General features: G+C 44.6%; 2 protein-coding genes and 1 long non-coding RNA gene across 8 annotated transcripts in view; 2 read left to right on the top strand and 1 right to left on the bottom strand.

The window, feature by feature from the left end:
* Positions 1-609: 609 nt before the first annotated feature.
* On the bottom strand, positions 610-81,795 carry KAT6A (lysine acetyltransferase 6A). Its single transcript, XM_048829138.2, has 18 exons — positions 81,671-81,795; positions 80,035-80,083; positions 79,152-79,919; positions 49,419-49,527; positions 46,764-46,879; positions 46,480-46,561; positions 45,503-45,638; positions 43,247-43,563; positions 40,029-40,147; positions 31,364-31,479; positions 29,745-29,886; positions 29,119-29,280; positions 27,941-28,034; positions 23,788-24,019; positions 21,223-21,418; positions 19,398-20,087; positions 17,871-18,171; positions 610-5,758 (listed from the first exon to the last, which is right to left on the bottom strand). The coding sequence occupies exons 3-18, from the start codon at positions 79,752-79,754 to the stop codon at positions 3,156-3,158; spliced, it is 6,018 nt and encodes a 2,005-aa protein (XP_048685095.1). The 5' UTR covers positions 79,755-79,919; positions 80,035-80,083; positions 81,671-81,795; the 3' UTR covers positions 610-3,155.
* Positions 81,796-82,266: 471 nt separating this feature from the next.
* On the top strand, positions 82,267-103,175 carry LOC125626308 (uncharacterized). 6 transcript variants are annotated; one of them, XR_012666120.1, is made up of 6 exons: positions 82,267-84,405; positions 85,260-85,863; positions 90,088-90,362; positions 92,889-92,998; positions 99,708-99,882; positions 102,427-103,175. It is a non-coding gene; the product is annotated as an uncharacterized LOC125626308 (long non-coding RNA). The 6 variants fall into 6 exon arrangements; XR_012666119.1 differs by lacking the exon at positions 102,427-103,175 and having other exon boundaries at positions 85,260-85,469; positions 85,577-85,863; positions 99,708-101,020; XR_007353734.2 differs by lacking the exon at positions 102,427-103,175 and adding an exon at positions 91,731-91,808 and having other exon boundaries at positions 99,708-101,020.
* A 15,554-nt stretch (positions 103,176-118,729) lies between these two features.
* The window catches only part of AP3M2 (adaptor related protein complex 3 subunit mu 2), a 26,075-nt gene continuing 22,908 nt past the window's right edge, over positions 118,730-121,896 (top strand). Inside the window, exon 1 of the mRNA XM_048829084.2 lies at positions 118,730-118,888. The gene's annotated coding sequence lies outside the window, so the exon portion shown is untranslated. The remainder of the gene's footprint in view (positions 118,889-121,896) is intronic.

The raw sequence follows: 121,896 nt of genomic DNA, 5'->3' as shown, positions 1-121,896 counted from the left end.
TCACACCTGTACTGTGGCTGACAACAAATATTTCTCCAAATAAAATGAAGTTGCCTATTGTTCTGGTTTTTACTTTTTTGGGATGCAAATGCCTGTGCAGATAGGCAGCTGGGGTGAACCCCTCATACACCCAAACTAGGGTGACCAGACATCCTGATTGTATAGGGACAGTCCCAATATTCGGGGCTTTGTCCTATATAGGCACCTATTACTCCCCACCCGCCTCCTGTCTGGTCACCCTAATCCAAACCACCTATTACTCCCCACCCGCCTCATCCCTTTGGGCAGGAAGAAAGAAGCTGACAATTTAGTCAAAGCTTTGGCAAGCTTGCAGTGAGGGGGTTTAAAGGAATTGATTTCCGAGAGCAGGCCTTACACTCTTGAGAGAAAGGTTCAGTTTTCTTTGATGTGCAGCTTCTACTCAGAGGAGGTAACATTATGGGCAGAGATTGTTCTTGGATTTAGGTGCACAGTCTCCCTAAGGTACTGTACCTCTTCTGGATCAACAGTCATACAAGAAGGAATTAAATCTACAGACCCTGGCAACAGTTACAGGATTAAATTCTCAAATGCTCTGGAGGAAGAAAAATTCCACATGCACAACAGACATCCAAAATGGCTCAACATAATTTATTTTTTTATGTTAAAATGTACAGAGTTCTTTTGAAAGTACTTGCTAGAAAGGGGAAAAAAAGTGATATTACATACAAGGAGAGGAAGGGAGGCCCGCTGGCCAGGAGCGCATGACATGGAGAATTACAAAGGCATCTAGGCCCCCCTTCCCCTTAGCTTACAAGTCACCATGAACAAAGTACAAAGAGGTTACAAAACAGGAAAAGCAAATATAAACAGACAGGAATAGACTTAGCTTCATTTGTACATGCGGCTTTTAGAGGCATCTGGAGCTCTATTCACACACTCTAGAGATCTCTTTAAAGAGAATTTTTATCTTTCTTAAAATAGTTTTTAATATTCTACAACAAAGATAAAAAATTTTAAAGATGGAATGAAATGAAAAAGCTCTTATTTTAAAAGGCATCAAAGTCACTAACAGTGATTTTTTTAAATTTCTTTTAGAAGATTACCCAAGTTATTTTGCTAAAAATACATTTTTTTTAAACAGAAGTGAAAAAATGGTAGGTACCAATATTACTTGTGTTGGATAATTTCTTTTATAATATAGAAAAGAACTTTTTTTCTACAATAGTTCTACAGTCACAAAGGCTTGTGGAAAAGGGAGCTGCCCAATTGATTAAAAAAAACATACAAAACCCAAACCAAACAGCAAACAAACTAAATTCACGGCCCTCATTTCAACAGCTTCTCCTCCTGTCTTTAACCCTCTCTCTCCCTGCTCCCCCGCCTTCCCTCCCGCAACCACGAAGCAATGAAACAGCTGAAGATCTAGGAAGGAGAGGGCAGCACGGTGCGCTTTCTACATGGATGAGTTAAAACCGGAATAGTATATACAGAGAAACGGGATCCTACACAGCCTCGCACATGCTCAAAACAAAGAAATAAGGAGTGGAAGTCCTTGGAATTCTGCCTTTTTATATTTGGCAGTTATTGAAGAAAGGTCCGTTTTAGTGCATCTGAAGAAACCTCAAACCTTCATTTGGATGTTTTTTTATGTTGTTTACAACTAATTGGTTTTATTATTGTCTGTATCTCTACAGAATATACAATAAAAGAGAACTTTACACTAAAGGGTAAATAGTGTCCCTTCTTTTTGTATGTGACGGCATGCCGACAGGTGCGGCCACTCTCTTTTATCACACACAGCTGAGCAGCAGAAAGAAAATGGGAACGGGGGTGTGCACAAGCACCCTACAAAACCCTGCTGACTAGGTCTCACTGCGGTATGCTGATTGTCCCACTCCCATTTCCTCCCTTGAGGAGCTGAAACTCCCTTCACTTCCCACACACAGACTCAAAGGTGATGATGTCAAAAGAAACTGGGAAAGCAGGAATGTGCCTGTTTTAACACCATGACTCCTCTGGAAGAAGGACACACTCAGCAGTTTCTCCCCACATGCACAGGAATGGAATAGTGACACAGACTCTGTAGGTTTCTTGTCAAGTCACTTAAACGTACGCTTCATCTTCCAAGATTATGTGAGTAAAGGAACTTAGAGGCAGACTACTGGCAATGGCTGCTCGAGCTCAGTCAGACTCCAAGGCTCAGAACCAAGACCTTTAGCATTTCAAAGCAGATATTAAAGAAGAGTTTGGGATCTCAGAGTTATGGCTGATTTGCAGGTTGTCAAAACGAGACCCTGTAGCCATTTTCGTCTCTTTCTGATGCACAGTAACCATCTCTTATCCTTCTAGTGGCTGCATTAGGGTTCCATAAAGTTCTCCTTTGAGATGCTAATGCTAGTTCAGACTGACAATGTGTTTGTGCGCTGGATGGGAACATTTTAAAGTGACACTATACTTTCAGAATGAAACATACAGACTGTATTTCAATTAATCAATCTATGAAGACATCACTGTGAGAAGAATTTATGTTTATATATAATTCCAAATTGTACTAAGGGGTAAGAAGGTCAGAAAGGATTAAGAGGAGAAATTTTCCTGCCTCATTGGAATAAAGAGTTAGTTTGTCCTCCATGTCTCCTTCTGAGTCTCCCATAAGTGCCTCCTGCTGGACTTAAGTAGGAAATGCAAAGTGGGGACTAGAGGGATGGGTTTTGTTACCCTTTGAGATGTCTGACATTTTAATGACTGCAGCATTGGGAGCTGCACACAGAGGGACATACAGGAGGAAGAGGAAGGAGTGGGGAACATACACTTGAAAATAAAATTTAAAAAGATGATTCACTGTTAAAGATATTCTGTCTGTGTGGTCAGCAAAGTAAGGCTCTCTTTAAATTATGAAAAGATTTTTGTGCACATTTTCCCCCTAAAACCATTTGAAAATGACTTCAGCTGTAAAACGTTTCAGGATTCTGAAGGAAACAAAAACCCAAAATGAACGAACAAAAAAAGAATAAAGACCAGGCTTCCTAAAAAATAAAATAAACCAAAGAAAAACCCTCTAAATCTACAGCAATATTTTTAACTGGGAAAAGGTCCATTTTCTCTGGTTCGTCAGTATAAAAGGTTCCTTTATTTATATATATTTAAGTTTTTAGGTTGCAAGTTCATTTCGCTCATCTTCTCATGTACGGTCCGTTGAGCGACTGCTTGGGCACCCCAGCAGCATTCATGTAGCTGTGATGGGAGGGGCCAGTATACATCATGTTTCCATGAGGGTTTGGCTGCATAGGCTGCTGGGTATAGGCCTGGCTCCCCATCATTCCCATCTGCATCTGCATAGGATACTGTGCTGTCTGGTTCATGTATGCAGGGTTACTATGGTAACTGCTGTTCATCATGGGCTGTGTCATTCTGTAGCTGTTCATGGCATTCAGGGTGTTCATATTCATGGAATTGACATTGTAGGGGGGAGTTGGCATCAAGTTAACCCCCATGTTCATACCTCGCTGAACAGCTAGTGCACGAGGGCCAGCCTGCATGGCAACTGCCGGTGGGCTGCGGCCATAGAGCTGCTGCTGGTGTGCAGTTGCAGAGGGCAGTGGTGCTGATTTAGAACGAATGGAAATGTGCCCCTTAACTGGCATTTGCCCCTGCAACCTTTGTGTGTGGGGGATACCAATGTTGGTAGCAGACATGTTACACTGAAGCAGAGGTGATGTGAGGTTCATGGTGGTGGATGCCAAGTTTGGTGGGGGTGTCATGGTGGCTTGTGCTTGCGGTGTCCCAGCTAATGGATGAGATGGAGCTAGCTGAGGCAATCCTGTGTTGGACAGAGAAACACTGGTTGCATAGGAAGTCACAGCAGGAGAATGGCTATAAGGCATGGCATGAGGGTCCATAATGGTGTTTGTCAGCTGCTGCAACTTGGCTAAACTGAATGTGGCTGATGGCTGAGAGTAGCTCCCAGCACCAAAATCTCCTGGAATCCTCTCATAGATACTTATGTTGCCAGTGCTTCCTGATTCAGGTATTTCCATGATCATAGGTGCTGGGGTGAAACTATTATTCATGCTACACTGAGACAGCGGAGGCTGCTGCTGGGGTGGAGGTGGGGGCTGAGGCTGTTGTGACTGAGGCTGCTGCTGCTGCTGCTGAGGCTGTGGCTGTGTTGCTGGTTGCTGGTTGCTTGGAGGCCTTTCTACCACACAGCTCTGAGGTGACTTAATGTTGCAGTTTGCAGCAGGCTGGACAGTGCTCTGTTGCATCATGCTGCAGCTGTTGCCAATGTTTGCCATTTGCTGAGTGACAACACAACTGTTCTGAGTTAGGCTACTAGAGGAGGACAATCCTCCATAGGAGCAGCTGCTCTGCGAAGAGTTATTTCCACAAATGCTGCCTCCCATAGTGGAGTCATAACTGCTGGGATTTTCATAGTTCTCTGTGGTGCTCTCAATGCTGCCAAGGTCACTGAAGCCACTATCCACCACCTGCTGAGAGTGGTCTGATACAGAAGGCACATCCATCATGGGGCTGGTCTCCATGTTCTGCATAGAAGGTGCGGACAGGGATCCTTGTTCAGGGCTTATCTGGGTGTAACCACTCTCCAGAGCAGGCACGTTGGGACTGCTGACGGAACGCACAGATTGGCTAGGATGGGACTGAACAGAGGATATTGGACTGTTGTGTTCTGACGCATGGCAATCTTCAACCATTGATATTTGAGGGTCCTCATCAGCTTGAGTGTAACTCTGCAGAGTCTGACAAGCTGCAAGAGTTTCCTCACAGTCCTGGTACGCTACGTCATGTTCATTACTTTCCTCCTGCGTCAAGGACTGGACTGCTTGGACAGTTTCTAGATCTAGTTCACTATGAGGAATCTCTTCCTCTTCTTTTAATTCAATTAACCTTTCTTTAGTATTTTGCTCTTCTTCAGGATCATCTTCAGAGCCAGGGACATGCTCTGAGCCCACTGACGTCTCATGGGAAGCCTGCTCTTCCTCAGAATCTGCCTCCGCTTCATTTTTGCCTTTTACCTCTTCTCTACTGCTCTGTATGCTTGTTTCTAAAAAAGACTCCTGGACATCAGGCTCCTCCTTTACTTCTTCTCTAATTGGCAGTTCCTCCAATTCTTTCTTCTTTGCAGATTCCAGATGACCATCATCTTCATCATCTGCATCATGGTCTTCATTTTGGTTTGTAACTACTGCAACCTCATCCTCTTCTTCCTCATGGTCATGCTCAGGTTCTTCTAATTCTTGCTGTTCTTCTTCTGATTGCCTTTGCTCTTCTAATACCCGTGGCTTCTCCTCTACTTCTTCCTCTACCTCAGGCTCCTTAACATCTGCTGCTGGACTGCTGCTGCTGTCCATAGGAGAAACTGCTCTCACTTCACTGCTGGTTGTATCTTCCTCTTCTCCCTCTCCCACCTCCTCTGTTTCCATATGCACATCTTCCTCCTTCTTTTCCTCAGCAAGGGGTTGCTCTTCTTTCTTCTCAAGAGGCTCTTCTTTCTCCTGCATTTTGGGTTTACGCCCTGGTTTTGAATTAGTTACCATAGCATCAACTCCCTCATCCTGAGCAGATACTGGCACCTTTTCCCGGTTCAGTTTAAACCCTGGTTTTCTACCAGGTCTTTTCTTCCAGTGGATTGGTTTGCGACTTTTGCCTTTTGGCCATCCCTTTTTCTTTTTCATGGGTGTGGAAGTATCTGGCTCAAATGGAGAAATCTTTGCTTCACATTTTCTGAGCACAGATACTGGCTTCAAGGTAGGGGTGCCTGGAAACACAAAACAAAAATACCGCTTAAACTTTCCATAATTACTTGAATGTTTCCTCTTTCCTGCCTTCAAAGGAATCCTCCCCCCATTTCAAAGTCCCAAGCATGCCACCCCATATATTAATTCAATGTTCATGAACAATAAAAGAGAACAAAGGATTTTTAACCCTTTCTCTCATTTAAACATTTGCTCATTAATAACACATTAAATTAACTGCATTTGCAAAGAACATCTTTTCAGAGTTTTGAGCCTTTAAAATGTAATCCAAATTCAGTGACATACCATATGCTAGATCAGAAGAACTAGAAAAGGACCACCATAACTTTGCAAGTACAATTAATGTAATGTGTTTTTAATAGGAAAATATTCCACTTGAGCAAGATACTTCCCACACCCATGAACGTACATTGCACATGTTTACATTTAGTTCTGCTCTTCAGAAGAGATCTAAGATCCAGAACTATTTCTCTTACCAGTCATTACTGAAACTGATTAAAAATCAAAGTAATTATTTAGATCCAATAGAACACCAGAGTTACGAATTCACCAGTCAACCACACATCTCATTTGGAACCGAAAGTCAGCAATCAGGCAGCAGAGACAAAAACAGCAAATACTATACAGTACAGTACTGTGTTAAACATAAAATACTAAAAAAAAAAAAAAGGGAAAGTTTAAAAAAGAAGATTTGACAAGGTAAGGAAACTTTCTGTGCTTGCTTCATTTAAATTAAGATGGTTAAAAAAGCAGCATTTTTCTTCTGCAAAATAAAGTTTCAAAGCTGTATTAAGTCAATGTTCAGTTGTAAACTTTTGAAAGAACAACCATAACATTTTTTCAGAGTTGCAGACAACCTCCATTCCCAAGGTGTTCATAACTCTGAGATTCTACTGTAATTTTATTTGGCAGCTGAAGAACACTTTGTTTCTGCATAAATAATAAAAGGAAGCCAAAATTTTCTCTCTTTTGTCTATTTTTTGATGGATCTTTTTCATATTTAAGCTACTTTCCAAATGTTATTATAGATTCATAGATATAAGGCCAGAAAGGAGCACTGTGATCATCTAGTCTGACCCCTGGTATAGCACAGGCCCTAGGACTTCCTTGAATTAATTCATGTTTGAACTAGAGCATTTCTCTTACAAAAATATCCAATCTTGATTTAAAGTTTTGAGTGATGAAGAATCCAACACAGCCCTTGATAAACTGTTCCAATAGTTACAAATTTGAACCTTATTTCAAGTTTGAATGTATCAACCTTCAATTTCCAGGTACTGGATTGCATTACACCTTTCTCTGGTAGAAGGAAGAGCCCTCTATTTCTGCTCCCCAAGTTGGCACTTATAAATTGTGATCAAGTCACTCTTAACCTTTTCTTTATTAACTTAAACAGACTAAGCTCCTTGAGTCTCACTACAAGGCATGTTTTCCAGTCCTTTAATAATTGTTGTCTAACTGATCACTGTATTTGGGGTTGGGAAGGAATTTTCCCCCGGGTCAGATTGGCAGAGACCCTGGGTTTTTTTTTGCCTGCCTCTGCAACATGGGGCACGGGTCACTTGAAGGTTTTTACTAGAGTAAATCGTGAATTCTCTGTAACTTGAAGTCTTTAAACCATGATTTAAGGATGTCAGTGAAGGCTAGGACTATAACAGGGTTTAAAAGAGAACTGGATATGGCCATTCTTATGTTCGGTAACTCAGCCAGAGGTTAGGGGTCTAATACAGGAGCTGGTGGGTGAGGTTCTGTGGCCTGCAATGTGCAGGTGGTCAGACTAGATGATCACAATGCTCCCTTCTGACATTAAAGTCTATAAATCTTGTGGACATCAGACCTGAACATAATATTCCAGTCGTGGTCGCAGTACCAAATACAGAGATAATGTAACCTGCCTACTCCTACTCAAGACTTCCCTGTCTATACATACCAGGATCACATTAGCTCTTTTGGCCACAGCATCACACTGGGAGCTCATGTTCAGGTGATTATCTACCATGAGCCTGAAGTACTTTTCAGAGTCACAGCTTTCCACGACAGACTTCCCCGTGCTGCAAGTATGGCCTACATTCTTTGTTCCTACAGTGTAATTTTATATTTGGCTGTATTAGCACACATATTGTTTGCTTAAACCCAGATAACCCAGAGATCTAGATTGCTCTATACCAGTGGCCTGTAGTCTTCATCATTTACCACAGACATCCTTGCTCTTTATGGGCCTGTTCCTACAAGGTGCTGAGCGCTGTCAAGTAGAGTTTGTGAAGTCAAGGGGAGGTTGGAAGTTTTTGACACTTCTATTAGTCTCTCAGCACTGTGTAGGACCCATCCTACCCGCAGTAAATCGTTGAAAAATTATTAGTTGCTATATGTTTTCATACTTTGACTTTAAACCAATGGAGCCACCCTAAACAATTTGTCTCTCTCTTTAGTGTTAAATACTTCAAAAGTATTTGAAAGGTGTTGTCCTACTTCCCATTCAATTGACATTTAGTCATGCTGTCCCATTTGGTTCTTTAAAAAAACAGTTACTAACCTTCCATAACTGATGTTCTTCGAGATGTGTTGCTCATGTCCATTCCATGTTAGGTGTGTGCGCTTGCCACATGCACTGGGGCCAGAAGTTTTCCCTGTAGTGGTATCCATAGGGGGACTGGCTCTGGTCCCCTCTGGAGCGGTGTGCATGTGTGTCGGTATAAGGGATGCTGCCAGGTCCCCCCTTCCTCAGCTCCTTCTTGCCGAAACTCCGACAGAGGGGAAGGAGGGCAGGTCATGGAATGGACATGAGCAACATCTTGAAGAACAACAGTCATGGTGGTAAGTAACCGTTTTTTCTTCTTCTTCGAGTGCTTGCTCATGTTCATTCCATGTTAGGTGACTTCCAAGCAGTATCTGTGGAGGCGGGTAGGAGTTCATGGATGTGTTGATTGCAACACAGCTCTGCCAAAGCCAGTGTCATCTCTGGCCTGCTGGGTGATGGCGTAGTGGGTCGTGAAGGTGTGCTGCTCTGCAGATATCCTTGATAGGGACTTGTGCTAGGAAGGCTGCCAGATGCAGCCTTGAATGAGCTGTCACTATCAGTGCAGGTACAACCTGTGTCAAATCGTAGCAAGTACAGATGCAGGAAGTAATCCAAGACGAAAGTCTTTAAAAAGACACTGGGAGGCCTTTCATCCGATCAGCCACTGTGACAGATTCGAGTCAATCTACGGAAGGGCTTGGAATGCTCTAAGTAGAAAGCCTGAGCCCGCCTGACATCTAGAGCGTGCAAACGCCTCTCCTCGTTGGACACGTGAGGCTTTGGGCAGAACACCGGGAGGAAAATGTCCTGGTTAACATGAAAACACAACACCACCTTTGGAAGGAAAGCAGGATGGGGAGGCAACTGAACCTTGTCCTTGAAGAACACCGTGTAAGGGGGCTCTGAGGAAAGGGCTTTAATCTCAGAGACTCGCCTCGCTCAAGTGATAGCCAAAAGGAAAACAACCTTCCACGACAGATGCGCAAGAGAACAGGAGGCTAGGAGGCTCAAAGGGAGGGCCAGTGAGCCTAGAAAGGACTAGGTTAAGGTCCCATTGGGGTACCAGGTCCTGGACTGGGGGGAAATGTCTTTCAAGGCCCTTAAGAAATCTGATCGTCATTTCATGCAAGAATACCGATCTGCCCTGGACGTGAGGATGGAAGGCCAAAATGGCTGCCAGGTGCACCTAGATCGAAGAGAAGGCCAGACCTTCATGTTTTAGGTGAAGCAGGTAGTTCAGAATGGACTGCAGAGATGACTGGGTCCTCCGCTCTGACGCCCAGCAGGAGAAGCACTTCCACTTTGCCAGGTAAGTCACTCTAGTGAAGGGTTTTTCTACTCTCTAACAGAATGCGCTGGACTTGACTAGAGCAGGCGTGCTCCTTTGGGTTCAGCCACACAGCATCCATGATGTGAGGTGGAGAGAGGCGAGGTTTACAGAATCCTAGAATATCAGGGTTGGAAGAGACCTCAGGAGGTCATCTAGTCCAATCCCCTGCTCAAAGCAAGACCAACATCAACTAAATCATCCCAGCCAAGACTTTGTCAAGCCGGGCCTTAAAAACCTCTAAGGATGTAGATTCCACCACCTCCCTAGGTAACCCATTCCAGTGTTTCACCACCCTCCTAGTGAAACAGTGTTTCCAAATATCCAACCTCCCCAACTGCAATTTGAGACCATTGTTTCTTGTTCTGTCATCTGCCACCACTGAGAACAGCCTAGCTCCCTCCTCTTTGGAACCCCTCTTCAGGTAGTTGAAGGCTGCTATCAAATCCCCCTTCACTCTTCTCTTCTGCAGACTAAATAACCCCAGTTCCCTGAGCCTCAGCCTCTCCTCGTAGGTCATGTGCCCCAGCTCCTTTATCATTTTTGTTGCTCTCCGCTGGACATTTTTGTTGCTCTCCAATTTGTCCACATCCCTTCTGTAGTGGGGGGACCAAAACTGGACGCAATACTCCAGGTGTGGCCTGACCAGTGCCGAATAGAGGGAATAATCACTTTCCTTGATCTGCTGGCAATGCTCCTACTAATGCAGCCCAATATGCCGTTAGCCTTCTTGGCAACGAGGGCACACTGCTGGCTCATATCCAGCTTCTCATCCACTGTAATCCCAGGTCCTTTTCTGCAGAACTGCTGTTTAGCCAGTCAGTCCACAGCATGTAGCAGTACATGGGATTCTTCCTTCCTAAGTGCAGGCCTCTGCACTTGTCCTTGTTGAACCTCATCAGATTTCTTTTGGCCAGTCCTCCAATTTCTCTAGGTCACTCTGGACCCTATCCCTACCCTCTAGTGTATCTACCTCTCCCCTCATCTTAGTATCATCTGCAAACTTGCTGAGGATGCAATTAATCCCATCATCCAGATCATTGACAAAGATGTTGAACAAAACCAACCCCAGGACTGACCCCTGGGGCACTCCGCTTGATACTGGCTGCCAACTAAACATGGAGCCATTGATCACTACCCATTGAGCCCGACAATCTAGCCAGCTTTCTATCCACCTTATAGTCCATTCATCCAATCCATACTTTTTTAACTTGCTGGCAAGAATACTGTGGGAGACCGTGTCAAAAGCTTTACTGAAGTCAAGATATATCACATCCACCGCTTTCCCCATATCCACAGAGCCAATTATCTCATGATGCAGCAATCTCCCATGATCCTGAGAGCAGGTCTGGGTGGTTAGGAAGTGTCCATGGGGATGCTGTTGCCAAATCCACGAGCATGCTGAACCAATGCTGAGGCGATCATGATGACTTGGCCCGGTGCCTCTAAATTGTCAGGAGGGTCCTGCTGATAAGCGGGATTGGTGGGAAGGTGTACATCAGGTCTTCTGTCCAAGACAGGAAAAAAGCATCTGAGAGCGATCCGCTGTCAAGCCCTTGAAAGGAGCAGAACTGGTGGTACTTCCTGTTCTGCCTGTTGGCGAACAGGTCCACTTGGGGAGTTCCCCAGCTCTGTAAGATCATTCTGATGACTTCTGAGTGGAGGGACCACTCGTGGTGAGAAAAGAACGACCTGCTAAGGCGATCAGCCAGCATGTTTCGGACGCCAGGAGATGTAGAGCCTCTATTTATATGGGGTTCCAGATAGAAGAAATCCCACAGCCGGAGGGCTTCTCGACAGAGGACCGTGCTCCTCCTTGCCTGCTGACATAAAACATGGAGGCCATATTGTCCGTCAACACCTGTATCACCTGATGGAATAGTTGCAAAAGGAACACTTTGCAAGCTGAATGGATGGCCCTGAACTCCCTGACACTGATGTGCAATGCCAAGTCTTCCTGGGATCACAACCGCTGGGTCTTTAGTGATCCAAATTGGCTTCCCACGCATCCAACACTAGCACCATTATGGGTTTTGGGGTCGCAAAGGGTACTACTTCGGGCATATTTACTGGGTTGGACCACCATTCCAGAGCAGTAACTACTTGTGGTGGAATTGTGAGGACTCTGTCCAGGTGGTGCCTGGCTGGGGTGTAGACCAATGCCAGCCACATCTGGAGGGGTCTGAGACGTAGTCGTGTGCGTTGAATTACATATGTGCATGCCGCCATGTGCCCTAGCAACCAGATGCATACCCTGGCCATGGTGATTGCGTGACCAGTGAGTTGGGTAATGAGATCCGACATGGCCTTGAATCCGGGTTCTGGGAGAAAGGCCCTGGCTCGGATAGAGTCCAGAACTGCCCTCAATGAACTCTACTCTCCGTACTGGGACCAATGTGGATTTTTGTTCGTTTATCAACAGACCCAATGCTCAGCAAGTGACTTGGACCAAATCGATGCTGCGATGAACTTGTACCCTTGAACGACCCGTGATGAGCCATGAGGTACAGGTAGATTTGAACGCCCTGGCGCCTCAGATAAGCTGTGAACACCCATGCATTTTGTGACCACCATTGACACTGTAGCCAGGCCAAATGGAAGCACTACGAACTGTTAGTGAGCTCGTTCCATTACAAACCACAGGAAACTTCTGTGTCCATGGAAAACTGAAATATGAAAAATACGCATCCTTCAAGTCGAGGGCGGTGTACCAGTTTCCAGGAAGGGGATAATGGAGGCCAAGGAGACCATGCAGAACTTCAACTTTTTGAGATATTTGTTGATGCCTCACAGGTCCAATATGGGACACAGGCCCCTTTTGGCCTTCAGTATCAGAAAGTACCAAAAGTAGAAACCTTTCCCTCTTAGATGCATGGGGACTTCCTCTGCGGCCCCTACTTGCAGGATGGCTTGCCCCTCTTGGGTGATAAGTTGCTCCTGAGAAGGGTCCCTGAAGAGGCACACCCTCAAAATACCCACTTGCTTCCAGGCAGGTGGTGGAAGGAGCCCAAGTGGGAAGAAGGAGCTAGTTGTTGGCCTTGACTGCGCTTGTAGCCCTTGCCCTTCTTACAGCAGAGCTCCGGTCAGGCCTGACCACTTGGTCTTTGAGGTTGCTGCGGCTTAAACCTCTTTCTAGAAGAGGCTGGTGTATAGAGACCCAGGGAACGTAGAGTAGCCCATGAGTCCTTAAGCCCATGTAACTGTTTCTGTTTGTTCTGCAAACAGGGCTAGGCATCAAAAGGTGGGTTCTGAATTGATTGTTGAGCCTCCGTCGACAGCCGTAGCGATGGACCTGGCAGCTGAGTCTGCCAAGTCAGAGGTGGCCTGAAGGGAGGACCTTGCCACATTTCTCCCTTCATCTAAAATGACAAGGAACTCCTGCTTGGAGTCCTCTGGCAGTGAGTCTGCGAACTTGGCCACAGATTGCCACACATTAAAATCATACCTCCCGAGTAAGGCCTGATGGTTTGCCACTCGTAACTGGAGGCTGGCAGACGAATAAACTTTTCTGCCAAATAAGTCTAACCTCTTGCCGTCTTTGTTTTTGGGAGTTGGGCCAGGTTGTCTCTGCCTGTCTCTCTCGTTGGCCGCAGAGACCACTAGAGAGTTCGGAGCCAGGTGGGAATATAAATACTCAAAGCCCTTTACAGGGACATAATACTTCCACTCTGCTCATTTGGAGATAGGCGGGAGAGAGGACGGAGTCTGCATAAGGCTTTCATCATCTTTACTATTCCTTCGTGGATCGGGAATGCAACCCTAGACAAGTCCACCATGGGCAAAATGTCAAAGTATCAGAGGTTTCGGCCAGTTCCTCTGCTTCCCATCCCTGGTTTGCGGCCACTTTAGCAGCTCCTGGTATGCCTTGGCATCGTCCTGTGGCACTGTTTGGGACGGTCCCGCCACTGCCTTGTTGGGTGAGGGCGGGAGGAGGGGCTGGCTCAGTGTCCCCCGCATGGGTGGCCTCCACCAAGGTCGGAGGGCTCCTGGGGACCTTGCTCGGACTCTTCCTCTGAATCTGGAGGGGGGTGGGGGACTGTTGCCGACCTCCTCTCTGACACCCCCGACACTGAACGCTGCATCTGGGTTTCTGATTCCTAGGAGAACCCCCACGGGTTCCAAAAGTGCCACGAGTTACGCCATTGACCCCGGGGCCATTCACCAGTGGGTAGCCCTGGTGGAACCCCTACAGATCTGGCTGGGTGTGCCTGGCTCAAGGAACCCGCCATCTCCTCAGCCTCAAAGGCTGAGGAAGAAAGTTCCTCCCTTGGGGACCACAGTGGCACTGATGCCATGTCCATGTCCCCTCTGCGTCTACCATTCTGGCGTCTGCGGAAGAAGTGCTGGGGCTCAGGGTCCCAGTGCGCCTGTCTGGGGACTGGTGGCGGAGATCGGCGGATCGGTGACGGTACACGAGCGATCGACACCTAGAGCTCTGGGAACGACGCTGGGAGTCTGGCGACCGACAATGGGGCAACAGAGAATGCAGTCTCGACTCTGGAGATTGGTGCAGCAAGTCTGGGAATCTGCGTCTCGGCCCCGGGGACCAGTCACGTGGTTCTGGGGATCAGTGTTGTGGTGCGGATGATCTCTGTTGCCCCGAGGAGTGACGCCCATGCTCTGGTGACTGGTGCCATGATCCCGGAGACCAGTGGCATGCTTCGGCTCTGCATCGCCTGTTCGGCGAGTGATGCCACGCCTCGGGGGACCAATGCCAAGAGTCCAGCAAATGGTGCCAGGAGCTCTGGTTGTTGTGGGCAGGTCGGAAGTGCATCTCTGGGAATCGCTGCTTCGACGCCGACCACTGTGGAATGATGCTGCACCGATGGAGACCGTTGTACAAGCCCCAGTGCCGGCTTCCCTCTGGAGATGACGAGGTCTTGACGGGGCATCGGTGGCACCAGCAAAGACATGATGTCTTTTGCAGCCTGGAAGGCCTCTGGCTGGAATCTCCTGGTGCCCATCCCTGGGCTAAGTCCCTTAAGGGGCTATCTAACTTACCTGCAGTACTATTTCGCTAACTATTAAGAGAACAAAGAAAAATACTTATCTAAGAACTATTTACACAATGAGTGACAGGAAAAAAGAACCACTTCCCAAAGCAAGGAGATGGGTGAGGAGCATCACTGGCGGTAAGAAGGAGCTGAGGGAGGGGGGAGCCGGCGGCACCCCTTATACTGGCGCATGTGCGCACCACTCCAGAGGGCACCAGAGCCGGTCCCCTACGGATACCACTGAGGGAAAAACTTCTTGCACCGGTACCTGTGGTGAGCACACACCCCTAACATGGAATGGACATGAGCAAGCACTTGAAGAAGAACTTAAATTTTCCATATCAATAAGTTCAATATAGATTTACAGGTTTTAAGGGGCCTCCCACCACTTCCCTTACATTTTTTGAGAGATTGATGCCGTAGGGTTTGAATCCATAAAAATGTTTCTTTAATTATAAATTGAATATTCCATATATTACAGCCTTCATGGTTATGAAATTTTTTTCCTTCATAAAAGCTGACCAAATGAATGGAACAATCCAGCTGAAATTTAAATGCAAAATGTCAGGAAAGTCAAAGTTATTGCCAGAAATGAAACTTTCTAGAAGCGCAGTACTGCCATATCACCTATATAATAACCCAGTTAAAGTCACTAATATCATCCTCTTTTTAAAAACCAAAACGTCAAGATTCACAAATGCCAAAATTGAGTAAATGTGTTTTTCTTCCACTTCTGTTCACCTTTCTTATTAGTTACCCTCTTCTTGTGTAAGCTCTATAATTAGATTTTAATTTTAATTTCTTCTGGGCATGGACCTTTTATTTTTATTTGTACTGTTAAGGATCCAGAACATTTTTGGGCACTGTAAAAACAATAGTGAATCAATCATATCTTGGTCCCCTTATGATGATGTAACGTTTTCTGTTATAAGGATATATACGCATGCACATCTGTGTAGTATATGTGACTAATCGAAATCAGTGTCTACTTAAATCTAAACAGAAGGAGCCTGGTAGCAATCATACTGAAAATTGCCCTTCCTTGTTTTAACTGTAAGTTCTAAGAATTTTAGTCTTACATGGAAAAAAGATCACTCTCTTCCATCATGTAAACGACTGGACACTATGGTATTGGATGTTTTAGAAATGCTAGTAATTTAGAGAGCAGAGTACATTGAAAGGATACATTTTGTCTCTCTAGAGCACAGACTTGCTCACAGAGGCATCTCTGAAGCCAAAATTCCTTTTAAATTCAGGCCTTGGACAATGTACCACCCCTTTCCCCATTCTATCTAGTGGCCCCAATGTGGCCAAGACACAACTCACCCTCTGGCCTGAGACCAAATTTCAGACCATAAGGTGACGTTTTGGGGACGTAATAAAACATTTTAAATGTTTGTCTTAGCCTAAAGATAAATTATTCTGGAAAATTTGAGCCAAATCCCTCCTAGACAGGGCCTAAAAAATCCACTTGCCTGGTATGACATCAGTTTCTGGCGAATGACATAAGTTTCTGCAGAATCTGAGCTTTCGTTAAAAAACTTCCTAGCCTTTATGGTTGTGAAGAAAATCTTCTCAATGTGAACTGACTGTAAATGAATCCAATGTAGTCTTTCTGAGACTGAAACCTCCTCCTGTGCACCTGCTCAGAGCTTTCTCAAACTGCAGCAAACTAAAAACTGATTCAAGTTTTTGATGAATCTATAAATTCTTCTCCAAAAATGGCCTGCACTGAACTAGTTATAATGACCTTTAAATTGTTATCTTGTTAAATGAGAGAAATTCACATTTTTCTTAAAGCCCAATGCCATTTTCTGCAGGATCTGCAAAGACGTCAGCATCAAAAGACACAGGAGTACACAGTAAATGATTCCAGTGCAACAATATCTGATATAGTGTGCTCATTTCTGGGAACATATTACTTGAAAGATACTGACAAATTTGAGGCAGTTTGGAGAAAAGCAACAGAACTGACTGGGGGCAAGCAGGATTAAGTCACATGGGAAGATAAAGAACATTAAATATATGTAGCTTGATTAAGCAACAACTGGAAGGACAGGAATTATTTGGTATGGTAAACACAGCCATAACTAGGAGACATGAGATAAAATTAAGAGAAGAAAAATGTAAGTCAAACATCAGGGGAAACCTGGAAATGTGATGTATTAGTTTATATAATAGTTTCCCAGGGAAAGTACTGGAAGTCTCATTGCTTAAAATGGACCGGATAGATCTTTTCTCATCTCAAGTTATTTTTTTTAATCTTAACTATTGCATGTTATGACATTTTGTTATTCTTTCTCCCCAATCCATGTTGCATTCACACTTTTTTTTTTAATTTAATTTTAATGTAAATGGGGATTAGCACTGTAGGAACACAATGGTGATTGGTGCTATATAAATAGCAAAGATAGACAGAATTACATCATTACCTCTTCAACATGTAAATACAATTAGGGATGATTCTCCTCTACTAATGAGAGGCCAGTTGAGTGCTATGAATTACTTAGGAAGTTCCAGTAAGAATCACTGAAGGTGGGATGAGAACACCAAACATCTCCTTCTTATGGTCCTTTATTTTTATTTGGCTGTTTGCCCTCATAAAATGTAGGCAATCAAAGAGCTCCCACAGGGTATATGCAATGTATTAAGCAATAGTGGAGCATATAACAACTGTGAATTAGGTTATTAGTGAAATACCTGAATGAGAGATGCTACATCTATAGTGTTACAGCACACTAAATGCCACAGTTCAGACCAAATTTATTTTTCTTGTCTGTATTAAAGGTTTAGTACCAGAGTACTTTGGGGAAGGATGAGAAATTGAGGCAAGTATACCCAATATAAATGAGGAACAGATCCCAAATAGACCCTTTACTGTCTATTCCTCCTACTTTATTTAGTCACTGTAAGGGGAGGCTGAGTAAGAGGTTGCTGCGATTTGCTTTGCTTTTATTTCTCTAAGTGATACATTTGCGTAACCATTACTACAGCCACATATATTTCCTTCACTAAGGAAGTTGAATAGGTGAAATGTGAAGATGACCTGTTATCTCTTCACATGCTGAGATGATCTTTGAATATAAAAATACATTTTTCACATGAGTTATAAATATCAGAGGTTGGTTTGATTGGTAATCTGTGCCTAATTAGATATTTTATCTGGAAATTACACGGCAGTGTGTACCACTTCCTGAGGGATTCAGGCTCATCAACTCACCCAACACCCTTAACTATATCAAGGTGCCAATTCACAGCTTGCTCATGAAACATACCGTTAGTGTCATCAGACTCCTCTTCATCTTTGGACTTCCTCTTAGAGGAGGGTCTGCGCCTGAGGGTATCCTGGGGGGGTAAGTGGCGAAAGTAGCCCCGGGTGAACAGTTCACTCTCATCCTCTTCCTCTTCCTCCTCGATCTCAAAGGTAGGCTCTAATCGGGGCATTGGTCTCTCGGAGTCAGAGTCCTCAAAAGGTTCGTCTAGTACCTCTGTGGTCTCAGAGATTGTTTCAGTGACAACACTGCTGTTGTGGTGCTTGCGCTTACGGACTCGCCTCTTCCGATGAAGAATTGGTTTCTGGGAGGAGGGGGAAAAGGCATTTGATCACATACAGCAAAAATAAACCACTGAAAAAATGGAAAAAAAAAGACTTCTGAACTCAGTCTGCGTTGGCTCAGCCTCCAAAATCTAGACACTCTTGAAACCATGGCCCAGACTCTCCCCTCAGTGATGAAGGTGAAAATACAGAGGAATACTACTACTACTACTGCCCCCCTCTTGTACAGCAATTTTGTCAGTAGATCTCAAAGCACTTTGTAAAGGAGATCAGAGTCGTCATCCCCATTTTACAGATGGGGAAACTGAGGCACAGAGCAGTGATGTTAGTTGCCTAAGCTTACCCTACAGGCTAGTAGCAGAGATGGGGCTAGAACCCAGCTCTTCTGAGTTCCAGTCCAGTGTTTTATTCACTCAGCCACACTTCTATGAAGTTAACTGGATTTACACCAGTGTAACACAACAGAATCTGTTTGTAAGAGCTGAGGATCAACAATCCATCAATGGCCTGCTATATAACAGTTCGGCAGGTTTACTGTCCAACAGCTAACTAACTAACTAACAGCTAACTAACATAATTTCAGCACATATGTATGTGAATTAAAACCATCTACACAGATCATGCCGAAAAGATGACTTCTACTTTTTGTTTGCAGCATCCTGCCACTAACCACAAGGCTTTCTTGGTCATGTTTATAGAATTCATATCTCCAAAGTCAGGCATGGTGAAGTCCTCACATTGCAATTTATTTTAAACTTGCTGATTAGTTAACATTGTTTTGTGAAGCTCCTTTTCTAAATGAATGCTATTTCCATGTTTATTGTGTTGTATATGACATAAAATAGATGTATTTTGTAACAGAAGAGACTGGAAAATCAAAAGCCTAGGGGAACGGGGAAAAGTGAGCTGTAGCTCACGAAAGCTTATGCTCAAATAAACTGGTTAGTCTCTAAGGTGCCACAAGTACTCCTTTTCTTTTTGCGAATACAGACTAACACAGCTGTTACTCTGAAACCTCTACTAAAAGAGTTAGCAAAAGTGTTCTCCACACATTGCCTTCTCCACACATTCGAGAAACAAGGACAGTCTCTTAGATTCTTTGAAAAGAGGCAGATCAGACGCTATATTGTAACTTGTATAGCTTTAAACCAAGTATCTTCAGCAATGTACCCCAAGATGGTACCAATCCAGGGAGAACACGTACTGCAGCATGCAGCCAGAGATGAGGAGCACAAGAAGCACGTACCTTTCGTTTTAATGTTGGCTTGGTGAGAACCGGTGGAGAGTTTGAACGAGGACTCACGGGCTCATCCTCCTCGTCTTCGCTACTCTCACTAAAGCACCTCAGGAGAGTCCTATCCCCATCACTATAGCGCCGGGGCAATCTGTCACACTCCTCTGTAAATCTGCATTTCAGGGGCTCGGTGCTGTTCTTTAGCTGCCCCCTCCACATTTCCATGCCTTCACTATATCGCCTCCGGGGTGCTGATGACTTTTCAGCTTTGCCATACTGTCCCTGAGGGACTGCAGACTTTTCCTCATCTTCACCATAGCGCCCCCGTGCAGCTGGAGATTTCTCCTCACATTCTCCACATCGCCCCTGGGAGGCTGCTGACTTCTCCTCGCATTCTCCACATCGCCCCCGCGAGGCTGCTGACTTCTCCTCGCATTCACTACATCGCCCACTGGGGACTGCTGACTTTTCCTCCATGAGAAGTTTCTGTTCCTTCTCACTAAAGGGCTCCTGCAGCTTTTTTCCTTTTCGGCTCCATCGGCCTCTCCGTGATGTCTGGCTGTTTGCAGGAAGACTGTCCAGGGGAAGAACTTGCTTATTTGGCCGTATAGAATTGTTTGGAATTACGTCTGGCTTTTTTTCACTCTCTGTAGGAGAATAAGGCTCTTGCTCCTTCTTCTCCCACAATACAGATTTTACCACCTGAATTAAATAAAAACAAATAAATTTCACATATTTTATTTAAATTATGTTTCCATCCTGAACCCCACCCTAAAAAAGCTCTTGACCAAGACAAGGGACAGTACTGGAAACTGAAGGACTCAGAACAAGGTATCAGGGATGACTCCTGGGAACTGTAGAATGGCAAATAGATAGATCTCGAAGGGCTGCAAAGGGGATCCAAAATCCCAGTTTGATAATGTTCTCCCACAAGCTGCCTGACAGCTTATTTCTGTTACCAGTGACCATATTAGTTTACTGATACCTGCTGGAATGAAAATATAATAATCTTACACCAAAGCCCAGTATCTGTTAAACCTTGGAGGAAGTGGGATGTAAAAGCCCTTTTTTCATATATTGCATATGGTCAAAGACAACAGAAGTAATTTTCTGTAGCAATGTAGAGTCAAGTGTATTTCACAGTTTAAATGCTATAGCAGTGTGCAATCAGCTTGTCAACAAGAGTAAGGTAATCTATTTAGGTCACTCCTCAATGCTGTTACTGAAGTGACAAAGTGAATTGCTTGAGGATATGATGGCCTCCTGGTTTCCCATGCTTTGTGGGCAGTGATACAAGAGCAGGGTCACACTGCTTTGGTGTTCTTCAATGTGTATTTTCATACTGGCTAATGTCTTCTGCGTTTTTAACTGTAAACTTATCTTTGAATATCTAGGTTGTCTAATGTTTTTGAAAAAAACAAATATTATTTAAGGGAAAAAATCCATAGGAGAATTTCTAAATTATTACAACCTTGGTTCCATTTTTACAGTGTGTGGCCTGTGCATTTCTGTAGGTTAAAACAAATTAGTAATTGTTCAGTGACAGCAGTCCCTGTGGAATTTCTAACCACGCTGCACCAGGATGGGCTCTACTTCCCTCCAGACTATGCCCCATTTGGATTTCACTTTTCTGGTTTCTGATCTGAAAATAGACAAGCAACCTAACCAAAATTCTGATGTCTTCTACCATTAAATAAAACCCCATAGCTTCCTATTTAAATTTCTAGTCTGGAAACAAAACACCGTATTGTCTGGGGAGGTACAAGAGCTGTCCAAGTAGGACTCAAATGGCACACTATGGTCTATATACAGAGAACAGATTCACTCTTACACTGACCTCTCTCTCCTTCTGCTGCTGCTCTTCATTTTCTCCTTCCTCAGTCTCTTCGTCTTCATCCTCAGAGACAACAGTGTTGGAAACTATAACAGGTGTCCAACGCAGACATTCTGGATCTACATCTACGGGCCGGAGATTCACCTGGAGCTTTGCCATATGATCCTGGATAAGTTTCTCCCGACGAACAATAACAAATCTGTGAATAGAGAAAAATCCTTCAGTCTGCCATATGTGTGGTGCACACTTTAAACACAGACAGAGAGAAACTGATGCAAAGCAAGATATGAAAGGAGGACTCTGTACCATCAATCGATGCCCATCATGTCAGACTTCAGGAAGGAAAAGTAGCAGAGGACAGTCTGAGGGGACAACATTCTATCATCTTAGATATCCTAAGACTGGGAGGGAGGACACCTTCAGTCTTTAGAGCAGCGGTTCTCAACTTATTTATCGTTGTATTAGCTGGGCCACAGGTTGAGAACCACAGTGCCCCCCACCTAACCCCCTATGCTCAGAGCCCTCTGCCCAGAGACCTCTCTACAGAGTGGGGCTAGGAGCGGAGAGCCGGTCGTGTGACAGGGACCTGACCCCAGACCCTGCTGCTTGGGGCCAGGGGGCAGTTGGCTGCCCGGACCCAGCTGCGTGAGGCCAGCCGGCAGCCCGGACCCCAGAGCCCGCCCCGAGGCAGGGCTACCCGGAGCATGGACCCCGCCACGCGTCAGGGCAGCCAGCAGCTCAGAGCCTTTAGCACACAGCTGAGCTGGGCCGCAGCTGTGCGCTAATTGGGCCGCATGTTCAGAGCCGCCGCTTTACAGAGACAGCACTAATGTCTTTCCATTCCTTGCCACTGCTAACAGTGATATTGTTAGCTACAGAGCAAACTGCAAGTTAAATGTTACAACCTCATTTGATTTTAGGGGTAAATAGTGAGGTGGCAAAGTTTGCAGGTGATACAAAATTACTCAAAATAGTCAAGTCCAAAGCTGACTGCAAAGAGTTACAAAGGAATCTCACAAAACTGCGTGACCAGACAACAAAATGGCAGGTGAAATTCAATGGTGATAAGTACAAAGGAATGCACATTGGAAAACATAATCCCAACTATACACACAAAATGATGGGGGTCTAAGTTAGCTGTTTCCACTCAGGAACGAGATCTTGGAGTCATCATGGATAGTCCTCTGAAAACATCTGCTCAATGTGCAGCAGCAGAAAGAAAAGCTAACAAAATATTAGGAACCATTCGTAACGGGATAGATAATAAGACACAAAATATCATAATGATACTATATAAATCCATGGTATGCCCACACCTTGAATACTGCCTGCAGTACTGGTTGCCCCATCTAAAAAATATATATATTATAATTGGAAAAAGTAAAGAGAAGGGCCACAATGATTAGGAGTATGGAACAGTATCCATAGGAGGAGAGAGTAAAATGACTTGGACTGTTAATCTTAGAAAAGAGACAACTGAGGTAAGATGTGACAGAGATCTATAACACCATGAATGGTGAGGAGAAAGTGAATAAGGAAGCGCCATTTATCCCTTCACTTAACACAAGAACCAGGGGTCACCCAATGAAATTAATAGTCAGCAGGTTTAAAACAAATGAAAGGATGTACATCACACAACGCACAGTCAACCTGTGCAACTTGTTGCCAGGGGATGTTGTGAAGGCCAAAAATATAACTAGGTTAAAAAAAAAAATTAGATAAGTTTATGGAAGATAGGTGCATCAATGGCTATTAGCCAAGATGGTCAGGGATGCAACTCCATGCTCTGGGTGTCCCGAAGCCTCTGACTGCCAGAAGTTGGAACTGGACGACTAGATGGATCACTTTATAAACTGCCCTGTTTTGTTCATTACCTCTAAAGCATCTGACACCGGCCACTGTCAGAAGACAGGATACTGGGCTAGACTGACCATTGGTCTGACCCAGTATGGCCATTCTTATGTTCTTAGATGAGGGTATTAAGACTGTGGGATTGGGTGTATATACACTGGGGGAGAGGCAGCCTAAAATGAAGGGAAGGAAAGGATGAGAGAGACACACTCATTACTTAGGGTACATATCAAAGGCTTAATGCTACTCAAGAACACAGTCAAAAGGCTAAGTCCCAACTACAAAATGTGCTTTAACTGTGTTCGGGGACATCAGTGTTATAACTTGAGCTGCTGACATGGTCACTTTTATAATGTAAACAAGACCTTTGTTGCAGGACAAAGAGTACCTTTGCTCATGTGATTTTGAATGACACCATTCCATACTACCTCCACAAAGAAACAGGAAAAGTAAAAAGACACATCACTGCTATTGTGTAAGAGCTGATGGTATGTTACTTGGCTTTGATGCTCAGATTATATATTTGCCCTTCTCAACATTCACCCTGGCATATTACTGTGTGATCTGTCCTGCTAATGCTGTCTGAGCAGTCAGAGCCAGCTCCTGGGGAGCAGGGGAGATGTTACACCACCCAAGTGTATGAATATGACCCCTCCCCCAGCTCTGTACAGTTGTATCTGGATCCCAGCTGAGAAGCCGTGCGATTGCTATACTCACTGGTCCTTGCGGAAGTCAAGCATTCGCAGGTGATGCAGAGTGGAAGTGATGTCTTGAGGGCAGATTCCAGTGAGTTTGCTTAACTTTTTGATGCTGATTTGCTTGTCATTTTGATGATAAAGGCACTCCAATATTACACTTTTCCAATAAGCCATGTATGAAAGACGGCCCAGATCAGACAATGGCTTCTCTGGGGACCCTGCTTGGCCCTCACGCTTTGATAGCAGATAGCCTAAGGAAACACAAAGCAACTTCTCACAAGGACTGGCATATGTAGATACCAACTGTTACATCCTATCCCAGTGGCAACATTATAGAGAAGTTTGTACAGTGGCATTCTTCCAAAAAAGGGACGGAAAGTGTTTGAAAACCAAGACTATATCCTGCATCTACAGGAGACACCGAATAATCGGTCAGATCTTTTCCATCTCTAACCTCCATTATTCTATAGTACATTCAGACATTTATAAACTGCATCCTGCTTTGATTACAGATTATGAGCTATTACCACTAGATGGCATAATCTGCCTATTTTGAACCTAGAGAGACAGGATGGGTGAGCTATCTTTTATTGGACTACTGTTGGTGAGAGAGAAAAGCTTTTTAGCTTACACTGAACTCTTCTTCAGGTGAAGAAGGACAATATAATGAGAAAGTGCCTTGGAACTGTTATCTGGATATTGAGCATGCAGTTAAAGTGCAGAAAGCCTTCTAAATATCCTTTTCAAATTTATTTTAGAGTACACTAATATAGTAATTACAAAACAAAAAGAAAAGGAGTACTTGTGGCACCTTAGAGACTAACCAATTTATTTGAGCATGAGCTTTCGTGAGCTAAAGCTCACTTCATAGGATGCATACCATGGAAACTGCAGCAGAGTTCCATGGTATGCATCCGATGAAGTGAGCTGTAGCTCACGAAAGCTCATGCTCAAATAAATTGGTTAGTCTCTAAGGTGCCACAAGTACTCCTTTTCTTTTTGCGAATACAGACTAACACGGCTGTTACTCTGAAACCTGTAATTACAAAACAGTGTACTGTCACTCTATTGTCTTTAATCATTAATGAAAGACAAGAGGGAAAAGAACTATTTCATAACCGACTTCAGCCTAAAACAGCAGTAACCTTCTCCTCAGAGCACACCCAGATATTTTTGTGCTTGTGAAATTGAATATTCCAGGCACAAAACGTGATTGAAATGATGACTGAGGATTTCAAGGGGAAGCACATATTTCCACCACTTGGCTAAACCAAAAAAATCCCAAACCTTTTAAAAAAAATATTATGTTGGGAAACTTCAATTAGATCCCTGAGCTTCTCATATTCTGGTACTGACCTATAGAGCCCTAATGGGCCTAAGACTGCCTATTTTCCTGTGATATACTACCATAGTTACAGGTTTCAGAGGAACAGCCGTGTTAGTCTGTATTCGCAAAAAGAAAAGGAGTACTTGTGGCACCTTAGAGACTAACCAATTTATTTGAGCATGAGCTTTCGTGAGCTACAGCTCACTTCATCAGATGTATACCGTGGAAACTGCAGCAGACTTTATATACACACAGAGAATATGAAACAATACCTCCTCCCACCCCACTGTCCTGCTGGTAATAGCTTATCTAAAGTGATCAACAGGTGGGCCATTTCCAGCACAAATCCAGGTTTTCTCACCCTCCACCCCCCCACACAAATTCACTCTCCTGCTGGTGCTAGCCCATCCAAAGTGACAACTCTTTACATAATCAAGTCGGGCTATTTCCTGCATAAATCCAGGTTTTCTCACATCCCCCCCACCCCCATACACACACAAACTCACTCTCCTCCTGGTAATAGCTCATCTAAACTGACCACTCTCCAAGTTTAAATCCAAGTTAAACCAGAACATCGGGGGGGGGGGGGGGGGTAGGAAAAAACAAGAGGAAACAGGCTACCTTGCATAATGACTTAGCCACTCCCAGTCTCTATTTAAGCCTAAATTAATAGTATCCAATTTGCAAATGAATTCCAATTCAGCAGTTTCTCGCTGGAGTCTGGATTTGAAGTTTTTTTGTTTTAAGATAGCGACCTTCATGTCTGTGATTGCGTGACCAGAGAGATTGAAGTGTTCTCCGACTGGTTTATGAATGTTATAATTCTTGACATCTGATTTGTGTCCATTTATTCTTTTATGTAGAGACTGTCCAGTTTGACCAATGTACATGGCAGAGGGGCATTGCTGGCACATGATGGCATATATCACATTGGTGGATGTGCAGGTGAACGAGCCTCTGATAGTGTGGCTGATGTTATTAGGCCCTGTGATGGTGTCCCCTGAATAGATATGTGGGCACAATTGGCAACGGGCTTTGTTGCAAGGATAAGTTCCTGGGTTAGTGGTTCTGTTGTGTGGTATGTGGTTGTTGGTATTTGCTTCAGGTTGCGGGGCTGTCTGTAGGCAAGGACTGTCCTGTCTCCCAAGACTTGTGAGAGTGTTGGGTCATCCTTTAGGATAGGTGGTAGATCCTTAATAATGCGTTGGAGGGGTTTTAGTTGGGGGCTGAAGGTGACCGCTAGTGGCGTTCTGTTATTTTCTTTGTTAGGCCTGTCCTGTAGTAGGTAACTTCTGGGAACTCTTCTGGCTCTATCAATCTGTTTCTTTACTTCTGCAGGTGGGTATTGTAGTTGTAAGAAAGCTTGACAGAGATCTTGTAGGTGTTTGTCTCTGTCTGAGGGGTTGGAGCAAATGCGGTTGTATCGCAGAGCTTGGCTGTAGACGATGGAGCTCATGCTAAATGCTCAAATAAATTGGTTAGTCTCTAAGGTGCCACAAGTACTCCTTTTCTTTTTGCGACTACCATAGTTGTGATCAGAGGAGGCAAGGATGCTAGATAGAACAAAGAGGCAGTTGCTGGCAGACAAGTCATTCCCTATCAGAGCCGGGGGCTCCCACTCCTGAGCTGAAATAACCTAGATTTGTTGATTTTCAGGGCATTTTGTAGGGCCCATGTATTTTACCTGGTCCTTGAAGAGAGTTAGGACTGGTCTACCCAGGGAAATTTATTGGCAGAACTATTCCAGTATAGTTGTACCATTATAACAACCTGTGTGGACACTAATTCCAGAATAAGAGTGGCCACACAGAGGTTACCTCAGTATAAGTAAAGTGGTTTAATTATACCAGTATCGTTGTACTGGTAAGTGCAGACAAGCTGACAGTGGAGACTGAGGTACTGGCCAATGTAATGGGGTGTTATTGTTTGTATTTAGAGCTGCTGGTCAGTAAGAGGAGCTGACTGAAATTTGTATTTGAGTTCGTAATTTTATACAAATGACAGAGTGCTCAGAGCCTGTGTATAGATGTTTTTGATTACTCTAAATCAAAAGATAAAATAAACAAACTATTATTAGCATCTGCTTGAGAAACTATAAGTCTCTTAGTTCAGCTGCTGACAGTTTCAACAAGCAATGTAGTTTTAGGGTTTACTTTATTTCAGAAAGAACTACTAAAGTATTACCTATTACCAGCAGGAGAGTGAGTTTGTGTGTGTGTATGTGGGGGGGGGGGGGGGGGGGGCGGCGGAGGGTGAGAAAACCTGGATTTGTGCTGGAAATGGCCCAACTTGATGATCACTTTAGATAAGCTATTACCAGCAGGACAGTGGGGTGGGAGGAGGTATTGTTTCATGGTCTCTGTGTGTATATAATGTCTTCTGCAGTTTCCACAGTATGCATCCGATGAAGTGAGCTGTAGCTCATGAAAGCTCACGCTCAAATAAATTGGTTAGACTCTAAGGTGCCACAAGTACTCCTTTTCTTTTTGTGAATACAGACTAACACGGCTGTTACTCTGAAACCTACTAAAGTAGGGTTACCTTTTGCCAGAAACTCTGCACTGAGCATCTCTACAGCTTTTGGCATGAGGCACTTATGTGGTAAACATGGGAATCAGAGGGAGAATCATGTATTTGTTTTCAGCATTTAGCTTTCCACCAGTTTAAAGAGCAGAGCCCAGAAGCCTGGATGTTTTCTGGTGCTCTCAGAATACAGCTAATTCTGGAGAAGGTATTTCACCCAAGAAAGTTCCTGGATACCTGTACATCTTCCACGTCTAAAAATATGAAAGGCCAAACAAATATGAAAAGGTGAAAAAAACATGAATGTGAAAGTGATCCTTACTGAAGTCAATGAGGAACCTGCCATAGCCCTTACGCTGGTACTGGGGAAGAATCATTATACAGGAAACATTGTACTTCTGTTGGCAGTGCTTCTCCTGATAGAGAAAAGAGAAAGAAACTTGAAAAACAATGGTTTAGTGAGATAGAAAAGAAGCTGCTGTGTGTGAGCTAGTAATTAATCCTGAACTAAAGACTAAGAATGAAAGCCCCAGTCACAGCTCCTTGGGGACAGCAATGCGCAGCAGCGAAGCACAGTCCCCAGTGAGTTAAGATGGAACAGTACCAAGTCATTGTCATTACTACTGAAACAACCACCCCAGGAGGGGGGAAAGAATGAGACAGTGACATCTGCTACCTTCTTCGACTTAGAAACAAAGATAAATTCCTACACTGACGGTCATTTTTAAGTCCCCACCAATCACTCAAAAGCACCAAAATGGAGGTGCTAAAGACATAGAGATAGATTCTCATATCCAAGTAACACTGGTGTAAATCTAGAGTGAACCAAGATTCACACCACTGTAACTGAAATCAAAATCCAAGCCATTGTGTGCTGGTCTAGAAGTTGAAAGATGACCATTGATTACTGCCACTGGGGTTTTTTTGTTTGGTTTTTGCCTTGTTTCTCTGATGGCTAGGATTGCAAGCAAAACAACTACTGCTGGGACAAAGAGACTTGAAAATGTAGCTATTTGAAATCTTTGTTTGGCTTCCTATGCCTGGCTTCTATATGGGGAACACTAAGATATATTCAGCATCAGTGGACTCCGCATTCCTAGCATACAAAATAAAAGGTTTGAAAGGAGGTTCAAATTGCAGACCAAGAAAAGACATTCTCTGCCGAGGAAGAGCTTAGATAGCTTTATGTGGGTAACAATGTTTACTTCACAAGCAGTTCTACCTATCACCATCAAGGGAATAGGAAGTCATTTAAAAACTTTTCCCTTTGAGCTGCTAAGTGCTGTACTAGTTCCTTTGAGGATATGCTCTGTTCAACAATATGAAGAGGAAATTCGGCTTTATTAGTTGCTACACGTCCCTGAATTCTTCATACACTGTCTAAGACCAGGACTGCCACAATTAACGAAAGACCCTTTGGCAACACTATATTTCAAACCGACACAGAACAGGTCCAGCTCCAAGTCCGAATCCAAGATTACTCCATGCTAAAATACTTACTTTCGAGAAATAGCCTACAAGGTGGCAGCCCTTGACATCATTCTGTGTCAGCACATAGAAAAGAAATGGCTCCACATCATAATAGAGTGTCTTGTGGTCCAGGAAGAGTTTTGCCAGCAAGCACAGGTTCTGGCAGTAAATGGTACTGACATTGCCATCAACCTTACAGAAACAGAGAACAAATGAAGTCATTACACTTATCACCATACAATTAACTGATTCTGTTGGATATCTCAATTCATTCTAACCCTCAAACATTAAAGAAAGGATTTCCAGATAATGCATAGTGGCTCAGATGATTGTCAAAGTGGTAGGGTACACTTAGGGGGCACTGATCACTCTGTTATATTAATATATCAGCCTGAAGGAGAAATTAACCCCATTTATGGCTTTTAACATATTTTGAGGTCACTAATCTACTCATGAACTTAGCAGCACTATGACACTCAGGGCTATCATTCACTTCTTCATTCTTTACAGAGCTGAATGATTTAAGGACAAAGAGAAGGCAAGATTTTTAAGGGTATATGAATCCCACATGATCTATATGAATGTTGTAAAGGCATCAGTGTCACATTTTAAATGACACAGGAAAGCAGCAGTTATCAATCATTTTCCTAACTTACCTCAAAGACTGAAATATTGCTCTTTCTGTAAATTTCATTGGCTGGAGGATGAAACCAGCCACATTTCTTCATATGCTGCTGGAGGATAGTTCTACTTTTCATATACTTTAGACAGAATTCACAAAGGTACAATTTAGGTAGCCTGTAAGTAAAGGTAAAGAAAATCAAAATCTATAAATACATTGTATGCTTTTGCTTATTAACTATAACAAAAGTACCAAATTCCTCAGTCCTGCTAATACAGAACTTGAGGGAAAAGAAAATGATAAAAGCAGTCTCACTAACCAAACAACTTAACCAAATATCTACTTCAGCCAAAAATATAAAATAAATCTAAAGCTACCCCATTTCTTTATTCTATAATGAATACACATTTTACATATACACAGTGTTCCACGTACTGAGCTCTGCTAAAGTGTGAAACAGTATCCAATGGAAGTGGTGAAGGTCCCATTGTGTGCGTCAGCTAAAACTCTGGAGAAATACTGTAAGGAACTATTCTGCATTGGGGGGAGGGTTTTGTAATTTTCAGTCTCTAAAATTCAATCTCTAATTTCTATGAAGCCTTTCTCTGTTCAAGTCATTCACTGTGATGGGGTTGATGGTGAGCCTGCTATTATTGACTTGACTCCAATTACTCTCTCCAGCTACAGTGTTAATTACAGTTATTTTAACTAATCCCACAGCATTTGGAAGAGTAAGAATTATTTTTTACAGTGATCCCCGTGCTGCATGACTGGGTGAGAGAGGGTGTTTTGTGGTTTCATTCTTTCCCCTCTACGGTCTTATTTAAAGCTGGTCCACATTCTGAACTGACTTTTTTTCTGAAGGTTGGATAGCTTGTGGTTTAGACAGTTTGCAAGGTTTTCAGTGAATAGAAAACAATATAAAAGCGACCAAATAAATTTTACTCTCTGCTACATGGCAGTCTCCTAGGTCAGGAAACAGACACATTTACCATATTTGGGTTTGGTAAATGTGAGGCATTATGCTGATGACAACTGTAAATAAATATCTGGAACCAAAAATAATTTAGCAACAGTTCATATAGTGTAATTTTAAACAAATTATTCTTAGCAACTTTTCTGCTTATTTCTTTTTCCATTTCCTTCAAGAATGCATCCTGCCATTTCACAGCTCTAAATCAGATTATTTCGAAGTTCACCTCAGCACAAGCTTTAACAGTTTATATTGTAATGTATGCTAATGAATATTGTTTATATTGTAATGTATGCTAAAACTAAAGAACTGATGAGACCTCAAACTCAACTTCTCCAGTCATCTACATGTTTAGTAACAATGTATTGCCAGATCACTTAGCCTGGGAGTGCTCTCTCCCTTAGGAACACAGCATCTCAACTCTCTGCATATCCATCTTATGATACCTTTCAAAAGCATTTGTAATACTTGCAGTATATAGGGACATGAGAGAATTTATCAATTTTTTGATTAGGCCTAAATGGACCCCAAGATACTCATTTCATTATTTATCATAAATCACATATATGCTCTTTATATACTAAAATTCCAGTTCACCAGCCTGGGATTTCTGCACCTGCCAGAGTAACTATCACACAATTTGTAAACACCAATGAAGGTGAAGAGTTTGAACAGTGTACCTTGAGTATTCCTGTGGGTATGGGGAGGAGTACCAGGTGTGGATTTCATACTTCCCAAACTCGATAACCGAAGGGCAGCGGACTTGTGGATCAGGAGGCCCTGTCACCCCTACTTTCTGTTCAAGAAAAAAATATTTTTGTAAATTAGAAAATCAAATACTTATCAGTTTCAGGAGTACAGGGGGGAGGAGGGGAGGAGAAATATGTTTATATCCATCTAGTCTGTCTTCCTCTACATGGCTCCACAGAGAAACAGGAAGATGCTGACATCCGCTTTTAAAGCCAACAGCAATACCACTTACTCTTCATGTATGGCACCCAATCCAGAGACGGGAGAGCTAGCAAACACCTTCATGACAATCAGATGCATTTAATATTACCCACATTTGCTGCAGGTCATAGCCCCAGATATAGCCAGCACGCAACAAACACTCTTATAAATCACTCAACCTAATCTTCTTTCAGTCTAGGTGCTTCTGTGTCCCCACCACTGCAATATCTAAGCAGAGAAATAGATAACTGCTGATGGTGTTTGGACATACACGTACATATATCCAGTGATAATGTATACCCACACACACCACATGCACTGCTGTGAGTTACAACAGTGGCAAACAAATCTCTATTCAGGGTATGGTCATTGGTTTAAGATGTTACCCAAACTCCTATTGACAGTTCCTTATCTGAGTTTGCTGGCAAACATTCTCCAGGATATAAGCTTTGGAATCCAGGAATTGCACACCCTCTCAATTTTTTTCAACTTTTTGTCAGTCCATGATCACATTACTTCAAAAGGCTCCAACACTCACATGGTTAAAATCCAAAGGTTTTCAGTGACTTTGCATTGTCACATGTCTCAGCATGGACTGCATAGCTATTAATAAATGAGACCACTTAGCAGTAGGCTGTCAGATATTAATATGAAGAGTGTCAGTGAAATGCCTATAAATAAATGTATTCCAGTAGAATGAAATAGCTAAAAACATCCTTGGCATTTGGGTTACGGCATGAGATGCTACCATCCCAAATCCAGATTTTTCCATTTAGTATAACTCTATCTGTTAAGTAGGACTAATGAAGAAGGAGGAAAGCTCAGATTATTATTCATTCAGCTCTCCTAGGTGTACACGTTTGAACAAAATACCTCAAGATACAGAAAAGAACAAAAGCCTCCTGTCCTAGAGTTTTATCCAAAAGCACCACATGCGTTAATCAGCAACGGAGGTGCTCGGTTCATATTTCCTTCCATTCTTATCAAGGCTAAGTTTTTTCAGAGGTTGATCAAAAAAAATCTCAAAAATTATAGTTTGGTATCTGTTTATGATCAAAAGTTCCACTAATTGAAAAAATGCCTTTCTCCCTCAGCTTATTGATTCCATAGGCCCTTCCCTTTTAGGAAAAGGCCTGGGGGGTTGTCTCAGGTTCTCTAATAGGAAGGGAGCTAAATGAAGGAGTGAGTTTACCTTCCTTTGAACAGTAAAAAGGTTTTACTGAAAGACAAAAAATCCTGTGCTAGCTGGATTAAAACAACCTTTGGTGCTAAAAGCTAACACTAGTGTTAGGCTAGTATTTGGATCCCGTGGTGAAATGAAAGTGCAATCACCCAACACTTTTCAGAATTGGATATATGCAACATGAAAATTTCACCTGTTAACAAAAGCCAATTTATAAAGAAAGGAGTAGGGATCTTTTAATATCTGTGCAAATCCATAGTGAAGAATCTCCTACACTGTATTCTGATAGGAATCTCTATTCTTGTCTAGTCGAACACTACTGCATACTCTTCCTTCACTGTTCCTGAGAGCAACAATGCAGAGTTGGCAGTCAGTCACCAACACAATCATCCCAGGCATCGCCAGGCATGTTTCAAGGAAGAACAAAGAGTAATGTGCACCTGTGGCAATGTCTCCTGCGTCTGTGCCCTCGCATCAACAATCAACCTCTCGTCCAAATGAATGCCCAGTGTAAATGTGGAGACCCGGCTCCAGTACAGCTGTTTGCACATTGCAGTGGTCAAGAGAAAGCTCCCACCAAGAGATGTACTGAACAACTCGCAGGCTTGCTGTGGTCTGCCCCTACACTACTTCCATCTCACACACTTACAGATTCAGTCTCTTCCCTGCGATACTTCATTCGGCTTGTGCATTTCCGTTTGTTCAGGTGCAGCATTTAGCTCAGCTCTACACAGGCACTTGCATCAACTGCATCTCAACCACTGTTTAACCCAATCCCTGCCAAAACCAATCCACCAGCTACTTCACTTTAAAATTACATTTGCCTTCACCAGATTATTTGCAATATCAAATACATTACATCTAAAGTTTGTTTTTCAAAAACTTGTTCCTTTTCTGTCCAGCAACTGTTTGACAAGGGCATCTATTTACTAAATTTCTGCCCAAACTATTGGAAGTTTAGATTCAGATTTTCATTTACTTTTCTAAGCCAAAATTCTCTGACTGAAAAAGCGAGTCATTACAGCACTTTATTATGGGTTTTTTGTTTTGTTTTTTTTAAATCACCCATGTAATAGTATCAGAAATAAGCAATTATGTACAGCATTGCTGCATTTGTGCTGGGATCTGAAGGGTTAATGGCTCTCATATTAGTTTGGTTTATCTCACTGCTGTGGTTTAGTGCAGACTTATCACAACTCATTATTCATTAAGGCTCTTTGTATATAGTGACTATATTTAGGTTGGGTTCATTCCAATTACTATGGAACAACAAAAGGTAAACAAACATAAGCCCAAATATCTGGAGTAAGGGGAACAAACTGCGTAGGGATAGTTATACTTAAGGAAAGAGCAAAACTTGTAATTTTAGAAGGAATAGATCATTCAAGACTGTGAAAACTATAAAAATGGACAGAACAACACAGAGGCCCACAGGCAGATGGTGATTTTATATAGGCTAATGCAATTTTTATATAGGAAAACAGAGTTCAGAGAGCTGGCAATTTCTCAAGGAGACAATATTGAAAGCAGAAGTACAAACTATCCCCATGCAAAGGAAAACTAGAAAGAATAGTAAGAAGCCAATATGGCTCCATTAGGAGCTCTTTAATGACCTGAAAATCAAACAGGAATCCTACAGAAAGTGGAAACATGGATGAACTGCTAAGGAGGAGCACAAAAGAATAGCAAAAGTATGTAGGGACAAAATCAGAAAGATTAAAGCACAAAATGAGTTATACCTACTAACAAGAGAGATAAAGGCAATATGAAGAGGTTCTTTAAATACATTAAGAGCAGAGGAAAGACAAAGGGAAGTATAGACCCTCTGCTTAACAGGGAAGGAGAGATGATAACCTATGACATTAGGAAGGCTGAGGTGTTTACTATTTTGCTTCAGTTTTCACTAAAAAAAAGTGAATGATGACCACATACTTAACACAATCAATATTAACAGGGGAAGGAACAAAAGCCGAAGTAGGAAAAAAACAGGTTAAAGAATATTTAGAGAAGATAGATGTATTCAAGTTGGTAGGGCCTGATAAAATTCATCATAGGATACTTAAGGAACTAGCTGAAGCGATTTTAGAACTGTTCAAGAATCCATGGAGGATGGATGAAGGCCAAGAGGATGTGAGAAGGGGCAAACATAGTACGTATCTTTAAAAAGGGGAACAAAGAGGACCCAGGGAATTATATAACAGTCGGCATAACTTTGATAACTGGAAAGATACTGGAACAAATTATTAAACAATCAATTTGTAAGCAACTGGAGGATAACAGGGTTATAAGGAATAGACAGCATGGACTTGGCTAGAGCAAATCATGCCAAATCAACCTAATTTCCTTCTTTGACAGGGTTACTGGCCCACTGAATGAGAGGAAAGCAGGAGATCTTGATTTTAGTAAGGTTTTTGACACAGTCCCACGAGACAGTCTCATAAGCAAACTAGGGAAATGCAGTCTAGATGAAGTTATTATAAGGTGGGTACACAACTGGTTTAAAGACTGTACTGAAAGAGTAGTTATCAACTGTTCATTGTCAAACTTGGAGGGCGTATTTAGTGGAGTCCCATCACAAGGGTCAGTCCTGGGTCCAGTATTATTCAATATATTAATTAATTACTGGGATAATGGAATGGAGAGTATGCTTATAACATTTGTAAGACTGGATTAGAATTCAAAACAACCTTGACAAATTGGAGAATTGATCTGAAATCAACAAGATGAAATTCAATACAGACAAGTTCAAAGTACGTCACTTAGGAAGGAAAAATCACATGCACAACTACAAAATGGGGAATAACTGGCATGACATTACTACTGAAAAGGATCGGGGGGGTTACAGTGAATATGAGTCAACAATGTGATGCAGTTGTGAAAAAGGCTAATATTTTGGGGAGCATTAACAGGAGTAAACATAAGACACAGGAAGTAATTGTCCTGCTCTACTTGGCACTGGTGAGGCCTCAGTAGGAGTATTGGGTCCAATACCAGGCACCACACTTTAGGAAAGATATGGACAAATTGGAGAGACTCCAGAGGAGAACAACAAAAACTATAAAAGGCTTAGAAAACCTGACCTATAAGGAAAGGTTAAAAAAAATGAGGCATATTTATTCTTGAGAGAAGACAACTGAGATGGACCTGATAACAGTCTATGGGTATGTTAAGGGCTGTTATAAGGGGTTGGGGATAACTTGTTCTCCATGTCCACTGATGTAGGACAAGAACTAATGGGTTGAATCTGCAGCAAGGGTGACTTAGGTTAGATATTAGGCAAAACTTTCTAACTGTAAGAGTAGTTAATCTCTGGAACAGGTTTCCAAAAAAGGTTTTAGAATCCCCATCATTGGAGGGTTTTTAAGAACAGGTTGGACAAACACCTGTCAGGGATGGTGTAGGTGTACTGGGTCCTGCCTCAGCGCAAGGGGCTGGATTTGATGACTTCTCAAGGTCCCTTTCAGTCCTACAGATCTATGATTCTATCGTCACCCTGGGCCAGAAACAGAGCAATTACTTACAGAATATCATTCTAAGGAAGCTAGAGGCTCCATACAATACACTTCCTAATATTTAGGCTCCAAATTGCTACTGTTTAGGCAGTCCAAATATACAACAGCTCCCTTCAGCCAGTCCTGCTCTACTCTGACCCTTCTAATGCAACACCCTTCAAGGCCATCCACAGCTCCATTGTTACCTACTGCTCATCTTGTTCGCCAGTATTCTTATGTTCATGTCCTATGACCTGCCAATTCAGTGCATTTTTAGCTCCCTCAAAGATGAAACATAAAATATAAACAACAAGAGATGTATACATCAAAAGTGTTTTATAATCTTTTACTGCAGCTCTCACCTTCCCTATTTTGTTTGCTGCCTCCATCTGACCTTTGTCTAACAGACTGTAAGCTACTCATGGCAAGAATCTGTACTTTCAGTTTACCTGTAAAATGCTATGCATGCCTAATGATTAAGGCTGTGAGTCTGTCATGGAAGTCACAGATTCTGTGACTTTCTGGGACCTCCAGGACTTCTGCAGCTGCTGGTGAGGCTCAGGCAGCCCCTGGGCCAGCCACACCGGCTGCTGCTGTGGCAGTCTCCCCGAGCAGCAGCAAGAGTTTGGCTGTGGGAGGGGGCTCAAGGCTGGGTCAGTGGAATGGGGCACGGGAGGGGATGAGGGCTCCGGGCGGCGCTTACCTTGGGGGCTCCCTGGAAGCAGCAACATATCCCGGGGCGAAGGGGCAGCCAGGCGGCTCTGCGTGTTGACTCCGCTCACAGGCACCACTGCCCCAGCACCCCAGGGAACCATGGCCAATGGAAGCTGCGGAGCCGATACTCAGGGCAGGGGCAGTGCACTGAGCCCTCCTGGCCATACTTCCACCTAGGAGCCGAGGGACATGTCGCTACTTCCGGGGAGCCGTGTGGAGGCAGGTAGGGAGCCTGCCACCCTTCCCAAACCCCTCCGCCATGCAGCAGCGGTACCCCCAGGCTGTGCCCCACCCCCAGAGCACTCAAGATTTAGTCAGGGGTATATAGTACAAGTCATAGACAGGTCACGGGCTATGAATTTTTGTTTACTGCCCGTGACCTGTCCATGACTTTTACTAAAAACACCTGTGACTAAAACATAGCTTTACAAATGATGCTATAGGAATAACTGCACTACATTCAGTTACAAACCGCATATATGGACAGAGGTCCTGAACTAATCAGATAGGTCATGCCTGACTAATCTAATCGCCTTCTATGATGAGATTACTGGTTCTGTGGATGAAGGGAAAGCAGTGGATGTATTGTTTCTTGACTTTAGCAAAGCTTTTGACACGGTCTCCCACAGTATTCTTGTCAGCAAGTTAAGGAAATATGGGCTGGATGAATGCACTATAAGGTGGGTAGAAAGTTGGCTAGATTGTCGGGCTCAACGGGTAGTGATCAATGGCTCCATGTCTAGTTGGCAGCCGGTGTCAAGTGGAGTGCCCCAGGGGTCGGTCCTGGGGCCGGTTTTGTTCAATATCTTCATAAATGATCTGGAGGATGGTGTGGATTGCACTCTCAGCAAATTTGCGGATGATACTAAACTGGGAGGAGTGGTAGATACGCTGGAGGGCAGGGATAGGATACAGAGGGACCTAGACAAATTGGAGGATTGGGCCAAAAGAAATCTGATGAGGTTCAATAAGGATAAGTGCAGGGTCCTGCACTTAGGACGGAAGAACCCACTGCACAGCTACAGACTAGGGTCCGAATGGCTAGGCAGCAGTTCTGCGGAAAAGGACCTCGGGGTGACAGTGGACGAGAAGCTGGATATGAGCCAGCAGTGTGCCCTTGTTGCCAAGAAGGCCAATGGCATTTTGGGATGTATAAGTAGGGGCATAGCGAGCAGATCGAGGGACGTGATCGTCCCCCTCTATTCGACATTGGTGAGGCCTCATCTGGAGTACTGTGTCCAGTTTTGGGCCCCACACTACAAGAAGAATGTGGATAAATTGGAGAGAGTCCAGCGAAGGGCAACAAAAATGATTAGGGGTCTGGAACACATGACTTATGAGGAGAGGCTGAGGGAACTGGGATTGTTTAGTCTGCAGAAGAGAAGAATGAGGGGGGATTTGATAGCTGCTTTCAACTACCTGAGAGGTAGTTCCAGAGAGGATGGTTCTAGACTATTCTCAGTGGTGGAAGAGGACAGGACAAGGAGTAATGGTCTCAAGTTGCAGTGGGGGAGGTTTAGGTTGGATATTAGGAAAAACTTTTTCACTAGGAGGGTGGTGAAACACTGGAATGCGTTGCCTAGGGAGGTGGTGGAATCTCCTTCCTTAGAAGTTTTTACGGTCAGGCTTGACAAAGCCCTGGCTGGGATGATTTAATTGGGGATGGGTCCTGCTTTTGAGCAGGGGGTTGGACTAGATGACCTCCTGAGGTCCCTTCCAACCCTGATATTCTATGATTCTATGATTCTAGGGCAGGGCAGTGCCTGACAGATACAAACCCCCAAAGCACTTAGTATAGATTTTCTATTTCCTTAGGCCCAGATCTCAAACTTTGCAGAGAATGAAGATGGGGACGTGCAGGAAAAATACTACTAAAATGTTCACAGATATTCCACACAAGATTGTTTTACAGTATAAAACAGACATTGCTCATATTTTTTTATATCCGTCTCTCACTCACTCTGAATGGGATCTTTCTCAGTTTGACCCAAAATACCTAAAAATATCATTGGAGAGACAAGGTGAGTAAGGTAATATCTTTCATTGGACCAACTTCTGTTGGTGAGAGGAACAAGCTTTTGAGCTTACACACAACTTTTCTTCAGAAGCTCTGTGTAAGCATGAAAGCTTGGCTCTCTCACCAACAGAAGTTGGTCCAATAAAAGACATTACCTCATCCACCTTGTCTCTTTCATATCCTGAGACCAACATGGCTACAACTACACTATATACAACAATAAAAACGTAAAAAGAAAAGGAGTTCTTGTGGCACCTTAGAGACTAAGTACTCCTTTTCTTTTTGCGGATACAGACTAACATGGCTGCTACTCTGAAACCTGTCAATAAAAATGTAATGATTTTTAAGTCCAATATCTCAAAATCTTCCAAAAATAGAAGCTATGATGATCTCTCCTTTTCGATGCCAAAATATTTCTGATTTCTGCACTGCAAGATCTGAAATATCAGATTTTATCAAAAATGTGGTCACTGGACTACAGCTGAATCTTGACCATGTTGGGCTTCAGGCAGACGCTTTTTTGTTTTGTTTTCTGTGGGTGTTCTGTCTGTTTGTTTGTTTGTTTTTGGGGAGGGAGTGTTTGAGGGGAAGGGAGGATTTCCTTATTTGGGGAAGAGAACATTTACCTTGCAGGTGGTGGTTGTTTTTTAATGATTGCTGGATCTTAGAATGTTAGAATAAGTCTCAGGAGGTGTGCACTACTGAGTGGACAGAGGGCATGTAAGATGGTCAAAGGTGCATGATTAACATATATTATTTTAGAACATAAACCTCTTCTTCTCATGAACTTTTTGCAATTTGTGAAGCTAATCAGTCACAACGTTCAGCATCCTTGAATCAACTACCCATTACTATGCATTCTCTCAGAAAGGGGGATAGGGCAATTAGCTGCTCTGACAGACTGATTCAGCAGTAGGAGTTCTTTTTCTCTCCGTTTATATTTATAGCACAGGTTTAAGATTTCCCAGACACTAACAGTTTGACTTTACCTGCAGCGCTTGCTCCTGAATATCTCGGAACAACTCCATATCTTTTTCAGTCATGACATCCTGGCTCCCAAGAAGCCGCTCCTCATTTTCCTGTTTTCCATCCCAGCCATCCTGATTGTCTGTGAATGAGAGAGAAATTTCTCACTGATCATTAGCAAAGCTATAAGTACATTCTAGTAAGAAGAGGCTCAGCTGCATTTAGGCTATGTCTACACAAGCATTTTTGTCAGTAAAACATAGGTTGCTCAGGGGCGTGAAAAAAGACACCCCTGACCAACATAAGTTACACTGACAGAAGCAGCAATATGGAAGGAGACACTCTCCCGCTGATATAGCTACCGCTGCTTGCTGGGGGTGGTTTAATTATGCCGCCCAGAGAGCTCTCTCTACAGTTGGCATAGTGCGGCTACACAGGAGACCTCACAGCGGTGCAGCTGCAGCAGTACAGCTGTGCTGCTGTAAGGTTTCTAGTGTAGACATAGCCTTAGTCACTTTGCCACGTTTCTGATGTTTGAGACCATACAGGAATAGATAGTTTTGGATCAATGGCCCTGAAAGAGATAATGCAAACATACTGGGCCTGGTTAAATAGCTGGTCTCTCAAGTTTTCATGTTGTTATAATGACATGCACACAATGAGAATTTAGAAACAAAGGAAATTACATATGGCTTACTGCTTTATGTCTGGTAAGCAGGGATCCAGTCAAACAAACATGGGCTTTTTCTGCCCCTCCCAAAACAGACTGGGCTATATACCCCTCAACCACCAGAAAAGATATTCCACTTTATGAAAAATCTGAGTGAAAACTGTAAGGCTTGCATTTTGCAGGAAGCATCTTTTCCCATCTTTTCACCAGCACCAGAGAAGGCACGTGAACTCCACAGAGCTACAACATTCTTGGTTCAATATTCAAGTAACCGTCCCTGCAGCCACATCAGCAATTTCACAGCCTGCTTGCTGGGGATTATTTGAGAGTGGTGGAGATTACAGCACTTCATCCCATCCCACAACCATCAAGTGCCCATTTTACACTTCCAAAGTCAACCAGTCTGATGTTCATAATTAAGGATACAATTTGGTCACAGAGGTCACGGATTCCATGACTTTAACAGATCTCCATGACTTCTTCAGCTCTGGCTGTCAGCGCCTTGCATGGTGGGGCTCTGGCTTCGTCTTCAGCCCTGCTGGGACCCTATCCTGATTTTGTCCTTTTTTCCCCCGCCATGACTGTTCTGTGAATTTTGCTTAATTTTACTGTGACAAAACTGTATCCATATTAATAATTATTTCTAAAGACAGATTTCCTGCATGGCATTGCTGAATATTATCCGTTGGTTATACAGGGGCAGTTAAAGTAATCAGTGACTAAGTGATCAATCATCTTATTGGTTTCTGGTGCTTTGGAAAAGGGGATATTACTTGACATATAATACAGGAAATTACACAAGACTGAAAAGAGCATAAACACTGTCACTTGATTTGCAACCCAGACAGCATTCTTTAGCTGAAAAAAGTGCTTGAAACTTGGAGACGGAGTGAGGAGATGACAGGTTTCAGTGAGCTGTAGCTCACAAAAGCTTATGCTCAAATAAATTTGTTAGTCCCTAAGGTGCCACAAGTCCTCCTTTTCTTAGAGTGAGGAGAGTTAATGCCCTCCAGAGTGCCATCTAGTGGCATGTAAGAATGTGTCCAGGACTACTCAAAGCAGAACCTCTCATATTCCAGAACAGTACATACCTTCTACATATGCCACACAAAAGAAACTCACAAGGGTTCTTTCTATCATACAAGTTTGTTTTTAGTTGTTCCCTGTTTCATACTTTCACCTCCCTATTTATAAGAAAACTTTTATTAAGTTAGCCCTGGCCTCCGAGTCACTCACTTTTCCCAAACAATATTTGACATGACTTTACAGATTTCTCAGGCCACCCTTAGCCCCTTCCTTTTGGACTGGAACTGTATCTATCTATCTATCTATGACCTTCTATGCTTATATATATATATATACACATATACATACACACATACATATCTTCCATTCTCCAACTTGCTATTCTATCATGACATCATTGCAGTGTTGTAGCCGTGCTGGCGCCTGGATATTAGAGACGCAAGGAAGATGAAGTAATACATTTTATTGCACCAACCTCTGTTGGTGAGATAGGCAAGCTTTCGAGCTTACACAGAGCTCTTCTTCAGGTTTGGGAAATGTACTCTGCGTCACAGCTAAATACAAGGTGGAACAGATTGTTTAGCACAAGCAGTTAACACACATGCCAAAGGACCATTCAAGGTGAAGTGGCCCATTAACACCTCTCCAGTCATAGGATGGAAAGGAAAACAAAAACAAAAAGCAAACAAAAAAACAGGGGGAACCTGCATAACACCTTCAAAAGACAAGCCTGGGAGCTTAAATTCATAACATTGCTCGATACTAAAAACAATGGACTGAATAGAGACACTGGATTTATGAAAACAACAAGGAGTCCGGTGGCACCTTAAAGACTAACAGATTTATCTGGGCATAATCTGTTGTTTTTGTGGATACAGACTAACATGGCTACTCCCTGAATCATAGAATATCAGGGTTGGAAGGGACCTCAAGAGGTCATCTAGTCCAACCCCCTGCTCAAAGCAGGACCAATCCCCAATTTTTGCCCCAAATGGCCCCCTCAAGGATTGAACTCACAACCCTGGGTTTAGCAGGCCAATGCTCAAACCACTGCGCTATCCCTCCCTCTTGTTGGTTTATTACAACAATCTATAACCCACTTAACCCTCTCCCTTCCCGCTTCCTCACCTGTCCCCGCTATGACTGGAAAGGTGTTAACTGGCCACTTCACCTTGAACAGTCCCTTGAAATATGTCTTAACTACTTATGCTAAACAATCTGTTCCATCTTGTATTTAGCTGTGACACTGAGTACATTTCCTAAAGGAGAGCTCTGTGTAAGCTCAAAAGCTTGTCTCTCTCACCAACAGAAACTGGTCCTGGTCAGTCTCTAAGGTGCTACAAGTACTCCTGGTCCTATAAAAGATATTACCTCACCCACTTTGTCACTCTATTATGATGTCCAATTCATTTTTGCACTTGAATCTGTTATTCTCTAGATCAAATTTCTACCATCTACCAGCTCTGTTCAATATCTTCTACCTCAGTGAACCCTTTCCTGGCTTAAAAGAGGCTGCCTTGACTGACAAGGGGACAGATCCTTTACCTGTGGGCCAGTCTGAAGTGCTAGATCTTCTGGTGCCCTTTTTCCTGATCCTATATTGCTGAGAATAGTCCACCATTTCCCCTCGGGCTTTCCGCCCATCAGGGGAGGGGGTGAAGAATTTGGTAAGGCCATCAATGAGCCCTTTGGTTTTCTTGTTAAATTTCAAGGTGGTGCTGCTGTCTCTGTAGAAGTCCAGGGCATCTATCCGTTCCAGGTATCCTCCTTCTGCCGATGACGCTGACTGGCTGGATAGAGTGATCTTGCGCTTCCGGCCCCGACCAGGGCCAGTTCGAACTTTACTGAAGGGGCCTTTCGATCTAAAGAACCAGGAGGCGAAAAAAGGGCCAGACAGTAGATGTGGCAGAGAGAGAGAGAGAGAGAGAGATTTAGGTAAGGTAATAAACTGGTTTAACATCTATGTACCACGCCAATCACCACGGTATCTAGACATCAACTGCACAATTCAATAAGTGGTAATCAAAGCCCTGTTTAGTGCATGACAGTCTGGGCCTAAGTTCCACAGCAAAATTCCTAGACTATTCCTGCTTACTGGAAATTCTCTAGCAGATTATTTAAATATAAAAATGTAGGTTTTTACTGAATGAAAAGTGAAATTGAATTATACAATCTGTACTGCAGCCACAGTATTAGTAATGTTCATGTTAAAGTCAGTTTATTTATGCTGTCCCCACAGCTTCATTTTCTGATATGCCAAAGATTTTATATTGCCAGCACACCTGCATTGTAGAAACCATCAGGAAGAAGCTGAAGGCTTTGACAGCTGAGCGAACAATTAAGGACTGTGGGATATGCACATTAGCTGGCTGTTTCTGCTAAAACAATCACCAGTGAAAAAATTAAGAGTGTTGAGATTTAAACTGTCATCTTTTAGGTTTTAGGCTTAAAAACCCATTGAAACGGATAAGACAGTTCATGCTTCTCCGAGCTGTTGTTTCAGAATATCTGTTGACTCAGGCAGACATCAATGAAACAACTGCTATTTTCTTCACAGGTTTACTCTGCAACCTAATGGTATGTCTACACAGCAAAGAAAAACTCGTGGCTGGGCTGTGCCAGCCAACTCGGGCTCACGGGGCTCTGGCTGCAGGGCTATTTCATTGCCTACCTCCTCCCTGTCTGGTCCCCTCCTCCAAGGTCCGAGAGCCTGGGCTCCAGCCCGAGCCTGGTAGTCTACACAGCTGTTAAACATCCCCGCAGCCCAAGCCAGAGATGGTTGGCATGGGTCAGGCGCAGGTTTTATTTTGCTGTGTGGACATACTCATAGGGGCAAGAAAAATGTTTTTTTAAATGCAAGCTTGGTATCTGAATGTTGCAACTAAGTCTGCAGTCATGAAATTGTGAAATACACATGACCTGCCTTTCTTGTACTCTATTAGGTTTAAGAGTGGTCTCATCTAAGCCCATTATGTTGTAGAACTCCCCACTACAATGAAGGAACAAAAGAGAATGCTCCCTCCACTGACCTAAACATCAGTGCCCCTTTAAGACCCTCACAAAATATCATTTTAATGGGTTGCTCACATTCAGCAACTTCTGTTTCAGATTTCTCATTCATTGTTGCAGTGTATGTAATCTACAACTCTTCTAACTCCTACCAATATTTCCAGAGGACTAGAGTGCAACTAGCCTACGTTGACAGGAGCGGTGCCTTGCTGCAATAGAGTCTTGCTGTAAACCAGCAAAGCTAGTCTGAAGTAACAAGGGTTAAATACTTTAAATCTAAACCTCTAGTTACAGCAAAGGGAGAAAGAAGAACTGAACAAATGCCCCAACACTCCTTGACTGTACACAGTAGTCTGAGAAATCAAATTCTGTATAAAACAGTTAATATTAGTACTGTGAAAAAAATTATGTACTCAGGGTATGCCTACACTTAAAATGTTACTGTGGCACAACTGCAGCCGTGCCACTGTAGTGCTTCAGTGTAGACACTACCTACACAGATGGGAGGGATTCTCCTGTCGACGTAGGTAATTCACCTCCCTGAGAGGTTGTAACTAGTTTGACAAAAGAATTCTTCCATCAATTTAGGGCAGGGGTTAGGTTGGTATAGCTACATCTCTCAGGGGTATGGATTTTTTAACACCCCTGAGACATAGCTATACCAATGTAAGTTCCTAGCGTAGACCAGGGCTAGAGATATTCACCTTAAGTAGGACACTAAGCCCTCCACAGAAGTCCCATTTATTCCCCCTCCCCTGCCCCTACTTTCTTTTTCTCCTTAAAGCAACTTACGCTGTGTTTTGGTTCTTTAACCTGTTTTTGGGACGTCCTATTGGGTTGGCATAGCGTCGTTTTATCTGTGCTGCCTTCTTGTGTAAAAGTTTTCTTCCTTTCTTCCGTGGCCGGCATATCTGACATATCCACATACCTGTAAGACACAAAGCCTCATCACAGGATGAAAGAAAAAACAGAGGCAAGAAGGGTCCCCTCCAGATGGAGTGAAGAACAGTCTGACAGACCCCCATTACTATAAGGTTGTATGAAAACTATCTTTCTGTCCTAGCAACCTAAACTCAAATCCTGCCTTAGTGGAAGCACTCACTCCAGAAAGGCTCTATAGGTAAGTTTTTAAGCATGCTTCCTGCAAGCATAGAGGAGCCCAGGCATCAGATTATCAGAAGAATAGTACAGAAGGAAATCCATTGAATGAGTTCCTACTTTACTTAAGGATAGTGCCTCCAAACTAGGTGGAGACATCACCACACCACGTGGGAAGACTTCGATATAGACTTCCCTTATACATGGCCTTTGAGGTACGAGAAGAACAGAATAAATTGAGCTTATGCTCCAGGAGCTACTAACTGCACAAACAGAAATATCTGCTGCCACTTGAAGGACTGCATATCAGTTTTTTTCTTCTACACAAAGCTACTCACTCACCCAAAGAAGTTGATAATGATAATCTGCTACCATAACCTCCATCCCCTCAGACCTCTGAAAACTTTTAAACCAGGAATTTAACATTTTGATTCTTTCTATTGAAAGTAGAAAAGGAAGAGAATAAAGGATTCTCATCTGAAGGTTACATGGAAAGTACATGCTCTCCTCACTCTATGGCTTTTAATACTGGAAAAGTGGTGCAATGAGTGAGATAAAGATAGGTAAGGAGGAGACGGGAATTCTCTTATTTTCTGATATGCCGATACTTTCAATTTGCCTCTCTCCCAACATCTCTTTTAATTCCCCCATTTGTTACACAGAATCCTCACCTTTCGGCATCCTGGTGAGAGGTGGGTCACAGCACTCCATGTGAAAACCTCGGTCACATGAGTCACAAAATAGCATATTATCCTGCGAAAAAGACAGACAGCTCTGGTTAGCTTCACACCAGAGGACTGCACCAGGTCCAGCTCTCAGTTGCCACTGACCCCAGACAGGCTACGTCAAGTTCCCAACCATAAATGTACAGAGTACTGGTTAGTTCTGAGTCTCACTAGGTAACCAAAGATAAGCCAAGCAGAAGCTGTAAATGTTTGGTTCCAGAAGTACTCACTGCATTTTTGCCCTGATCTCGACAGGAGCTGCAAGTTTTGCACTCAATGCACTGCCATCGTAAGGCCTTCACTCGAACTGTTAGCTCTGGAGAGAACTTCAAACAGGACGGATGACCTATGAAAAAAGGATAGATAACCCCAAGGAAGCAATTCTGCTGCTGTCATTGCTCTGGGACAGACATAGAGGAGGCCTAATTAGTCATATCTTTCACATACAGTTTCAGATACCCAGAAGCGCCTTCTATTTCAACACAGATCTCACCAGGACTTGGTGCTCCAGCTCATATAAACTTACAGCTCAAAATCAGATATATTGCATGAAGTTTGGCAGCCCCTTTCCTAGTTGAATACATTTGGACTTAACTGAAGAAATTTTTGTGAACTGATTGATTTTTTCTCATAGAGACAAATAAAGATCTTTTTATAGCTAAACTGTCCTTTGTATATCATTTTGAACACATGAGCAGATGACTAAAGTGAACTTCTAACTTGATATTTTTTGTAGTCATTTGTAACTCGTTTTAGATCAGAGCCACACTGCAGGCACTTTATAACTACATAACAAAAAGGCTGTCCCTGCCACCAACAGTTTACAATCTAAGTACAGGACAAGGTACAGCAGATGGATACAAATAGGGAGCACAAGGAAACAATGAGACAGTAATGGTTGCTAAGTTAAGCAGTGGTCACAGTACATCAGCTACCTAACCACTGTCAAGTTTTTTGCAGGCATCATGGCAGAACAGAGTTTTAAGGAAGGATTGGCAAGGGGACAACGAGGTGGCTTTGTAGATGTTTAAGGGGAAGTTCTCCGAGGCATATGGTGCAGCATGAGAGAAAAATTTTCAAATAAGCATATTTGGGCTAACAAATGGACAATGAATGCTGGCATCATTGGTAGTAGAGGAGACAGATTATAGGTGGTGAAGTGAAGATAAGTAGTTTGCATTTGATGTGGTGTAGAGAAGAAATAGCAGTGAGTCTGAAAATTGATGTTTCCAGCAAGCGTTCTGAATGGATATAAATGAGGCAAGACAGCAAAGTCTGGGTCTTAGAGAAGTTATGCAAGAAAAAGTGGCAAGATTTAGAGTGGCCATTATGGTCAATGGGAGAGCTGATCCAGTGCTGCAGGTAAAATGAGGTGAGGGCAAGGAGTCAAGCAGCTAAAGAATCAAGTGAGTCATCAACATGGAACAAAGGCACAGAGGATGACTGTGGGATACTAAGATGAGAGACAGATTTTGGAAAAAGAAAAGGAGTACTTGTCGCACCTTAGAGACTAACAGATTTATTTGAGCATAAGCTTTCGTGAGCTACAGCTCACTTCATTGGGTACATGCATCTGATGAAGTGAGCTGTAGCTCACGAAAGCTTATGCTCAAATAAATCTGTTAGTCTCTAAGGTGCCACAAGTACTCCTTTTCCTTTTTGGAGACAGACTAACACGGCTGCTACTCTGAAACCACAGATTTTGGAGAAGTCCTACAGCCTGTGTTATACAGGAGGTTGGACCAGATGATCACAATGGTCCCTTCTGGCCCTGGAATTGATGACGAGATCACTGTGATCATCTAGGCAGACTTCCTGTGTAACACTGGCCATAGAACTTTCCCAAACTAATTCCCAGAGCAGATCATTTAAAAAAATATCCAGTGCTTCATTTAAAAATTGCCAGTGATGGAGAATCCACCATGAGTCTTGGTAAATTGTTTCAATAGTTAATTACTCTCATTGTTAAAAATTTACACCTTCAGGATGTCTTGGATAAGTGTGGTATAAATGCCTCATTTAGCAAAGCACTTAAGTACCTACTTAAATGCCTAAGTGCTTTGCTGAACTCGGGTCAAAGAAATGACAAAATTAGCCATAAAGAAGACAGCTTTCTAAAAAGTTTACAAAGGGCTTACTGAACTAGTTATGTGGCACTTAAATGCAACTGTCCCCCAAGCTGAAGGAGCACAAAGATCAGCTAGCCAAACCCTATTGTTCCCCATCCAGGACAGTCATGTGGGCACATCATATTAGATCAGAGGTTCTCAGGACAAAATTTTTGGTGGTCACTCTCACACTTTTTCCTAAAATACTTAATTAGCTTTAGGAAAACCAAATAAATATGCATAAATTATAATGATCTGGATATGTATATTATTTACTGATAGCTAGTAAGTCTGTTGTGAAAAGTGATATTAACAAACATACAAGTATCACTTTTCACAGCAGACTTACTCAACCCTGGCAAGCCTGGGGACAAATTAAGCCCTGGATGGAGGGTCAGGGGAGGCAGTGGGACCAGCGGAGACAGGGGTTGAGGGAGGTAGCGGGGGGCTGGAGCCTGGAGCCCCATGTCCAGAACCTGCCACCCCAGGGCTGAAGCCCAACGCCCCTGGGAAGGCGGGAAACTTGTTGGCTACCTGCTCCTACAGCATTGTGCCCCAGGTGACTCCAGAGGGGGCAGGGCCCAATCCCTGCTGGTAGCCCCAGCAATCAACACCAAGGCAGTGCATCCAGAAGCAACAGGGAGGGGAAGGGGGCGGGACTTTGCCCTTCCTCCCCCACTCATCACAGCTCAGGAGGCTGTGGCCACAAGGAAGGCCCATGGTGGCCGCATTTGAGAGATACAGTTGTTTCCAGGAGCACTACAAGTGGTCACCTACCACTGTTGCCACAATCAGCACACGAGATGAGCTCCTCAGGTTTTTTCTCACGATTCTGTTCTTTTGTACCAAGGCAGAAACTGCAGATGGGAATTGGTTCAGCAACCGGCTGTGAGAGAAAAGCAGAGATCAAAGTGCTCAATAATTTATCAATCTATAGCCTGTTGAACAAATTTTCAACTAATTATACAACTTACATAGCATGCAGAGGAAAAATTATATAGAATTATATACAAGTTAGTGCTAACCTCATGATACAACATATATTGTATTGATGTGGCTGGGAATTGTAGCTTTAAGAGGAAATTAACATACACATAAAATTCCATTAAAAAACTATATCAAGAGAACACTAAGGTTGCAGGTTAAGCACTCAACCTTAATTCTGGCATTTCCCAACTTTAATTCTGTACTTTCAATGTGCCCCCCTTTGTACATCTGCATTAAGATACAGTTTTTAATTACACAATCACACACTAAAGTGCTCCAATATATTATACAATCTTAGATGTTCATCACATCTACTACTGGATGCAACTCTATGCCAGAAAGAAATGTGCAGATCTCATTTATATACAAGATGCATCAATGTAGCTGGACCAATCCAACAGTGGTCTTTTTGCAAGCAAAAGACTGATTTTATGTAACAGTAATACAACTTGGGGGATGCTATTGTCACTTCTCTCTGTCAGACTTCAGTGCACACCACACACCGGACAGAGACTGGGTTGTGTTTTCCACATTGTCCACCAGATGGAAGCACTCAAGACAAATGCTGTAGAAAATTCCCACAGTGTGTATCTTGGGGCTAGATGCTAACTGCATAGCAGGATCTGGAAAGGAATGACTATTTGGGGGAAAAACAACAACAAAAAATGTATGGATAAAATCAGAAGTTTTAATCCTCACCCTCAGATTAAGGAGATTTTAAGAGTAACCTACTGAGAAATGTCCAAGTGGCTATCCCACTGGTTCTGTATCTAATTATATCCCTGGGATAGCTAAGGGATTTTCTTTCATTTCCTCCATTCTTGGTTAGAATTCTGGATAAGAGACCAAACAACACGACAATAGATGGATGCAACACACAGACACTTTCTTCTCTTGTTTGAAGGAGGAAGCTAGGCAGGGTTTGACATGTTTCTTGATGGAAGGGAAAACCAGGTAAAATGAGCCATGTGTAAATATCTCCATCCACAGTTAGGATGGTGATGTGCATGGATCCCTTGTCTTCATTTAAAATTGCGAGAGGAGAGGATAATACCAGGCACCCACAAACCTTATCTTTCCATTCCTGGTTAGGCTTAGGATACTAGACAGTTAGTTGTTCAAGGTTAGTTCTGGGAAATACATGATTTGCTGGTGCATTAATTTATGTTATGTGAATTGAGACATTTTAGGAAATTGCCTTTACTCTCTTCCTTTTGTATTTTCCTGTCAGATGTTTTTATCCCACTGCCTCTCCTTAGCTGCAGTGTCCTCTTTCTATGCAGCATTTATTACTCCAAGTGCAAATTACCTTATTATTAAACAAACATGATCTCTGCCATAACATTACCACCTCTCTCTTACACAGCTATTTTCATCAGAAGACCTTACAGCACTTTACAAAGGACGCAAAGTATCATTATCTGCATTTTACAAATGGGGATACATAGGCACAGAGAGGTGAAGTGACTTGCCCAGGGTCACTTAGCAGGCCAGTGGCAGAGCTGGAAACAGACCCCACATCCCTCTAGTCCTAGTCTTGTACTCTGTCCTCTGGGCCACTGCAGCTCCTACTCAATAAGAATCCCAACAAGAATAGCTATTCTCTTTCAAAGCAATGGTACATGCAGTACAATCCTTTTAGGGTTTAAACTCATCAAAACAACCATTACTGACATTTTAAATTCATTATTTATAATCAGAGATAGATTAGATCAATCATTAACATTTCTTAATCAGAAAATATTTCTCATTCATGAACTTCTTTTAAAACTAGTATGTTAATTTGTTTTCAATTCTACCTGTCTAATTCTGCCAGCAACCTGATCACTAAAAATAAGACCATTTCACATCTTGGATTTCATTGTGCCCCATTCTCTCATCTCCCCTCCAAAGGGATATTTTGTTTCAGACTAAAGTCCTATGGTCCATTTGCATAATGAATCTGAACTACATCAGAATAATCTTTCTGACATAAGTTAGTATATGAAACATAAATGCTGTTGCTAACAGAAAATTATTTTACATAACTGACCATTAGACAATAAATAATGATATCTCTATGCCAACATCTGAAACTGTATAGATTTCCAATTCAGTCAGAATTAAGGGCTATCATGATGCTAATGTTCCTTTGGTTAAATTCTATTTGATAGAAGCAATGTAACTAGAAGAGAGCGCTACAATTACATCCAAGTTGTGATTTTATATTATGCTACTTTGTTTCAAAGGTGGCAAAACACCACCAACGCAGAAAGTAAAATTTAAGCAATTAAGGGTACTTACAGATTTGCTTTGAACATAAAAGTTCTGTTCTAACAGAGCTGGGATAAATACTCAATATAAACAATAAACTTCATCGTTTTAGGACTGAATTCTGTGTCAGATCCTAATCTCAGTCACTCACATATCTCAAGGAAAACTTTACAGGCTACTAGTAGTGAAGCCTCATCATCTTTAAAGGACTGTAGGATGATAAAATTAGGTCATACATTCCAATAAGCCTGAAGTATTTCTGATCTACTCTTCAAAGCCATAAGAGTGTTCAAGTCTCACACTAAGATGTCATCTGGAAATATGAATTGCTAATGCAAATCACATAGAAAGAAGTCACCACTGCAAGAGAATACAACGTCAAAAGAATGCAAAGCTGTAATTAAACTACTAGCAGCCTGCTCTCCCACTTGTATGTATATGTGCATCACAGAGGCACCAGGAGACTGCAGATACATACATCACACAGGATAAAGAAACAGGAAATCACAACTGGAACACTGTGCACGGTTCTGGTGATTACAGTAAAAATCCATGTATTTCCCCTGACATTCAGGAGTTACATCAGGGATGTATTTGGCCCAGGGTCCAAAGCTGTGGTCTAATGGACTAAACACCTGGCTGAGAGTCAGAAGACCTGTGTTGTATTCCCATCTTTGCTACTGACCCATAGTATGGCTTCGAACATGTGATTTAACCCGTTGGTATATTAGTTAGCCCATCTGTAAAACTGGGATGCCACCACCCACTTTTAGAAAGAACTCTGAGATCTATGAATTTAAAGAACTATACTCACAAGATATTGTTAAAGCAATATCCAAAAAGTTTCACTAGTAATAATAATCTTATTTTCTCCTCAGTTCTAACTTGTCCTATTTCCATAAATTTATAATGGAATGATTCAATCATTTTGATCAGAGAGATAAATTATATTATACAACTGGAATATTAGTTTTGAATTCATTTGTATATACAATAGTTTGAGAGAGATGTATTTTTACAAATAATACAGCACCGAGAGTGCTAGGTGATTTACAGACAAGAGACAGTTCTAACCCTGAAGAAATTACTCTCTAAAGAGACAACATAGACAAGGGAACAGAAACAACACACACAGGTGATGGAGCAACACATCATGCCACAGCTCTGCTATCAGATACACCAGCATGAACCCCTGCATATGTGCGATGTCAAATCAGGCTTAGCACATGCACAAAGGTCCAGGTACACAAATCTAATTGCAGAACTGAGATCTATGTTAGTTCATTCTTTCCCATGTATTATAACACTATAAACAGAAGTGGACTAAAAATTTACAGCTATTGATTCATTGTACTGATGACTGGTTGCAAAACCATTTCAAATAAAGACCTTGGCTGCTTTCATACACAAAAAACTTCTTAACACTGTAACCTTGAATCAAATTTTCTGTACTTGATCTCTGCCCAAAACTGCACTTTTTTGCTGCTGCTGAAGGTTTGAGCAATATCCCTTCAAACTTTCACCATGAAAAAAAAATTGTCATCACACTTAAGATAGGTCTTTGGCCAAACAGCTAAATTTGAAACATGAAACAAAGGAGATAATCCTCGAATGAAAACCAGCAATCTGGACTGGTTTTGTTTTAATCACGGTATGGCTATTTGAAAACTGCAAACTCAGTATATACAGCAGAAAACTACCTTAAACCTACATGTGCACATTTAAACAGATCAACTACACATGCACAACTAGTTAAGTGCACATATGTTAGTTTCAAGAATTTTCAAGCCCTCTGGTGAAGCTCAAAGAGAATGTAAGTGACACAAACCAGTAACCCACAGATTTTAATTCCTTCCCCCAAGACATTAGTTTGTCCATTTTGCACACATGCACTGCAGTATTGGCACTGAAATATTTTCTCTCTCTCTCACACTTGTTAAATGCAACATCTTACAGAATTACCATGAAATGTGCTAGATGTGCAATATGGTCAAGTTAATGTTGCCAGAGAAACTTTAATTTTGGACTTTTCTAACTTTTGAGTGTTTGATCTCAAAACCTTAATGTTGCATTAGTGTTAGTTTTGTATTTACACATGCCATAGTTTGGGGACCTTTGGTTTATTCCAAAGAGCCTATCATGTGGACCACATACATATATCAATAGGGCCAGATTAGGTTCGTGATATATGGGTGTTTTGTGTCATTGTTTCCTTCTACTCCATCAGTCTCTCTGTATCCATTTGTTGTTTCTTGTTCTATACTTAGATTGTAAGCTCCATGGGGCAGGGACTGTCTTTTTATTCTGTGTTTGTACAGTACCTAGCACACTGAGGTCCTGGTCTCTGACTAGAGCTCTTAGGTGATATGATTATAACAATCATTGACATTTTAGGGCTATATTTGACTTAAATACTGAGACTAGAAAATAATTTATTTTAATGATGTAACCTTTTCAGAAACTGGTAAGATTTTTATTTAATTTAGATGTTATATATACTTTCATCATGCTCATGTAACTACAATTAATTGAAGTTACTAAGTGACAAGACTTAAGAGGAAATAGACTGAGAATGATTAAATAGTGAACTCCTGTTTGTAATACCTTATGCCCTGATTCTGCAAACACGTGCTTAATTTTAAACACATACGTAGTTCCAATGAGATCAAGTTCAAACTAAGCATACACATAAATCTCTGCAGAATCTGAACCTGACTGAATATGTACTGTGGGTTATTGCCCACTTTGATAGAAGATTTACTGACTAATAATAAATTAGAAGATTGCAGGTATCCTAATTAAACCTACACAATCTAGATAGAGGTGATATGACTAGGTTAACAGTAATTATAAGATACATAAGGGTTGCAGTCTATTACAAACACTAATCTTAAAATGTAAAAATATCGTAAAAATCATGGCACAATTTATGAGCCAATCATAACAGTTCAATCACCTTTTTATGTTACTTCTTGTGCATCCTTTGTATGTGTTTTGTTTTTTTATTAAGGTAATCTCTTTGGGACAAGGACATGTCATCTTACATATCTGTAAAATGCCTAGTAAATTTTGGGGCACTGTATTAAAATGAAAACAGATATGGCCCTAAAGAAGGCAGATATTTGCTGAAATATCAGCTAACGGTTATTTTCCTTCCAAACATAAATTGCTTGAAAATATGTAAAGGATATGCAAGCAATCTGGTTGAGGACTGTGATTAGAGCTGGGAGAACCTTGCTCCAATGACTATTTATAAAAAGTAGAAAGAAAGGGAGTACTTGTGGCACTGAGAGACTAACAAATTTATTTGAGCATAAGCTTTCGTGAGCTACAGCTCACTTCATCGGATGCATTCAGTGGAAAATACAGTGGGGAGATTTTATATACACAGAGAACATAAAACAATGGGTGTTACCATGCACACTGGAACAAGAGTGATCAGGTAAGGTGAGCTATTACCAGCAGGAGAGATGAGATGATAAACATGGGGAAATAGTTTTACTTTGTGTCATGACCCATCCACTCCCAGTCTTTATTCAAGCCTAAGTTAATGGTGTCCAGTTTGCAAATTAATTTCAATTCAGCAGTCTCTCGTTGGAGTCTGTTTTTGAAGTTTTTTTGTTGAAGAATTGCCACTTTTAGGTCTGTAATCGAGTGACCAAAGAGACTGAAGTGTTCTCCAACTGGTTTTTGAATGTTATAATTCTTGAGGTCTGATTTGTGTCCACTTCTTCTTTTATGTAGAGACTATCCAGTTTGACCAATGTACATGGCAGAGGGGCACTGCTGGCACATGACGGCATATATCACATTGGCAGATGTGCAGGTGAATGAAGAAACAGATTGACAGAGCCAGAAGAGTACCCAGAAGTTACCTACTACAGGACAGGCCCAACAAAGAAAATAATAGAACGTCACTAGCCATCACCTTCAGCCCCCAACTAAAACCTCTCCAACGCATCATCAAGGATCTACAACCTATCCTGAAGGATGACCCATCATTCTCACAAATCTTGGGAGACAGGCCAGTCCTTGCTTACAGACAGCCCCCCAACCTGAAGCAAATACTCACCAGCAACCACACAACAAAAACACTAACCCAGGAACCTATCCTTGCAACAAAGCCCGTTGTCAACTGTGTCCACATATCTATTCAGGGGACACCATCATAGGGCCTAATCACATCAGCCACACTATCAGAGGCTCATTCACCTGCACATCTGCCAATGGTTATAGGGAGTCTGCTTTCTCCTTCCCCCTGCCGTTTTATGAATCTAGTTCTCCTTTGTTTTTGTCAAATTGCCCAAAATTGAAACAAAAAATTTTGAGTTGGGTCATCTTCCTCTGCAGCATGTGGGACACTTGCCAAAATTATCTGGGTGGGTATATCTCACTTAATAATTTCCCTGCCATTGCAGGGCCTCAAGCACTTTGCACTGTAGTCCCTCCTATTTTCTGCCTGTGGGACATAATAGCTAGATGAGAGGAAAAACAGTCCACCACTTTCTCACTTCACCCCACTCTAGAGCCTCCTGGTGGGAGGCCTGTGTACATCTGGTGTACATGTCATTGCTACAATACTTCTGCACAGTGAATCACTCCAGGGTCAGTCCCTGCTGCTGCTCAATTTTCTCAAGCTACACAAGTTTTGAAACTGACTTAAAAATATGAGTTAGTCTGCAAGAGTAAAGCTAAAAGGAAAGGAGTTCAATTAGGAACACAAGGAATTAAGATAGTGAATCAGACCCATAACCCAGTTAGTCCAAAATCTTGTTACTGACAGCAGCCAGTACCAGTTATTACAGAGGAAAGTGCAAGAGCTCTGAAGTGGGGTAGTTATGGGACAATCTGACAACAGGAAAGTTTCCTCCTAATCCCCAACAGCTAGAGGTTGGTGCCTGCCTGAAACAGGGTTTATAACCCTTTTAAACAGTTCCCTGCTCCCCCAACAACTCTAGATATTCATGTTAGAGTGTGTGTGTGTGTACATTCATGTTAGGGAGAGAGAGAGAGAGAGAGAGAGAGAGAGAGAGTGTGTGTGTGTCTGCACAAAATCCTTTTTTAATTCTGCTAAGATCTTGGTCTCAGTGATATTTTATGGCAAGGAATTCCACAGGCTAATAGAGTATTGTGTGAAGAAGAGTTTCTCTTTCTCAGTCTTGGATTTGTAACCTTACAATTTCATTGAATGTCTCTTTGTTTTTGTATTATGGGATTTGGTGAAGAGAAGATCCCAACTGGCATTCTCTATACCATTCATTATTTTGTATATTTTTATCATGTCCCCTCTTATTTGTCTCCTCTCCAAAGTAAACAGTTCCAGCCTTTTCAATCTCCCTTAATATATGAGTATTCCCATGATCCTAACCATTCTTGTTGTCAGACTCTGAACCCTCTCTAATTCTGTTATTTTATTTTTTGAGCTGTGATGACCAGAATAGGGATATAAATACTGTTTAAAAAGTTAACCATTTAAACAATTAAAATTATATAGTTTAAATGTTTAACTGATTAAAAGGAGAGGGGCTGGGGCGACTCCAGCCGCCTGGGCTGGGGCTGGGGTCGGCCAGCGCAGGGCCACTGGGGTCAGCCGGCCGGCCTGGGGGTTAACAGGTAAGGCAGGTTAACTGGTAAGACTAATGCTTATTGGCTAACATTTTACATCCCTAGACCAGAACTGAACAGTTAATTTAGAACCCAGTAAGGTGTATGAGAAGTTCAAATAATTCCCTCCAATACGTATTACTTTGCATTTATCCATACTGACTTTCGTATGTCATTGTGCAACCATTTTACTTAGCTTAGTTAGATCTTTTTTGAAGTTCTTCAGTCTTCTGTGGGCTTAATTAACCTCAATAATTTGTGTCACCTGAACATTTTGCCACCTGACAACTCACCCCCCTTTTCATATAATTAATAAATATATTTAACATCACCCCACTATTAACTTTCTCCTCTGGTGAAAACTAATCATTTAGTCCTATTTTTTGTTTTTTATCTCAGTCAGTTTCCGATCCATACAGAACTTTGCCTCTCACCTGACTGCTTAGTTTCTTTAGGAATCCCTTGTAAAAGACTTTTTCCAGGGTCTTTCGAAAATCTAAATAAATGTCAGCTAGTTCCCGTCTATCCACCAATATCCTGACACATTCAAAGAATTCGAGTAGATTAGTGAGGCATGATTTTCCACTGCAGAATCTGTGCTGGTTAGTCCCTATCATACCATGATTTAAGTACTTTATAGTTCTATTTTTAATTGTAAATTCAACTGGTTTACCAGGAACAGCAGTAAGATTTACTTGTATAATCCCTGGGTCACCCCTACTGTCTTTTTTAAATATAGGTACAACAGCTGCTACTCTCCAATCCTTCAGGATTGTAGCTGATTTTAATGAGATTGGCTATTTTAGCTGGCAGCTTTACCACTTCATTCCAAAGGGATGTGTGTATTTCCTGCTCCTTTATTTCTCTGTCCCCTCACCTCCCACAGAAACATGCTGACACCTAGGAAGGGAGCCAAAGCATAAAGAAATGCAAAAAGCACACAGTATTTTTTTTAAGTAGAAATTAAAGCCTTGTTTTAAATAAAAATCCCTCACACATTTTAATACAAGAAGTCAGCAGCAGTGCATTCTAGAACTCATGCCTGCAAGAGGTCTGCCAGAACCCAAACCAGGTAACCAAAATAACAGAATAAAGAGTGATTCCCTTTAATGGTAAGTGCTCGACTCCCCTAGAGTACACTCCCAGAAGGCATGCACTGTTTTTCTGGAACAGAAAGTGAATTCCCTTCTACTTACTAATGGGAAAGATGACAAGTAATTTCACTAGTCTCTGGTTCCGTTTATTAATACATAAAATGGGGATAACACTTACCTGCCCTCATAAAAATTTGCAGAATTCTTCAGCAATGGTCCAGACTCACCATGTTATCCAGATTCACAGTGTTACGACAACATTTTAGACCGCAGAGTAGTGCGTAAGCTTGAAAACTTGTCTCTCGCACCAACAGAAATTGATCCAATAAAAGATATTACCTTACCCACCTTGTGTCTCTGTCTTTTTGATTGTTAAATATGACACTTTTATGATATAAAGAACACAAAGTCCAGATTTTTAGAAAAGCTGAGCACCCAATACTCTAACTAAAGGCAACGTGAGCTACAGGCACTCAACACCTCTGAAAATCAAGCCCACAGTTACTAGGATGATGGATGCTTCAGACATACATACATACATGTAATTCAGTGCTGAGTAATTCACAAAACTGGGTGACGAGGCAACAGAATGACAGCTGAAATTCAATGATGATAAATGCAAAGTAATGCATATTGGGAAACATAATCCCAATTACACATACATAATGATGTGGTCTAAATTAGGTGTTACCACTCAAGAAAAAGATGTTGGAGTCACTGTGGATAGGTCTCTGCAAACATCTGCTCAATATGCAGTGGCAATCAAAAAAGCTAATACAATGTTAGGAACTATTAGGAAAGGGGTAGATAATAAGACAGTAAATATAATAATACCATTATATAAATCCATGGTACGCCCACACTTGAATACTGTATGCAGTTCTGGTCACCCCATCTCAAAAAACATACATTACAAATGGAAAAGGTACAGAGAAGGACAACGAAAATTATTAAGGGTATGGAACAGCTTCCATTTGAGGAGAGATTAAAAAGACTGGGACTGGTCAGTTTGGAAAACACACAACTAAGGTGAGATATGGTAGAGGTCTATAAAATGATGAATGGTGTGGAGAAACTGAATATGCAAGTGTTATTTACTCCTTCACATAGCACAAGAACCAGAGGTCGCCAGATTAAATTAATATGTAGCAGATTTAAGACAAAAAAAAGGAAGTACTAGTCACACAGCGCACAACCTGTGGAACACGTTGCCAGGGGATGTTGTGAAAGCCAAAACTATGGCTGGGCTCAAAAAAGATTTAGATAAGTTCATGGAGGATAGGTCCATCTGTGGTTATTAGCCAAGGCGGTCAGGGATGCAATCGCATGCTCCGGGTGTCCCTAAAGCTAGGGCTGCCAGATGTTGGGACTGGATCACTTGAAAACTGCCATGTTCTATTCATTCCCTTTGAAGAATCTGAAAAGTTCTCCTTTTTCCACAATTTTTGGGGGGGGGGGGGGGGGGAGTTTCCATGGATAAGTATATCTAACTAAGTGGCCTCTCCCCATTCAACTTTTACGTATTAATGATAATACAGTATTCCAAAACTCCGGGGATGTATATTACATTAACATCATTCAGCTGTTCAGATGCTGTGCCTTATACTTCCTTACACAGTGGGATGACTAATATCCACAACACGGAAAATATTTCCTTGTCAAGGGCCCTATGCCCAATAGTATTTTCATTCACAGAATTACATTTCCACTTCATAACTCTTGTTTTATACAAATACATATGAAAAATGTTACTTTAAAATTTCACATTACGCATATTGCTTTTTTCATAAGGCATCTGGGGAGGCAATATTTAAAATCAGCAAGGGACTGTGGAAATCCTACCTTTCTGTAATTTTAAAATCCTACATAGGAGAAAACTGTACTCATTCCTCTGCAACACAGTGAAATAGACATGATCCTTGCTAGAATCAATTATTTGCCAAAGAAATGTGTTCTAGAATCATGGGCCGCGGATATTGAAGGCAGGGGAAGGCTGAGCCTCCCCAAACAGCCTTGTGTGGCCCTGCCCATTGCTCCACCCTCAAAAGCCCCTTTCTGCTTCCTGGCACTGTGTTGCGGGGGGCTCTTCCCCCTGGGGCCGGGGCCAGAGGCTGGGGTTAATGGGAGCTCGCCTGCGCTCTGGGGCTGAGGGGAGGAGGAGGCCCGTGCCGCTCGCCCACCCGGCGCTCCGGGGCTGGGGGCTGCGGGCCACGCCGCCCGCCCACCCGGCGCTCCGGGGCTGGGGGCTGCGGGCCACGCCGCCCGCCCACCCGGCGCTCCGGGGCTGGGGGCCATGCTGTCCCACCAGTGCACTGGGGGTGGGACGTGCTCGGGCGGCCTGAGCCTGTGGGGCTGGTGGCTGCATGGGGAAGGGGGGACCCCTGGGCTTCAGTGGGAGGGGAGGGGCCTCGGGCAGAAGGGGCAGGTGAGCCAGGGGGCTAGCCTCCCTGAGCCCGGGGTTCACCCACCACCCATGTCTAGAATCTAAATTTTTGTAGCCATCATGACTGAGAGAAAAGACTTTAAAATCTGAATCTCTGACCTAAGGCAAAATTTCTTTTCTAAGGACTCTACCCATACAGTGCATCTGGTGAAGACACTCTATCCTGACAGGAGAGAGCTCTCCTGTTGGCATAATAAACCCACCTCAATGAGAGGCATTAGCTATGTCGACGGGAGAAGCTTTCTCATGGACATAGTGCTGTCCACACCGGCGTTTATGTTGGTGTAACTTACGTCACTCAGGGGCATGGTTTATTCACACCCCTGAGCGATGTAAGTTCTGCTGACAAAAGCTGAAGTGTAGATATAGTCTAAGTATGTGAACAGTCTGTCTAAAGCAATCACTGACAGGTGAAATGTCCCAATCCATTTCAGTATAGTTTTTATGCTGAAACCTATTGACAGTTTAAAGGCCATCATTGCTATTTCACTGTTCAATCATTTTGGCAGAAACAAGCAGTTAATATTTATCCATCATTGCTGAATGTAGCAGTGGCATGGGGATAGTTGGTTTATGCCAAGGGTTTCAGGGGCAGATAGCTCAAGCCACCACTCAAGTTTCTAGTCCTCTATGCTCCTACTCCAGGGCCAGGAAAGATGGATATGCATGTCCTCTCCAGCTCAAGCATATTCTAAGTGCTAAAATCCCAAGCCACTTCTCCCCATGTCCCCAACTAGCCCTTTATCCAGTAGCCAAAAGCTACATCTTTCCTCTGACAAATTCCTGTGTTTCCTGATTGCTTTTACCTACCAGGAACGTTGCCAATACAAGTCCAGTGCCACATCATCAAGTGAATATTGGGGGCAGCGGTGGAAACGTTATAAAAACTGATCTGAAATTAATTTAACATGAAAATAAACACATGGAATACTAAATTGATTGCAGTATTTGTTTTCATTTTTAAATAAAAACCTGTTTCTGAATTTACTTGAAGTTGTCAAAATGTCATAATATCTAGTGCAGTTGACCATAAGAAATTGAGGGTGGTTACTGCAGGATTTAGGTCCAGCAGGCTACACTATGGCACTAAGCAAGCAGGAGCAAACAAGAGAGGTACAATCTAATGAGCAAGGGTCTAATTAACTAATAGGTGGGTGTGAGAGGCATGTTCCAGTGAGTGTACTTCATTACATTGTTTATCCCAGCATCCTCCTCCCAAGGAACTAACTTCCAAGATCACCTCCACAGAAGAGAACTCCCACTTTTACATGTGCTTTTCTCATACTTTACCCATCTCAGAGATCACTTCTCAGTGATTGGTAACCATGCCTTTATCTTTGCCAGGGAAGCAACTTTGTTTAAAATATTTCAGGAATACTAAAGATTTGGGGTGAAATCCTGCCCCTACTGCAGTCAATGGGAGTTTTGCCATTGACCTCAATGGGGATTTCATCCATAAATGAAATATAGTTGAAACTTCCTGTCAGAGAGCTATAGACTATGTCAATGGGAGTTTCCTGAGAAGCTGAAAAGGGCCAAATCTCATGTAAAGGACAAACTTTTCTGCTGCAGGACCTTCCTATCCCCCATATTACAACTGAATCTAAAACCACTCATTACCATTAAAATGTGCATATGCATCATGCTTCTGTTTATCTCCTACACGAGTTCTCAGACAGATGAAACGTTGTGTAAGATGACACCCTGAAGCAACCCAGCATGTTATTAAAGATGAACTGCAAAACTAAAATAAAAATTGAATCCCAGATGTGTACTAAATACAACCAACCATGTTTTAAGGGGCATTCCACAACTACTAACCTAAAATATTAACTAAATCTTCATTTAGTTTTGCAGTTCACTTTTGAATGGTTTCAGACAATCTCATTAACAGTTTCTGTTTCAGATAAAAATAAGCATGTCAGATTTCCAGCTATTCTATTCAAGTTCTTATATCATGCCTATCAAAGGGGTATCCGCATGCTTTCCAGTGGTGCATGAAGTGATGTGAAGCTTCTGTCACATGTGTTTTTCTCTTTCCTTCTCTCTCTTCCTCTCCCCAGGAGGGAAAATGTATGTGGCTGTATGTTTGGGACAGGGCAGGAGGACAACTGGCAAAGCTTAAGAGCTGGATGCACTAACTATCTTGCAAATTGGGGTTTTTTGTCCTTAAATACAATTTTTTTCTGCAGCCTGGAGTGGAGGAACTAAGTGTATATCCCTCCACTGAAAACAAGTTCACTCAGGATAGTTGTGCTCAACCAGCAGCCACTGCCCTCTGTGGATAATCCAATTTGGCAGCCACGCCGTGCCATTTATTAAAGTAACCCACTAGTACAGCAGGGGAAAGCGTTATGGTACTTCCTTTGGGAATAAGCATTGGTCTACTTCATGCAGCTGATGCCTGCAGAGAGTTCACATAGAACTCACTTATCTTAAGAGAATTTTAAGAAGTCTCAGTACAATTAAAAACCTGAGTTATCTCTTTCTTGATCTTCTGTGCTGTTCTTATCACTGATTCTTTCACCTTCTTGCCCACAGTCTTCTACAGTAAGGGATCTTGTAAATGTAGCACTCTTTCAAAGAGAACAGAAAGAATTTAACCCTGCTCCAGCAGCACAAGGTGAAAAATCTTTTCCTTCACAACTAGGAGACTTCCTGTTTTCATCAATTCTGAGACTCAACAAACAAGACACTAAAAGCAAACACTTTTACATGTCCAATCAGCTCCAATTTTTGTATTTAATATCCCACCCTATAAAACATTTTTAATATTATTAAGATAATTATAATAAGGCTGAATGGAGATGGGAGCCTCGAGAGAGTATCCCTGTATCAGAGAAAACATAATTGTAAGGATGGAGAGATCTCATTGCTGGTCTGTTTGCTCAGCAAAGAAAATCCTGGCAAGTGAAGAATACATGCACACAATAAGAGATCCGGGAAAACAAGATGAGAAGCAGCCAGCTTAGCTTCATGCTGCAGATTTTTGGCAGACATTCAAAACTCCTTCTGCTGTTTTTCTTGCAAGCACATCTATCTGTGTAATGTCATCAGATCCAGAGAGGGAGGGAGGCAGAGAGAGAGAGAGTGACAGTGTTTTATAGGCTGCCAACCTCTCAGCACATGCTGTTACTATACAAAGGATGTTTAGAAAACCAATGTGCTGTACAGATTCAGAGACTGCACCCCCTCCTAGAAACATCTGCAGGAAGAGAACTGCCTATGGAAAGGAAAAAAAGCCTTTAATTAAAAAGACTGTTTTCAGCCAGTGAGACAAGGTGGGCAAGGTAAGATCTTTTATCGGAACAACTTCTGTTGGTGAGAGAGACAAGCTTTCCAGCTTACACAGAGAGCTCTTCTCCAGACCTGAAGAAGAGCTCCGTGTAAGCTCGAAAGCTTGTCCCTCTCACCAACAGAAGTTGTTCCAGTAAAAGGTGTTACCTCCCAACCTTGCTTCTCTAATATCCTGGGACCAATACAGCTACAAAAACATTGCATTCTGCTAGTGGCTCAATTTTGCAACTCACATAATTCATGGAGGAAAAAAATCTATCCTATAACCCCACAGAAAAACCTCCTGGGTTACACCAGTGACCCATAGAATCAGTGCAAGTCATTGTCAACAACTTGAATGTGCTCCGCTTCCTACAGACATTTCAGTGCTGTCAGATGCTCATCAGATATCAGCACCACCTCTACTGCATATATGTCCACATACACCAGAAGGTTTAGTACACAACCCTGCTTTGGGGAAGAAGGACCTACATAGTCATGGAGCTAGGAAATAGAAGTACTGAAACGTTGCAGGCACAGAATTAAAATCACATTGTACAAACATACACTTAGGTGTTTGAGTTGCTCTTGTAAGGGAATGTATAACCTACCACACAGTGACTATTAAGAGAACTGCCACAGCTATAGCGTATTACATTTACCAGATAGGACTAAGCCACAACCCATTTATTCTGGTTCAAAATACTCAATGCTATTTCAAAAGGTACTTGCTGCTCAAATTGACCCAATATCTGTTTCATGTGACAGCAACTGCAAGAAGAGGGGAAAGTCTGGAACCAGAGAAGTAACACCCGTATCCTGTGAAGAAAATTATTTGGAATGGAAGAAACCATGGTCCTGTGGGCAGGACAATGGATTAGGGAGCCAAGAGACCTGGGAATCTATTCCCAGCCTTATCAATCTTGGCAAAATCACTTCACCTCTGTGCCCCCAGTTTCCTCCTCTGTAAAATGAAACTAATGATATTTACCTTCCCTTGTAAACAGCTTTGAGAACTGTGGCTGAAAAGCCCTACAGGGCTAGTAGGCAAAGGTCATTTTATAAGACTGCTTTGGACCACAGTTGGGTGCAGGTTTAGGAACTGCAGAATCAGCCACCATTCCTCCTCTCACTGAGTGCCAACAAATCACAATTCCTGCTGCTCTCTGCAAACAAGATGATCAAGGGGCAATCATAAGGCAGCATGAATTGAAAACACCAGAAACTACTTAAAATGCATTTTTGTGCCCAAGGAAATAGCCTCAGCAGTTTATTTTTAGAAAGTATTTGAAGGAAAGCTCCACTGCAATAATCCATTCCTCTGTGTACCTGCATGTTGGTGGGCATTTTCCTTAGAAGAGATTCACTGAAGTGAGTCACGTTTGATAGACTGCTGCCCAAAAGCAAAGTGATTTGGCTCTTCATGAGAGAGACATACAGCTTTGCTCAAGCTAGCATGTTAAACACAGCCGTGTGGATGCAGAGCCATGGGTTAGCCACCCGGATACAAGCCTGCCCAACCCTGTGGGTCCATATTTGGGCAATGACTATGGCCCTACAAAATTCACGGTCCATTTGGGTCTATTTCATGGTCATAGGATTTTTTAATTCGTAAATTCATGATTTCGGCTATTTAAATCTGAAATTTCACGGTGTTGTAATTGTAGGGGTCCTGACCCAAAAAGTAGTTGGGGGGGGTCCACAAGGTTATGGGGGGGCGGGTTGCAGTACTGCTATCCTTACTTCTGCGCTGCTGTTGGCGGTGGCTCTGCCTTCAGAGCTGGGCACCTAGAGAGTAGTGGCAGAGCCAGTGCCAGCAGCAGCGAAGCAGTAAGGGTGGCAATACCAGACCGTGCCACCCTTACCTCTGCGCTGCTGCCTCCAGAGCTTGGCCCTCAGTCAGAAGCCGCCACTCTCTGGCGGGCCAGCTCTGAAGGCAGCAGCGCAGAAGTAAGGGTGGCACGGTATGGTATTGCCACTCTTAGTTCTGCGCTGCTGCTGTGGGTGCCTTCTTCAGAGCTGGGTGCCCAGCCAACAGCCGCTGCTCTCCGAACACTCAGCTCTGCAGGCAGCAGAGAAGTAAGGCTGGCAATACTGCTACCCCCCTGCAACTTCCTTTTGGATCAGGACCCCCACTTTGAGAAACGCTGGTCTCCCCCATGAAGTCTGTATAGTATAGGGTAAAAGCACACAAAAGACCAGATTTCATGGGAAGAGACCAGATTTCACGGTCCGTGACATGTTTTTCATGGCCGGAATTTGATAGAGCCCTAGCGATGACACAGCCTAGCCACCTGAGCATAGATCTAGGGTCCTAGGGTGTTGGGCAGGCTTGTATTCAGGTGGCTAGCCCCTGCCACAATGTCTGTGCTGCTACTTTTCGTACACTAACGTGAGCAGAGTTACCGCATGCATGTCTATCTGGCCTAGGAAGCACTCTCCCAGCTGAAGTGCAGACACTCTCATGGAGGCCGAATTATTACACTGCACTACTAAGAAGATAAAAGAAAATACAACATTTGTCTTTATGGCATTATACAAATAGACAATACATCCTGACCTTAAATACAGTGGTCAAGTTTGGTCACCTCATCTCAAGAACTACACCTGAAAAAGCTGGGGTCCAAAGAAGGACAACGAAAATAATTTAGAGGCAGGAAGTGAGGACAGGGATTACAGACAAGAAAAAGGAGAGATGGCAATAGAAATATAAAATAATGGTCACACAAGCTCTTTTAATTTATCCCTTCTCATAATGTAAATGTAAGAGGCATGTGAAGCTAAAAGGAAAAACAATACAAATACCTGCTCTTTTTGTTTTTATGAAGGGGGGCTTATGTCACACTGGAGGGGACATCTGAAAGAGTGCCATATTTGTGGGGCTGAGGTGAGATAGGGAAGATAATTGCTCATATTTTAGCATGGCACATCAAGGCTGAACTCATGGCAGCTACGTCATCATGTGAAAGGCCAACTGAAAAAACGGCAGAAATGGAGTCAGGGGATGAAATTTCAAACATATAACAAAGAGAAACAAATTTTTATTTTGCAATTAAAAATTTATTAGTAAGTCATCACAAAGGAACTTTATAGCATGATGGGGACAATACAGATATCTAAGTAAATAGAAAATGTTTTTTCATTTGCAATTCACCTTTGAAACACACCAATTCTAAACCCATGACATGCGGCAGGGGAGCTTGGAGTGCTTGTTGATAATGGGCCTTTGTCTCATATGACTGAGACTCCCAAATTACCATCAGCACTATATAGCTCTGGATACATCTCCTGAGCCATTCCAGAACCATTAGAACATCAGCTCAAATCTGACAATCTTGTAGATAGTATGCCTAACAGAGGAGAAAATCCCAGGCTCACGCGAGTATAACTTCTCCCAGGACCAACATGTCCTTGATTCAATTCTGAGAGTCGGGGACTTTGTTTGCAGAGGTCAGATTCACCTGGAAGAAGTCTCCATCTCCAAGTTATCAGCCAATGAAGTATGGAGTTGGGTTCCAATTCCCCAATCTGCATGCAGATCATATCTGGCCCTTTGATTCAGGACTCTTAATACTAGTTACTGATAATAATATGAAGTTTTTCTCTACCCAAAGCAGCATTCTGCAAATATCCCCTGCCTTGCTCTTGTTGCAGGTACTTCCCCAATTTTTCACGAAAGCTACGGTGTCATCTTTACGCGTGAGGAGTCTGAAAATTGTAGCTGGTCATAACACTCCTTTTCAGCTAGTGAGATTTTTCTCCAAGAGGCCATAGCTTTATACAGCCATGGCAGAGAAATATATCAACCAAACCACCAGCATTATGTTGGTTCCAAATCCCAACCCCTGCTGAACACCAGTAAATAAATGTCTTTTTATCGTTTCTAACAATAACAAGGTTTCTTCTGGTCATTACGCAAATAATTTCCACAATCAAAGTGACTCTTTCTAGCTTTGGGTACTATTACAGCTTCAGGCCATGATTAGTCATTCCTGTCACAGGTAAGAAACAACACCTTGATCAGAGTCTGAATCTGAACTGCCATTAACACAGGAGCATCCAATATGATACAGCGCCCTACATAAAAACACTGCCTGACGAAGACAGAGTGGTTATAAAGGGATTAAAAAGACATTAGAATTCACTGTCTGGTGAAAAATTTGAACTTAAGAATTCTATTTCCAATTTACTCAGCCCTACCACACAGGTGAAATTATGGGTTTCAGAGTAGCAGCCGTGTTAGTCTGTATCCGCAAAAAGAAAAGGAGTACTTGTGGCACCTTAGAGACTAACAAATTTATTTGAGCATAAGCTTTCGTGAAACTATGTGATCCAGCCTCACAACTACAGTTAAGCTCTGTTTACCTAATTATGCAATGCAAAGAACTAACTCTACATATACCCCTTCTCTACCAAAAGCCACTATAAACAGCTTTCTCAGGCGTCCCTTCACAGCAAGATTTAACCAAGTCTCATGTCCTTGAGCCATAGTCTTCATTAATATGTTCAACACAGCACAAAGCCTTCAGACTCACTCTCCTTCCCCTATCCCATGTACTGACTGGACAAGCATATAGATCAGTCCTCCACAGCACAGAAAAAGCCCTGACACATACAAAAAGATCCCCTCCACCACCAGCAAACATATTTGCTGCTGATAGACTGGATATGCACAGGTATCCTGTTTGCCTTACAGGCAGATGAAACGTCCTTGCTGACTGAGAGGTAAGCTAGTCACCACAGTTTTACTGATGGACAATTAAGAGAATATACAATATTGTAACACATCCAAATACAATACAAGAAATATCTTTCTATTTTTCTCTATGTAGACGAAGATAACCCAGATACCACTATCTCTCTTTTGTATGTATATTAATGGTCATCACATCCTGAAGCTTAAACAGACCATTTAGGAGTAATATTCCCTCTTTTTCTTTCATACACTCTCCCAGGGAGTTCACTCCAATCATATAAGTTGGCAGACACAAGCCTTCATTCAAAGCCCACCAACATTAAACACTTAGGAGGAAGCCTTGAAGATTTTAAGAATCCACATGGCTGAGAATCCATTCTTTAAAAAAATCTTAAAAAAAGAAAAAAATCCCACAACAAACAAGTTCACAACCCCTCAACTGGAGGTGCTGTGCAAAAGAGTTGAGACTTCTAAAACCAGACTGGACCAAACACTAGAAAGCAAGGGCAAGGAGTCAGAATGGGTGACCCTTTCTACGATTCGCAGAACCCCTGTAATTTCGGCAATATCCATTTTATAGGTAAGTAAACAAAGTGGTGGATTAAATTGCCCAGGGCCCAGTAAAGGAACTAACAAGCCAGGAGAATCCGAACTCCCAGTCCCACATTTAAGTAACAATACTCTGTGTACATAGCAGTACAGTGAGATATGGAATTTGTTCTGCCCAATTAATTCTTAAAAATGTGCTGAACTGATAAGGGAGTATGCACAATTAAGAAAGCATAGGTGATTCAGAAGAATTCCAGCATGTGTGGTACACATCTAACACTGCCTACACTACTATGGCGAAACTTCTTAAGCAGTCTACAGGTTTTACTGTATTACGGATAAATACTGTGGATCTCTGGATAATGAACAGGCTTTAAACTAACACCATTCCTACAGTATCCCACCTGATGTGGGCAGCAGAACTGGCATCTGCTCCACAGAAAGGTATTCACATATCCTCCAAGATCCCTTAGGGGATAAGGATTCTCACTGTAGTCCTCAGATTTGGAAAATAAAGGGACAAAGCTGCTAAGTAAAACAGAATGGAGATTAACACTACTTATAACAGCTCTCTAGGTCAAATTTAGTTCATGATCCTTTGGAAATGCAAACAGCAATACACACCGACCTACCTTCTCTGCAGAGAGAGCAGAGGTCAAAGGAATTCTGTCACACACAGGATTTGTATTGCCATATTTTCTATTGCTAGCATATCAAGTATTTCTTTTTTAATAAGAATTCAGAATTTTCCTTTGGCTAATAGGCAATTATTTTATCCAAAGTTTAAACCATTCTTAACTAGCTCATTTCAACCACAGCAGTGACATTCAGGGAGTGGAAAAACGAAAGCAGTGCATCAACTTAGCCAGGAACCTGGAGGCGAGTTGGTGACCTGCTGTCATTCTCAGTGCTGTTTGTTCTCCTTACATAACAGCTTTAACACCAGAATCAAGCTCGTGTACTTAGCAAGGTACTCCAGCATCCACCCTCCCAGTCTGTCCATATTTTAAAGCTCTCTGTGATAAATAAGGTTCCTTTATTAACTGCACTTCAGGGATGTGCCATTCCACATCCGCCAACAGTCTGCTGCATAGAAAGTACAAACACTAGGGTTCCAGCCAACATGCTGGGCCAATTTCATTTCATTAAAGGTCGGTATCCTGTATTCAACTCCTATTGAAATTGTGTCCAAATATGCTGTTTAGAACCCAATTTTTCTAACGTGCACAGCTGAGACAACTCTATCACCACAACACTCCAATGTCTTTGCATAGGCTCACCAACTTTTGGATTTTTTTTTAGCACCAATATTCCAGAGTCAGCCACGTCCTTTGACAAAGTCCCACACAGACTGTGCTGCCCTCATAGTGCATTGTCTCCTGTTACTATCAAGGAAACCCAAATACGGAATCCATTTCTGACACCTTTGTTATTAGAAACTACTTCACCTGTTCATTAAATCAAGCAAATCAAGTTTACAGTAATTTTATGACACTTGGGTTTCCAGAGTTAAACAAAGTGCAGATGGAGGCCATCTGTTAGAAGCCATGACTTTCCTGTCAGAGGAGAACAGTCTCCCCTTTCCAAGGAACAAGCTGGAACAGAGCAAATCCTAATCCTGCTCCAGCTGGGAGCCAATGCCAGCACAACTAGACTCTGAGTCTAATTACATCACTGTAGCTGCTGCAGATCCTTTGTGCACAGTCTCCAGCATGTGAATAAAGCCCCCTCCTCCCCAGACCATCCACAACGCATATCTGCCTTTGACAAGTGAGTTTTCTTCTTGGATAAATGAAGTTTAGCTTTAACTTTGACAATCCTGGCCTAGAGCTGCCTCTGTGTTTTTTGCGACGGGGCAGGAGAGCCCCACAAGAACAAGACCTTAAGGATGTTGTGTCCATTATATTCTCCAATACAAGTGACAAACCTATAGTGCAATAAATATAGACGGATACAAATAGCAGCTAGTTTGCTTACTAATTTTGCACAGCCATATCAGATATGCTCCTTATTGCAAATAGATTATTAATGCACTAAAGTAAACACTTCTCCCATGACACTATTCAATGATAGAAACTCTCCTACTGTTCAGCACCAGAATTGCTTGTGCATAGTTCTGTGATTATAGGAACATCTCCTACAGGATAGTGTTTAAATATTTTCAGAATAACACAACCCTCTCTACTTTTAACTGACATAATAAAAATTCCATGGAAAGTAGAAATGGGAATCAAATGGGAAAGTAGAAATGGGAATCACAAGCGGTACAGGTCCTTCCAGATGATTTTAAAAAGACTGTCCCATTCTCATTCATGCCGGAAATGCCCAGCTTCCTCACCAATATGTTGATAAATGCAAAGTAATACATACTGGAAACCATAATCTCAACTATACATACAAAATGATGGGGTCTAAATTAGCTGTTACCACTCAAGAAAGATCTTGGAGTCATTGTGGATAGGTTTCTGCAAACATCTCTGCTCAATGTGCAGTGGCAGTCAAAAAGGCTAACGCAATGTTAGCAACCATTAGGAAAGGGGTAGATAATAAGACAGTAAATATCATGATGTCACTATATTAATCCATGGTATGCCCACACTTTGAATACTGTTTGCAGTTCTGGTCGTCCCATCTCAAAAACATACATTAGAAATGGAAAAGGTACAGAGAAGGGCAACAAAAATTATTAAGGGTATGGAACAGCTTCCGTATGAGGAGAGATTAAAAAGACTGGGACTGTTCAGCTTGGAAAACACACGACTAAGGTGGGATACGATAGAGGTCTATAAAATCAAGAATGGTGTGGAGAAAGTGGATAAGGAAGTGCTATCCACCCCTTCACATAACACAAGAACCAGAAGTTGCCAAATGAAAACAACATGCAGCAGGTTTAAGACAAACGAAGGGAAGTACCTCTTTACACAATGCACAGTCAACCTGTGGAACACATTGCCAGGAGATGTTGTGAAAGGTCAGAACTATAACTGGGCTCAAAAAAGATTTAGATAAGTTCATTGAGGATAGGTCCATCAATGGCTATTAGTCAAGATGGTCAGGGACGCAACTGCATGCTCTGGGTGTCCCTAAGCCTATGACTGCCAGATGCTAGGACTGGAAGACGGGATGAATCACTTGATAATTGTCCTATTCTGTTCATTCCCTTTGAAGCATCTAGCAGTGGCCACTGTTGGAAAACAGGATACTGTGCTAGATGGACTGTTGGTCTGACCCAGTATGGCCATTCTTACATTCTAACTACTCAGAAGAACATAAGAACGGCCATACTGGGTCAGACCTTTCTAACTATAAGACAAAACTTTCTAACTACCGTATAAGACAACTGGACAATACTGTCAGGAATAGTCCAGGTTTACTTGGTCCTGCAATAGCACAGGAGGCTAGACTTGATGACTTCTCAGGGTCCCTTCCACCCTTACATTTCTATGATTCTGTGATTCCATAGTACAGTTTAATTCCTGAAAACAGGCCACCAGGACAGGGACAGTCTCTCCGCTAAGCAATATCATTCATCAGGACAAAATAAAAGTTAACTACGAAAACATTATTCGGTCAAGTCAAATAGCAATGCTGGTTAAAAATAAGCCAGCCTGCAATTTCTTTATGACTTTTGGAGAATCCTGAATTTCGGGAATCAGGACTTTGGGGTTCTATAAGAACTTTGCCACTAATGTGCAGTGTAACCCTGGGCATCAGTTCACCTGTCTATAAAACAGGGATAACATCTACTGTATCATAAACAGACTTAAAGTAACAGTCCACAGCACCACATATAATTGTACTGCAACCTTTAGCACCATTAGGGTAGAATATTGTATCTTATTAATGAAAAAAAACTACATTGATGGAATCTTAAAGTTACATTAAAATCAAGGTCGTACAGCAAAAATAACTGACATGTTGCATATGAGATGAGTAAATTTTATTCCTGTTGCTTGTTAAACATTTCTGTTGTTTAGTAAATACAATAAAATATGCAACATCTGCTATGTGGCCAACTTATAGTTGCTGTAATAAGATTATCTTCTGCATTTGACTTTTTTTAAACTATGCAACCTTAACACTGCATTAATAAAGTAATGCAATATACTTGAGCTTCTCACAGGTTGTTTAAGGGTCTGCAAATGAAAAAAGGGAGAAAACCACTGCACTAGTTCAACCTCTGTCCTTGCTCTCAAATCCCTCAATCACACACTAGGCAACTTACAGATTGTGCCAAACAGCCCTCACAGCGGCCTAGGCTTCACCTTCTGTCAGGCTCAATCATGATAGTATGTGTCTGCTATACGTTTTGAGATCTTGGAACTATGGATGTAGCGTTTTGCTCCTACTGTTGCTAGGATAGAATAGAGTCAAAAACTCAGCTATGACTAGTTTCAGAGTAGCAGCCGCATTACTCTGTATTTGCAAAAAGAAAAGGAGTACTTGTGGCACCTTAGAGACTAACCAATTTATTTGAGTATAAGCTTCCGTGAGCTACAGCTCTCATCGGATGCATTCAGTGGAAAATACAGTGGGGAGATTTATATACACAGAGAACATGAAACAATGGGTGTTATCATACACACTGTAAGGAGAGTGATCACGTAAGATGAGCTAATACCAGCAGGAGAGCTGGCTCATCTTAACTGATCACTCTCCTTACAGTGTGTATGAGAACGCCCATTGTTTCATGTTCTCTGTGTATATAAATCTCCCCACTTTGTATTTTCCACTGTATGCATCCGATGAAGTGAGCCATAGCTCACGAAAGCTTATGCTCAAATAAATTGGTTAGTCTCTAAGGTGCCACAAGTACTCCTTTTCTTTTAGCTATGACTAGGTAGCTAGTGTGCTGTGAAGGATGCTTATCATACAGATTAGAACAATCTTACTGTTATCTTGTGCTTCCCCCCATGTTTGTTGTAACCACCTGTTCTATACTTAAATTGTAAGCTTTTTGGAGCAGTGACTGTATTTATTATGTGTTTTTACAGTGCCTAGCACAGGGAGTCTGGGGCCTGCAGGAGCTACCACACTAGAAGTAGTTAATAATGAGTTCTCCTGTGACAAATGTTATCAGTTGATGAAGAGCCTTTAAACCAGAAACCTGTGGTCAGATGTGCAGATTTAACAGGTGCTTAGAATACAATGCAGTCCCTTGGCAAGAAAAATTAGAAATCCCTGCTTTTTGATGCAAAGTTGCTTACTTTGAGATTTTCAATACCCAGGGAAGACTTTCTTTTGAAATACTGCAATTCCCTCTACAAATATCCAGAATCTCCCAAAAGCTCTAGGAAATTTCCCAGCATTAAACACAGTACATAACACATACTTCATATATGCAAACTTACTTAGATATGAATTACTGTTTACGTTTCACAATTCAGTCAAATTAACCACAGAGCTCAAACACAAGTAATCTTATGAGAAATTAACATTTATTGCCGGACATTTGCAAACTTTTGTACCTGAAGTTAAGCACAGAACTAAAAGTATTGCTGCACAGATATATGAAGTAAAGAAATAGCAGGTAGGACAGAAACTTATCACATAAAAACTAAAACGATCTTAAAACAGCCATGTTAACCACACCCCAATTATCCCAGAACATTTCAGCCTGTTGCTCTCCAATTTACTGTACAAGCCTACTCCAACAGAAAATAGGGCCAACAGAAGCTACAGAATAAAGCATAGAGAAGTGAACAACAATAACAAAAAAGACAATACTTTCCACCTACTAGAGAACAGAAATGAGGGAAAGCACAGCACTTTAGAACTTTAAGGTGTCTATCATTAACTATCATCATAAACAGATGATACCAAACCTCAGTGCTGAATTCTGCATCGAAAATCCGTTTCAAAATCTAGATAATGTTTCTGGGAGACTTCAGACTTAGCAGTTGGGAGGGTGTTTCTATTGCATTAATCTCTGAAGCCAAAGTTTATGTTTTGGATTTTTCCTTGCCTTGAATGCTTATGCGGTATTAAAAGGACACTCAGCTAAAATTTGGCATAAAAGTTACATTTTACAAAAAGAGGTTTTCTTTACACGTCAATAGAAACATTTTTAAATAAATCTTCCCCTGGAGTGTTTGCAACCCAAACATAACTGTGCACTTAACATGAGAACCTGAAAGTGAAACTGACTAGAAACTAGTTATAGACAATTGATACTTGGTTTTCAGTTTCATTGTTCAAGCTAAGAGAAATGCACATACTAAATTGCAAAAGACATAAATTAGATTTTGTCAAGTGTCCTGTTTCTAACTTAAAGCATTATTAATAGTATAGCAAAGAAAGTTCATTGAAAAATTCCTGGGTAAAATTTTCTACATCAAGTGCCCACACTTGGCTCCTAAATCCATATTTAAGCATCTAAATAAGTATGGCGCATTCATCAAAGATGCTGAGTACTTGCAGTGTTTACTGACTTCAGAGGAAACTCTTATTGCTCAGCATCTCTGAAAGTCAGGCCAGCGTTATTTAGATAACTAAACATTGCTTTAGGATCCTAAATTTGAACCATATGATTCTTTAAACTGGCAACATCCCTTTAACAGTTATTTAAATACAATGAAAGGTTAAGAGAAAGTGGCAGTGGGGAAACCCAAATGATCTCTCTTTTATTCATGGTTTTTCTAGACTGATTGAGGTTCATCTGTTGCAAATAAATGTTAAAATTATACAATTATCACTCTTCTAAAAACATAGGTAGGATGAACAGCTCAGGGGATTGATTATAATACAGTGAGCCTTTCACATCTGGATTGCTAGTTCAAATCCAGCCCAGAACAGCAGTGAGTGAAAGTAACCACCAACTAATGGCTATTCCATACATGGTCTACAAAGGAAATAAATTGTGTCTCAGGTCAATTCCTACTAGACAGTTCTTCACACTCAAAGGGTATGATAACACTACAATTAAACATCCATGGCTGGCCCATGTCATTCAACTCTGGCTCAGGCTATGGAGCCATTAATTGCGGCGTAGATTTTCGGGCTCGGGTTGGAACCTGGGCCCTGAGACCCTGCTCCCCTGCAGGTTCCCAGAGAGCCAGGGCTCCAGCCTGAGCCCAAAAATCTACACACAATTAAATGGCCCCAGAGCCTGAGTCCAAGTCAGCTGACAGTGGTCAGCCTTAGGTTTTCAATTGCAGTGTTGACATAGTCTCAGTTATGGTCTTTGGGTAATTAACCACCTTGTTGATAGTTTCAGCAGCAAATCCATGCCCTGAATTGGATACAGAGACTGAGCTCTCTTCTCAACCTGAGCCATCTCACTATATCACAGTCAAAGGCTATGAGGGGGAACACTGTACTACCATTACTCGTACTGTACTTGTTCTGTGGATAACGGAACTAAAGTCTCCAGGGCTGACAATAAACATCAGATTCATTAAAACAAAAGGGCAACAGAAACAAAGAATATCTTTCTCAACCTTTAACATTCAAATAAATTACAAAAAGTTGGATGTCCTGCCTTTGTCACATTACAAGTACATCCCTCCCCATCACGCAAATGCCTGTGGCTTTAACTATGTCATGACCTGCAGACCAATTAGAACTGGCAGTAATGACCCTAGTGAAGCAGGTTAGAAACTCAGCATGGGTCATGCAGCGTACGCCAAGAGTATTTGAAGAGAAACATTGTGGAGTTCAAGAAGGAGCATAGTTAAAGTCAGCAGGATTGGTCATTATAGTTTTCTTCAGTACATGGCCAGATGAACTTTCTGTCATAGCTCCAGTGCAGAGGTTACAGGAGAAATCTCAGATCTGAGCAGTTACAAGGAAGTGCATGTGTTCGTTATTCCAGAGGGGGTTGGGCATTTTAAATCAACTTTATTGAAATTTTCATTAATGTTTTACTGGGGGATATACTTGGGGAACAAAAAAAATAAGACACAGGATTTGTGGTATTCCATATTCCTTCACTGCATTTACACACCCTCATTTTAAGACACTGCCATGGAATAATCTCACTGAAGGATCATATTGGTGCCACAGTATTAATACACAACCCGCTCCACAGCCTAGACATTCTCTGTCAGACAGCTGACACTAAGATGTGCTATGGTTTCCCACTGTTACTACCATCAGTTCAGCTGCTACTGGTTTTACTGCTTGTGTACACACATTTCCATACTGCTATAACTATTTTGGTTTAGTAACCAATATTGTTAAAGTAGTACAAAAACTGTGTAGACCAGACTTTACTAATAGTAAGAACATTATTTTAGACTAGAGTAGACAAAGCTCCAGGAAGCCACAGGGATTAAGTATACTGTTCTCTAATCCTACTCAGTGCAGGTCTACGTCCCACAGTGCTGAAAGTAACAGTGCTGTGTTTACAATAGTGCTCTCACCTGTACAGTCATTGGTGGATTTTCACTAGTGGTAGCAGTAGTGGGAAATTTTAGAAAAGAAACTTCCTAATGCCATCAAGGCCTCAAAGCTTTTTAAGACCATAGGAAAGAACCCTGCCTGGAGCATGAAGCTGATTAGAGAGGCATTGAGATCTCATCAGTAACAAAAGGACGTCAGCAACAAGACCCCTCCATCAGAGTTGAAAATAATTTAGCCAGTAGTGTGGATGGGACAAAGACACTTTCAGCACTGTTGCAGAAGGCATTAGAGACTTGCAGTGCAAAGAGATCCTTTGTTGGCAACTCTTGTCTTTACTTGAAAATAAACTCATTGACATAACATCCCCAGTGGTAAAACAGGGGCAAGAAAGAAACTGACTGGGTGTCAATTTCACTCTGACAACTTGATGATGAAGTTGGAGAGGTCAAAAATCTTATACAGAGAGAGGAATAGAAAGAAACAAGCCAAAAATAAGCACAGAAAAGGAGACACTAAAATACAGAAGATAAGTGTTTCATTTTACAATGAGTCTATACCTGAGTTTCTGTATGACACAGTAAAAATAACTTGATTTCATTAAGATACATAAGAAGTGTTCATTCCACTATTACCTTCCCTGTACCCTATCCCTTCCCTCATTTGCTCTATCCAACTGTTGACTTTTCAGAAGCTAAAACTTAATTCTTTGAGGCAAGAACCCTCATTCATTATGTGCGCTAAAAAAACACTTAGCACAATAGGGTTCAGATAGATGATTAGGGCTTCTAGATGGTATCAGAATACAAATAAATAATAAAATAATGGGTCCAAAATAGTGAATTGGGCTGGTACCTAAATGAAACTTAATCCAATTTGAAAATCCATCCAATTTGAAAGTGTGTGAGGATAATTCTCTACTTTTCCTATTGATATAAATGGAGTTAAACATATACATACATACACAACCTTGTATTCTGGAGAGTCTCCAACCAACCCTTTGATTCAACACCATGAATACTGGGGAGGGAAATTTGTCATTTGCAGTTTTCAAGCGGCAGGCACAAATTACCAATCATGAGGTTTTCTCTGCTCATGCTCAGAAACTGGGAGGAAACAGAACCATTCATTTGCTGTAGAGTTCTCAAAGCCTCCTGCCCATTTTCAACTTACCAGTTACATATTAAAGAGAGTGACCTCAAATTTTGAGCCTGTATCACCATGTTTCATCAGCTCCAAGGAAATGTTGGTGTATACTTGGCTCTTACCTTATCCTTTTCATGAGGAAGGAGCGACACTGGAGGCAGACAGGAAAGAGACTCACAACTCTCTTTCCCATCAGCATTGATGGCTGCTTTAGTGTTGAGTTGGTACAAAGGTCCATCTTTAAGGAGTCTGCCGTGGCCAACAGCACGCTTGACAGCCAGTCGCAATTGCTGGTGAAAAATGGAAGTGCCACTACCTCCAAACAATGTAGACACATCCTTCTGACCTTTCAAAAAGCGTTCAATATTCTTCAAGGATGAACCACTGGACTCTGCCAAGCCCTCAATTGCCCGTTTGATCAGTTTATTCCAGTCCACGTTTGGTTTACCATCCAACTTTCCATGGTTTCGAGGTTTAGGAAGTGCTATTCTCCCAGGATTATCAGGATCCTTGTAGGAATTGAGACCTTTGTTGGAGACTTTTAATATAGTTCCATCTTTAACACTCAATTCTAGTTGTTCCAGAACAGTTTTACGGTCCAAACCATGGGACGAAGACACTGCATTGCATATCCTCTCCTCTGAAGGGCGCTGTTTTTGCTTCTTCACCTTTTTGATCGCCTCCAAAATCCACTCCGTATACAGCGGGTTAGCGAGTTTTACCATGGTGAAGAATTCTGTATATCCATAGAGTCGTTATCCTTTATCCCGATGCTGAATAAGTTTCACACCGTGGGAAAACAGATTTTTGGAGGATGGGAACCAGTTAACCATAGCATACACGTTTTTGGAGCTGAATTACTCTGTTTCTCAAACATTAATATTTTTAAACTGAAAGTAGAAAAATGATATATTCTGTTAGGAATTTCTTCATGCTTTCAATAAATCCATCAACAGCTCCAGAGCAAGGTTTTCACGAAGTTGTAAAGAACTCAGCACTTCTCACCTCAGCTTTGGATTTCCAATCTCACATCAGCAAAACTGGAACATTAAATCTGAAAGAAAATGAGAAAATAGTCACGCCCACAAAGAAAGTCACAAGTGTCCCATTCCAGTTTGTATATTCACAAATATACAAGAATATTGTAAGTTCTTCTAATCTATCACTGAAGTTTTGAAGCACATTTTATAACACTACTGAAGTAACATTTAGGCTATGTCTTCACTTAAAAACAAAGTTTGGATTTTACATTGAGACAGCTAACAATGTAAAATCCTACTGGAGATAAAGCACTGTAGTTTCTGCCTGGATGTAGCTAGTCAACATAACTCCCAGGTGGGAGACATAGGGTTGACCTCAGTTAGCTACATCAAGGTAAAAACTACCTGGTGCCTTACCTCCATTACAATTTTATATCATGACAGCTATCCTGATGCAATAAACGCACCTAATTTTGCAGTGAAGACATAGCCTTAACCTGAGACTTCAATACAAAGTAACTAAAGGATTCTGACTGCCACAGGCAGATGGTACTTTTTGCCTCTTGCATTGACATTCAAGGAGTTGTGAACAGTTTATTGCAAACATCACCATTTTTATAGGTGAGATTTTATAAGTTCCAAGTTAGTCAACATATTACCTCTAGCTCTTCCTTCCCGTACCCTGCTTTCTAGTAACTGTTAGAGAATCTGTCAGTAACAAAGGATTTTAAAACACCAAAATTAGATCATCTACACTGTCCCCCACATACAGGTTTAAGTTTAATAATTAGGTAGAAGTTTAGAACCTCTGCCTAAAACAAAATCTACACAGAAGGAAAATAGTATTTAAATAAGGGTTGTATTACCACTATAACAGACATAAGGGTAGGTATGACCACACATACACCTGTCTGCACTTTTCTGTTTAAACTGTACCTGGCAGGGGATGCCCCGAGCCACCCCATACATGGACCCCAGGGAAGGGGACCCTGCGATCTGCCATCAGGACATTTCACTGTCCTTGAACACTCTTAATAGCGAGGCCAGGCTGAGGCTGGTGTCACACAGGGGTGATGGCCCCAGTGCCAGAGGTCACTCACTCATTCTCCAGCTGCATCACAAGTACCCCTGCACCTGTCACAGCCGCTCCCCACCCGTGCTATGGGGTGGGCCACAGTACAGAAGTGCCCACGGGATGGCGCCCCCGGCCGGACACCCCGGACTCTGTTCCCGGGGAATCAGGGCACCGACCCCAGCGGCAGACGGCACCCCGGGGGCACGGCGCTGCCCTCCCCCTAGTAATGGGCAGTCCAGCCCGGACCAGTGTTCCCGCATCGCCGGGCCCGCCGGAGCCGCGCCACCAGGAGCCGCAGTCGGAGGCCGACTCAGCCCAAGCGCCGCGGCCCGCGCCGCCGGCCTCATCCGCGGCCTCCCGTGGGCGCCGCCTGCTCGGCTGCTGGGCTGGAGCGCGCTGCGGGGGAGCGCGGCGGCCGGGCCCGGGCTTGGCGCAGAGCGGCGGCGGGGCCGGAACAGGCCGCGGGGCCTGGAGCACCCAGCGGGCCTCCCGCTCCCTCGGGCGGCAGGGCCCGGCCAGCCGCCGGCCCCCGGCCCCCGCGGCGCCGGGCACCCGAGCCAAGAGCGGCCGAGACGACGCCACTTACCGGGGCCTGCGAGAGACGCAAACCGCGAGCCGGAGGCCGGACGGCGGCGAAGCCCCAAACTGACACGGCGGCCATCTTGGGTCCGGAGCGCTGCGGCGGGGGGAGGGGGCGATGGAGGGGAATCGCCTGCGGCGGGAGGGGGATTCGCCGAGAGAATAGCCTGGCTGCGCGGGGTCGGGGAGCCGCCGGGGTGCCGGGCCGAGAGCAGCGCGCCTGAGGGGAGCGAGCGGGCCAGCCGGAGGAGGGAAGGAGCTGGGGGAGGGGTTGTGAGGGGCTGGGGAGTGGTCTGGGGGGAAGAGGGGTTTGGGGAGAAGGGTCTAGGGGAGGGTAGAGGGGGATGGGGAGGGGCGGGGGGTTTGGAGGGGAGGAGGGGGTCTGTGGGGGATGGGGGGGTGGGGAGGGGGGTTTATTTATGGGGGAATGGAGGGGGTTGGGGAGAGGGCTGTGGGAGGGATGGAAAGGCTTGGGTGGTGGTTGGGGGGATGGAAGAGTTTGGGGAGAGGATGAACAAGCAGGAGGAGTGATAGGGGTGGATGGGGTTTGAGGAAGGGTTGACAGGAATGGGGCAGGGGATAGATAACTGGAGGGAGGGATGGGGGGTTAGAGGGAGAGGGGATAAGGAATCCTGTGTGATCAGATAATTAGCGGGACTGGAGGACCCCCGCAGTGATCTAGGCCCAGTACTAGACAGGGATGGTAAAATGGACAAGTGTTCAATAAATATTTCTGTCCTGTATTTGTAAAGAGTTGGCATGGCATATCCATATCTTACAATATTAAAGAAATACTTTCTATTTCAACAGTAACTGTGGAGGATGCCAAACAGCATCCGCTAAACTTGGAGCTCGTCTACACTTGAAATGGTACAGCGGCACAGCCGCAGTGCTTCAGTGTAGACACTCACTTCTGCAACAGGAGAGGTTCTCCTGTCACTATAGTTAATCCACTTCCCCCAGGAGATGGTAGCCAGATCGGCAGAAGAATCTTTCAATTGATTTAGTGCTGGTCTACTCCAGGGGTTAGGTCCGCTTAACTACATCACTCAGGGGTGTGGATTTTTCACACCCCTGAGCGACGTAGCTGGGTTGACTTAACTTTGTATAGACCTGACCTTAAACTTTTTAAATATGTAGGAGTGGGGCCATGTTTACACTACAAACTTACACAAGTGATGTTGGCATAAAGCTGTCACAGTTAGTATGGCACTTGTATTCATGCATACTTGGCTTCTTGTGTCAGCGCTGTGCATATTCACCAGGAGTGCTTGTGTCAATGCACAGTGCAGTGCTCCATGGGTCGGTATCCCAGTGCGCAACCTGACACCATCCAGCACACTGTCTTTTGGAAAGTTTTGGCAATACATTGTGGGGCAGAAAGGAGTTGTTCAGGGGTGACTGGTAGCAAGGGGTTAACCTCCCGCCATGCAACTGTCTCCGTCTCATAATGTCACTTATATCCCATACTTTTCAGACCTTTTTTAAAAATCCCACAAAGCCACACAGCCTTTCTCGCTGTCAGCCATCTCTGACGGACTCTCCACTATTGTCATAAGCATTACAAGGACAGGACATGCATTCCTCCAGTATTTGTAGAGCTGCAAGAAGAACTGAATGAGCAGGTAACATGGTGAGTTATTGGAGGACAAGCTGCTGTGGGACACAGAAAGAAACAATTCAAGGTTGTTGATGGCATTCACAGAGCAGCTGCTGCTGCTGGAGCACTGCACCTGCATGGGATTGTATTGTAATACAGGTTTGGGATGAGGAGCATTGGCTGTAGAACTTTCAAATGCACAAGGTCCCATTTCTGGATGTGAGTGCCGAGCTCGCCCCAGGACTCCAGTGCCGGGACACTAAAATGAGAGTTGCACTGGCAGTAGAGAAGCTAGTGGCAATTGCACTGTGGAAACTCGCAGAGCTGGATTGCTACCAGTCATTGGGAAATCATTTTGGAGATGGAAAATCCACTGTGGGGTCTGTTGTCATGCAAGTGTGCAGGGCCATTAATCATCTCCTGCTATGTAGGACTGTGACTCTCGGCAATGTGCAGGACGTAGTGGATGGATTTTCAGCAGTGAGGTTCCCAAACTGCGGTGGAGCAATAGACAGCACACACATCCCTATTTTGGTACCAGACCACCTTGCCACAGAGTATATCAACAGAAAGGGCTACTTTTTTATGGTTATGCAAGCATTGGTGGATCGCTGGGGTTGCTTCACTGACGTCAATTTTAGCCGGTCAGGGAAGGTCCATGATGCTCATATCTTTAAGAACACAGGACTGTTCAGAAAGCTACAAACAGAGACTTTCTTGCTCAAATGGCAAATTAACTACGGTGATGTTGAATTGCCAATAGTGATCCTGGAGGACCCAGCCTACCCCTTGCCCCCAGCTCATGAAGCTGTAGACCAACCACCTTGATAGCGCCAAGGAAAGAGTCGACCACCAGCTCAGGAGGTGCAGAATGACAGTTGAATGTGCTTTTGGTAAATTGAAGGTACACTGACGTTGTTTACTCACAAAAATGGATCTCGATGAAAAACAAATCCCAATGGTTCTTCCTTCCTGCTGTGTCCTGCACATTTGTGAAGCAAAGGGGGAAAAGTTGCCACCAGGATGGATGGTTGAGGTGGAGCAGCTGTCTGCTGAGTTTGAACAGCCAGACACAAGGGCTATTAGAAAAGTTCAATGCAGATCTATACGGTTCAGGGAGGCTTTGAAAGAGCTCTTTAATGGTAAGCCACAGTAATGCATTTTGTTGTACTGTGCTCTACCTGGCCCTTCTCTTTTGGGGCGTGTTAGGAATTATGTGGTGTACATTTATGAATATAATGCTGTTAATTCACCTATGAATTTTTTTATGCTTGCTGTACATTTAGGATTTTTACACCGTTACTGGTCATATGAGTTATGTCATACCTGTACAGTAACAAGTGGGTGCTTTCAGAACTGCTAGGCATTCCGCAGCTTATGCTGTGAACTAATAAAGATTAATTTCCAAATAATAGAATTTTATTCAGTAACAAAACCAGTGCAAAGAAAAGTTTGTGCAGTTTAAAAACAAATACATTAAAAACTTAATACATTAATGGAACGGACCTTAACAAAGGGAAAAAATATTCATGCCATTTTACCTATACATATAGCAACCATCGCTTTCACAGGTCAGTGCCTGTGAAGCTGTGATTGTCCTTAATGTCCATGGTGTGGAATGGTAGGGGTAGATATGTGGCCCCTGATATCAGGTGGAATGTTGAGGGCGCTTTAGGGAGATGCTGTAATAAGTTCTCCATGGACTGCTATAGGAGGTGAACCTATGATTGTTGAACCTGTAGGTCCACAAGAGTCTGCAGCATCTGTGTTTGCTGCCGGAGAAGCTCCATTACATCCTGGTGCATCTCCCTCTCCTTTTACTGCTGAAATTCCTGGTCCTTTCTCTTGTCTGCTCTTTCCTTCTCCAGATTGTTTGCAGTGTTCACCCTCCAGGCCCTGTGCTCACAGTCTGATGCAGCACGGGCTTGCAGGATTGCACTGAACATGTCATCCCAAATTCTTATTTTTTCTCCTTATCTGACTCCCCTTCTCACAGGTGTGGAAGGGGAACCCCTTAAGGCCGCAACAGCAGCAGCTACAGATAAAACATACAGAGGTACCATTGTCAATATAGTCACAACAGAAAGTAAAAGTTAAGATTCAGAGCTCCCTTCCCTTGCTCCTCTAAAGATTTAAACAAGACATGCTTATTGACACTTCTGCTTCAGAATGCTTGTGCACGTCCCCACTCACAGCACCAGTCGTGGTGAGTATAGCTTACCAGGAGTAAGGGAAATGAGGAGGGAATTGTTTAGTTGCATGCTACTATGAGTACTAAGCAGTGGCACTGAATACTGGCACCATTTTCCACAGGCAGAGTTAATTTTAGCTGATAACTCACTCCTGAGTGTAACAAAGGCATAGAGAACACAGCTGCTGCTGGTATCCCGAAGCTGCCTGGGCCTGTATGCTGCTAGCCTGTATACTACAATGGTGCCTGCCAAAGTTGCAGCTAACTAACATGGGAAAGTGTCCTTCCCTTGAGGAAGAAGTAATGCTGCCATCCCTAGAAACCTTCAGGAGAGGATTGCAGAGTACCTCTATGAACATTTCATCAAAATCTCTCAGAAGGATTCAAGGGACCACCCCCATGTACACAGGTGAGAGGGGGCCATGCAGAGCAGTTTGTTTGTTTGTTTGTTTGAATGATATATGTATGTAGCAGAATGTACAGATAATGCTACATCTCTTTGTTGTACCACTACCTCTTCTAGCACAAGTAAATTAATGAAAAGTTGATAGGTGTGTCCTGTTTTGGGCAGGGCAGCGGGCATCAAAGTCAGCGGAAGGCTCAGCCTACCCAAACTGCCTGCGTGGCCCCACCCACACTCCACCCCCAGGCTTCCTCCAGCTTCCCACTGCACTCTGCTGCGGCTCTTCCTTTCCCTGTGGCTCAGGCCCTGGGCCAGTGGCACCAGAACCAGGGGGTCATAGCCCTCCTACTTTTTGAAAATGGATGGGCCTGGCCCTACCACTTTTCGCCAAGGCTGACCCTGCCCCTCTCTCCTCTTCTTCCTCTTGAGGCCTCACCCCATGGTCAGGCCAGTGTGGAGCCTGGCCGGGGAGCCCCGGCAGCTGTGGGGAGCCACCGTGGACCCTCCACCTGCTCAGGGTGTGGGGAGCTGAGAGCAGTCCGCAGCCCACATCCCCACTCTCCAGCCACCCAGGGCAGGAGGAGGGTCCACGACTCCATGCTGGCTCCCCACATCTGCCCACGCGGCTCTCCCTGACCTGGCTCCGGCCAGGGGGGAGGGCCTCGGAGCTACAGCCTGGCCTTGGTAAGAGTTGCGTGGGCAGCTGTGAGGAGCCACGGAGTAGCGGACCCTCCACCTTCCCCAGGCGGGCAGGGAATCCGGGGGGCAGGGACACAGGCCAGGGGCTGCTTGGGCCCCTCACACTGCGGGCAGGTAGAGAGTCCGCCACAGCTCCCCAAACCTTGCAGCGTGGCTCTTATCATGGCCGGGCTGCGGCTCCAAGGCCCCCCACTCCGGCTGGAGCTCTGGGGAGAGCTGCGTGGGCAGTGGTGGGAAGCCTGGGTCCTTCCACCTGCCCTGGGCGGGGGGCCTGGGATACGGGCAGGGAGCTGCCTTCGCCTCCACTTTGGGTAGGGGCTCCCAGCTCCCCCCAGTTTTGGGAGGGCTCCAGTGCCCTTGCTACCTCTGAGGCTAGTGGGGGCTGGCCTGCAGCCAGGTACTGCGGGTGGCTGGAAATGCTGCTCATGCTGCCTGCCCTGTGCTGTCCGGTCCCCTCACACTCTGGGGCGGGAAAGCCGCGTTGCCTGCCCACTTGGGGCTGGGGGTGACCTTATGGGCTCTGGTGGGGTAAGGGGCTTGGGGGGGGGGGGCAGGGCCCCGGGGAGAGGGAGGCGGGCTGCCGGGGGCTAGCTTTCCCAAGCCCACGGTTCACCCACCACCCATGTTTTGGGGTGCCATCAATACATCATTGTAATGGGAAATACAAATACACATTACTAAGATTTCTTACGCTGCATTGGGCTCACCCATGCTTTATTGTTGGGACTGATTGGACTGCGGTGGAGTCTCAGATAGGTCCTGGCTCACAACATAACTGAGCCTCTCCAGTCACATGTTTTCCTCTTCCTCCTCTTCTCTATCTCCTTCTTGTCCTCGCTGTTCACACCAATGGCCTGTGACTCGGCTTCTTGGAGGTATCCACGGTGGTGTGCAGTGTAGTGGTGGGATCTCCACCCAGTTTGGCATGTAAAAATGGTAGGTCTGTGGCTTGGTATCGGATTGACTGTTGGCCTCCTTGGCCCTTGTGCTTTGCCTGCCACAGTTCCTTCACTTTCACGTGGCACTGCTGCTGGTCCCTATTATACCCTTTCTTCTGCAACCTCTGTCCCTTCTGTGCAGGCTGCTTGTATGATGTCCACGCTTCTGTAGCTGGTCCATAGCTGTGCTTGCACAGCCTCTTGTCCCCTCAGGCCCAGGAGATCCAATATCTTTTGTGTACGCTAAGCCAGAGCATTTCTAGAGTGTGTATCTGGCCTGGTCAGCTTGGCGGTTGCACATAACGCTGGAGAGCTGCTAGATGTGCTCACCAAGCTGGACAATCATGAAAAGGCATTTCAAAAATTTGCAGGGCTTTAAAGTGAGGGAGGCCTCCTGGTCTCTCACACCGAACATTGGAGTTCACAGTTGTGGCCAGAGCGGTCAGTGGCAGGCATTGTGAAACAGCTGCTGGTGGACTGTTAGGGTCGACATAAGTAACGCAACAGCTATACTCATACTCACGCTGCATTGACCTCAGTGTGTCAACCGTGGCTCCATGCCATTTGGGGAAGTGGTGTCACTGCATTGCTATAACGGGGCACTTACATCAGTGGGAAACAAATTTAAGTGTAGACACATGCACAGCTAGATTAACACAAGGCAGTGTGTGTTGACCTAATTTTGTAGTGTAAATCAGGATTGGATGACTTGCACCCAAGAGTTTTAAAAGTATTGGCCAAGGAGCTCTCTGTGGGCTGGTCTACACTGTGAATTTATATCAGCATTGCTTTGTTTCTCCTGGGTATGAAAAATCCACACCCCTGAGAGACATAGCTATGCGGATCTAACCACCAGTGTAGACCGTACTAGGTTGACAGAAGAATTCTTCCTAGCTACCACTTCTTGGGGATGTGAATTACCTATACCGATAAGAGAATCCTTACCTAATGATGTGGTGGATTCTCCAGTACTTGAAGTTTTTAAATCAAGATTGAATGTCTTTCTAAAAAAGATGCTGTAGCTCAGCTGGAAGATATGGGCTTGATGCAGGAATTACTGGGTGAAATTCTGTGGTATGCAGGAAGTCAGAATGGTTCCTTCAGGACTTAAAATCTATGAATTAAGGGCTGCATGTCATACATGCACAAGGAGGCACAGTTAAAGTTGCACTTGCAACTTTAATTTGGCATTTTCTGGCTTCTGAATGCTGAACTGGTGTAGAATTTTTAAACTCTAGTAAAGCCTAATTTAGCTTGGGCGGCACCTCTATCTAGCCTATACCAGTTTTGTTGATTGAGGATTCCCTTCTATTTTTAGTGGGTTTCTTCCATGGAATGGTTTATAGCTAATTTCAAAAATATATCCCCTAAAATTGCTATAAAGTTATTCTCTTGACTCTTTAATTAATTTACCTAGAATCTCTTGGCAGGAGGAGCTGAATGCATGAGATCACTAAGATGAACACTGACATCTCTTAGTTTCTTGCATGATGGAAGATATGCAGTTCAAATTAATGCAGTTCCACTCTTCTTAATTTAGATCAATGTGCAGCAAGTCAGGACTTGTCTACGCTGCGAATGCTACAGGGCCATCACTTTGTTGCTGTAACCCCATAGTGTTGATGTGGACTACAGTAGCAGAAAGTTTTTTTCCGTCACTGTAGAAACTTCACCTCCCTTATTTAATTTAGCATGTGTATAATAATCTAGCCAAGCAATGGCATCTTCAGTGGCATGATGCATAGGTGCCGACTCTGTGGGTACTCCGGGGCTGGAGCACCCATGGGGAAAAATCAGTGGGTGCTCTGCACCCACCAGCAGCCAAGCTCCCCACCCCACTCCCCCTGCCTCACCTTGCCTCCGCCTCCTCCCCTGAGCATGCCGCATCTCCACTTCTCTCTCCCTCCCTCCCTCCCCGCGCTTGCTGCCGCCAAACAGCTGTAGCAAGCTCTGGGAGGGAGGGGATAGGAGCGGGAACGTGGCACGGTCAGGGGAGGAGGCAGGGAAGAGACGGGACCAGGACGGGGATTTGGGGAAGGAGTTGAATAGGGGCAGGGAGGGGACGGAGTTAGGGTGGGGACTTTGGGGAAGGGGTTGGAATGGGGGTGGGCAGGGGTGGAGTCGGGGTACGTCCGGGGAGGGGGGTTGAGCACCCACCGGTGCCAGAAGAAGTCAGCGCCTATGGCATGATGCAGTAGGCCATCGCTGAACTTAGTCAGCAGGCATTCATCGACGATGTGCGTCATCGTCTGTGTTGCACCACAGCTGCACAAAGAGCTGTCATGAAGGCCCCAGCGATACTGGCTGGCTGCAAAGAGACCTTGCCTGGTCCGGAACCTGTTCAACAGGGACCATTGGCGATGGGGCAGGTCAAAACCAGGTGGAAACATTGTGGGGTTGGCAGCAAGGGACTGGTTGGGGATTATAACAGATATCCATTCCTCTAGCCAGAGTGTTTCTGCCCTAACATCCTGCCGTGGCAGATGAGACCATAATGGGCAACATGACAGCAAACACGCAGCTAGTGGTTTAAAAAGATCATTATGCAGCAGCAGGCTTGAGTTGGCACATACTTTCTCCACTAACTTGCCAGTGGCAGCCTCTTGTCTGATAGGAGGAGGAGCAATATTGCTCAGAACTGGAAGCCATGGGAGTGGAGTCGGATGCAGGGTGCTGGAGATGATACGCATGGCGGCATGTAACTGCATATCCACCAGTTAGGTGTGTGATGATCGACTCCAAACTGGTGCACAGTACTCCACCACCGAATACGAGGTGGAAAGAGCTGACGTCCGCAAAGTTGGAGCACGAGTACCCCATGACGAACCTGCCAGTTTGCTAAGACGATTGTTGCACTGTTTTCTTCAGGTGGGTATGGTAACGCAGTGTGTGGTCTAAGGTCACACCTAGATAGACTGGTTCTACTTCATGCTTCACCTTCTGACCATTCAGATAAACTTTCAATTCTCGGGTGGCGCTGGAGTGGTGAAGATGGAACAAACCGGAGACTGTTTTTACCTCTCTGAGCAAGGGTAACTAGGTCGACGAAAGCATTCTTCCATTGCCCTAGCTGCATCTACACCAGGGGTGTGCTCGGCATAGCTATGGTGCTCAGAAGTGTGGATTTTTCCGACCCTCAGCAGCCTTGCTGTCCCAGCCTAAGTTTTAAGTGCAGCCCAGGCTTCGGTCTTTTGTTGCAGTGGGTGTAAAAGAGTACGGCCTGTTCTACAGTTAACTTTTAAGTCGACACAGGTAGGGCACTTAGAGGTGTGAAAAATTCACACCCTTAGCATCATAGTTAAGCTGATCTACCCACCAATCTAGACATAGCTAGATCGACAGAGGAATTTCTCTGCCAATCTAGCTACCACTTCCCTGGGAAGTGGATTACTTACATGGATGGAAAAACCCTTTCCGTTGCTGTAGGAAGCATCTACACTATGGCACTACAGTGGTGTAGCTGCAGCACTGTAGCACCCATAGTGTAGATGTGGCCTAAGAGTCACAATAGGGCATGTTTTGGGAATGCTCTCTAGCTCAGATATTTTGGGACTCTAATTTGTGTTGAGTTTCTGACATCTCATCATCCTTCCCCCCCACCCCCGAAAAGGTAATACACTACAAGCTTTTGTGTGTTACCAGAAAGACAAGCCTTCTGTCCTGGAAAGACTCAGGATCTGTATACAAACTTAGGTCTCAAAGGTAGTGGGGCTCTGTGTGAGTACAAGGGCTCTTCTTCATGGCTCTAATTGCAAGATTGGGGCTTGGTTCTTCTCAGCGCTGCATCTCTATGATGCTGAACCAGCACGTGTAAGATTTGAGGAAAATCTCATTTTCCAGGATTAAGGATATTCACTCTAGATAATGTCGTTTGCCTTTGCAAGTTTGATCTGCTTTTTTGTTTTGCATTGCATGTACTGTATGGTCTCATTCCCTGTGTTATTCACAGTTCCTTAGAAAGTTTAGTTTGCTTTAGATCTGACTTTTGGTTTGTATCCTTAGGCAAACACAATTTTATCTATACAGTGTTATAGGCAGTTTTGTGATTGTGATCAATAACTTGCAGGACAGGTGTCTTCTGTAGTTTTGGGTGGACCTTCTTGTATTTAAATGTATATTTTAATAAAAGCAAGAATAGGTTTGTCCTATTATTGTAAGCTGTTTTGAGACAGGAAATTAGTAAAGTAAACTTGTGGCTTTTTCTAATTTTCTTTCCGTTTAATGTCTTGAATTCAGAAACTTCTCTTTTGGGGCAAGAGGAAGTTGTTTAACATTAACCACAATAATTTATCCAAGTTAAAAGGGACTGTTTGGGTGAGTTACTATTTATTATTTGCATTATGGTACTGCCTCAGGAGCAACCGAGAACAAGTTCTCATTGTGCTAGGCACTGTACAGAGTACTAGACAGTCCCTGCAGGGAGGGGAGCATGCAGGGCAGGCAGAAGAGACAGAAGGGGGCAGAGGTTGTTGGAGTAAGCAGCTGAAGGGCAGAGTCCGAAAGCAGAAAGGAGTCTGACATCCGTGTCCACAAGTCCCTGTTCCAGCGACTTCTGCATCTGCTCCTGCAGGCTTAAGAATTTCTCGGCCTCCTCCCTTTCCTCTCCCCTCCCCGCTCCAAGCTGGCTCCTTCCTGCAGTTTCTTTTCCCCCAAACCCACATGGCTCAGGTGTGGGGGTGCTGCACAGGTCCTGTGGTCCCAGAGCTGTAATGATGAATATGAGAAAGATAATGAAGAGGTGAGGATAATTTCCAGGAGTTGAAGGTAAGGAAAGTGAAACTGAAAGGATTGAACACACAGACGTGAAACTGAATGATGCCTTCCTCTGATTATGTTAGGTTGGACTTACTAGTATCAAATTAGAAAATGTTCAAAGTGATACAATTAAAATAAGGAATTTTTTCAGAAGTCAAATACTGCCTGTTCTCCCCCTCGCCCCACTTTCCATTTTCACAGCACAAGCTGACAGTTACACCAGCAAGATCATTGCATATGGCATGCTGCAGATAATAAAAAGTTGTTTTACCCATCGAGATAATGTACACTTTGGCAACATCATTTCTCAAATGCCCAGTCCTTTGGCTGTGGCTGCACTGATCTTTCACTGGGCTGTGCACTTCTTAACTCAGCTGTGGCTTTTTGCTGACTTTTGATTCCTCAGGCTCTTCCTATACTAGCCAACAACACTCTGAATTCAGCGCTGGAAGCATCTTTCACTGGATTCTTCTCCTTTTAGTTTCCCCTTTAGGGTTATAGTAAAATCCCCAGCAATCCTGGGAAGAGCTTTTATTTAGTTTAGAATGAAATATGGTCTCCACTTTGACAGCTCAGAAGCAGTCAAGCTGCGTTTCTGCAGCAGTAAACAGTTGTGTAACTGCAAATTGCTCTTCACAGGTACTAGCAGGACACCAGAACATTCTTGGAAAAGTTTGAATTTCAGAGTAGTGTCCCAACTGATCCAGGTGTCTCTCAAAGGCCAGAAGAGCTTACAGGATCTTTTCAAGGTATCTTACATAATAATTTTATGATTTAGTTTTCCATAACTCCTTGGAAGCTTGAAACGGAAATCTATTTCCTTGACAAAAACTGTTCTGTTGTGTGCTCATTAGTTTACTGTAGGGTTGCTTATGAGTTGGCATGAGAACTTGTGCAGATAAAAGATGTACAATTCTTTTTTTTTTTAAATGCAGAAAGAATAACAATATTTTGGAAATAGATGAATGGAAAATAGTAATACTAACATTGCTTTTCTTTGCCTGGGCAGGACTCTTTAATTATTGTTTAAAAAAAAAGTTATCTTGGGAAAGAAGAGTCCATGATTTTTCATGACAAAGTTATAGAGAAGAAAAGACCTGTACAGAGCTGTTTACAGAGTTTCCTGCTGTATTTTCTGTTTGGCACGGCTCTGTAGCAGGATTAGCCAATGCAGGAAAACTTGTTTCTTTTAAAAAGGAAAAAGTATTGTGATAACAAATATCCCATTTGTTTAGGGGTTTACCCAAACCAAACAAATGGTATTTATTTAATAGTAATTTTTATAATAATAATATGCATGGCATCATTAATGCCACAAATATTATGGTGATTAAAAATAACATGCATTACTATCCATTCCTTGTTGTTTTTCAGCCGTTTTCACCTGGTAATAATGTTGCTTTTATTCACATAGATCCTTATGTTGAATATCAAATGTTTACGATTTCTCCCTCAAATAAAATCTACTAGTATAAACATATTATCTATTAGGATCAATTAACATCCAACTCTCTCAAAATCCATGTAAAGGTGAGATCTGTGCAGACATAGAGTTCTCAACCCATTGACCCACAGCTGTGCTATATTAGAGGCATAATGATGATCTGGCATTTAAATTGGCTCTTTCTTCTTCCTACTCCAGAGAGCTCTTTTTAGCCACAGATCCCAAATAGTTTACAGCCTTAAACAGAGACACAAGCTCTACTCAAGGATCACTTCACCCAAAACTGACATGCATCTGCTTTGGGGTCAAAGGCAGCTGCTGTCTGACAGTACACGCTAACACTACATAACCGTTTTGGAGAGGAAGTGAAGGGGAATCCTGTATCCAACTGCAGAGGGGGCATTTAGGAAGGCTGGATGTAGTTCCTAAGCTGGAAGTTGGCCAGGCCATCTGGGTTAACATCCATAATGTTATAAAAAGCGTCACAGGATCTTTAATGTTCACGAATGGTCAGGACCTTTATGTATAATAGAAAATATAAATATACTATAATAAATAATACATCTTTACTTTTAATCTCTCCTTGCTGAAGGATTCTGGATGTTGTACAATGAATAAACTAAGAGCAATTAATAAGCTTTAGGACATTGGCTCATCTTCATTGCTTCAGGACTGGCCAGTTCCTTAGGGGTTGGGGAGGCCTGTGTGGTCTTTGTACTAGGAAAGGGATGAGGGAGAACCGTTCATTTTGGTTTTCCTGGACAAGGTTAGTTAGGTTACTGTGAAAATGTCAAAGTCTGGAAGGAAAGGCTGAAATTTCTGACCATTCTAGAGATGAAAAACCACTGCGGAAAAGATGGCCTTCTGCATTCAGCTCACAATCACAAAGTCTGTAGACCAACTCATAATATTTGGGGCAGACTTCATCAATACAGATAAGACCCTTTCAAACTGCAGAGACTCTCAATTTTATCCAATAGAGAGCAGAAGATAAAAGCCCTAATGATCCCAATTAGACACACTGATTTAATTATAGGTTTCAGAGTAACAGCCGTGTTAGTCTGTATTCGCAGAAAGAAAAGGAGTACTTGTGGCACCTTAGAGACTAACCAATTTATTTGAGCATGAGCTTTCGTGAGCTACAGCTCACTTCATCGGATGCATACCGTGGAAACTGCAGCAGACTTTATATATACACAGAGAATATGAAACAATACCTCCTCCCACCCCACTGTCCTGCTGGTAATAGCTTATCTAAAGTGATCATCAGGTGGGCCATTTCCAGCATGTTTGGGAAAAATCATGAACTTTTTACAGTTTGTTACAATGCGGTTATGTGGCCATGTCTGTGACATTTCATGCTTTTTTCTAGAGTTCATTTACCTTTTGGCCTTTTGTCATAACAATGCCTCGGTATTCCCAAATGCCCAGCACGGCTGTTGACTTGTGCAGAAAATAGGGAATGGTTAGAGCTGCCAAGTTTTGTGCAGTTCCATGTGAGACTTTTTATGCAAATGATTTAATTAGCTAAATTGTATATCATCTTTGGCTTTAAAAAATTGTGTAGATTTAATGCTGATGAAAGGCATTGGCTTGGTCTTCTATTCAGCTAAAGCGGAACAGCAGGGCAGGCTTTCCACAAACACTACCCATCCAGCATGCCTCACCCCTGATCTTGGGGAAGGGGAAAGGACTTTCCTGCAGAGATAGTAGGGATAGTTCTTAAAAGGGAGTCATATATGTATTCTCAGACAAAAAAAAAAACCTACATGAAGGTGGAACTGAGTTTGAGAATACATATTAGTAAATTAAGGGTAAAAATATAACTAATGGGGATATTATAATTATCCCCAAATGAAGCATAATAAATCCACAAAATTCCTAGTTAAGGTTACACTTGAAAGAAATCCAAAGATGTCAAGATAAGAAATGTTATGTGCAGTGTAGTTGTAGCCATGTCAGTCCCAGGATATTAGAGAGACAAGGTGTGTGAGGTCATATCTTTTCTTGGACCAGATTCTCTCGCCAACAGAAGTTGGTCCAATAAAATATGTTACCTCACTTACCTTGTCTCTCTCGGGTAAGAAATGCACAATTAAGGCCTGGTCTACATTAGGAATTTACAATGGTATAGCTATGTCTCTCAGGGAAATCCATACCCCTGAGAGACATCGCTATACCGACCTAACCTCCGGTGTAGACCAGCACTAGGTCAACGGAACAGTTCTTTCATCGACCTAGCTACTGCCTCTTGGGGAGGCCTACAATGATGGGAGGACTTCTCCCATCAGCATGGGTGGTATTTACACTGAAGAGCTACAGCTGCAGCAGTGCCGCTGCAGCCTTTTACGTGTAGACAAGTTCTGATGAATTCAAACAGCATTCATTGTCAAAGGCAGAGATGAACATAATTTGTTGGGGAAACGTCAACATAGGTTTTGTAAAGGGAAATCATGACTCACCAATCTACTAGAATTCTTTGAGGGGGGTCAACAAGCATGGACAAGGAGAATCCAGTGGATTTAGTGTACTTTGATTTTCAGAAAGCCTTTGACAAGGTCCATCACCAAATGCTCTTAAACAAACTAAGCTGTCATGGGATAAGAGGGAAGGTCCTCCCATAGATTGGTAACTCGTTAAAAGATAGGAAACAAAGGGTAGGAATAAATGGTTAGTTTTCAGAATGGAGAGAGGTAAATAGTGGTGTCCCCCAGGGGTCTGTACTGGGACCAGTCTTAGTCAACATATTCATAAATGATCTGGAAAAAGGGGTAAACAGTGAGGTGGCAAAACTTGCAGATGATACAAAACTACTCAAGATAATTAAGTCCCAATCAGACTGCAAAGAGCTACAAAAGGCTCTCACAAAACTGGGTGACTGGGCAACAAAATGGCAGATGAAATTTAATGCTGATAAATGCAAACTAATGCACATTGGAAAACATAATCCCAACTATATGTAACCCTTCTGCCCGTCAGAGTTGGCAGCAACAAGGGCCGGGTTCAATATCTAGGGGATCCATTCCAATAACACAATGCAAACCGACTCGAGCCCCCACCCAGTGACCTGGGACAAATATATACCACCCCCACTGGGCGCCTCCAAGAGGCAATACTTCCCCTCTCGCAAGCACATAGTCTGAGTGTAGCAAAAAGCCTTTTAATAACAGAGAGAAACAATGTGGCATTATGTTGGGGAAACACCACCAGCAGGATTCATAACACAACCCATGAGCAAAAAAACCCCACCCCAAGCAAATTGGGGCATGCCCTTTTCCCTTAGGTTCTTGAGTCCAGCAACCCCAAATCACCCAAAGTCCCAAAAGTCCAATGACCCAAAAATCTCTGTCCCTGGTCAGGGCAGCCCCAGAGTTTTCGAAAGTTTATCTGCAGAGCTTTACCTCCCAACCCGGGTGGAGATGGGACGGGGGTAAGAGGCACCTTACATGATCTGAAGCTGACCGCCCCATAGCTCCATAGCTTCGCTCCGCTCCGCCAGCTGCCCCACGAACTCCTTCGCTCAGCTGTGCTCCGCTCCGCCAGCCGCCCACAAACTCCTTCGCTCAGCTCCACGGCCCACAAGCAGCTCCTGCCATCCACAAACTGCTCCGCGTCGAACTGCTTCACCAGCCTGTCCACAAGGCACTCTAGCCATCCCGCAAACTGCTCCACAATATATCGTCAGGCTCTCCCACTACTTAACACAACGCTCAGTGATTTCAGCTCTTAGGTGAATTCAGCTTGTAGTAGGGGAGCCCCAGTGCTGGTGCACTGTTAGCCCAAAGCGAGCTCAGCAGCCTATAACTAGACTTCTAATGAAATCAAAATTAGCTCTGATATTCCACAGTGGAGAGAGGAGGAAGTGCAATTAGCATGTAAGGCCCTCACCAAGGGGCCCATACCACCAAACATTAATACTTATCCCCAGCCTCTCTCAATTCACAGAGTTTTGGAACCCATGACCTTTGCCTAGCGAGTGCTACTTAATTGATGGAGAATCCCTCCATCATAACAAAAGGCCACGTACAGTTCCAAGCACAGTTCCCATAATCAGGGTAATAACAATTTATTCTTCCTGCCCCAATAACAGAGACATTAGGGATCCCACAGCAGCCAAAGTGACCATTTGGGCAGCTATGGTCTCATTCTAGGCGTGGTGGGTGTGCCTATGCAAATGAGATCGGCCCCTGAAGTTCTTTTCCACAACTTGCCACACCTCACCACCAGATGTCAGGGTGGAGCTCATCCTGACACTGCTTACATCTATGTATAAAATGATGAGGTCTAAATTAGCTGTTACCACTCAAGAAAGAGATCTCAGAATTATTGTGAATAGTTCTCTGAAGACATCCACTCAATGTGCAGCGATAGTCAAAAAAGCGAACAGAATGTTGGGAATCATTAAGAAAGGGATAGATAATAAAACTGAAAATATCATAATGCCTCTGGATAAATACATGGAGTGCCCACATCTTGAATACTGAGTGCAGATATGGTCACCACATCTCAAAAAAGATATATTGGAATTGGAAAAGGTTCAGAAAGGGGCAACAAAAATTATTAGGGGTATGGAATGACTTCTGTATAAGGAGAGATTAATAAAACTGGGACTTTTCATCTTGGAAAAGAGATGACTAAGGGGTGATATGATAGAGGTCTATAAAATCATGACTGGTGTGGAAAAAGTAAATAAGTGTTATTTACTCCTCAGAACATGAGAGCTAGGGTTCACCAAATAAAATAATAGGCAGCAGGTTTAAAACAAACAAAAGGAAGTATTTTTTCATACAACGCACCGTCAACCTGTGGAACTCCTTGCCAGAGGATGTTGTGAAGGTGAAGACTATAACAGGTTTCAAAAAAGAAATAGATATGTTCATGGAGGATAGGTCCATCAAAGGCTTTTAGCCAGGATGGGCAGGGATGGTGTCCCTATCCTCAGTTTGCCAGAAGCTGGGAATGAGCGAAGGGATGAATCACTTGATGATTACCTGTTCTGTTCATTCCCTCTGGGGCATCTGGCATTGGCAACTGTTAGAAGACAGGATACTGTGCTAGATGGACCTTTGGTCTGACCCAGTATGGCCGTTCTGATATTCTTATGTTCTTAACTCTGCCCTGTAGTGGTGTCATGTGGAAAACATAGGGTTATAATTAAGGGATTTTAGTTCTTGTGGTCCTAGATTAAGACTAAAATGATTTTGATACTTTTTTCACCTTGTGGTATATTCAAATTCTACAGAATTTAAATTTTCATTTAAAAAATATGTAGCTCTTATGGTTGCAAAGAGAACCTTCCAAATGTGAAACAAGTAACTAGATTCAATATTTTCTTCGTGGGTCTTCACACAACATGAAACAACTACTCTGGGAAATGCAAACTGCCTTGCTCCCTTAATCTCAATATGGTGATAACTTTAAAGGCCAATGATGACATTTTAAGTGTCTGCATTAACTACTTAATTGTTTATAAGTTTAGTGGTGGAATGGGGAAGAGGGAGGAAATTGGGCGTTACTGCAGGGAAGGAAGTGCAGAAGGCAAAAAAGAGGAGAGACACAGTGGGCACAATTTGCAGTGGTATCACAGAGAGCTGTCAGAAAGCGACCATAAAACTACTGTAAATACCTCCCAATGGGTGTAGAGTTCCTATATCCTAGCTATCAGACTCAGAGGTCCATGTTTCTGCCATGTATACCTGGAATACACCTCTCATTAAGGAAGCCATTTGGCATGTCATTTAAATTTATTCTGCATGTTATTTGGAATATATTTAAGGCAGAGTTAGGATACTGGTGATAAAACAGCAGTATAATAATGAGAAGCTTTTGTATAATAGCAGTATAATGATGAGAAGCTGCTCCTCAGGGCAGAGGCACATATTATCTACTGAACAGCTCCGTGTACGTCTTTGCTGCTATATTAAGTATAATTAAATGTTGTTGTGATACAGTAACAACTCCTTTCATTGATATGGTGCTCCAACAGCTCACCATGTGTGCATGTTGCATTGCAGAGGGTCACAGTCATTGGACTAATTTAGAAGCCTCATTGATAAAGGGTGACTTATATTCTGGATTTACAAAGGAAAAGAAAGAAATATTCCTGGCATCTCCAACTCTAGAGCCGAAATGGGGAAAAAAGCAGCTGACATCACCATAAGGAGGGAGAAATGATCTTCAGACGGACAGGTAACAAAGGGCTGTGTGTGTTTATGTATAATTAACTGACCTGCACAGTGAAGCAGGTAGGTGTTACTCTGCTGCATATATTGCATGTAAGCAGCTCATTCAGAAGGCCAGAAAGGGTGCCCACCTGCAGAAGTAAAGAAACAGATTGATAGAGCCAGAAGAGTTCCCAGAAGTTACCTACTACAGGACCGGCCTAACAAAGAAAATAACAGAACGCCACTAGCGGTCACCTTCAGCCCCCAACTAAAACCCCTCCAACGCATTATTAAGGATCTACAACCTATCCTAAAGGATGACCCAACACTCTCACAAGTCTTGGGAGACAGGACAGTCCTTGCCTACAGACAGCCCCGCAACCTGAAGCAAATACTCACCAACAACCACATACCACACAACAGAACCACTAACCCAGGAACTTATCCTTGCAACAAAGCCCGTTGCCAATTGTGCCCACATATCTATTCAGGGGACACCATCACAGGGCCTAATAACATCAGCCACACTATCAGAGGCTCGTTCACCTGCACATCCACCAATGTGATATATGCCATCATGTGCCAGCAATGCCCCTCTGCCATGTACATTGGTCAAACTGGACAGTCTCTACGTAAAAGAATAAATGGACACAAATCAGATGTCAAGAATTATAACATTCATAAACCAGTCGGAGAACACTTCAATCTCTCTGGTCACGCAATCACAGACATGAAGGTCGCTATCTTAAAACAAAAAAACTTCAAATCCAGACTCCAGCGAGAAACTGCTGAATTGGAATTCATTTGCAAATTGGATACTATTAATTTAGGCTTAAATAGAGACTGGGAGTGGCTAAGTCATTATGCAAGGTAGCCTGTTTCCTCTTGTTTTTTCCTACCCGCCCCCCACAGATGCTCTGGTTTAACTTGGATTTAAACTTGGAGAGTGGTCAGTTTAGATGAGCTATTACCAGCAGGAGAGTGAGTTTGTGTGTGTATGGGGGTGGCGGGGATGTGAGAAAACCTGGATTTATGCAGGAAATAGCCCGACTTGATTATGTAAAGAGTTGTCACTTTGGATGGGCTAGCACCAGCAGGAGAGTGAATTTGTGTGGGGGGGTGGAGGGTGAGAAAACCTGGATTTGTGCTGGAAATGGCCCACCTGATGATCACTTTAGATAAGCTATTACCAGCAGGACAGTGGGGTGGGAGGAGGTATTGTTTCATATTCTCTGTGTATATATAAAGTCTGCTGCAGTTTCCACAGTATGCATCTGATGAAGTGAGCTGTAGCTCACGAAAGCTCATGCTCAAATAAATTGGTTAGTCTCTAAGGTGCCACAAGTACTCCTTTTCTTTTTGCGAATACAGACTAACACGGCTGTTACTCTGAAACCTTCTTAAACCAGTATGTTGTAAGAGAAAGACAGTACCCAGGGATTTCCAAAAGTAAAGGCTACTTGAACACACTTGATTAATTGCTTTTGGAAAGTGACAATGAGAACAGACAGTAGTGAAGCAGCAAAATAAAAGGCTATCTAATATTAGCAACTGAATTACTCAATTGCATAACAATTGACTTAGTAACAGAGATGAGAGAATTATAGTAAATGGTTACAGAACAGGTAGCAGAGGAGTGACAAATAACATGTTGCAGGCATTGCTGTTGGGCCCAGTTTTGCTCACAATATATCAATGACACAGAAAAGGGAATATGCAAGGAGTGCAAATTTGCTGAAGACATAACTAAGAAGGACAGCTGGTACCATAGAGCAGGGCATTGGATTGAAAGGCACTAAATGGGGACTGGAGCTGACAAGAGACTTTTGCGTTTTAATGTAGAAAAATATAATAATATAATAGGGATAGGACTGAAAAGGACAAAGTGGATTCTGCCCTAAATTATCCCTATCAGCAAGGCACTGATTAGAAGAAGGGTCTGGAGAACAATGATAACAGAAAACTAAACTTAGCAGCTCAGCCAACAAGAAATCAAAGCACAAAAAGGAGAGAGTGATAGAGGGATAAGGCAGAAATGAGAAAGGGTCACAGGGTCAGCGAGACCAAACCTGGAGTGCTGGACACAGTTCAGGGTTCCATATAGCAAAGAGGATACTGAACATTACTCTTGTTTCTAGTAGTGCTCACGCTATGCTCGGCACACCCCCAAGAGAGCAGTGAGGGTGCTAAAATTCTCAGAGGGTACATACATAAGCCAAAGTTAGAGGAAAGGGTTTGTATTCCCTGGAAGAGAAGAGGGTATGACTGAGGGATAGCCATTTTTGAAGGATGGAGGGAATGTGAGTGTCAGAAATGCATTTGTCGGGGTAACAGGCTGAGAAAGAAAAGGGCATAAACTAAAGCTAAGAAATGTGTGAATACTAGTTGCCAAAATCTGTTTAATGAGCGGTAAAATGATGTGTTCCTTTCTGCTACTTGTCTGTGATTGAGAACGGATTAATTCAACATATATTTAAACATAGCATAATCAAATCATAGAAGAAAACACTTGAATCGTCATTTACATTTCATCCATACCCTTTTTTCTATATTTTTGTTTTGTTGCCAGTGCTAGAAACCCAATTGCTAATCTAGGGTCATTCAGATTTCACCATCAAGGGCCACGTTATCAATTGCCAGGAACATGAGAGAGACAGGTAATTTGCATCTATATACTTTTACAACTAAAAAGTAAATGTACTCTAGTATTTGTGTTTTTATCTTCCTGAGTAGATTAACAGAAATTTCTTCCTGGCTGAGTTTACCTGCAATGGAAAAACAAAACCGTTCTTAGAAGGGAAAAGCAGAAATGAGATTTGGCCTAATAGAATTTGTAGTGTCCATGAATGTACCTCCAAGCTCCTTTATTGCAACTCATATCTAGGAATGAAGCTTCACATCTGGAAAATCATCAACCAGTACAAAATGCAGTTGTCTTCTTAGTGAACACATCACCCCAGTGTTCCTTCCTCTGTATTTGGTCCTCACTGAATAGAGTCTATTTCAAGGTATCGGTTCAGATATTCAAAACCATCCATGCAAATGGCGCTGGCTACCCAAGATGTCCACAGTGTCCACAGTGATGACGTCCCACAACAGATGCTTTCCACAAAAACAATGAAACTGTTGACCAATAGTAGGAGGCTCATGAGTGTGAGGGACAGAACTTTCACAGCAGCCAGATCTACACGATGAAACTCACTTCTGCAAGAGATGAGTGACACCAAGCCTCACCCTATTCAGAACTAAGATCTTGTCTACAAGAAAGTTGTACCAATGTAATTAAGTTGGTTTCTAAATGTAAATCTCATCTCTTCAGTTTAGTTTCCCTTCAATAATTTCTTCACACACAAATGGATACCCAAGACACCCACTCATGCACGCAAACTGCCTATAAACTAATCAAATTATTTCTCTTACAGGCTGGGAAGGAAGAGAGACTATTGTTATCCTTTCAGTTTGGGAGGCAACAGATGCTAAGGCAATGGGGTTTAGAAAGTACCTAAATAGAAAGGTAGATCTCCCAATCCAAGTGTGCATCCACACTAGGAAGAAAAGGTGTTTTACCATATATTAGCTAACGCATGGTAACATCCTAGTGTGGACAGGGCAGTCTTAGTTCTCACATGTTAGCAGGTTGAGGTAAATGCTAACTAGGGGAAGCCTAAAGCTAATATATGGCAAAATACTCCTTTTTTCCTAGTGAAGACAAGGCCTAAGATAAATTAAACTGGAGGGTAGCCAAAGCTGCACTTACTCCACATTCTCCACATTGAGCCATTAGAGCACTCTTTTGGGACTCTTCTTCTAACCCCTCTTCACCATAAATTGCTTTCTGTCTGTCCTGGTTCTCAGCTTTTGGTTACGGAGCAAGTTGGAAGTTCATTTGTATTTAGAGTTTTTAACAGCTGAAGTCCAACCTAAGCCTCTCAGTTCAAGCCTTTACTGCATTTAAAAAGGGGAAGTAAAATCCCCAAAAGAAGTCCCTTGAACATTGACAGGGAAAGTGAAAACTTATAAATAACCGATTGCTTGGTACTAAGTGCATGGATGAACCCAGTAAGGACAGATGCTGTGGTTACTGATTTATGGCTATGGAGGACTTAAGAACAGTTCCAATGTCAATGGAGTTTCAGACATGCTAATAGCAGCTCTTTGCTGCTTGCTGCCCAGAAGCTGCTTGGCAGGGTCTCATTTCACATTAATTAATTTTCGTCTGAAAATTGTGTTTTCTGGCCTAAATTGATGGTTATAATTATTATTCCTCTGAATTATTTCTAATATGAAATGCAGCAACCGTTTAATAGTTCACAGAAACAGTATACAGCAGTTTTAGATCAGAAACAAGGGAGAATCTGCAGAGGACTTTAAGGAGGTGGATATCTTGATTCTCATTAAGTTTATTACACTCCATGTTTTAATCTTGTCTTTAGTCCTTGAATTCGTACTTGTGTTACTGTAGACCACCCATGATACACTAGCTGAAGGTTCTGTGGAGATAACATTACCATGTATTTTTGAGGTATGTATTGGTTTTTTCAATTACTTTTCAAACCAAGTCAGAGAAAGGACATCATTCACCAGGGTTATCACCTTAAATTTGAAATATATATTGGTACATTTGTGTAAACATCACATGGGAGACACAAGAAGAATTGGAGTGTTGCCATTTTTAGGACACAGTGAAAGACTTCTTTTTGTGCAAATCTGTTCACAGAAACAGAGGTCTACAATGATCTGTATGTTCTCCAGGTGCGGATTTAGCCTTTTTAGGGTTCTGGATAAATCAAGGGAGGAGAGGAGAGTTTAGGCCAATATAGGGAGAACCAGTGTGAATCTAATTTTTGTTACATGACACCTAGAGAGGTAGGGGAATTAGAAGTATAGACAGCAGACTTTCAGTGTCCTGCATGCAAATCTCAATGGTGCCCCCTGCTGGTTTGGGTTGGTTTCAAAAGGTTTTGTTTAAGGCATCATAGGGTATGTCTACACTACGGAATAAGGTCGAATTTATAGAAGTCGGTTTTTTAGAAATCGGTTTTATAAATTCGAGTGTGTGTGTCCCCACAGTAAATGCTCTAAGTGCATTAAGTGCATTAACTCGGCGGAGCGCTTCCACAGTACCGAGGCAAGCGTCGACTTCCGGAGCGTTGCACTGTGGGTAGCTATCCCACAGTTCCCGCAGTCTCCGCTGCCCATTGGAATTCTGGGTTGAGATCCCAATGCCTGATGGGGCTAAAACATTGTCGCGGGTGGTTCTGGGTACATATCGTCAGCCTCCCGTTCCCTCCCTCCCCCCGTGAAAGCAAGGGCAGACAATCATTTCGCGCCTTTTTTCCTGAGTTACCTGTGCAGACGCCATACCATGGCAAGCATGGAGCCCGCTCAGGTAACCGTCACCCTATGTCTCCTGGGTGCTGGCAGACGCGGTACGGCATTGCTACACAGTAGCAGCAACCCCTTGCCTTGTGGCAGCAGACGGTACAGTACGACTGGTAGCCGTCATCGTCATGTCTGAGGTGCTCCTGGTCGCCTCTGTGAGGTCGATCAGGAGCGCCTGGGCAGACATGGGCACAGGGACTAAATTTGGAGTGACTTGACCAGGTCATTCTCTTTAGTCCTGCAGTCAGTCCTATTGAACCGTCTTATGGTGAGCGGGCAGGCGATACGGACTGCTAGCAGTCGTGCTGTACCATCTTCTGCCGAGCAGTCATGAGATGTGGATGGCATGCAGTCCGTCTGCTGCCAGCCAAAGATGTAAAAGATAGATGGAGTGGGTCAAAACAAGAAATAGACCAGATTTGTTTTGTACTCATTTGCTTCCCCCCCCTCCCCTGTCTAGGGGACTCATTCTTCTAGATCACACTGCAGTCAAGGTGCAGCGAGGTAAATCTAGCCATGTATCAATCAGAGGCCAGGCTAACCTTCTTGCTCCAATAAGGACAATAACTTAGGTGCACCATTTCTTATTGGAACCCTCTGTGAAGTCCTGCCTGAAATACTCCTTGATGTAAAGCCACCCCCTTTGTTGATTTTAGCTCCCTGAAGCCAACCCTGTAAGCGCCCCTCCCAGCGTCAGAGCAATGGCAAACAATCGGGCATCTGAGAGTGCTGTCCAGAGCAGTCACAATGGAGCGCTCTGATGGGGCTAAAACATTGTCGCGGGTGGTTCTGGGTACGTGTCGTCAGGCCCCCGTTCCCTCCCTCCCTCCGTGAAAGCAAGGGCAGACAATCATTTCGCGCCTTTTTTCCTGAGTTACCTGTGCAGACGCCATACCACAGCAAGCATGGAGCCCGCTCAGGTAACCGTCACCCTATGTCTCCTGGGTGCTGGCAGACGCGGTACGGCTTTGCTGCACAGTAGCAGCAACCCCTTGCCTTCTGGCAGCAGACGGTGCAATACGACTGGTAGTCGTCCTCATCGTGTCCGAGGTGCTCCTGGCCGCGTCGGCTGGGAGCGCCTGGGCAGACATGGGCGCAGGGACTAAATTTGGAGTGACTTGACCAGGTCATTCTCTTTAGTCCTGCAGTCAGTCCTATTGAACCATCTTATGGTGAGCAGGCAGGCGATACGGACTGCTAGCAGTCGTACTGTACCATCTTCTGCCAGGCAGGCAAGAGATGAGGATTGCTAGCAGTCGTATTGCACCATCTTCTGCCAGGCAGGCAAGAGATGGGGATGGCTAGCAGGCGTACTGTACCATCTTCTGCCAAGCAGCCATGAGATGTGGATGGCATGCAGTCCTTCTGCACCGTCTGCTGCCAGCCAAAGATGTAAAAGATAGATGGAGTGGGTCAAAACAAGAAATAGACCAGATTTGTTTTGTACTCATTTGCCTCCTCCCCTGTCTAGGGGACTCATTCCTCTAGGTCACACTGCAGTCACTCACAGAGAAGGTGCAGCGAGGTAAATCTAGCCATGTATCAATCAGAGGCCAGGCTAACCTCCTTGTTCCAATAACAACGATAACTTAGGTGCACCATTTCTTATTGGAACCCTCCGTGCAGTCCTGCCTGAAATACTCCTTGATGTACAGGCACCCCCTTTGTTGATTTTAGCTCCCTGAAGCCAACCCTGTAAGCCGTGTCGTCAGTCGCCCCTCCCTCCGTCAGAGCAACGGCAGACAATCGTTCCGCGCCTTTTTTCTGTGCGGACGCCATACCACGGCAAGCATGGAGCCCGCTCAGCTCACTTTGGCAATTAGGAGCACATTAACCACCACACGCATTATTCAGCAGTATATGCAGCACCAGAACCTGGCAACGCGATACCGGGCGAGGAGGCGACGTCAGCGCGGTCCCGTGAGTGATCAGGACATGGACACAGATTTCTCTGAAAGCATGGGCCCTGCCAATGCATGCATCATGGTGCTAATGGGGCAGGTTCATGCTGTGGAACGCCGATTCTGGGCTCGGGAAACAAGCACAGACTGGTGGGACCGCATAGTGTTGCAGGTCTGGGACGATTCCCAGTGGCTACGAAACTTTCGCATGCGTAAGGGCACTTTCATGGAACTTTGTGACTTGCTTTCCCCTGTCCTGAAGCGCATGAATACCAAGATGAGAGCAGCCCTCACAGTTGAGAAGCGAGTGGCGATAGCCCTGTGGAAGCTTGCAACGCCAGACAGCTACCGGTCAGTTGGGAATCAATTTGGAGTGGGCAAATCTACTGTGGGGGCTGCTGTGATGCAAGTAGCCCACGCAATCAAAGATCTGCTGATATCAAGGGTAGTGACCCTGGGAAATGTGCAGGTCATAGTGGATGGCTTTGCTGCAATGGGATTCCCTAACTGTGGTGGGGCTATAGATGGAACCCATATCCCTATCTTGGCACCGGAGCACCAAGCCGCCGAGTACATAAACCGCAAGGGGTACTTTTCAATAGTGCTGCAAGCTCTGGTGGATCACAAGGGACGTTTCACCAACATCAACGTGGGATGGCCGGGAAAGGTGCATGATGCTCGCATCTTCAGGAACTCTGGTCTGTTTCAAAAGCTGCAGGAAGGGACTTTATTCCCAGACCAGAAAATAACTGTTGGGGATGTTGAAATGCCTATATGTATCCTTGGGGACCCAGCCTACCCCTTAATGCCATGGCTCATGAAGCCGTACACAGGCAGCCTGGACAGTGGTCAGGAGCTGTTCAACTACAGGCTGAGCAAGTGCAGAATGGTGGTAGAATGTGCATTTGGACGTTTAAAGGCGCGCTGGCGCAGTTTATTGACTCGCTTAGACCTCAGCGAAACCAATATTCCCACTGTTATTACTGCTTGCTGTGTGCTCCACAATATCTGTGAGAGTAAGGGGGAGACGTTTATGGCGGGGTGGGAGGTTGAGGCAAATCGCCTGGCTGCTGGTTACGCGCAGCCAGACACCAGGGCGGTTAGAAGAGCACAGGAGGGCGCGGTACGCATCAGAGAAGCTTTGAAAAACAGTTTCATGACTGGCCAGGCTACGGTGTAAAAGTTCTGTTTGTTTCTCCTTGATGAACCCCCCCGCCCCTTGGTTCACTCTACTTCCCTGTAAGCTAACCACCCTCCCCTCCTCCCTTTAATCATTGCTTGCAGAGCCAATAAAGTCATTGCTGCTTCACAGTCATGCATTCGTTATTCATTCATCACACAAACAGGGGGATGACTACCAAGGTATCCCAGGAGGGGTGGTGGAGGAGGGAAGGAAAATGCCACACAGCACTTTAAGCACAGCACTTTAAAAGTTTACAACTTTAAAATTTATTGAATGACAGCCTTCTTTTTTTTGGGCAATCCTCTGTGGGGGAGTGGCTGGTTGGCCGGAGGCCTCCCCACCGTGTTCTTGGGCGTCTGGGTGTGGAGGCTATGGAACTTGGGGAGGAGGGCGGTTGGTTACAGAGGGGCTGCAGTGGCAGTCTGTGCTCCAGCTGCCTTTGCTGCAGCTCAACCATACACTGGAGCATACTGGTTTGGTCCTGCAGCAGCCTCAGCATTGAATCCTGCCTCCTCTCATCACGCTGCCGCCACCTTTGAGCTTCAGCCCTGTCTTCAGCCCGCCACTTACTCTCTTCAGCCCGCCACTTACTCTCTTCAGCCCTCCACCTCTCCTCCCGGTCATTTTGTGCTTTCCTGCACTCTGACATTATTTGCCTCCACGCATTCGTCTGTGCTCTGTCAGTGTGGGAGGACAGCATGAGCTCGGAGAACATTTCATCGCGAGTGCGTTTTTTTTTCTTTCTAAGCTTCACTAGCCTCTGGGAAGGAGAAGATCCTGTGATCATTGAAACACATGCAGCTGGTGGAGAAAAAAAAAGGGACAGCGGTATTTAAAAAGACACATTTTATAAAACAGTGGCTACACTCTTTCAGGGTAAACCTTGAAAGTTAACATTACATACATAGCACATGTGCTTTCGTTACAAGGTCGCATTTTGCCTCCTCCCACCGCGTGAACGGATTTTGGTTGAATGCCAGCAAACATACACTGCAATGCTTTGTTCTACAGTGATTCCCCAGTACGTGTTGCTGGCCTGGAGTGGTAAAGTGTCCTACCATGAAGGACGAAATAAGGCTGCCCTCCCCAGAAACCTTTTGCAAAGGCAGAACCGCAAATGCCAGGGCAAAGTAATCCTTTCACATGCTTGCTTTTAAACCATGTATAGCATTTTAAAAGGTACACTCACCAGAGGTCCCTTCTCCGCCTGCTGAGTCCAGGAGGCAGCCTTGGGTGGGTTCGGGGGGTACTGGCTCCAGGTCTAGGGTGAGAAACAGTTCCTGGCTGTCGGGAAAACCGGTTTCTCCGCTTGCTTGCTGTGAGCTATCTACAACCTCCTCCTCATCATCTTCTTCGTCCCCAAAACCTACTTCTGTATTGCCTCCATCTCCATTGAAGGAGTCAAACAACACGGCTGGGGTAGTGGTGGCTGAACCCCCTAAAATGGCATGCAGCTCATCATAGAAGCGGCATGTTTGGGGCTCTGACCCAGAGCGGCCGTTCGCCTCTCTGGTTTTCTGGTAGGCTTGCCTCAGCTCCTTCAGTTTCACGCGGCACTGCTTCGGGTCCCTGTTATGGCCTCTGTCCTTCATGCCCTGGGAGATTTTCAGAAAGGTTTTGGCATTTCGAAAACTGGAACGGAGTTCTGATAGCACGGATTCCTCTCCCCAAACAGCGATCAGATCCCGTACCTCCCGTTCAGTCCATGCTGGAGCTCTTTTGCGATTCTGGGACTCCATCATGGTCACCTCTGCTGATGAGCTCTGCATGGTCACCTGCAGCTTGCCACGCTGGCCAAACAGGAAATGAGATTCAAAAGTTCGCGGTTCTTTTCCTGTCTACCTGGCCAGTGCATCTGAGTTGAGAGCGCTGTCCAGAGCGGTCAGAATGGAGCACTCTGGGATAGCTCCCGGAGGCCAATACCATCGAATTGTGTCCACAGTACCCCAAATTCGAGCCGGCAAGGTCGATTTAAGCGCTAATCCACTTGTCAGGGGTGGAGTAAGGAAATCGATTTTAAGAGCCCTTTAAGTCGAAATAAAGGGCTTCATTGTGTGGACGGGTGCAGGTTTAAATCGATTTAACGCTGCTAAATTCGATCTAAAGTCCTAGTGTAGACCAGGGCTTACATCTAGAGCTGGGTAAATAATTTATTTTTTGGTTCAACCTGCAAACCGAAAAATCAGAAACAATAGTTAGATAGATTCCAAAAATGTTCAGAATTTGTTAGCAAATATGTGTGTGACCTTTAGACGAGTGCAGGGGTGGCCAACCTGTGGCTCTGGAGCCACATGCAGCTCTTCAGAAGTTAATATGCGGCTCCTTGTATAGACAGGCACTGGGGCTGGAGCTATACATGCGAACTTTCCAATGTGCCGGGGGTGCTCACAGCTCAACCCCTGGCACTGCCACAGGCCCTGTCCCCACTCCAGCCCTTCCCATCCCCTCCCCTAAGTTTGCTGTGCCCTCGCTCCTCCCCCCCAGCCCCAGCCTCCTGCACACCACGAAACAGCTGATCGGGAGGTGGGGGAGGGAGAGGGTGGCGCTGATCAGCAGGGCTGCCGGTGGGTGGGAGGCGCTGGGAATGGTGGGGGGAAACTGATGGGGGGCTGCTGACGTACATGGCTCCTTGGCAATATACATTGGTAAATTCTGGCTCCTTCTCAGGCTGGTCACGCCCGGCCTAGTGGTTAAGGGCACTTGCTTGGGAAGGAAAAAACTAAGGTTTGAATCCCCACACTGGAGCAGGGATTCAATTGAGAGCTGTACTCTCCTAGATGAGCATTCTAACCACCAGGCTACAGACAATTCTGAGATGGGTCACTCTCAGTCTCTCCTGTTAAAGGTGTTCTACTTTGTATAAATACTTAAATATTCATTGGACCAAAGAGAGAGAGTTAGTGAAAATGACAGTTCCCTGGTGATTAAGCCACTCACTGGGAGGTAGGAGTTGTGGATTCAAATCTTCTCTCTGCCTGATTTAGAGGAGTGATTTGAATTCACATCTCCCACATCCCAGGTAAGTGCTCTAACTGCTAGGCTGACAGATGAATGGACATGCGCGCTCTCACTTCCCTGAAGCTGGCCCAAACTAACTGGGTCAAATTCATGATAGTTTCAGCTCAATCAAAAGTGCATTTTTGGCACATAACATATTTGTTGAAAAAATGTCATCCTACTTCACTTTGATGGAGGAAGGTGGATTGCCCAGTGTGGCTTTCAAGAGACCAAGGATTGTTAATGCCTTCAGTGCTGCATTAGAACGGGGGAGACTACAAGGACTCACACTCTTGTCGCCTTCTTTGCCATATATTCTGTGTTGTGGTGTACAGCATATTCAGTTATTTCCAGTAAGGGTACCAAATTAATTCTGTTGAGAAGACAAATTGCTGTTTAAAATTATTTGGTTTTTTTTGTGCACGCAAATAACTGATTTGTTGACCAAGTGGTAATACCATGCAAGTTACATGATCAGTCGTGTACCTTTATTATTGTAAAATATGGCTCATGACGTGATTCAAGAGTTGGAATCCAATTAGATGACTCGTTCACGTCTCTTAGAGCTGTTATTTCAGGCTGTGTACAGATTCAGGAAAACCGCTCTGCCTCAGTTATGTATAGGCTACACGTGTTTCATATTTTTAAGATTTTCTTTACAACAGTAAGAGCTAGAGATATGCTTCTTTTCATGAACACTTGCATTCTGCAAAATCTGTCATGTAGGCTGAATAAATAACAGAAACAGACCATATCTGGCTCATGGGTCCTATGTTTAAAACCTGTTTGAGTTTCTTTCCATAGATCTATGTTACTAAAAGCTTTAAATTCAGAATAAATTAATAGTGTGAGAATGTATCTTAATAATTAAAACTAACTAAATAATAGGCAGATAACTGTTGCATCAAACAGTGATGTCATGGTATCATGTGTGTTCTTATGTGGCTGTATAGTCCAATCCGTGAAGAGCAAGATAACAAACAGATATCTACACAGGAATGTGCAGGCTCCCACTTGATACTTGGCTGTCTTTTCGATCGATTTTTCACATCTGTCTTCCTCTAAGTGTTTACAACTTTTATGGATAGTTGCTTTCCATTCAGATCTGTCTGTGGCTCTGTCTTCAAAGTTATCAGTAGTTATGCTGCATGAGGTGAGATTCTGCTGAGGTCTGTCCTAGCAGGGCTTTCATTGACTACCCCTCTTGCATTTTCTGAGTTTCAGCTCACCATAGAAAAGTTTTGTTGGGAGTCTATCGTTGCCCATTCTTACACTATGACCTGTCTGTCCAAGCCAGGGGTGGGCAAACGTTTTGGCCTGAGGGCCACATCGGAGTTGCAAAACAGTATGGAGGGCCGGGTAGGGAAGGCTGTGCCTCCGCAAACAGCCTGGCCCCGCCCCCTATCCGCCCCCCCACTTCCCGCTCCCTGACTGCCCGCCTCAGAACCCCTGACCCATCCAACCCCCCTCCCGGGACCCCCCACCCCTAACCGCCCCCGCAGGACCCCGCCCCCTATCTAAACCCCCCCGTGCTCCCTGTCCCCTGACTGCCCCGACCCCTATCTACACCCCCACCCCCCGACAGGCCCCTGGGGACCCCCGACCCATCCACGCCCCCCCACTCCTTGTCCTCTGACCGTCCCCTTCTGGGACCTCCGTCCCTAACTGCCTCCCCAGGATCCCACCCCCTATCCAACCCCCACTGCTCCCTGTCCCCCCCCACCCAGGACTCCCAACCCCCCAGGACCTCACCCCCGATCCAAGCCCCCCTGCTCTCTGTCTCCTGACCGCCCCCCTCCCCAAATCTCCACCGCATCCCATCCCCTGACTGTCCCCCTGGACCTTCTGCGACTTATCCAACCTCCCCCCGCCCCCTTACCATGTCGCTCAGAGCGGCAGGACAGGCTTATTGGAAAGCCTGGTAGGTGGGCGGGCTCAAGCTGCACTGCCCGTGCGGCGGCGTAGCTACAGGGGAGGGGGGACAGCGGGGGAGAGGCTGGGGGCTAGTCTCCCCGGTCAGGAGCTCAGGGGCTGGGCAGGACGGTCCCGCAGGCCGGGTGTGGCCCGCAGGCCGTAGTTTGCCCACCTCTGGTCTAAGGAGAGCTTTGATTACATTGCCTTGTTGCTGGTTGTTTTTGCTTTTTCAAGTACTTCAATGTTTGAGACTTTGTCTCACCAGTGGAGCTTTAGAATAGAGCAGATATAGCACATATGAAATTTTACAAGATATTTAATGTGTTTGCAGTAAACTGTCCATGTTTCACATGATTATAAATGGGGTGCTATCTCTGCTGAATTTTATATCATAGACTCCAAGGCCAGTAGAGAGCACTGTGATAATAAAATCTGATCTCCTGTATAACACAGGCCATAGAACTCCCCTTCCCCCCCCCCCCCCCCCAGCCAATTATTAGAGTACATTTTTTAGAAAAACATCCAAGCTTGATTTAAAAACAGTCAGTGATCGGAGAATCCACCACAATCCTTGGTAAATTGTTCCAATGATTAATTACCCTCACTGTCAAAAATTTATACCTAATTTCTCACATATATTTGTCTAGCTTCAACTTCCAGTACTGTATTGGGTTATATCTTTCTCTGCTAGATTGAAGAGCCCATTATTCTATATAGATGCTTATAGATTGTAATCAAGTCACCCCTTAACCTTATCTTTGTTAGACTCAAAGAGTTCAATCTATTTAGTTTATCACTACAAAGCATGTTTTCTAATACTCAGGGGTTAAAGTAAGTTAGAGGACTTACCGGTACGCCAGAGTCCTGACCAGGGAGCATGGCCTCAACCGGAAGAGGGGTGGCCTTAACCAGAAGAGGCAGGGCCTTAAATCTCCAGGCCCTTTAAATCTTGATTTCAAGGGCCAGGGCTCCAGCTGCAGTAGTGGCGGCTGGGAGCCCAGGGCCTTTTAAATCACCCCCAAGCTACCAGCTGCAGAGGCGTCTGGGAACCCTGGGGCTCGGGGGCGATTTAAAGGGCCCGGGGCTCCAGCTGCTGCTATCAGAGCCCCGGGCCCTTTAAATCACTGAGGAGCCCTGGGGGCTCCCGGCTGCCACCGCTGCTCTGGGCTCTGGCAGAGCTTTAAAGGGCCTGGGGCTCCACTGTGGTAGCGGCTGCCGGAGCCCTGAGCCCTTTAAATCTCCGCCTGAGCCCTGCTGCCTGAGCCCCGGGGTAGCGGCGGCCAGGCTCCTTCGGGGATTTAAAGGGCCCCGGGGCTCCAGCCACTGCTACCGCCCCTGCCCTTTAAATCCACTCTGGAGCCCCACCGCCACTACCCCAGTGCTTCGGCAGCAGGGCTCCGGCGGGGATTTAGAGGCCCGGGGTGGTAGCGGTGGCTGGAGCTCCGGGGCCCTTTTAAATCCCCACCAGAGCTCCACTGCTGCTACCCCAGGGCTTGGGCAGCAGGGCTCAGGCGCGGATTTAAAGGCCCGGAGGGGTAGTGGGGGCTGGAGCTCCGGGGCCCTTTAAATCCCCACCTGAGCCCTGCTGCCTGAACCCTGGGGTAGCGGTGGTGGGGATTTAAAGGGGCGGTAGCGGGGGCTGGAGCTCCGGGGCCCTTTAAATCCCCGCCAGAGTCCTGCCGCTGCTACAACAGGGCTTGGGCAGCAGGGCTCAGGTGGAGATTTAAAGGGCCGGGGTGGTAGCAGTGGCTGGAGCTCTAGGGCCCTTTAAATCCCCGTCGCAGCCCCGCCGCCGCTACCCCAGGGCTTTAAATTGCCCTCTGGGAAAGCCAGTCCCGGTATGGCACACTGGCTCTTACTGGTACGCCGTACCGGGGCGTAGTGGCTTACTTTCACCTCTGCTAATACCTTAATCATACTTGTGGCTTTCTCTGAACCCTCTCCTGTCTATCAACATCCTTGAATTGTGGACACCAGAACTGGATGCAGTATTACAGCAGCAGTTACATCACTACCAAATACAGAGGTTAAAATAATCTCTTTTCTCCTACTCAAGATTTCCCTGTGTTATGTATCCAAGGATCACATTAACCCTTTTAACCATAGTGTTGCACTGGGAGCTTATGTTCAGCTGATTATCCACCGTGACCCCCAAATCTTTTTCAGAGTTACTGCTTTCCAGGGTATAATCTCCCATTCTGTAAGTATGGCCTATCTTCTTTGTTCCTAGATATAGACACACACATTTCGCCATATTAAAATGCACATTACATGTCTGCCCCCTGTTTATCAAGCGATCCAGATCACTCTGAATCAGAGGCCTGCCCGCTCCCAACATTTTAGAGTCATGTGCAAGCTTTATCAGTGATGATAAAAATGTTAAATGGAGTAGGATCAAAAACCGATCCCAGTGGGACCGCAGTGGAAAAGCACCCATTGATTTTGACTCCCCATTTACAATTACATTTGGAGACCTATCAGTTGACCAGTTTTTGATCCATGTAATGTGTGCCATGTTAATTTTTTATCATTCTAAGTTTTTTAATCAAAATGTCATGTGGTACCAAGACAAACACTTTACAGAAGTCTGACTATATTACACCAACACTATTAGTTTTATCAACCAAACTTGTAATCTCATTAAAAAAAATCAAGTTAGCTTGATAGGCTACATTTTCCTTAAACCCATGTTGATTTGCATTAATTACAGAACCCTCCTTTAATTCTGTATTAATTGAGTTTTGTATCAGCTGCTCCATTATCTTGCCCAGAAATGTCGTCAGGCTGACAGGCCTAATTATTCATGTCATCCCATTTATTCTTTTTAAAAACTGGCTCAACTTTAGCTTCCTTCTCATCCCTCTGAAAGTTCCCCAGTGCTCCAAGACTCATTGAAAATCAATATTAACGGTCTAGTGAACTCCCGGGCCAACTCTTTTAAAACTCTTGAATGCAAGTTATTTAGACCTGCTGATTTTAAAATGTCTGACTTGAGTAGCTTCTTTTTAGTATTTTCCAGCGATATTAGTGGAATGGAAAGAATGTTATCATCATCATAGGATGAGACTATATCATCTGTTTTTCCCCAAATACAGAACAGAAATATTTATTGAACATGTTTGCCTTTTCTAATTATTATTTAAATTTCTACTAATACCAATACCATTGTCAGGATTCTTTTTGTTTCAATCCCCGCAGCTCCCCACCGCTGTGGAGGGGCAGGGGGACCCCAGCAGCTCCTCACCACACTGGCAGCAGGGGGACTCCAGCAGCTCCCCACTGCCACCGGTGGCAGGGGGACCCGGGTGGTGGGGGCCCCTGTAGCTCTCAGCCACCCGACAGCTGCCCAGCCCTTCCCATTTTATCATGGATATTTTTAGTAAAAGTCAGGGACAGGCCACAGGCAATAAAGAAAATTTCACAGAAGCCCGTGACCTGTCCCTGACTTTTACAGAAAATATTCATGATAAAATCTTAGCCTTAATCATGACTGCAGAAAACTTACACTGAGAAAAAAACTATATTTGTGGTAAGAAAAGGAGTACTTGTGGCACCTTAAAGACTAAACAATTTATTTGAGCATGAGCTTTCGTGAGCTACAGCTCACTTCATCGGATGCATCCGATGAAGTGAGCTGTAGCTCACGAAAGCTCATGCTCAAATAAATTGGTTAGTCTCTAAGGTGCCACAAGTACTCCTTTTCTTTTTGCGAATACAGACTAACACAGCTGTTACTCTGAAACCTATATTTGTGGTGAGATATTTCAGAATATGGATGGGAGGAAACACTGACACTGGAAAGAATGGAGGTGCTTTTATTTTAGCTTTTGATGAAGGAACAGAGACGGGCTGCTAAAATTGGAGCAACAGGACATCCTGTCCGAAAGCAACAGCATGTTTCTCTTCCCAGATCTGAGTGTGGAGCAACAGATGTTCTTGTCAGTGTTAATGGGACAGCATCTGCCATATTCCATGAGCAGGAGGAAACACTTCTGGGGAGCGCTCTCCAGATCCAAGCATAACAGGAGAAAACAAGGCCTAGACAATGTGGAACTAGAAGAGATATAGCATGGGAGTGGTGGGAACAACCAGCTGGCCAGCCAGACACCCACAGAGAGAAATGGGGGTGAGAGGGAGTCAGTTAGTTTGTGTGTTCCGCTATGAGTTTGTTACTGGGTTTCTTTCTCATTGTGCTGCTCTTATGTCTGAGCTGCCCACGCCCACCAGGAGAGAGAGACTGGTAACCAGAACAAGGTGAGGTTATTTCCGTGCAACCTCTCCAGCTGTTGCATGTTTTCACTAACCAAGACTGTAAGCTTTTTGGGGCTGAGGCTGTCACTTATTACATGTGATTATTAGAGAGACAAGTTGGGTGAGGTAATATCTTTTATTGGACCAACTTGTTAATGAGAGACACAAGCTTTTGAGCTACACAGTGCTCTTCTTCGGGTGATTATAGCATCCAGCACCATAGGGCTAGGATACATGACTCAGCCCTTTGGGTACTATAGTGAATCCATTGTTACTGACGCTTGTGATATTTTTTCTTAAAACCCCGCTACTGGAGGGCTATGACTATATGAGAATCTTGGTTTTCATTTACCTCTAGAAAAAAATCGAAGTTTCCAGACCTCCTGCTTACAGAGAGAAATCTGAAACCAGGAGCTGAGCACCTGCAGAAGGCTCAGAAATGAGGTGAAGAAAAAGCACCCACTTTAAAAAAATGGTTTGAGGGTGGGAGTTGACTTGTGACTGTTGAGCACTTGGAGTTGGCCACACTGAGTGATGCTGAATGTAGGGTGATCAGATAACAAGTGTGAAGAATCAGGACATGGATGAGGGGGTAATAGAACAAAGCCCCAAGTATCGTGATTGTCCCTGTAAAATCAGGACATCTGGTCACCCTTGCGGAATGCCTGTTCATCTCTGGCTGTGTGAGCTGTGCTTGCTTGGTTGGCACGCCTGTCCAGAGGCCTGATTGGGCTGCAGTGCATTGTTCTGTACCTGCCCTTGGCTCTGTGCGCCCCTGGGGAGAGCTGGCCTGCGCCCCTACAGCCAGGAGGGGGCACTCTGTTGGCAGGTGCTGGCTGGCAGTGGGGCAGAGCTCCGCTCTGAGCAGGGAGGGCGCAGCCCAAACCACTGGTGCAGAAAGGCAAGGAAGAGCGAGTGAGCGCAGCTGGCTCCCGCATTACGCCCAGGGCCGGGAGGGGGCGGACTGGGAGAGCGGAGGTCCGGGGGAAACGCTCTCTTTGTGCAGCAGGACCCAGAGCACGCGGTCACTCACTCTCGCGCGTGCCCTCTGTCTGCCTGGCGGACTCCCGCCACTTTGAGCCAGGGGGCGGGGCGTTGCTGGGGCCGTCCTAGAGATGCACCAATCATAGCTCACTGCCGTGGGCATACACCAATCAGAGGCCAGTGCACTAACGTCGTTCTTGTCGTAAGCAATTTGCCCTTACGCAACCTATCAGTCGTAAATTGGGGCACAAGTCACCCAATCAGAGGCCTCGGGGCGTCACCGACCCGGGCGCGTCGCGGGTGGCCGAGTGTTGCCGCGGCCATTCTCCGGGGCTGGGGTTGGCGGGGCGCCGAGGGGACTGTCGCCGCCAAGGCGAGGGGAGCGTTCGGACGTGGTGGGAGCCGGACGGGCCTGGGAGGTGAGTGGCGCCCTGCGGCCTCCTGGTCCCTAGCGCCCTCCCCCGCCGAGTCCCGGAGGCTGCAGGGAGTTGCCCCCCCCCGGCTGTCAGAGCGGCCACGCCACAGCCCCCCCCCCCGGCTGTCACAGCGGCCACGCCACAGCCCCCCCCCCCCGAGGGCACAGCCCCCCTCCCTCGGCTGTCACAACGGCCACGCCACAGCCCCCCCCCCCCGAGGGCACAGCCCCCCCCCCCCCCGGCTGTCAGAGCGGCCACGCCACAGCCCCCCCCCCCGGCTGTCAGAGCGGCCACGCCACAGCCCCCCCCCCCCGGCTGTCACAACGGCCACGCCACAGCCCCCCCCCCGAGGGCACAGCCCCCCTCCCTCGGCTGTCACAACGGCCACGCCACAGCCCCCCCCCCCCGAGGGCACAGCCCCCCCCCCCGGCTGTCAGAGCGGCCACGCCACAGCCCCCCCCCCCGGCTGTCACAACGGCCACGCCACAGCCCCCCCCCCGAGGGCACAGCCCCCCTCCCCCGGCTGTCAGAGCGGCCACGCCACAGCCCCCCCCCCCCCGGCTGTCAGAGCGGCCACGCCACAGCCCCCCCCCCCCCGGCTGTCAGAGCGGCCACGCCACAGCCCCCCCCCCCGGCTGTCAGAGCGGCCACGCCACAGCCCCCCCCCCCGGCTGTCAGAGCGGCCACGCCACAGCCCCCCCCCCGGGCTGTCAGAGCGGCCACGCCACAGCCCCCCCCCCCCGGCTGTCAGAGCGGCCACGCCACAGCCCCCCCCCCCCGGCTGTCAGAGCGGCCACGCCACAGCCCCCCCCCCCCGGCTGTCACAGCGGCCACGCCACAGCCCCCCCCCGAGGGCACAGCCCCCCTTCCTCGGCTGTCACAACGGCCACGCCACAGCCCCCCCCCCGAGGGCACAGCCCCCCTCCCTCGGCTGTCACAACGGCCACGCCACAGACCCCCCCCCCGAGGGCACAGCCCCCCTTCCTCGGCTGTCACAACGGCCACGCCACAGCCCCCCCCCCGAGGGCACAGCCCCCCCCCCGGCTGTCAGAGCGGCCACGCCACAGCCCCCCCCCCGGCTGTCAGAGCGGCCACGCCACAGCCCCCCCCCCCGGCTGTCAGAGCGGCCACGCCACAGCCCCCCCCCCGGCTGTCAGAGCGGCCACGCCACAGCCCCCCCCCCCGGCTGTCACAGCGGCCACGCCACAGCCCCCCCCCGAGGGCACAGCCCCCCTTCCTCGGCTGTCACAACGGCCACGCCACAGCCCCCCCCCCCGAGGGCACAGCCCCCCTTCCTCGGCTGTCACAACGGCCACGCCACAGCCCCCCCCCCGAGGGCACAGCCCCCCTTCCTCGGCTGTCACAACGGCCACGCCACAGCCCCCCCCCCGAGGGCACAGCCCCCCTCCCTCGGCTGTCACAACGGCCACGCCACAGTCCCCCCCCCCGAAGGCACAGCCCCCCCCCCCGGCTGTCACAACGGCCACGCCACAGCTCCCCCCCCCCGAGGGCACAGCCCCCCTCCCTCGGCTGTCACAACGGCCACGCCACAGCCCCCCCCCCCGAGGGCACAGCCCCCCTCCCTCGGCTGTCACAACGGCCACGCCCTGAGGGCACAGCCCCCTCCAGCTCTCACAGCGGCTACGCCACAGCCCCCCCCCGACGGCACAGCCCCCCTCCCTCGGCTGTCACAACGGCCACGCCACAGCCCCCCCCCCGAGGGCACAGCCCCCCTCCCTCAGCTGTCACAACGGCCACGCCACAGCCCCCCCCCCGAGGGCACAGCCCCCCCCTCGGCTGTCACAGCGTCCACGCCACAGCCCCCCCCGCCCCGGCTGTCACAGCAGCCATGCCACAACCCCCCCCCCCCCGAGGGCAGAGCCCCCCTTCCTCGGCTGTCACAACGGCCACGCCACAGCCCCCCCCCCCGAGGGCACAGCCCCCCTCCCTCGGCTGTCACAACGGCCACGCCACAGCCCCCCCCCCCCGAGGGCACAGCCCCCCTCCCTCGGCTGTCACAACGGCCACGCCACAGCCCCCCCCACGAGGGCACAGCCCCCCTCCCTCGGCTGTCACAACGGCCACGCCACAGCCCCCCCCCCCGAGGGCACAGCCCCCCTCCCTCGGCTGTCACAACGGCCACGCCCTGAGGGCACAGCCCCCTCCAGCTCTCACAGCGGCTACGCCACAGCCCCCCCCCCGAGGGCACAGCCCCCCTCCCTCGGCTGTCACAACGGCCACGCCACAGCCCCCCCCCCCGAGGGCACAGCCCCCCTCCCTCAGCTGTCACAACGGCCACGCCACAGCCCCCCCCCCCCGAGGGCACAGCCCCCCCCCCCCCGGCTGTCACAGCGTCCACGCCACAGCCCCCCCCCGAGGGCACAGCCCCCCTTCCTCGGCTGTCACAACGGCCACGCCACAGCCCCCCCCCCGAGGGCACAGCCCCCCTCCCTCGGCTGTCACAACGGCCACGCCACAGCCCCCCCCCCGAGGGCACAGCCCCCCTCCCTCGGCTGTCAGAGCGGCCACGCCACAGCCCCCCCCCCGAGGGCACAGCCCCCCTCCCTCGGCTGTCACAACGGCCACGCCACAGCCCCCCCCCCGAGGGCACAGCCCCCCTCCCTCGGCTGTCACAGCGGCCACGCCACAGCCCCCCCCCCCCGAGGGCACAGCCCCCCCCCCCCGGCTGTCAGAGCGGCCACGCCACAGCCCCCCTCCCCGGCTGTCACAACGGCCACGCCACAGCCCCCCCCCCCGAGGGCACAGCCCCCCCCCCGGCTGTCACAGCGGCCACGCCACAGCCCCCCCCCCGGCTGTCAGAGCGGCCACGCCACAGCCCCCCCCCCCCCCGGCTGTCACAGCAGCCACGCCACAACCCCCCCCCGAGGGCACAGCCCCCCTCCCTCGGCTGTCACAACGGCCACGCCACAGCCCCCCCCCCGAGGGCACAGCCCCCCTCCCTCGGCTGTCACAACGGCCACGCCACAGCCCCCCCCCACCGAGGGCACAGC

This window comes from Caretta caretta, chromosome 26 (genome assembly GCF_965140235.1).
Source record: "Caretta caretta isolate rCarCar2 chromosome 26, rCarCar1.hap1, whole genome shotgun sequence".
Classification (NCBI taxonomy): domain Eukaryota; kingdom Metazoa; phylum Chordata; order Testudines; family Cheloniidae; genus Caretta; species Caretta caretta.
Note: the sequence above shows the minus strand (reverse complement) of the source record. Positions and strands in the feature narration are given on the sequence as shown.

What these genes read in the sequence shown, in the direction of transcription:
- KAT6A (XM_048829138.2), bottom strand. Translation starts at nt 79,754, where the DNA reads ATGGTAAAACTCGCTAACCCGCTGTATACGGAGTGGATTTTGGAGGCG. An exon ending in TGCTGATTGTGGCAACAGTG is followed by an intron (nt 46,880 to 49,418) that starts GTAGGTGACCAC and finishes CTTTTTTCATAG; the next exon opens with GTCATCCGTCCTGTTTGAAG. An exon ending in TTGTAGGCTATTTCTCGAAA is followed by an intron (nt 28,035 to 29,118) that starts GTAAGTATTTTA and finishes TTTCTCTATCAG; the next exon opens with GAGAAGCACTGCCAACAGAA.